The following is a 144,179-nucleotide window of genomic DNA, read 5'->3' on the forward strand; positions in this document are numbered from 1 at the left end:
AAGGTGGAATATTTATTTAGCTATCATTCAAGCTATTTTTCTTCCCCTTACTCCCTAATATTGACAATGATTAAGCAAGCTGCAGGGTAGATTTAATGCATTATGCAGTAGTCTCTCTTTTAAAGGAAATTGGTGAAACACATTCCATAGCTCAGTACAAAAAAAACACAGTATCTTAATGTACTAGCAAAGAGTTAAAATGATACTGTTTAAAAATAGATATCATAAGTCTGGCATCCCTCCCCCTGCAGAGCGAGTGTGATTGTGGGTCAGCTATTGTGTATGTAATTGCTGGAGGTATGTCACTGCAATGTGTGCTTTGCAATATTCACTGCTTCTCTCCAATACAGTATTTGACTTGCAATGACAGTATTTTTATGCAAAATATGGCTTTGTATCTCTATACAGTATACGTATGACAATTAAGCTGTTATCTATGTAATTTACGGCTGTCAATGTGTGAGCATGCCCTCTTCATACATACTGTAAATGGATCTGTCTCCTAACACTTCTTAGTAAATAGACCCCTTAGAGAATAAGGGCCGGATTCAATTACAGGCGAAAAGTGCCGTTTGGAGATAAGTTTCTGCAGATTCAGACTTTCCGCTCGTTTTCAAAGTATCTCAGTATTCAATTCCAGGACGATTTAGCCTAAGTGGAAGCTCAATGCAATGTAACAGGCGGAAAAGTATCTCCTATGAATAGCAGGTGAAAAAAAAGTGCAAAATCCTTATTTTGGGGTGCAAACGTGGGGAAATGACTCAGAACCCTTGGGACAGTCCCTCAAAGGACAAATAAAAAAAATAAAATAAAATTACCTCAGAACACCCCAAAAAAGTACTTTCATTTTGGGGGCGAAAAAGTAAAAAGTGGGGTGACAAGCATAAAAACTAGCGAAATAAACTTCTTCAGGGTCTGCAAAGATGGGTCAAGTGTTTTTAGGATTGTAGGTGCATGTAGCAGGTGCGTTTTTGACGTTTCTTTAAAGTTCACTTTAGAGACATAAAAATATGCTAGTACCCATTTGCAAATACCCCAAATTTGACTGGACTACTTATTTTCACCAAAGAGTACTGTTTTATGCCATTCTTCACCACTTTTACAAAGGCTCTAATAAGAAGCAATTTAATCAACTTAAGTACCCCAAACACTGTTATTAGGGCTTAGCACACATCTACATTAATTCCCTATGTTAGTGCATGTTTTTTTGGGGTGCAGACTGATTTCCTTAATCCTGACAGTACTTTTCGCCTGTTCCGCATTCGCTGCTTTCCGTTTTTGCCTGTTTAGGAATTGAATAGGGTGAAAAGAGGGGATGTGCACGGAAAGTTGGACAGGCAAAACTTTTCCGACTTTCGCCTCTAATTGAGTATGGGCCTAAGGGTCCGAGGGGTCTATTTACAAAGCCTTGGATGGAGGTAAAGTTCCAGCCAATCAGATTCTTACTGCCATGGCACAGGCTGTGTGTGAAAAATGACAGTTAGGAGCTGGTTGTTGGGCACTTTATCTCCGATCACTTTATCTCCATCCAAGGCTTGGTAAATAGACCCCTGAGTCACACGAAAAGTGACTGTAGTTGCGGGAAGTCAGATTTACTTCCTTTTGCTAATGCAAGTATTCGTTAAACTAATGTGGGGGATTGTGCGTGTGCATTAATTTTATGCCAACAGCCACATTATTAGTATCATCACTTTCACCAACTCAATGTGGCAGGATTAGGAGATAGATCTTAGGCAGGCTGCCCCATACACCTGCCCCATACACATGACTCAGAATTGCATGGAGCTTTTGATACAGGTCCAAGACAGTACAAGAACACTCTCACAAGTCAGGGAAGTTACATGAAATCACATTGTCATCATCCAGTTCACTCCCAGAAATGCCATGTTTCACAGAAAGACAGGTCTGACTCAGAATGGACATAAACTCACCATCGCCGGATGAGTGTTCTCTCCTAACAGTGCAGGGTAAATCATCAACCATAGTCATAATGAAATAATGACACAGAGACTTATATAAGGGGAAAGGAAGGTCTGCTTTGTATAATTTTAAACTAATTAAACGAATGTATAACTGAACTAATAGAATAAGAAAGACAGACAAAGTATGTTGGCGCAGAAAGAACGGCCCCACAATGCAAGATCACCAACTGCATACTCACATCGATCTTCTAAATGGGAGGCGAGCAGCCAGCCCATTACCACGCCCAAGGCATCCACCTCCCACCCCAATGACACGACGTGAGGCCCATCTGGTTAGGTGGTTGCCGCTGACCCCAGTAGGGTAAAATCAGCCTAAGCCATGTTTTGGAAGGGAGAGCACCGCAAGCTCCAAAGACAGATGGCGACTGCTAGGGTTCTTTCCCGCCACAAGAAAAGCCGACACCAAAGAGAGGGAGGGCGGGAAACAGCCGACCAGAGAAATTTCTATAAAATGGCTGCCAAGTAGCAACTCAGAAATAGCTCTGACCCACCCTCTGCCAATCTTATAGGCTAACCATATCTAACCCCACCCCACAACACTACCTCACTAAACAACTAGCCCACCCTAATATGCAAAGGTGTGTAAAATCACATCTGTACATGTGCTGTATGCAAAATTCCATCATTTGCATCTGTTAAGAGAGATCCGCATGTTTCAGAATCAGGCCCTAAATCATCATATTCATATTTTATGAATATCATACTACAAAAGAAAAAAAATGGGTTAGATTCCGTACTATATTCAGGTTGGGTACGGGATCCCTATCGTCAGGATGCCTTCAGTCAGAATACTAACAGTGGCATCCCGACAGTCACAATCCCATATTATAACCCTCACTCTAAACCCCCCCATCCAGCAACCTAACCCTAACCCTCCCATCCAGCAGCCTAATCCTAAACCTTTTAGAATGTAAGCTCTTACGAGCAGGGCCCTCTACCCTCTTGTGCTTCTCCCTACTTTAGTTTCATCTACTTCTTACTCACCACTAGGGCACCTAACACTTGATTGCTTATGCTCTGTTGCTTATCTGGGTGTTATGGTCGCTAATGTAGCAATATATATTATCCATGTCCTGGTCCTGTAGTGTATTGTTCTGTAAGTCGCTTGTCTAAGGCGCTGCAGAACATTTGTGGCGCCATATAAATAAATGATAATAATAACCCTCCCATCCATTAGCCTAACCCTCCCATCCACATTCCCAGGTAACAACGGGCATGGCCTAATCATGGGAGGCATGGCCACGCTCCTTCCCCCCAAAAAAGCTTTGCAGCACCGCAAAGCAGCGCTGCACGCTGAAGAGGGGGGCGCTCTGAGCCACCTCAGCCCTGCTCAAAGCCAGGGGGGCGCGATCAGTGTGATCACTCCCCCACACAGGCATAGGAGACTACTGTGGCTGCTGCTCAGCAGCCACGAGCAGTCTCCCACTGCAGCCCAGCACACGCTGTGTGCTGGGCTGCTGTGAGGGAGGGGGGGTGGCGTCAAAACCTGGCCCCCGCCGAGCCCCTCAGGAAGACCGGACAATCTGTACTCGCTCCCCCCCTCTCACCGTCCCTGCCCATCCAGCAGCCTACTCCTAACCCTCACATCCAGCAGTCTAACCCTAACTCTCCCATCCAGCAGCATAACTCTATCTCCAGCACTTACACTCTTATATTAAATTATATTCTCTTTTATGTTTACTATCCTAATTTTCCATAAATCCTATTATTCTCTCAATATCTTATTTGCTTGCATTCTCATATCCTGAACCAATAATACTGAATACTCTGCCAGTACATTTTTTCAATAATAATGTATTGTCCACATTCACCTCCACCCCTTCTTAATCGTACAGTATATCTTTTAGTATTTTTTTATCACTCACACCTTCTACCTTTCTACTCTTTCCAGTCTCCTGAGATTGAACATCTCCTACACAACCTATACAGCATCTATTTATACTGTAAATTGTTTTCTCTGTCCATTTGTCCACCATGACTAGTTCTCACCACCTCACTTAGGACATATGTCCAGACTTCAAGCAAGGAATCAGGACCAGCATTTACTACACAAGATACTCCTCCAAACCTTCAGCTATAAACATGACATCCTTAGGTAAAACAAATAAACTTACATCTAAAGTCTAATGGACTTCACCCTTGGGAGCATATGTATCACAATCCGCATTTTTAATGCGGATGTGATATATTAATATTAAATTTGCAACTTAAAAATGTACATTTTCACACAGCAAAGAGCTGAAAGCAGAATGAATGCTTAAGCTTTCACTCTACTCCTGGTTCTGTGGCTGTGCGCATACTGCGGCCATAAGCCGATGCATGGAGCGATGGAGAGGAATCCAGAGGATCCTCCTCTGAAAGAATCTCCTATACAGAATCCAATAGGTTACTATATGCTACCGCCTTCTTCAAATGGCATAAGCTACTGTAGCCAGGCTCCAAAATGCTTCTCATTGAGGAGCTTCGTAAATCTGAAACCTACAGTATGAGGTCTGCTTTGCAGTCGTCAATAAGGAACTGCAGCAAATATCTGCTCCGGTTCCTCCATGTAAACTCCCGGTAATCCACCTTTATGTTTTGGATTTATGTCAATTACACTGTAAATTACTTTTCTAATAGTAACATTCTTTTTTAGATACTCCAAGCTAATTTATATTTTGGAGAGAGTAGATAGGAATTGTTTTATATTTGTTCCTGCAGATGGCCTATTTACACAGGCATCTGCACCTTTATGTTTCCACATCTGTATTTGGAATTATATGCATTTTACATATGAACAAGCTTAAATCTATCATATACTATAAATATGCAGACATAATTTGCATATGTAGGTCCAACACAGGGCAGCTGCCTAGAGCGCCAGCCACTGGAGGGTGTTGCTGGAAGAGTAGTGCAGACCGCACATAAGTGCAGTCCACACTACACAGTAACAAACACACAGCTGCCGCTGGTGGCGGCTGTTTGTTTGTGTTAGCAGCCGATGAGAGTCAGACAGACACTCAGTTGGCTGCTACGCCCACTGCCGAAGCCGGGCTGGAGCTCACACATGAGCTCTATCTTCTGGTTCTCGCAGTGGGTGATGGGAGAGACGTCATGACATCTCTCTCATAATGCAGAGCGGGCCGTCCCGGGAGGACGGAGGATCGGACGCAAGAGCGGGGATTAAGCTAAGTGGGCTTTTTTGTTTGTTTTTTCCGTGTGTGTCTGTCTGGACCTGCTTGGGGGGGGGGACACTACTACTGGGGGCACTATATAAAGGGCACTGCATCGGAGGGACCACTACTGGGGGCACTGCATAGGTGGGAATTCTACTAGGGGTATTATATAAGTGGCACTGCATAGAGGGACCACTACTGGGGGCACTACAGGGTGCACTGCAAGGGGGGGACCATTACTGGGGGCACTGCACAGGGGGGACCACTACTGCCAGCACTGCATAGGGAGGGACCACTACTGGGGGCACTGTATAAGGGGCTTTACTGGGGACACTGCATAGAGGGGACGACTACTGGGGGCACTGTGTAAGGGCTTGTGTAGCTATCCGAGGGTGGGGGAGGGGCGCAAGGCTGAAGAAATGCCTAGGGTGCAAAGAAACCTTGCACCAGTCCTGGCTACACAGAATCAGGCCCAGAGTCATGTGTTTAACTCAAGTCTGAACACGCTTACTAGCTACTGCACTTGTACTTGCCAAGTACAAGGGACAAAATTGGCAAGATATAAACACATCTAAATATGAATGCAAGTTGTATGCAAGTTGTGTGCAATGCATCAATTTTGCACCAGCACACGTTTACATTGTGCAAATTCACTTGCATGCAAATTTAACTGACAAGTATACAACTTTTTTTTAGCAGCATATTGCCATATTTTTTTCTTATTGTATGGTCATTACAAAGGGAAAAAAGGGAAAAATTGTACTGCAGCTGACTAGTTCTCCTTGATTTAGGGATATAATATATCCTGACGATAGGGGTCCCAGACCATTAACTTGTTTTAACACTGCAGGTCATAATTTGCCAGCCCTCAACTAGCAATGCCAGATTAATAGGAGTGAGTGTGACTGGTGGTATACATGTACATTTGGCCATACAGCTGTTTTATATGTATAAACTAGGGGTGAGCGGGTTCGGATTTCTGAAATCCGAACCCCCCCGAGCCCCCCCGATCCGAGTCCGATCCGAGTCAGGCTCGACTTTTCCCGCCTGACTCGGATCTGACATCGAGGCAAAACGTCATCATCCCGCCTTCCGAGTCTCGCGGGTTTTGGATCCTATATAAGGTACCCGCGTCGGCGCCATTTTCTCACTCGGCTGTGGACAGTGAAGAGGGAGGGTGGGAGTTAGTGCTGTGTAGTGTAGTGTAGTGCTGCTGTTGTCCACTACTTCAAAGTCCATAGGGGCTGGCTGTGTTGTGCTGTGCTGCTGTTGTTAATAGGGGCTGTGTCCACTACTTCAAAGTCCATAGGGGCTGGCTGGACTGTGTTGTGCAGTCAGTTCCAAAGTCCTGTGCAGTGTCCCAGTCCTAAAGGGGTGCTGTAGTGTTGTCCAGGGGGTGCTCTGTCCATCAGGGGTGCTCCCCCCAAGTGCTAAAAAAATAATATATTTTCTGTGTTTGTGAATTGTGTGCGCAGTAGCCGCACGTGCATCAACAAAGTAGTGCCAAGCGTGCGCCTGTGTCATAAGTAAAGGGCCGGCTGGCTTGACCGTTAAGGGTGCTGTAACCCCCGAAAGTACACTCCAGTCCAAACCAAAAAAAAAATTATTTTCTGTGTTTGTGAATTGTGTGCGCAGTAGCCGCACGTGCATCAACAAAGTAGTGCCAAGCGTGCGCCTGTGTCATAAGTAAAGGGCCGGCTGGCTTGACCGTTAAGGGTGCTGTAACCCCCGAAAGTACACTCCAGTCCAAACCAAAAAAAAAATTATTTTCTGTGTTTGTGAATTGTGTGCGCAGTAGCCGCACGTGCATCAACAAAGTAGTGCCAAGCGTGCGCCTGTGTCATAAGTAAAGGGCCGGCTGGCTTGACCGTTAAAGGGTGCTGTAACCCCCGAAAGTACACTCCAGTCCAAACCAAAAAAAAATTATTTTCTGTGTTTGTTAATTGTGTGCGCAGTAGCCGCACGTGCATCAACAAAGTAGTGCCAAGCGTGCGCCTGTGTCATAAGTAAAGGGCCGGCTGGCTTGACCGTTAAGGGTGCTGTAACCCCCGAAAGTACACTCCAGTCCAAACCTAAAAAAAAATTATTTTCTGTGTTTGTGAATTGTGTGCGCAGTAGCCGCACGTGCATCAACAAAGTAGTGCCAAGAGTGCCCCTGTGTCATAAGTAAAGGGCCGGCTGGCTTGACCGTTAAAGGGTGCTGTAACCCCCGAAAGTACACTCCAGTCCAAACCAAAAAAAAATTATTTTCTGTGTTTGTGAATTGTGTGCGCAGTAGCCGCACGTGCATCAACAAAGTAGTGCCAAGCGTGCGCCTGTGTCATAAGTAAAGGGCCGGCTGGCTTGACCGTTAAAGGGTGCTGTAACCCCTGAAAGTACACTCCAGTCCAAACCAAAAAAAAATTATTTTCTGTGTTTGTGAATTGTGTGCGCAGTAGCCGCACGTGCATCAACAAAGTAGTGTCAAGCGTTCGCCTGTGTCATAAGTAAAGGGCCGGCTGGCTTGACCGTTAAGGGTGCTGTAACCCCCGAAAGTACACTCCAGTCCAAACCAAAAAAAAAATTATTTTCTGTGTTTGTGAATTGTGTGCGCAGTAGCCGCACGTGCATCAACAAAGTAGTGCCAAGCGTGCGCCTGTGTCATAAGTAAAGGGCCGGCTGGCTTGACCGTTAAGGGTGCTGTAACCCCCGAAAGTACACTCCAGTCCAAACCAAAAAAAAAATTATTTTCTGTGTTTGTGAATTGTGTGCGCAGTAGCCGCACGTGCATCAACAAAGTAGTGCCAAGCGTGCGCCTGTGTCATAAGTAAAGGGCCGGCTGGCTTGACCGTTAAGGGTGCTGTAACTCCCGAAAGTACACTCCAGTCCAAACCAAAAAAAAAATTATTTTCTGTGTTTGTGAATTGTGTGCGCAGTAGCCGCACGTGCATCAACAAAGTAGTGCCAAGCGTGCGCCTGTGTCATAAGTAAAGGGCCGGCTGGCTTGACCGTTAAGGGTGCTGTAACCCCCGAAAGTACAATCCAGTCCAAACCAAAAAAAAAATTATTTTCTGTGTTTGTGAATTGTGTGCGCAGTAGCCGCACGTGCATCAACAAAGTAGTGCCAAGCGTGCGCCTGTGTCATAAGTAAAGGGCCGGCTGGCTTGACCGTTAAGGGTGCTGTAACCCCCGAAAGTACACTCCAGTCCAAACCAAAAAAAAAATTATTTTCTGTGTTTGTGAATTGTGTGCGCAGTAGCCGCACGTGCATCAACAAAGTAGTGCCAAGCGTGCGCCTGTGTCATAAGTAAAGGGCCGGCTGGCTTGACCGTTAAGGGTGCTGTAACCCCCGAAAGTACACTCCAGTCCAAACCAAAAAAAAAATTATTTTCTGTGTTTGTGAATTGTGTGCGCAGTAGCCGCATGTGCATCAACAAAGTAGTGCCAAGCGTGCGCCTGTGTCATAAGTAAAGGGCCGGCTGGCTTGACCGTTAAAGGGTGCTGTAACCCCCAAAGTACACTCCAGTCCAAACCAAAAAAAAAATTATTTTCTGTGTTTGTGAATTGTGTGCGCAGTAGCCGCACGTGCATCAACAAAGTAGTGCCAAGCGTGCGCCTGTGTCATAAGTAAAGGGCCGGCTGGCTTGACCGTTAAGGGTGCTGTAACCCCCGAAAGTACACTCCAGTCCAAACCAAAAAAAAAATTATTTTCTGTGTTTGTGAATTGTGTGCGCAGTAGCCGCACGTGCATCAACAAAGTAGTGCCAAGCGTGCGCCTGTGTCATAAGTAAAGGGCCGGCTGGCTTGACCGTTAAAGGGTGCTGTAACCCCCGAAAGTACACTCCAGTCCAAACCAAAAAAAAAATTATTTTCTGTGTTTGTGAATTGTGTGCGCAGTAGCCGCACGTGCATCAACAAAGTAGTGCCAAGCGTGCGCCTGTGTCATAAGTAAAGGGCCGGCTGGCTTGACCGTTAAAGGGTGCTGTAACCCCCAAAGTACACTCCAGTCCAAACCAAAAAAAAAATTATTTTCTGTGTTTGTGAATTGTGTGCGCAGTAGCCGCACGTGCATCAACAAAGTAGTGCCAAGTGTGCGCCTGTGTCATAAGTAAAGGGCCGGCTGGCTTGACCGTTAAAGGGTGCTGTAACCCCCGAAAGTACACTCCAGTCCAAACCAAAAAAAAAATTATTTTCTGTGTTTGTGAATTGTGTGCGCAGTAGCCGCACGTGCATCAACAAAGTAGTGCCAAGCGTGCGCCTGTGTCATAAGTAAAGGGCCGGCTGGCTTGACCGTTAAGGGTGCTGTAACCCCCGAAAGTACACTCCAGTCCAAACCAAAAAAAAATTATTTTCTGTGTTTGTGAATTGTGTGCGCAGTAGCCGCATGTGCATCAACAAAGTAGTGCCAAGCGTGCGCCTGTGTCATAAGTAAAGGGCCGGCTGGCTTGACCGTTAAAGGGTGCTGTAACCCCCAAAGTACACTCCAGTCCAAACCAAAAAAAAAATTATTTTCTGTGTTTGTGAATTGTGTGCGCAGTAGCCGCACGTGCATCAACAAAGTAGTGCCAAGCGTGCGCCTGTGTCATAAGTAAAGGGCCGGCTGGCTTGACCGTTAAGGGTGCTGTAACCCCCGAAAGTACACTCCAGTCCAAACCAAAAAAAAAATTATTTTCTGTGTTTGTGAATTGTGTGCGCAGTAGCCGCACGTGCATCAACAAAGTAGTGCCAAGCGTGCGCCTGTGTCATAAGTAAAGGGCCGGCTGGCTTGACCATTAAAGGGTGCTGTAACCCCCGAAAGTACACTCCAGTCCAAACCAAATAAAAAATTATTTTCTGTGTTTGTGAATTGTGTGCGCAGTAGCCGCACGTGCATCAACAAAGTAGTGCCAAGCGTGCGCCTGTGTCATAAGTAAAGGGCCGGCTGGCTTGACCGTTAAAGGGTGCTGTAACCCCCAAAGTACACTCCAGTCCAAACCAAAAAAAAAATTATTTTCTGTGTTTGTGAATTGTGTGCGCAGTAGCCGCACGTGCATCAACAAAGTAGTGCCAAGTGTGCGCCTGTGTCATAAGTAAAGGGCCGGCTGGCTTGACCGTTAAAGGGTGCTGTAACCCCCGAAAGTACAGTCCAGTCCAAATCAAAAAAAAAATTATTTTCTGTGTTTGTGAATTGTGTGCGCAGTAGCCGCACGTGCATCAACAAAGTAGTGCCAAGCGTGCGCCTGTGTCATAAGTAAAGGGCCGGCTGGCTTGACCGTTAAAGGGTGCTGTAACCCCCGAAAGTACACTCCAGTCCAAACCAAAAAAAAAATTATTTTCTGTGTTTGTGAATTGTGTGCGCAGTAGCCGCACGTGCATCAACAAAGTAGTGCCAAGCGTGTGCCTGTGTCATAAGTAAAGGGCCGGCTGGCTAAACCGTTAAAGGGTGCTGTAACCCCCGAAAGTACACTCCAGTCCAAACCAAAAAAAAAATTATTTTCTGTGTTTGTGAATTGTGTGCGCAGTAGCCGCACGTGCATCAACAAAGTAGTGCCAAGCGTGCGCCTGTGTCATAAGTAAAGGGCTGGCTGGCTTGACCGTTAAAGGGTTCTGTAACCCCCAAAGTACACTCCAAACCAAAAAAATATATATTTTCTGTGTTTGTGACTTGTGTGCACTGTGGCTGCACGTGCATCAACAAAGGAGCAGCGCCAAGCGTGCGCCTGTGTCCCATAAGTAAAGAGCCGGCTGGCTCATTTCTTAAAGGGTGGTGTAACCGACAATGTGCACTACTCTCCAGCAAAAATAAAAAAATATTTTCTGTGTTTGTGTGCGCTTTAGCCGCACGTATATATATCAATATAACATAAATGGAGGACCAAACTTTCTCCGATAAAAATAAAATAGGGAAAGATCAAGAACCACTTCCTCCTAGTGCTGTTGCTGCTGCTGGGAGTTGTTCATCATCCCAGAGAGGAAGTAGAAACATCACTACTTTTACTAAACAATTGACCCTCCAACAGTCCCTAGCGATGAGGATGAAGTACGACAGCAGTCATCCTGAAGCAAAACGTATAACTGAGGCCTTGACTGCTATGTTGGTGTTAGACGTGCGTCCGGTATCCGACATTAGTGCAGTGGGATTTAGACAATTGATGGAGGTAGTGTGTCCTCGGTTCCAAATCCCATCTAGATTCCACCTGCATCCTCAAAGCAGCAGCGACAAGCGTGCGTCTGTCTGTTAAAGGGTGGTGACACCCTCAAAGTGTGCTACACAAACAATAAAAAAATTCTTCTTCTTTTTCTGTCTTTGTGAATTGTGTGGGCTGTAGCCGCACCTGCATCCTTAAAGCAGCAGCGACAAGCGTGCGTCTGTCTGTTAAAGGGTGGTGACACCCTCAAAGTGTGCTACACAAACAATTAAAATATTGTTCTTTTTTTTTCTGTCTTTGTGAATTGTGTGGGCTGTAGCCGCACCTGCATCCTTAAAGCAGCAGCGACAAGCGTGCGTCTGTCTGTTAAAGGGTGGTGTAACTCTCAAAGTGCTCCAAAAAATAAAAAACTATTTTTTTAATGTGTTTGTGACTTGTGTGCGATGTAGCCGCACTTGCATCCTCAAAGCAGCAGCGACAAGCGTGCGTCTGTCTGTTAAAGGGTGGTGACACCCTCAAAGTGTGCTACACAAACAATAAAAATATTCTTCTTTTTTCTGTCTTTGTGAATTGTGTGGGCTGTAGCCGCACCTGCATCCTTAAAGCAGCAGCGACAAGCGTGCGTCTGTCTGTTAAAGGGTGGTGACACCCTCAAAGTGTGCTACACAAACAATTAAAATATTGTTCGTTTTTTTTCGGTCTTTGTGAAATGTGTGGGCTGTAGCCGCACTTGCATCCTCAAAGCAGCAGCGACAAGCGTGCGTCTTTCTGTTAAAGGGTGGTGTAACCCTCAAAGTGTGCTCCACAAACAATAAAAATATTCTTTTTTTTTTTCTGTCTTTGTGAATTGTGTGGGCTGTAGCCGCACTTGAATCCTCAAATCAGCAGCGACAAGCGTGTGCGTCTGTCTGTTAAAGGATTACATCGGTGACAGCATCCAAGTAGGCATGTCAGACAGTCCGTACCTGTACTGGCAGGAAAAAGAAGCAATTTGGAGGTCCCTGTACAAACTGGCTCTATTTTACCTGAGTTGCCCCCCCTCCAGTGTGTACTCCGAAAGAGTGTTTAGTGCAGCCGGGAACCTTGTCAGCGAAAGGCGTAGGAGGTTGCTTCCACAAAATGTGGAGAAGATGATGTTCATAAAATGAATTATCAACTCTTCCAGGGAGACCAGCCTCCAGAACGTACAGAGGGACCTGTGGTTCCAGCAGGGACGAATTAATACTCTGTGAGGATGAGGATGTACACACTGAAGAGGGTGAGGAATCGGTGGATGAGGAGGATGACATCTTGCCTCCGTAGAGCCAGTTTGTGCAGGGACAGATAAATTGCCAGCTTGTTTTGTGGGGGCCCAAACGAACCAATCATTTCAGCCACAGTTGTGTGGCAGACCCTGGCGCTGAAATGATTGGTTTGTTAAAGTGTGCATGTCCTGTTTATACAACATAAGGGTGGGTGGGAGGGCCCAAGGACAATTCCATCTTGCACCTCTTTTTTTTCTTTGCATTATGTACAGTTTGGGGCCTAGTTTTTCAATGCCATCCTGTCTGCCACTGCAGTGTCACGCCTAGATGGGTCACGTGTTTGTGCCGCCCACTCGTGTCGCTTAGCATAGTCATCCAGCTACCTCGGTGCAACCTTTTGGACATAAAAACACTATTGTGAGGTGTGAGGTATTCAGAATAGACTGGAAATGAGTGGAAATTAAGGTTATTGAGGTTAATAATAGCATAGGAGCAGAAAAACCTACAAATTCTGTGATTTTAGCTGTTTTTATGCTTTTTTTCAAAAAAATACAGATCCAAAACACAAAACCCAGAACCCAAAACACGGAAGGGTGGTTTTGGCAAAACCAATCCAGATCCAAAACACGAAGAAAGATCCAGATCCAAAACCAAAACACAATACACGAAAAGTGGCCGGTGCACACCCCTAGTATAAACCCTATATTAGCTTATTGTTCTTGCACATCAAATAAAATACTGTAGGCTCCATTTAACAATGATGCATAACCCCTCTAGCAATCATTAAAGGGGTTATGTCATCCTTCCAATATTTAACAAGCAGATGTAACCTAAGATTACTGATGTTTGTCACTGCATCGCTCTCACTATCTTTAGATGCCAGCAATAAATACCCAGCAGCAGCCTTTCCGGCTTCAGCAAGGCCTTCGGGTCCCTGCCAAGTAAATTAGTCATGCACATGTGCAGACTGACTGTCGCGCATGCGCATGACAGCAGCTGAGCGGAGGACCCCGCCAATGATGAGGACTTAGCTGGACCTCGTCACTGGTATTTAGGTATTGTTAAATGGGGCACTGCAAATGCAGATTGTGTCTTATATTTAGAGATGTGCGCCAACCCCCGTGTTTTAGTTTTGGATCTGGATTGGTTTTGCCAAAACCTCACCTCTGTGTTTTGTTTTCGTGTTTTGGTTTTGGATCTGGATTTTTTCTTAAAAAAATAAAAAAAACAGCTAAAATCACGTAAAATTGGCCTTTTTTTGTTCCTACAGTATTAATAACCACAATAACATTTATTTCCACTCGTTTACAGTCAATTTTAACCACCTCACAGCTCACAATATTGACTTTTTTTCATCTAGTTAAAGGGCCAAAAGGTTTTGAGCCAGCTTGATGGCTCAAAACTGATTTATATAATTATTAATACAGTTGAGGACTGTGCAAAGATGATGGTTGGGATACCCTTGAGGATTGAAGAATTGATAGTTGATAGTTGGTGCAGCCCCTGGCTGTAAAATTGATAATAAATTAATTAAAAAACAATTCATTGGCTGCAGCCCCTGGCTGAATAATTAATAAAACGAAATTCATTGGTTTAGCCCCTGGCTGTAAAATTGATAATAAATTAATTTAAAAACAAATCATTGGTTCCTAAACCAACCATAACATTAATTTAAAATGTCAGGCAGCAATGTCTCAACCAGCACATAATGGAAAGGAAAAAGGTGCAATATGGAATAGTCCTTGGGCCCTCCCACACACCCTTATGTTGTATATGAAACAGGACATTCACAGTTTAACAAACCAATCGTTTCAGTGACAAGGACTGCCAATTGTGGTTGAAATTATTGGTTTGTTTGGACACCCATAAAACAAGCTGCCAATGTGATATGGACATGGAAATGAAAATTATCCCATATACAAACTGGCTTTACATTACTAGTTGTCATCATCCTCGTCATCCCCATCAGTGTGTACATTGTCTTATTCACACAATATTAATTTGTCCCTGCTGGAATCCACCATAGGCGCCTCTGTAATTTTTACATGTAATTGTTGGTAGAGGTCTTCCTCATGGAATTTGTAATTAATTTTAATGAACATAGGGCCTGATTCAGACCCACTCGCGAGCGGCTGTCCGCTCGCAAGTGGGTCGATGTTATGGACTGAGCATGCGCATGACGGAGGGAGCTCCGTCGTGCGCATGCGCCAGACGCGACGAGCGAAGGAAAGTCCTTCGCTCGTTGTGTCCGATCAAAGGGGGCGTGCTGTCAATGTTGATTGACAGCACGCCCCCTTTGGTGGGCGTGCCAGGGGCGTGCCTCCCTGACGGGGGCGTTCCCACGGGAACGCCTCCCGTCAAAAGCCGGCCCACTGACATCACTAGTGATGTCAGTGGGAGTGATTTTGGCTCTGATAGAGCCAAAATCACTCCGGAGCTTGCGGTTGAAAACCTCAACCGCAGGCTCCGGCTCGCAAATTCGATGGTCGCGATGGTCTCGACCATCGCGACCATCACAATGCACGCTCGTATAGCCTGTGGGTGGTGACCCACAGCTATACGAGCGTCCAGGAGGACGCTCCATGAAAATGGAGCCCGGCCCTCATTCAGAGCGTGCGCTCTGCTCAGAGCGTACGGCTCTGAATGAGGGCCATAATCTTTTCCACATTTTGAGGAAGTAACCTCCTATGTCAATCACTGACAAGGTTGCTAGCTGCACTGAAAACTCTTTCGGGGTACACACTGGAGGGAGAGCAACTTAAGTAATGCAAAGCCAGTTTGTGTATGGGCCTCCAAATTGCCTCTTTCTCCTGCCAGTACTGAAAGGGACAGTCTGACATGCCTATTAGGATGTTATCTCTGAAATAGTCCTGCACGATTCTGTGAATGGAGATCGTATCACACATAATCACAGTTGAAGACATGTCACTAGTAGACAGTTCTCTCAGGCCGACCAGAAGTAATTTTTTGGTGAACGATCTGCAGGCATGGAAAGGCAAGGAAAATGTTGTCTTTTCCTGGCAGCTAAAGGAGGAGATCATGGTGTTTCACGTGCGGCTGCAGCTTATAATTTTTTTACCAATATCTATTTGCACAGTTTTAGATTTCGGTCTGTTGGAAAAAAACTCACAAGGTAGGACTTAAACCTAGTATCCAGAATGGTCGCCAAAATACCCTATTTTTCAGATTTCAATAGATTGACGACTCTTGTATCCTGGTGAAGTGAATCAAGGGCTTGATCCACCAGTCTGATGTACTTTGCACAATTGCTCCATTTCACCTCCTCCTTCAGTTTCTCCAGCTGTTTTTGCAAAAGTCTGATGAGGGGAATGACCTGACTCAAGCTGGCAGTGTATGAACTAACTTCATGTGTCGCAAGTTCAAAGGGTTTGAGAACCTTGCACAGCATGGAAATTATTCTCCACTGCGCTTGAGTAAGGTGCATTCCCCCTCCACGGCCTATGTCATAGGCCGTTGTATAGCCCTGGAAGGCCTTTTGCTGTTAATCCATCTGCTGAAGCATATAGAGGGTAGAATTCCTCCAAGTTACTACCTCTTGCTTCAGCTGATGGCAGGGCAAAGTAAACAGTACCTGCTGGTCATGCAATCTTCGACAAATGTTTGCCGAATGTCTAAAATATCCGGATATTTTGCGGGCCACAGAGAGCCCCTGTCATTTTTAAAAAAATGTTGCACCACCAAATTAATTGTGTGAGCAAAACATGGGACGTATTGGAATTCGCCCAGATGTAATGCTCTCACAATATTGGTGGCATTGTTTGAAATCACAAATCCAGAGGAGGGTCCAAGTGGTTTAAGCCATTTAGCAATGATTTCCCTGAGTTTTTCTAAGAGGTTCTCAGTGGTATGCCTCTTAGTGAAACCAGTTATACAAAGAGCAGCCTGCCTCTGTATCAGCTGTCTTTTGGTAGATGTTGCTGCTGCTGTTGCTGTTGTAGGCAATACACCTACCCAGTGGGCTGTCACAGTCATGTAATCTTTAGTTTGCCCTGTCCCACTTGTCCACATATCAGTGGTCAAGTGGACAGTGGGTACAATAGCATTTCTGAGGACATTAATAAGGTTTTTTTAACGTCCTTGTACAGATTGGGAATTGCTGTTCTAGCGAAGTGGAATCTAGAAGGGATCTGGTAGCGAGGACACAATTAACTGTTGAAACCCCACTGCGGTAATGGCGGATACTGGATGCACATCTAATACCAGCATAGCTGTTATGGCGTCAGTAATCCGATGTGCAACTGTGTGATTGCTGTCATACTTGTTTGCCCTTGCAAATTATTGTTTGACAGTTAATTGTTTTGTGGAGGATACACTACAAGTAGTCTTCATCCTGGTCCCCTTCTGGGATGAAGATCCACTGACAGCAACAGCAGCAGCAACAGGCATAGTCATCAAGGATCCTTCTGAGGAATCACAGATAGGAGAGGAGTCAATCATGCTTCCAATAACAACATTGGATGCAGCAGGACTACTCCCAATGATGAATGAGGATGTTGATGATGCAGGTGTTGCTGTTGGAGATTGAAGGTGCTTGGACCCCGCAGAGAGGGAGCAGGTACTGTAGGTGACACTGGACTTGTTACATTTTGAGTTTTGGAACTTGGCAACATACACTTTGATATTTGATGAATGCGCTCCAAATGACATAACAAGGAGGAGGTTCCTAGATGTTTTAGGTCCCTCCCTCTACTCACTCTTGCTAGGCAACGGTTACATATGGCTTGACAACTGTTGTCCGGATTGGGATGGAAATAATTCCACACATGAGAAGTGGATTTTTTTTGTCTTTTGCCCTGGCATGACAACAATGGACTTTGGCTTTTTCAATCGATGGGCAGCAGCTGTTACCTTACTTACACAAAGGACATCCTCGGCATCAACATCCTCATCATCCTTAGCGCCTTCAACTACCAAAATATCCTCCTCTTCCATGTGCAATTCCACAGAAGCATCCTCAATCACTACATCTGCAAGATTTACAAAGGGCACACAAATGTTGGAACTTGGAGGATCCTTCAGTACACTAGTATTTAGGTCTGGCTCACACATGGCAACCGTGGACACACTATCCTCAGGGATTTGTGATTTCGATTTATCAGGGCACACAGTTGGTTTTTCCGGAGCTGTCTTAACAGCTTTAAAATTTTTAATTGGACCACCACCACTACTACTACAAGCAGAAGGGCTATCAGAATCAGCAGTCTTCATAAAGAAAGGCCAAGGCCTTATCCTTTCCTTGCCACTTCATGTAGTGAATGGCATATTGACAATTTTTTGTTTATCTAAAGGCAAATTTCCTTTCAATTTTTTTTCTTAACTTCAGAAAAACTTGCTTTACCATATCGATGGCGTGACTTAAGCCCTGGGACATGGGCCTTCCTAGAGGTCGAGGAAGTTGACGGCCTTGCACTGCTGGCGGCAGCTACAACATGTGGTTCTTGAACTGACTCTTCTGTCATGTGACAGCCCTCCATATTTTCTGCAGTCTTGAAGCAGTGTCACATTCACCAATAGTGTAGCCAAGATGCGGTTACATAATTCATACACGTGCAGTCGTGCGCCCACAGGCAAATATTAGACAAAAAAAATTAAAAAATTTTCGGCTCCATTACTTTGGCCCAGAGCACCAATTGATGATGACTGGTGTCGGGCAGCACTAGGTTGCAACTTGTTTTGCTGGCTGGATCTTGTGCGGTAAAGCCTAATATGCACACAGAAAAATATTACACAAAAAGACAATTTTTTTTTTCTTTTAGTCCAGAACTTGGGCCCAGATGGACGCAGCACCAGCCCAGATGGACACAGCAGAAAGCACAGCACCAGACCAGATTGGATCAGCAGCACCAGCCCAGGACACAACAGACAGCACAGCAGACAGCACCAGCCCAGAATAGATCAGTCCACCTGCTCAGGACACAGCAGACAGCACAGCATACAGCACACGAGCAGGAGCACAAGCACCAGCACCTCTCCCAGCCCTACACTACCCACCCTCCCTGTTCACTCTCCACAGTCGGAGTGAAATGGCGTCCACTGCATGGTCCCTATACACTACATTGATCATAGAGACGTAAGCTCGTGAACTGCGAGATTTCTGACTCTATGGTTTTGCCTCGGTTTTGAGATCTGAGTCAGGCGGGAAACCCCGAACCTGCTTGGATCCGACTCGGATCTGCTAAATTCAGGTGGGTTCGGATCTCTTGTAGGTGAACAAGCCCTACAGGTGAAACGCACATCCACGAGCGGCACAGCAGCGGTAATAGATGGATCTGGTCTGGCAGGTGCACATGCCGACCACCTCTCCCTCCATGTCCTTCTACAAAGGGTAAAAGTATCATCCTTGTGGGATTCTGATCCTGCGTGTATACTCTGCTACCATGTCTTATGTTAATACTTTGTACAAGTAACTATGATGACACAGCAATATATTTGGCTGTAATGACTATGGCTATTTCGGCAGCTACAAGTGTTTATGTTCATTAATGATTTGCTTATCTAACTGCTATGTCTCATGCTATTTCATTATATAAATGTTTATGGCTATATTCTATATCTTGGCAGCTACAGGTATTTGTGAGTACGAATGATCTGCACATTTGACTGCTATGTTTTATGCTATTACATTGTGCAGGTGATTATGGTTATACAGCACTGCTAAATTGTTGTTCTGGAGTCAGGCATATTTTATGCTAAGAAAACAGTCAGATCCTGACATTGTGCAGGTGATCATGGTTATACAACACTGTCAATTTGTTGTTCTGGAGTAAGGCAATTTTTATGCTAAGAAGTAGAGATGAGCGGGTTCGGTTGTCAGAGAACTGAGGCCATCCGAATTTAGCATATCCGAGTCAGATCCAAACAGGCTCGGAGGTTCCCACCTTACTCGGTTCTCGAAACCGAGGCAAAACCATAGAGACAGAAATCTCATGGTTCACGAGCTTTCGTCTCTATGATCAATGCAGTATATAGGAACCACGCGGCAGACGCCATTTCACTCTGGCTGTGGAGACTGAACAGGGAGGGTGGGTAGTGTAGGGCAGGGAGAGGTGCTGGTGCTATCTGCTGTGTCCTGGGCTGGTGACTTCTGATCCATTCTGGTCTCTGGTCATGGTGCTGTCACTGTCACTGTGCTGTCTGCTGATCCCTTCTGGTCTCTGGTCACGGTGCTGTCACTATCACTGTGCTGTCTGTGCTGATCCATTCTGGTCTCTGGTCACAGTGCTGTCACTGTGCTGTCTGGTGATCCATCTGGGCTGTCTGCTATGTCCATCTCTGGGCCCAAGTTCTGGACTCCAAAAAAAAAAAGTAAAAAAATAAAAAGTGTCTTTAAAGTTTTTATATTTTTCTGTGTGTGCATGCGCCGTTAACAGGCTTACCCACAGTAGCGCACAAGAGCCAGCTAGCAACGTACGTTGTAACCTTGTGCTGCCTGACTACAGTCGTTCTTAAAAAAAAAACAATAAGTGTCATATTTTTTTCTTTTTTTGTTTGTGCGGGTGGGTTTTCGCCATAACCGTAGTAGTGCATAAGATCCAGCCAGTAACGCACGTTGCAACCTTGTGCTGCCTGACTCGTTCTCAAAAAAAATATACAATAAAAGTGTCTTATTAATTTTTTCTTCTGTGTGTGCATGGGTGTTAGGCTTAACCACAGTAGCGCACAAGATCAAGCGACTCCAGTTGTGTTCAATCAAAAAAAAAAACAATAAAAGTGTCACTGTCTTATATATTTTTCACTTCTGTGTGTGCGTTGGTGTTAGGCTTAATCACAGTAGCGCACAAGATCCAGCCAGCAACGCAAGTTGCAACCTTGTGCTGCCTGACTCCAGTCATGATCAATCGTTACTCTGGGGGCAAGTTCTTCTGGAGCTGACAAAAAATATAAATCATCATTTGTCGTTTTTTCTAATAATTTTATGTGTGTGCGCACGACTGCACGTGTGTGAATTTTGTAACCGCACCTCGGCTGCACTATTGGTGAATGTGAAACTGCTTCTAGACTGCAGAAAAAATATGGAGGGTTGTCACATGACAGGAGAGCAAGGCCAAGAACCACATATTGTAGCTGCCGCCAGCAGTGCAAGGCCGTCAACTTCCTCGACCTCTAGGAAGGCCCATGCCCCAGGGCTTAAGTCATGCCATCGATATAGTAAAGCAAGTTTTACTGAAGTTAAGAAACAAAATTGAAAGGAAATTTGCCTTTAGATAAACAAAAAATTGTCAATATGCCATTCACTACATGAAGTGGCAAGGAAAGGATAAGGCCTCGGCCTTTCTTCATGAAGACTGCTGATTCTGATAGCCCTTCTGCTTGTAGTAGTAGTGGAGGTGGTCCAATTAAAAATTTTAAAGTTGTTAAGACAGCTCCGGAAAAACCAACTGTGTGCCCTGAGAAATCGAAATCACAAATCCCTGAGGAGAGTGCAAGTGTGTCCATGGTTGCCATGTGTGAGCCCGACCTAAATACTAGTGTACTGGAGGATCCTCCAAGTTCCAACATTTGTATGCCCTCTGTAAATGTGGGTAAGGGCAGTCAACATCTTGCACACATCGTCATTGAGGATGCTTCTGTGGAATTGCACATGGAGGAGGAGGATATTTTGGTGGATGAAGGAGCTGAGGATGTTGATGAAGATGTTGGTGATGAGGATGTTGATGCCAAGAATGTCCTTTGTGTAAGTAAGGCAACAACTGTTGCCCATGGTTTGAAAAAGCCAAAGTCCATTGTTATCATGCCGGGACAAAAGACAAAAAAATCTATTTCTCATGTGTGGAATTATTTCCATCCCGATCCAGACAACAGTTGTCAAGCCATATGTGCCCGTTGCCATGCAAAAGTGAGTAGAGGGAGGGACCTAAACCACTTAGGAACAACCTCCTTGTTACGTCACTTAGCGCGCATTCATCAAATATCAAAGTGTATGTCACCAAGTTCCAAAACTCAAGATGTAACAAGTCCAGTGTCACCTGCCTGCTCCCTCTTCTGTGAGATCCAAGCGCCTTCGATCTCCAACACCAACACCTGCATCATCATGGGGCCCAAACAAACCAAGGAGTTCAGCCACGAAAGTGTCAGTCCTAGTAGCTAAAGTGCTTGGTTTGTTAAACTGTGCATGTCCTTTTTAATATCCCACATAAGAGTGGGTGGGAGGGACAATTCCATCTTGCACCTCTTTCCTTTACATTTTGCACAATTTGGGGCATTGCCAACTGACATTATTAGTTTATTAAACTGCCATCTTGTCTGCCACTGCTGTGTGGCAATGTTTCATAGATGTCTGATATTTTTTTAAACTGCCGTGTGTTTGTACCGCTGCTCTGTTGCTTACTTTAGCCAGCCAGCTCACTGCAGCCTTTGGCCTATATTGGTGAAAAATAGTGAAATCAATATTGTGAGCTGTGAGGTGGTTAAACATGCCTAGAAATGCCTGAAATTCATTGTTATTAAGGTTAATAATATTGTAGGAATAAAAACAGTATTTAGCTGTTTATATCATTTTTTTAAGAAAAAATACAGATCCAAAACCAAAACACGAAAACATAACACGGAGGAAAAAAATCCAAAACCAGATTCAGATCCAAAACCAGGGGAGATCCAGATCCAAAACCAAAACACGGGGGTCGGCGCACATCTCTACTAAGAAGACAGTCAGATCCTGACCTAAATGACTAATGATATACTCCTCTTTCTCAGAGGAGCTACTGTATCACAGATATATTTGCATATCTATAAATTGTTATTCTGTTTTTTGTACAAATAATACATCCTGTATGGTGCTGTGGATAATCAAGTAAATACTTGGCAAGTTCTTCACAAATGGAATACCAACCTAACATCTGATATTTGTTATATATGTTGTGATAGCAAAGCACGCCAACATACAGTATTTTCCAGGGGTTGCATACAGGGGTTGCATACTCGGACTCATTTGCCATTTGAATTAAATAAGTATATGCCTGTGATTTCAGATGATAACCCATAGGCCAATAAGAGGTAGCTACTTTTTACGCCCTTTTGTAACATCAGGTGATTGCCCACATATACACTCTGTAGACAAGCACACAGACTATAGTACCCCCAATACTGGTATATTTGTACAGTCAATGTCATAGGTACTTATTACATGTGAGTGAAACCCTGCATGAGAACTATTGTTCTCTACTTATTACACAATAATATTTTCTGCAAATTTTTTTATGTATGTTTTGTGTGTGTTTGTTAAACTGTTTATGTGTATTATATATTCTTTTTCATAGTCCCGGTAATTTTGGACTCATTTTCCAAGATACTCTCTAGAGATGTACTATTTTAATAATATTATTAAAAGTTAAATTTTAACTTACACAAGAGTGCCCCAGAAAAAAGAGCCCTCTCTCTCTCCTGTTTGTTTACATTATTGCAGATGTTGCAGATTCTATTCTCACTTATTAATTTACATTTTAATTTGGACTGCAGTAGAAAGGAAGATTCACATTTGGGTTTTAAAGGGCAAATCAACAGTTGTATTTAGTTGAATATAATTGTATTTTTTGTATAATGTGTTTACATATAATATGGAGCATTCTATTTGTGTTTTTATTAGAAATAAAAATTCATAATGTGAGTTATGCCTTTTCTGCATAATCTAAGAATCCTGCAGCCCCAATTAACACAGAATGAAGTAATACCACATTCAAAATACAGATAACATAAATATGGATGTTCTAGGGTGGCACTTATTATTGTTAATGAATAATGCATAATATAGACAAAGAAATGGGAATGATCATAAATTACCCAATACTTTCAAGGAAGAAATAATTCAATTTTTTCCACAGTAAAACAAAAAACATTAAAGAAAACACTTTAAAAACCATCCAAATTTTGTGCAAATAAGCAGTGGCGTAAGGTTCCAATTAACAGCCTCTCACCAAAGTTCGTCATTGCAGTGGATTGGTGCTAGGATATAGTAGTAGGTCCCGGACTCAGCAGCTCGGCACCACTGCAAAAGGCTTATACAAGTCCAAAGTAAGCTGGGTCATCAAAATTCCTTCTGGTTCACATGCGGTCACTTCCTGCAACACGTTTTGGATCTCTAAGGATCCTTCCTCAAAGACAGCATGTGATCTAAACAAGATTGGTATTTATACCCTTAGATTATCCCTGATTGGGGCATCAATTCCCGCTCCTGTGTCCAAAACCAGACATTGTACCTACATCACTTCCGGTCCTTACTGTAAGTGGGTTGCATTCCAAAGTCCAAAACTTCTGGAGGAACCGGAAGTTCATGCGTTCCAAATCTCGGCCAACTTTTTCTCTTGTGTTTCACCATTAATTGAAATCTATTACTAGAAGCACAGACGGTGTAATGGTTAGCATTACTGCCTCACAGTACTGAGGTCGTGGGTTAAATTCCCACCACGGCCCTAACTGTGTGGAGTTTGTATATTCTCCCTGTGCTTACGTGGGTTTCCTCCAGGTGCTCCGGTTTCTTCCCAAACTCCAAAAATATACTGGTAGGCTAATTGGCTCTCAACAAAATTAACCCTCGTGTGTATGTGTGTGTGAGCATGTGGTAGGGAATATAGATTGTAAGCTCAACTGGGGCAGGGACTGATGTGAATGGCCAAATATTCTCTGTAAAGCACTGCATAAATAACTGGTAATAAATAATAAATAAATATATAGAAGATAAATATTAGGCTCCTGCTAAGTCTTTTAGATGCAATTTTATTCAGCGATGTTGTATAGATCCCAAACAGAGATACATCCAATTCTCCCTTTCTTTCAAGGTTGGCACAGTTATTTTGAAGAAGGCTACTTGTGGTGTGTGGTATTTTTAGTGTTCTGCCGGTTAAAACTATACTGTACTTTGTATTCCGACAGTGTCTATCCCTCTACTGGCAGAACATTTTCATATACCTCACCAATCAAGTAGTAGAACATAGGGAAAAAAATAAAATAAAATGAACAATACAATAAAAATAGCTAAAATGACATAATAAAAAACTTATATTAACCTAAACACCACTTAAGCTTGAAGTCAAGGTTCAAACCTTTAGGTGATAAGGTATCTAAATTAAAGATCCATTTCATCTCATTGGTAGCTAAGCATTTATCTATGTTTTTGGACCTCCAATTAGGTTTTATTAATTGAATACCTAGAAAGTTTTTAATGTGGTTTTCATTATTATGAACTTGTGCAAAACGACATTTAGATATGTTCAGTCAGTATAATTTTAGATTCCTGGTTGTTTGACCTCCATAAAAAAGTATGTTGTTCTGCACATTAAGCATGTGCCGCACCTATGAAAGCCTTTATTTCTTTCACTTTGCAAGTTTTTTTCAGGAAAAACACTCCTAACCAACTTACCCTTTAAGGAGGGAGCCTTTCTGTAAATATAAACTGTTTTTTTAGGCAGAACAACTCCTACAATGGGGTCATTCTTTACAATTTTCCAATTTTTCAATATGATCTTTTCAATTTGTTTATGATGGGCTCCATATTATATAATGGTTGATTTTTTCTTGAAAGAGATCTTCTCTCTTAATTTCACTAACTTGTTGTTTAGCATTAGTTAACAAAGAATCAGAGTATCCTTTAACTTTAAATATACAACTTGATGAGATGAGTCATAGATTTAAAGTGCTTTCATTAGTGCAATTTCTCTTTAATCTTTTAAATTGACCGAGTAGTATATTTTCCAACCACCTATTATGGTGTTCACTAGTAAATACAATGTAAGAATTTGAATCGGTCAATTTTTTTATGTGTTTTAGTGCAGACATTTCCACCATCAATATAAATTACCAGATCTAGAAAGACTAAGGGGTAAATTTACTAAAGTGAGCATTTTTAGAAGTGGAGATGTTGCCCATAGCAACCAATCAGATTAAAGTTAAAATGTAACTAGCACCTTTTAGAACAGTAGTTCTCAAACTCAGTATCCAGGACCCTACACAGGTCATGTATTCCAGGTCACCCAGCAGGAGCACAGGTGTACTCATTACTCGCTGACACATTTAAAAGAAGATTCACAGGTGGAGCTAATTATTTCACTTGTGATTCTGTGAGGAGACCTGGAAAACATGCACTGTTTGGGGTCCTGAGGACCGAGTTTGAGAACCTGTGTTCTAGAAGATAATAGCTAGAATCTGATTGATTGCTATGGGCAACATCTCCACTTCTGAAAACCATCACTTTAGTAAATATACCCCTAATTCTGTCTTGCTGATGTTAAAAGTTAAATTAATGTTAAAAGTATAATATTTAAAATCTCATAAAAAGTATTTAGATGGGTATGTTCCCCTTTCCAAATAAAAAGTACATCAATAAAATGTCACCCGGCTACCAGATTTGCCCCTTCCCCTTTAATTGGGTCAATGTTTAGGGTTTCCCAATATGCCATAACTAAATTTGCATAAGTAGGGGAAAATTTAGTGCCCATGGCGGTGACCAAAGTCTGCAGATAAAATGTACCATTAAAATAAAAAGAGTTAATTAAAAAGAATGCGATAGCTTCTAAGATAAATTCTTTAAGATCTTCATTATAAGCACTTTGATCTAAAAAATACTTAATGGCTTGTAGGCCTTTATTTTCCTCGATTATAGTATATAAAGTGCTTACGTCGGCAGACATTCCTCCTCCCATTTTACCTGATTGAGTTTTCTTAAGGTATCACCAGTTTCAAATAAAAATCCACTGCCACTGACAAATACAAAGTTAAACTATTGGTCCCCGATATTAGTGGGTGACCAGGAGGTTTGGTAGTATTTATAGATCTGGTAATTTATATTGATGGCAGAAATTACTGCATTATTAAAACACATAAAAAATTTACCAATTCGAATTCTTACAATGCGTTTACTAGCAAACACCATAATAGGTGGTTTGGAAAATATACAACTTGGTCAATTTAAATATTAAAGAGAAATTGCACTAATGAAAGCACTTTAAATATAAAACTTGATGAGATGAGTTATAGATTCAAAGTTAAAGGATACTCTGATTCTTTGTTAACTAATGCTAAACAACAAGTTAGTGAAATTAAGAGAGAAGATCTCCTTCATGAAAATTCAACCCAAAAAAATAAGAAAAATTATTATGAATGGGCATTCATTACACAATACAGGGCCCATCATAAACAAATTTAAAAGATCATAATGAAAAATTGGAAAATTTAAAGAATGATTCCATTCTAGGAGAATTTCTGTCTAAAAAAAACTGTTTATATTTACAGAAAGACTCCCTCCTTGAAGGTTAGGAGTGTTCTTCCAGAAAAAAAACTTGCAAAGTGAAAGAAATAAAGGCTTTCATAGGTGTGGCACATGCTTAATGTGCAGAACAACTGCATTCAAAAATGTTAGCACTAAAAAGATTACTGAATTCCAAGTGAAAGGAAAAACACACAAAATAAAATAATTCATAACATGTCACTCCAGAAATGTAGTTTATGTTAGTATATATGACACTCCATACATTATTATTTTGCGTACAAGTAGGGTAGTACGACTTTAAACTTTACCACTAAGCCTCAGATGTGTCCTCATAAATCAGGCCTCAAAATGCCATGTGGAGCAAGACGGCTGGTGCGAGTGACCCGCCAGGTCCCATGCACCTATGCTAGTGCTGGGCGTATTTTTTGCCTCTTTTTAATCTGATAATGTGTCTTAGTTCAATGTGACATGACTAGGATGCATCAGGAGACTGTGCTGAGAAAATTGATATGCAACACTTTTATATCTGTGTGCAACTGAGACTGTATATGAAGCACGGCGGAAGTTGGTGTGGAAAGAAGCTGCAGTCGCTGAGTCATAGCATTTCTTATAAAGATTCAGACTCAGTCACACACAAATATACAAGTGTCACATATCAAATTAATCAGCACAGTCTACTGGTGTGTTCTGGTTGTGACTAAGATGTGTTTTCAGTCAAAAAAGCAGCAAAAAGATGACCCGCGCTAACAGAGGCACACAGAACCTGGTGTGCCAAGAGGGGCTGGTGCACCAGCACTCATGAAACCCTGCTATTCTAGGCATATTTTTCATGCAACAATTTGTCAGAGACACATTGTGATGGCAGCAAAGATGTATGAGGACACATCTTTTTACTCATTATGTAAATCTTGCATATTTGCTAGGGATGTACAGCTATATACACATTATCTGTGTATTTTTTACTGCTTACATTTTGTGTGCAAATGTATCTAACCCTACTTGACTCCCAATGTGTGGATAGGACAGTTGAGTGAGTTGTGTGTTTAAAGACTTTTAGCTTGGAATGCTTGAAATTGGTGATCATGGGCTCAGATAGGCAACTATTTAGGGTTTGTGAACGTGTTATTGTATGTGGAATAGAAAAACAAGTGTCGCAATATATTATAGTACTAGTATTTTGTAGTATTCAATGTATGCAAGCTCTTATTGCTGCCGTTGCAGGAGGGAGGGGGGTGTATCTCTCTTCCCACACATTCCCATCTCTCTCCATTCCTCCTGTTTCCCTCTCTTACTATTCCTCCAATAATTACCTCCTCCCCCCTATTCCACCATGTCTCCCTCTCTCTCCTTTTTCTCCTTCAGTGGCAGATTCAATATCTCACTTACGGGTTTCATTAATGTGATCAATTGTGCATTATCAGAGATCAATTTTGGTGATCCACATTCCATGGGAGATGTATCAAGTCTTGGAGGGAGATAAAATGGAGAAGTTGCCCAAAGCAATCAATTAGGATCTGGCATTTCAAAGACTGTGCTAGATTAATGACAGTTATAAGCTTCTCCACCAACAAAACATCTGCTATAAAGTGTGGAGATAGTGATCCAATTTAGTGGTCACAAGAAAACTATAGATTGATGGTCTTTTTCCTTAGCTGCAGCCCATGGCTCAAAAACCTACTCTGAAACTGGAGGAGTTTCTGTACCTATTAAGTAAGACCACCACTCCACAAGTGACATATATTTTACCAATTTCTTAGCCTCAACCATGACTCCTTCTTCGTCATTAGAGTCTGGGTGCAGCTCAGATTTGTTCTCTTGCCATCACCTTCAGGTTGATTTGTGGTGACATTAGAGGCTAAGAGGTTATTAGAAATTCAGTGTCTCTGACCATTGCTCAATAATGTTGCTTGGAAAAAAACATTTTGAAGGTGTTTGAATACACTGAGTCACTGATCACTCAGTGAGGCAGCTTTAAGAATATGTTTATAGGATTTCTTGTGTCCCTTGAGCAATACAGTTTCCAGATGGTTCTGACCTCCCCACTACCCGGATTGTGCATGCTTTGATTTCATGATTACTAGTATGGTATTTCATAGCAGCTAGATGAGGTAGAGCTTCTCGCTCTCCCTTCCCTCTCTTTTTCTGTGTATTCTAGTCTATACTCTCACTGTATTATATACTAGTTGTACTTACTTACTGGTTTGTTTATCGGTATTTGTCTATTCCAATCTATATATAACAGAAAACATATAATGCAATGTACAACTGTATATGTTTGATGTAATTGTATTTTATTTATTGTTATAGATTTTGTTTGCACAGTAAAAAGATAAATAAAAAAGGTGTAAAACTGCAGGCCCTTTTGTTCCCAGTTCAACCTGCCAGTCTCTTACCCAGCTTACGCAAAAGGGGAGTAATAAATATTTGCAAGGGTCTCTGTACCATATGTCTATGTAACTACTTACAGATGTGTCCTCATACACCAAGCTTCAATACACCATGCGGTGTGAGATGACTGGCAGGAGTCAGCCATTCCAAAAGGTGTACCAGAGAGGCTGGGCTGCAACTTTAACCGCACAGCAATGCATTTTCAATATGTAAAAGTTGCAGATGAAGCACAATGGAACTTGGCGTGAAAAAAAAGCAGTAGTCGCTGCATTGTAGCACTTTGTATACTATATATATTCAGACTTATTCGCACAGAGATGTACAAGAGTCTCATATCACATTCATCTGTGCAGTCTCGTTAAGCAATTTTATTGCATCCGTTTGCTTTATTTGTGCTACTAGGACAGAAATTTCAGCCAAAAAAAATGCTCGGTGCAAACAGTTGCACTAGACCTGGTACACAGATAGGGGCTATTTGGCATGCAGCAATAGTATATAAGGATACATCAGTACATCTATTCTGATTAAGGTTGCCATATAAAAAAAAGTCTAATACACAAATGTTTTATTGTGCTTAATACTTCCTGCCATACTTCATGCCTCCTGTTCTCTGTTTCATCCACTCCTCTTTGACTCCCTTCCTTCTATTATCTTCTACCAGCTATAGTTTTTTTCAAAGGTGAATCCCCTCTGGTTCACTAATTGTGCTGTGTTTTCTTGCTAGGCAGCTTTTTAAGCAAGTTGCTGTTATAACTTGTTGTAGCGATAAGGTGCGTACACAGGTATCCATAGACAATGTTTGTGTAGACAATGGAATATAGACAGGCAATAGATAGACAGGGACTGAAGGTCGACAGGGTCTGAAGGTCGACACACTGAAAGTCGACGAGTAACAAGGTCGACAGGTACTGAAGGTCGACAGGCAGTAGGTCGACACACTAAAGGTTGATTGGTAACAAGGTTTACATGTACTGAAGGTCGACATGGTCATTAGGTCAACACTCATATGGTCGATAAGCAAATGGTCGACACATGGTTTGTTTTGTTTTTTAGCCCTAATCTTTACCCTAACCCTCCTCTTGGTGTCTAACCCTAACCGTCAGGGAAAGTGTCTAACCCTAACCATCGGAGTAAGTGCCTAACCCTAACCATCGGAGTAAGTGCCTAACCCTAACTGTCAGAGTAAGTGCCTGACACTAACCCTAAAAAAAAAAAAAGTGTCGACCATTTGACTATATGAGTGTCGACCTACTGCCTGTCGACCTTGTTACTAGTCGACCCATCGGAGAAAGTCCCTAACCCTAACCCAGACTCTAACCCTAAAAAAAAAAGTGTCGACCATTTGACTATATAATTGTTGACCTTCTGCCTGTCAACCTTCATACCTGTCGACCTTGTTACTAGTCGACCCGTCAGAGTAAGTGCCTAACCCTGACACTAACCCTAAAAAACACTAAAAAAAAATTTTCAAAAAAATGTGTCGACCATTTGATACCTTGTTACCAGTCAACCTTTAGTGTGTCGACCTTCTGACCATGTCAACCTTCAATCCCAGTTGACCTTTTGCCTGTCGAAATTTAGTACCTGTTGTCCTATTGCCAGTTGACCTTCTGTACCTGTCGGCATATTGCCTGTCGACCTTCAGTACCTGTCGACCTTTAGTGTGTCGACCTTCAGAGCCTGTCGACCTTCAGTCCCTCTATCTATTGCCTGTCTATCTTCTATTGTCTACCCAAACATTGTCTATCTAGACAATGTAGACCTAATGAACCACACCCCGTACACACTGGGCGATCAGCAAAGACAGTACAATTACGACATTGTAATCATATCGTTGTTCCTGATCACCTGTAGTGTCTGCACTGAATGATCAGTTGTTCAGTGCAGGCACAGTCCATCATTCCTGAACATGCCAATCTGTCATTATTGGCAGATTGGCCTGCATGTTCAGGCGATGGACAATGTCGGAAACGACCACCAGGAGCGCATATCGCTGGTCGTTTCTGACATAAAAGTGCACGATTTGTGCACGATTACTGAGCGATTGCACAATTACGATGTCGTAATGGTACAATCGCTCAGTAGTATCGCCCAGTGTGTATGCACCTATAGAGTATACAAGAAGAATATATTTCTAAACACTGTTTTAATGAAATGATACCTACTGTATGACAACCAGAGCTTGTGAATACCAGGACTTCTTTCATTGTTTATTGCTGTATCAGTAAAGTAGAAGAACTTCTGAAAAATTAAACACAACATTGGTGAGGCAAAACCACTTTTCAGAAATATCTGGAGAGTAACATAAAACCCTGGAGCGCTTGTGAATGTGAGATTGTTCAAGTTACTTTCATTTTCTGAGGATCAAACTCTTTTGAAGAACCTTAGAAAGTTGTTCTCATTCCCTAATGAAATGTTTAATTGAATTGAAAAGAAAAGAAAGACACAGCTTGAACAAGAAATAGAACTAGTTAGAAAAGAATTGGAGAAATACAGAGAATACCCTCTTTTTAAGGAGAAAGATGGACTTATTAAGCAAATAATAACACAGTTTGAGAAAGATTTAATAGCTACAAAAAAAGAAAAAAATACTTTAGAAACTGGGAGGATCACTCTAGAGGAAAGGTACAGTATGCTCTTGCAAAGAAAAACTTTTAAGACAAAAGCATTCCTCTTCCACGTCTACTAATAAAAATAGTAAGAGATATAAATGTATTCAAAAGTTGTTAAAACTCATTAGCAATGAAAACCTTACACTATTAGTTTTCAAAACAAAAGGAAATCAAAAGCAAAACCCATTCAGAAAAGCATTTGGAACCTGTGTATATGATAATTCTCATAATACTCTGAGTCCATTATTGCAGATAGTCCTTTTTTAAGGTGGGAGCTACTGTAGGCCCAATAGGAGACATGGGATTAAAGAGCAATCACATTTTCTTTACATAAGCAAAGTGGGTTTAAATTATTCTAACGAGGACATTTTCAAGATTTCAAAACACATCACTAGCCTCTGAGATGGTGTATTACCAAAAAGATGAAGACACCCATACACAAAGGCAAAGAAGGTGGAAGAAACATACAGTATGTAGAAAAAAATGCAAAACAATATTAAAACCTCTCATCTAAGATGTTGACTTACACCTAATTGAATTACTTATGAAGGTACTCAGGCTTGCTCCTTGATGTAATCCATTTTTTTATTTATTTTTTTGTTGAAGTTAAACTATTATATTATGAATCTCTTTCAATAAGAAAAAATATTAATGGCCTATAAAGTCTGTTGCAGGAAAATGTACAAGACAACTATGTAGCTGAGCATGTTGAATTTTCAAATTCTTTTTATTTTAAGAATTTCGATTTACAATCCATGTGTTCTAAATTCAAACCAAAACCACAGTTTTACCCTTTACACTGTCAAAAGTTTCTTTTTAGTCTACATTGGAAGCTTAACCCAAAAAATTGTGAATGAGAAAATAATATCTATAATAAAAACCTAACAATATGTATATGAACATAAGACAATTAAAATAAATAACTACAGACATTTATAACATACAGTACAGTAGTAAAACCAGCTGATAAGGATGGTGTCTTTGTAATACAATATACTGTAGATGATTATCTGCTCATTGCAAACTGTCTTAAAAAAAAAAAAGCTTTATATAACTTTATCATAAGATCTCACTATAATAGATTTCTGTTTCCATTGCCCCCATTGCATCTACCTATTATAATCTTCCTAAAATAAACTAATTCCTCAACAATCCATCTGTGTGTTCAATTATCTCTGTTATAGGATCCCTAAATTTAAATTTATCTTTTTATTTTGACTTTCATGCAACGTCATGCTGTTTCCCTGAGGTCTCACATTTGCAATTACACACAATTTATGACAATGATTCAGCAGGTAATGTGGGAATTAGATTACAAGTGTTTGACATATGATGTACAATCTTTTAATACTAATGAAGCATTCAAAACTGTCATATATAGTATACTGATGCTTTTATCTCATCACACAACTATTTTCTTTTTAACAATATTTATCATTTACAAATTCTTGGCACAGCAATGAGGAGCAAGTTCGCTCCAAACTATGCCAACATCTGTGTAGAGTACAAATATTTTCTGAAATTTTGTGTTTTATTTGCATAGCAGACGCAGCGAAACACCACTCAAAATACACTAGAGACACTGGGCTGTGATTTTAACCACTTAGGAATTACTTTCAAGTAGAGATGTGCGCTGACCCCTGTGTTTTGGTTTGGAACTGGATTCATCTTCATGCTTTGGTTTTGCAAAACCACCCTCAAGTGCTTTGTTTTTGGTCTAAAATATATATATATATATAAAAACAATGGTACTGAAAACAGCGCTTATTCCCAAATGGATTCTGTGTGTAAAAAGTCGCTTATGGTATAATCCTTAGTATAATTCTGTCATCACAGTGGCTGCTCAAAGCTCTCCAAATGGATCATTGTTGTGCGGTCCCGATAATTTATGAAATACAAAAGGTGATAACGAGCGCCTTATAGTGTAGGAGATATATTATTTCTCTGCACGTATCTATACATATAAATGCGTACCATGTGTGCCTAATATTTAGACATGTAGAAATATCTCCCACTTCAGTAATGGTATGTGTCTCTGTTGCACCAAAGGACCACTTCAATCCAATTGGGATGAGAAGTAGAGAGAGAGAAACACGTGCATAGTGTAGTATTTTTAATAAAAAATTAATTACAAACAAAAAACACCAAAAAAATGCATAATTACAATAGCAAAGTGAATCAAAAGCTTATCTGAAATAGTACAGCGGTCCCAAGTAGCGGGGGTCACCACAGCCTCAACGCGTTTCGTCCTTTTTGCCTATCTGGCTGGACTTCATCAGGAGGTAATCTATACAGGAGTACTACCACTCTTATATACCCTGTGTAATAACCCTAAATTGCCGGTAAACCGCACTTCCGGTTTTTGGATGTGCCGCGCCATTTTACAACTCATTGCGCATGCGCGACCATTGTGAGCATCGCTGAGTGCATCAAGCGGTGACCTCTATCACAACCTATTACCAAGTATCAGGCACCATTTTGGATGATGCTGCGCTTGTGTGACAACCCCAGTTATCGCGAGAGGTCCTGCATTACATGCAAACATGGTGATCTCCGCTACACGCTGGTCAGTTTATTATATATATACATCAGAGTGCATCTATAGGGTATGTTCTGCGGACATTATTATGATCTTCCTACCCGGAAGATAGTTTTATAAGGGCCCTAGATACCTCACATAGAGATATGGGCAGCATATGTCTCCAAAAAGCGGTCATTTTGTTGTGGTTTTTTACATATGGTGGCCATTTTCTTATGGTTTACATACAGTTCAAAGTGCAAAGTAAATAAATACAGGGTTTCTTTAAAAACATTATATAAGTTAATATATTGAGTAGGCAGACATTTGAGAAATTAAAATTTCAGATAAATAAGATAAAAATGTTTTCCTTATATTAATAAAGTGTAAAATTATATAATTCAATCAGTATAAGTAGTGATAATGTACACATAATTAAAAGTATATACAATGTAGTAAAATAATTTCATCCAGATGTAGCCTTACACCAGTCATCATAAAAATATTCTAAAATTCCATAGTACAAAAATTTATCGTAGAAAAAAATATAAATAAATAAGTAAATAAGTAAAATGATGGAGAGTTTATAAAAAGGGTGTGATCTCATACATTTCATTTAACCCACGTGGAACCATAGTATTAAGTGTAAAGATCCAGTACATCTCCCTTTGGGATAACTTCTTCTCCCTGTCTCCACCTCTGTCACTTAACTGTATATTCTCTATTGCTTTAAATTTCAGTCCTGTAGGATCCGCATTATGATATCTACTGAAGTGTTTTGGTATAGAATGGTTATCCACCTTATTTCTAATGCCCCTCACATGTTCTTGTATTCTCAGTTTAATATTTCTCTTAGTTCTACCGACATATTTGAGGTAACATGGACATTCAATCCCATGTCGTCATGCAATTCATCAAATTTTTAATTTAAAAAAAAGTTGTGTTGTTAAAATCTGAAAATGTACCATTATTACTATCCACAAATCTGCATATGTTGCAGCTGTTGCACTTAAAAAAGCCTTGGCTTTTTTGAATCCACTGTTGTGATTTTACTTCCAGGGATTTTAGACTGCTGGGAGCTAGATGGTTTTTTAAATTTCTTGCTTTTCTAAAAGCTATTTTAGGTCTATCCTGGAGTACTGGGCCCAGGATTCCATCTGTTTTCAAAATACCTCAATGTTTATTGAAGATTCTCCTTATTTCTTTTTCTCTGTGATTATATTGGGTTACAAAAATCACTTCATCCTTCTTCATTTCTCTAGTTTTGTATGTTAGTAAATCCTTTCTTTTCAGGCCCTTCACTTTGTTTACTGCTGTTTGTATTGTGTCTTCTGGGTATTTCCTGTCCCGAAATGTTCCTGAGTAAATCTCCAGTTGTTCTTCAAAAATTTGTTCCGAACTACAATTTCTTCGCACACGACAAAATTGGGAGACCGGAATGTTGGTTTTCTACTTCTTACGTGTCCACTCTTGAAATGTATGTAACTGTTTGAGTCTACATTTTTTATGAAGTTGCGACTTGTAATTCCATATTCATCACTTCCAATAATAAGGGCCAGATACTCAGTTTCTGTGTCACTGAATTTGTGCGTGAAGGATAGATTGAATTCATTGATTCTAAGATAATTCATAAAAATTAAAAGATCATCTTCTGTGCCATTCCAAATGATTAAAATGTCATCAATATTTCTCGCATATAAACTTATATGATCTTTAAAAGGGTGATTACCATATATATATTTATGTTCCCAGCTTCCCATATGGAGGTTGGCGAAGCTGGGATCAAACACAGTACCCATAGCCATGCCTTCTATCTGAATATAAAAAGTATCTAAAAATGTAAAATAATTATGCCTCAATATAAAATTCATAAGATGACATATAAAATCTTTCTGTTGTATATTCAATGTTTCATCCTTATACAAAAATTCACGACAGTTTAAAATCCCTCTCTCATGCGGGATGGATGTATATAGCGATTGAACATCAATAGTTGCCCCTTTGTACATATTATTCCATTGGATATCATTTAGAATCTGGAGAATATATATATATATATATATATATATATAGCTTTTAAAAATAGCTAAAATCATGTAGTTCTTGCAGTGGATTTAAAATCCGAATTCCGAAGCACTGGAAGTTCAAAACTGCAACTTGGATTTATCCGGATTTCCTCAAGAAATTAGAACCGTGACTCAGATATGTCCAGATTCACAAATTCAGGTGAATTCAGATTTCTGGAGAACTGATCCGCACATTTCTAGTAAAAAATTGCAGATGAGGCACGATGGAACTTGAAATGAAAAAACCTATAGCTGTTGCATTGTAGCACTTCGTGTACAAATTCAGATGCATTCACACACATGTACAAATGTTGCACATCAAATTAATAAGTGTAATCTATCAGAGAACATTACATTATAACAAAAGCCCAAGTGGAAGAACTTCAAACACTCAAAGTACATTAAGGAAGCCTTTGGCATTACAACTGAAGCTAAACAAAGTTAGCATCTTGTCCTCTTTGCTAACCCTGTTTTTTCCTGTAAGTATAACATTGTTACACTTAGATGAGCTTATGGTGGCTAAAGCAATTGTTGGTGTACATGTTGCTTAATACAGTGTGTAGTTGTTTGCATTAGTTGAATTACATTATATCAGTGTTTTGGTTCCATCATTCACTAGGCCGCTAGCTGTTGCACCCGGAGTTGCAAGGCTTTTTTTCTCTTCTCTCTTCATCTACCTACCCATCTATCTCTCAGTCTCTATCTCTGCCCTTTCCCCCTTTTCTCCCTCCCATCTCTTTGTCTCTATCTGTTTCCATTTGTCTCTCTGTCTTTCCCTGATCCTCCCATCTGTCTCCCGCTTCCTTTGTTATTGCTTCCTCCTTTTTCATGGGTGTGTGGCTTCACAGCCCCATTTTGAAGGCATAAAGCCACTCACCGAACTCATTCACCACTCCTCTTCCACAGCCTCACTCATCTTGACAATGGCCTTCATCTGCCTGGTTGCCGCTTGCTGGATGGGGTTTGTGGTTTTGGGTTGCCATCCCCACAGAGCATCTTATGAATATAATAGAGGTACTGTTACAGTCTACTAGGAATCACTGTGTGAGAGTCTTACAAGTTCGGCTGTCCTGGAGGCCACTGGATGTTAATGCAACAAGTGTGGAGACTGAGAAAAGTTTTTGGGCTGCATGGTGCAGCCTAGAGGGCTGGGGTACTGATTGGAGAACTGGATACAGGCTGTGAGATGAAGCCTTTTAAGGCCAAGATGTGGCTTTGAGAGATGAGTTGCAGCTTGAGAGCTGATGTGTAAGCAGATTGTGATGCAGCCTTGAGGGCTGAGCAGCGGCTTAAGAGCTGATGTGTAAGCAGATTGTGATGCAGCCTTGAGGGCTGAGGTGCAGCTTGAGAGCTGATGTGTAAGCAGAATGTGATGCAGCCTTGAGGGCTGAGGTGCAGCTTGAGAGCTGATGTGTAAGCAGACTGTGATGTAGCCTTGAAGGCTCAAGTGCAACTTGAGAGCCAATGTGTAAGCAGACTGTGATGCAGCCTTGAGGGCTGAGGTGCAGCTTGAGAGCTGACGTGTAAGCTGACTGTGAAGCAAAACAAACGAAGTTAACAACAAGCACTAACTCTTGGATGTATGATGCTTATGTAATCAACATGTATCAAATCAACAGACAGCTGGCCCCATAAATTGGGGATCTGGGACACCCCAAAAAATACACAGTTAAACCAAAAAGATAAGGAGGTGCTTGTCTGTTAATATATTTATTATTAAAATATATAGTATGTAGATGCACCAATACATAAATGTTCACAATAACCGTATATAATAACAGCTTAAAATGTCATATTTTAAAAACATTATTTCAGCAATAGACAAACTATATTTTGTAAACATCAAATATGAATCACCTAGAAGATAAAAAATGACATTCATATAAATTGTAGCACCTCTGAAGAAGAGAAATAAAAACCTCTTTAGGCTATTTAAAACTTCAACTCTGTGTGCAGCTCGATCATCTAATTGAAACTGAGTAGCAGAAAGAGAAGTGAAAGTTCCAAACAATCATATAAATAACTGCAATCTGTAACTTGGAACTTTTCCTCTATATTTCATTAAAGAGCCACTGACCACATAGAAGGAATAAGTTCTTTGATATAAATTCATGCTGATCACAGCACATGCATAGAGGTTATTGGCAGTATGAAAATTATCATGCAGTTTTTAAACAATCAGTTTTAAAGGATTGTTCTGCACCTCTATCCCACAAAAGTTATTCAGCAGGCTCAAAGCACATGCATTGATGTTAGTAGCAGTAGAGGGAGTGTGTTAGGCAATAAAGGCGCACTTATTTAGGGCTACCTATTGTAATGCAGTTCACACCTCAATCCTTCATATGTCCTCCATCTGCTGGCTATTTCAATTCAAAAGGGGTTAAATGGCAATATAGATGCTTTCTAATTTACTACTGAGAGAGCTATCACCAAAACCGCAATGCAGCACAGTATGACTCAGTAATACAGGATGATCAGTGCATTCACATCTACAAGGGCACTTCTCAATGCATTTCCCCACCTCAACCACCCATCAGCGATTTCCTCAGGAGATAGAATACTTGATGCTGCCCTGGATGGAGCATTAGGGAAGCACCCCACATGGATGTATACCTTTAAGTGTGTGTGCCAAACTACTCTTTGGAAAATATATAAATTGATTAAGTTCCGGATAAGTCCCAGAAGGACGAAACGCATTGGCGAGCTGCCTTTTCTTGCCTGATGAACTTTGAACCTTTTACCACGAACTCAGATAAGCATTGCTTTTAGAGAAAATTCTTTTATCCTACTTTAAGATTTATTTTCTCTGTGTTTTTATGTATGAATTATAAGCATGTGTATATAGTACATATTTATTATCTATATTCTAACTTAAGATATTTATTGTATGAACTACTCAGATATTTATTGTATATATTTGCATAGCACACGGCACTTTATAGCAACTATTGTCACAACAGTGTTATCATTGATGCTATTATTGTGTGCAGGCCCACTGATCAATTTTATGTTTGTTATATGTTTAAATAAATTGTTTTAAATGTCACTCGTGTAAAGTTACACTTACTTTGCTACGTTTGCACTTTACACACAATTATTTTCAAAAAGATATTTTATGGTTGTTTTACTTTATTATTGTCATGCAACACACCAGGTGCCTGATGTAACTACACATACACATGTTTTTCTGAGGGCAGTTAACTCATTGTCCTATATCAGTTGTTTCAGCAGACACCCATTATTTTAGGGAGTGTTGTTGCTTTATATAAATATTTTATTTTGTTGCTACTACTACTACTACTACGTAGAAGAGAGTTGTGATAGGTTGGCGCAATTGCCATATCATATATATATATATATATATATATATATATATATGTATATATTGTGACACAGTCAGATTAGGAGGTCCCTCTCCTGGGTAGGGGACTCCTTCCTTACACACACACACAGCAGCAGGGAAGCAGCACACCAGTCTGGATGCGAGTACAAGCTGGTCGGCGCCAGTCTTTATTGTACAATGTCAGAAACAACATAAAGAAAACATAAACAAAAATCCTAGCCCTGTCGGGGCACTAACTTCACAGGTAGTTCCCTCACTACCAGAACCTGGCAGGGCCTAATGCCCTCGCCAGCAACAAAGCACAGCACAGTACTTACAGATAGGTTTCCCAAGTGTCTCTGAGCAAACTCCCTGTCTGCTTTCCCAGGTGAGACAATCAGCCCTAAACAAACTAGGCTTATATTGGCCACTCTCAGGTGGAAAACTAACAATCCTGTTACCAGGCTGCGAGAACCAAAACCTGGAGTGGCCGTGGGTGGAGCCCTCCCTCTCCTCTCACCCACAACCCCCAGGTCCCAAACCGGCTTTTCAAAAAGCCGAAACTCAAGCCTGCTACACTGCAGACTTTCTCCTGGGGGTTTAAAACACAAAAGACAGGAATCTGGGACAAATGTACCTGTCACAGACCACTTTACCAGTGATCCTATCATATATCCCCCCCCTTTGTTTCGACCTGTGGGGCGGAACAACTGAAGCCCCCAAACAATGAACGCGTGACAATGCGTCAGCATTGGCCAGCTGGCTTCCTGGCCTGTGATCCACTGAAAATTTAAAAGTTTGTAACGCCAAGAACCATCTTGTAATTCTCGCATTACTGTCCTTATTTTCAGACATCCACTTCAGAGGGGCATGGTCAGTGATCAATTTGAACTTTCTTCCGACCAAGTAGTACCTGAGAGCCACTTTATGGCCAACGCCTCCTTCTCCACTGTGGCATAGTTTCTCTCATGTACATTCAACTTTCTGCTAAGATAGAAAATAGGGTGTTCCTCACCCTCCTTGTTCTGGGACAGGACCGCTCCTATACCTACTTCTGATGCATCGGTTTGTACTATGAATTCCCTTTCAAAATTAGGAGTCATCAGGACTGGATGGGAACACAACGCTACTTTCAACTCCTGAAAAGCTTTCTCTGCCTCAGGACTCCATTCTACCATGACTTTTTGTTTGCCTTTGGTCAGGTCAGTCAGTGGGACTGCCATGGTGGCAAATTTGGGTATAAACCTCCTGTAGTACCCCATAATTCCCAAGAAGGCTCTCACCTGCTTCTTATTCAGAGGCCGTGGCCAGTTTTGTATGGCATCAACTTTATTGATCTGAGGCTTTATCAGGCCTCTGCCAATGGTGTATCCCAGATATTTTACTTCCTCCATGCCTAGACAACACTTTTTTGGGTTGGCTGTCAAACCTGCCTTATAGATGGAGTCCAACACTGCTTGTACCCTGGGTAAGTGAGACTGCCAATCAGGACTATGAACGACCACGTCATCCAGATAAGCAGCCGCATACCGTCTATGTGGCCTTAGAATCCTGTCCATCATTCTTTGGAAGGTAGCAGGTGCCCCATGTAGCCCGAAGGGCAACATCTTGTACTGAAACAAGCCCTCTGGCGCTGAAAAAGCTGTCTTTTGTTTGGCACTCTCGGTTAACGGTACTTGCCAATACCCTTTGGTTAGGTCAAGAGTGGTTAAATACCTTGCCGTCCCTAGTCTCTCAATCAGTTCATCCACTCTTGGCATCGGGTAGGCATCGAATTTTGAAACACTGTTCAACTTTCGGAAATCATTGCAGAAACGCACACTCCCATCGGGCTTTGGAATCAACACAATGGGACTTGACCATTCACTATGTGATTCTTCAATAACCCCTAACTCTAGCATATTTTTAATTTCTTTCGACACCGATTCTCTTTGTGCTTCTGGTAACCTATAGGGCTTTAGATTAACTTTAACCCCTGGGTCAGTGATGATGTCATGTTTAATGACCGAGGTTTTCCCAGGTACGTCAGAGAACAGCACCCTATTTCTAATCAGAAACTTCTTGACCTCTTGTTGTTGAATTGCCGACAGGGTTTTTGCCACTGTCACTTCGGGAACTAAGGGCCCTGGACTTACTGGAGGGTCTCGGACGGCCGACAGTACCGTTCTATCTTTCCAGGGCTTTAATAGATTTATATGGTATATCTGTTCCGGCTTTCTTTTCCCCGGCTGGTAAACTTTGTAATTGACCTGCCCCACTCTTTCTAAGATTTCAAAGAGCCCTTGCCATTTAGCCAAAAGTTTATTTTCCACAGTGGGAACCAATACTAACACTCTGTCCCCAGGAGCAAATCTGCGTAACCGAGCATTGCGGTTATATACCCTCTGCTGTGCCTGTTGAGCCTGTTCCAGGTGCTCTCTCACTATCGGCACTACCGCAGCAATTCTCTCCTGCATTTGAGAAACATACTCAATCACCGTTTTGTAAGGACTAGACTGCCCCTCCCATGTCTCTTTGGCAATGTCTAGTAACCCCCTTGGGTGTCTCCCATACAACAAGTCGAAGGGTGAAAACCCGGTGGAGGACTGGGGAACTTCTCTTATGGCCAACAATAAATACGGCAATAAGTAGTCCCAATCCCTACCATCCTTGTCGACCACTTTCCTAAGCATGTGTTTTAACGTCTTGTTAAACCTCTCGACCAGCCCATCGGTTTGGGGGTGATAAACCGAAGTTCTTAACTGTTCGATTTTGAACAGGCGGCATAACTCTTTCATGACTTTGGACATAAACGGTGTACCCTGGTCAGTTAGTTTCTCCTTAGGTATACCCAGCCTGCTAAAGACATGAACTAGCTCTCTGGCAATGGTCTTGGTTGACGTATTGCGCAACGGGATCGCTTCCGGGTACCTGGTAGCATAATCCATTATGACAAGAATATACTGGTGTCCCCTGGCAGACTTCATTAAGGGTCCAACCAAATCCATCGCTATTCTTTCAAACGGCACCTCTATGATAGGCAATGGAACTAGTGGACCCTTAAAATGTGGCCTGGGAGCATGATACTGACACTCAGGGCAGGATGCGCAAAAGTGAGATACCTCTTTATGAAGCCCGGGCCAGAAAAACCTCTGCATTATTCGCTCAGTGGTTTTCTCTACCCCTAGATGGCCTGCCGTTATATGACCATGGTCCAGATCCAACACTGTTCTTCTGTAGGCTTTGGGAACTATTAGTTGTTCCACAACATCTTCCCCCTTCTTAGTCACCTGATATAACAAATCCTGACACATTGCCATGTGGGGATAGGACAAAGGACTATCAGGGTCTACGGGTTTACCATCAACTACTTTTACATTCTCCCTGGCTTTTACCAAAGTAGGGTCATTCAACTGCTCGACGGCAAAGACCTCTCTTCTGACCTCTAAATCAGGCAGACGATCTCCTGGCCCAACAACACTTCCCACTTCAATGGGAGGCACATCAGTTGGCGGGCCACCATCACATTCCGCATTCTCTAGTTCGCCAACCATAGTAGAAACAGGGAATAACTCTGACTCAGAAGAAACTCCCTCCTCCACTACATCGACAACCTTCTCAAATGGATCAGGGTTGTTCACCTCTGGAACAAAACGGCTTTCCCACAACTTCCAGAAGTGAGCAAAGTCTCTCCCCAATATTGCATCGTACACCAGACCATGAACCAAACCCACAGAAAGTATATCAGAGCCACATGGTGTCTCGTTGTTCACCTCAGCCGTAACATAATATCGAGTATCCCCATGTATGCAGGTCACACCAACAGTTTTCCCTGTATGCCTCAAGGTGTTCACCAGCTCAGCTTTTATAAGTGTCACCAAGCTACCAGAGTCTAACAGTGCCTCTACTCGGTTGCCATCTACAGTGAGTACACACATGTGCTTATCAGTCTCAGCCTGCCGGTCAGCCGTACAGGCTATCTGTGCAAAGAAAGACCCCCTGCGGTAGACATGAGCAGTATCACATTGCATAGGTTCAGTTGTGAGTGCACAATTAGCGGCAATATGGCCGAAGCCACCACATCGGAAACACTGAGTCATATTAATGTCTAGTCGTTTACGGGGCAAGAACCTTCCCGGCCTGGCAGGCCTGTCTCCAGGTTCTACACCCTCAGTCTTAGGTACATTCCACTGCCCAGCACCCTTCTCCCCTGGAACAGTCTTACCAGTGTCTCTGGGAGTTCACCGGTGCGCCATCGTGGCTCGGTGGGGCATACTCATCAGCTCCTCAGCCGCCACGTACCTCTCCACCAGCTCGACCAACTGGTCCGTGGACTTAGGGTCTGCATGGCTCACCCACTTGCGCAGAGTCACAGGTCACTGCTCCTTGGGCCAACTCTCCCTTTCGGCCGTTCTTTCAAATGCGGCGAGATAGGCCTCCACATCATCGCCCGAAGTCATCTTTTGGAGGAAGTGACTGGCTCGTACAGAGTGAGTGGTGGTGGGAGGACCAGTAGTAACATCTCTGGGCCGGGCGACCAGGTGCTGTACCACCTCTCTTATGGCCTGGCTGTTTTCCGCTAAGGCCTGGCGGGTTTCCTCAATGGCGACCTGTTGTTGCCTCTGGGCTGTCTCCAAGGCCAACAGTTGCACCCTGGTGGATTCCTGCTGAGCCCTGGTAGATTCCTGCTGAGCTGCTGTAGCTTCCTGCTGAGCCCTGGTAGATTCCTGCTGAAGTTTGTGTGTCTCCTGCTGAGCTGCTGTAGCTTGGAGCAAGGCTTTAATAATGTCCTCCATTTTGTCCCGGGGTGTAGGTTGGAAGCTGAACCTTGCCTCTCTGAGCATTGGCTGATGCCTCCTCTATGGGACTCGAAGGACACAGTGTTATTTCCACACTCACAAATTGGGTGTCTGTCCCTTTAATTTTTAAATGGAAAGTTTTCCTCTTGCTGCAACTTCAGTGTGTGTGGGTGCCTGCATTTTCCACCATATTGTGACACAGTCAGATTAGGAGGTCCCTCTCCTGGGTTGGGGACTCCTTTCTTACACACACACAGCAGCAGGGAAGCAGCACACCAGTCTGGATGCGAGTACAAGCTGGTCGGCGCCAGTCTTTATTGTACAATGTCAGAAACAACATAAAGAAAACATAAACAAAAATCCTAGCCCTGTCGGGGCACTAACTTCACAGGTAGTTCCCTCACTACCAGAACCTGGCAGGGCCTAATGCCCTCGCCAGCAACAAAGCACAGCACAGTACTTACAGATAGGTTTTCCAAGTGTCTCTGAGCAAACCCCCTGTCTGCTCTCCCAGGTGAGACAATCAGCCCTAAACAAACTAGGCTTATATTGGCCACTCTCAGGTGGAAAACTAACAATCCTGTTACCAGGCTGCGAGAACCAAAACCTGGAGTGGCCGTGGGTGGAGCCCTCCCTCTCCTCTTACCCACAACCCCCAGGTCCCAAACCGGCTTTTCAAAAAGCCGAAACTCAAGCCTGCTACACTGCAGACTTTCTCCTGGGGGTTTAAAACACAAAAGACAGGAATCTGGGACATATGTACCTGCCACAGACCACTTTACCAGTGATCCTATCACAATATATATATATATATATATATATATATATATATATATCCATGATGGTGGCACTCAGGAAACAAGACAGACTCGCAGGGTGAGTAACCAACGTTTCAATGCTGTATTGGGTAGTGCATTTTCATCAGGGTGCAAGATGCACTACCCAATACAGCATTGAAACATTGGTTACTCACCCTGCGAGTCTGTCTTGTTTCCTGAGTGCCACCACACACACAGCGGGTAAAATAAATATTGAATACAAACAGTTTTCTCAGTAAATATATTTGTAATGGGGCTATTGTAATGAAATTTTCATCAAATGTCAGCAACAACCCATGCAATCCACACATACAAAGAAATAAAACCATAAATGTCCATATATTAAGTTATATGTAATAATGTGAAATGACACAGGGAAGAATGGGAGGTGCAAAAAGGCATGGAAAGCCAAGACACCAGCTGAAATCTATCTGTTATTAGAAAGCAATCCTGCCCCTTGTCAGTGCAAATTAATATAAGCTGGTTCAGTCCGAACTGATGGCCTATAAAAAGAGTGTCTCATTGTCAAGGTGTTACACAAGAAATATCTCATGATGGATAAAAGCAAAGAGCTCTCTCAAGACCTTCGCAACCTTATTGTTGCAAAACAAACTGATGGCATTGGTTATAGAAGGATTTCTAAACTTCTGAATGTTCCAGTGAGCACTGTTGGGGCCATAATCCAGAAGTGGAAAGAACATAATTTCACCATAAACCAGTAACGACCAGGTGCTCCTCACAAGTTTCTGACAGAGGAGTAAAAAGAATTATCAGAAGAGTTCTCCAAGAACCAAGGACCACTTGTGGAGAGCTTCAGAAAGACCTGGAATTAGCAGGTACAATTGTTTCAAAGAAAACAATAAGTAAGGCACTAAACTGTCATGGCCTGTATGCACGCTCACCACGCAAGACTCCATTGCTAAAGGAAAAGCATGTTGAAGCTTGTTTAAAGTTTGCTGCACAACATTTGGACAAGCCTGTGGAATACTGGGGGAATATAGTCTGGTCAGATGAGACCAAAATTGAACTCTTGGATGCCATAATATGCACCATGTTTGGAGGAGAAATGGCACTTCACATCACCACAAAAACACCATACCAACAGTGAAGATTGGAGGTGGGAACATCATAGTGTGGGTCTGTTTTTCAGCAAACGGTACTGGCATACTTCATATGGTTGAAGGAAGGATGAATGAAAAATGTACCAAGACATTCTTGATAAAAATCTGCTGCCATCTACTAGGATGCTGAAGCTGAAATGAGGGTGGACATTTCAGCAAGACAATGATCCCAAACACACAGCCAAGGTCACTCTCAATTGGTTTCAGAGAAAGAAAATAAAGCTGCTAGAATGGCCCAGCCAATCACCTGACTTGAATCCAATTGAAAAGAACTAAAGATGAGAGTTCATAGAAGAGGCCCACAATATCTTTCAAGATTTAAAGACTGTTTGTGTGGAAGACTGGGCCAAAATCACATCTGAGCAATGCATGTGACCAGTTTCTCCATACAGGAGGCGTCTTGAAGCTGTCATTACCAACAAAGGCTTTTGTACTGTACATACTGAAAAAATGTCAGTAAGGGTGTTCAATACATTTTCCCAGTGTCATTTCACATTATTACACACAACTTAATTTATGGACATCTATGGTTTGATTTCCTTGCATGTGTGTGTGGATTGCATGGGTGGTTGCTGACATTTGGTGAAAATTTCATTACAATAGCCCCATTACACATATATTTACTGAGAAAAATGTTGATATGTTCAGTACTTATTATACCCACTGTATATACAATAAATATATATATATATATATATATATATATATATACACACACACACACAGACACACTATATATTCATTGTAACAGGGTCGGAGAACTGCTACCATCTCCTGGGGTAGATGGCACTGTGCAGCAGCTGAGAAATCACACAAATTCTGTTGGTCTGATGCAACTGGCATCAGCCAGTTTTATTATTATGCAAAACAAAATAACAGAAATAAACACCTTGCCGTCTGGCACTAACTACACAGGTCATCCTAGCTCACTGATAAATAAAGTACAAGAAGCTTTTACCAGGCTTAGTTTACTTGGTTTCAGCAACTTGATTCTCTCCAAGAGACACGAAAGACTCTCCTTTCCCCAGGCAGTGTCTCGCTATAATGATCAGCCTCACAGCCCTAAAAACCAGCCACACAGCTGAAAGCCTGAATTAGCCTCCTGTGAAGCCCAAAAAGCTCCTTACACTAAACACTTTCCTGAGGTTTCAAAAGACATAAGTCAGGAATCTAGGGCAAATATTCCTGCCTTCCACTATGATGCCAGTGACCTTGTAACATATCCCCCTTCCCTGTTTTGACCAAGGGGGCGGAACACTTGCAGCCTCCAAACAAAAGATGCGGGACAACGCATCCTGAATAGCCAGTTGGGACCCAGGCTTATGTTCCACAATGAATGTAAATTCCTGCAAGACCAAAAACCATCTTGTTATTCTGGTATTTTGGCCTCTCTGTACTAACATCCATTTTAATGGGGCATGATCCGTTATGAGCTTAAACCATCTGTCCAAGAGGTAATACCTCAAAGTGTCCAATGCCCACTTAATGGTCAATGCCTCTTTTTCAACAACAGCGTATCTTTTTACATGGTCATTGAGTTTTGTGCTCAGATAAACAATGGGGTGCTCCTCCCCATCCCTACTTTGGGACAACACTGCTTCTACGCCTGCCTCTGAGGCATCCGTCTGAAACACAAACTCTTGAGAAAAGTCTGGTGTTATCAACATCGGTTGTGAACACAAAGCCACTTTCAATGCCTGAAACGCTTCTTTAGCCTCAGGGCCCAATTTCACCAAGTTAAACTGTTTCCCTTATGTAAGGTCTGTTAGTAGCGCCACTGTAGTGGCAAAATTTGGGATAAACCATCTGTAGTACCCAGTGATCCCTAAAAAAGCTATGACTTGTTTTTTGTTTACTGGACAGGGCCAGTTTTGTATAGCTTCAATTTTGTTTGACTGGGGCTCTCCCTATGGTATTCCCCAAGTATTGAACCTCTTCCATTGCAAGGCAACATTTGTTAGGGTTGGCTCTTAGGCTGGCCTTCCTAATTGAGTCCAGTATTGCCTTTACTCTGACTAAGTGAGATTCCCAGTCTGGACTGTGGATTACCACATCGTCGAGATAGGCTGCTGCATACTGTCTGTGGGGTTTCAAAATTCTATCCATTGTTCATTGAAAGGTTGCTGGGGCCCCATGCAACCCAAAAGGCAACATCCTATACTGGAGTAGCCCTTCCGGAACAGAGAAGGCTGTTTTTTCTTTCGCCCTATCAGTTAATGGTATTTCACAATAACCCTTTGCCAGGTCCAGTGTGGTGATATATCAGCTCATTCACATGTGGCATGGGATACGCATCAAATTTGGAAGCTGCATTTAACTTGTGAAAGTCATTACAGAAGTGTAGGCTGCCATCAGGCTTCAGAATCAGAACTATGGGACTGGACCACTCACTGTTAGGCTCTTCGATGACACCAAGTTCTAGCATATTCTTAACCTCTTTAGAGACAGCCTCATGCTGTGCTTCAGGAATTCTATATGACTTTAGATTGACCTTAACCCCATGCTCTGTAATGATGATATCATGCTTTATTATGGCCGTGCAGCCAGGCATTGCTGAAAACAAATCTCTGTTCCTAATAAGCAACTCCTTAGCCTCATTCTTTTGAGCGCCTGACAGGGTTTCGGACACTTTTACTTCTGGAACCGAAGGGACTGACACTACTGGTGGGCTTGGTTCAGCTAACAGAGCTAACCTATCTTTCCAGGGTCTGATAAGGTTAACATGGTAAATTTGTTCAGGCTTCCTCTTGCCTGGTTGGTATACTTTATAGTTAACCTCACCCACTTTCTCCCTGATTTCATACGGACCTTACCATTTAGCCAAAAACTTACTTTCCACTGTGGGTATCAAAACAAGCACTCTGTCCCCAGGGGAAAATGTATGTACATAATATGCATTCCAGTTATACACTCTCTGTTGGGCTTGTTGGGCCTGCTCCATATGTTCTTTGACAATGGGTACCACAGCTGCAATCCTATCTTGCATTTGACACACATGTTCAATTACACTTTTATAGGGTGTGGGTTGTCATTCCCATGTATCCTTTGCAACATCTAGCAACACTCTGGGATATCTTCCATAAAACAGATCAAAAGGAGAGAATCCTGTTGAAGACTGTGGTACTTCTCTAATAGACATCATCAAATGCAGCAACAAATAATCCCAGTTTTTCCCATCCTTGTCCACAACCTTTTTTACCATACTTTTTAAAGCTTTGTTGAATCTCTGTACCAATCCATCTGTTTGAGGATGGTAAGCGGAGGTTCTCAAGTGAATAACTTTAAGCAATTTGCACAACTCCTTCATTATTCTAGACATAAATGAGGTACCTTGGTCACTTAAGACTTATTTTGGTATTCCCACCCTGCGGAAAACATGCACCAGCTCTCTAGCTATACCATTGGTTGACATACAGTATTATGCAAAGGGATTGCCTCAGGATATTGAGTAGCATAATCCACTATTACGAGGATATACTGATGTCCCCAAGTAAACTTTATCGAGGGCCCAACCAAATCCATGGCTATCCGTTCAAATGGGACCTCTATAACAGGCATGGACACTAGGAGACTCTTGAAATGGGGTCTAGGAGCATGATACTGGCACTCAGGGCAGGAAGAAAAGAGTTCAGACACATCTGTATACACCCCAGACCAAAAGAACAGCTGCAAAACCCTTTCAATGGTCTTTTCAGCCCATAGTTGTACTGCAGTGATATGACCATGAGCAAGGTCCAATACTCTATATGTCTGGGGAACAACAAGCTGTTCTACCACATCCTCACCCCTTTTTGTCACTTGATACAAGAGCTCATTGTTAAGGGCCATGTGTGGAAACGTAAGCCTGCTATCTGGGTCTAATGGGTTCCCATTAACAATTTTCACATTTTCTCTAGCTCTTATCAAGGTGGAGTAATTTAACTGTTCAGATGCAAACAAATTCTCTCACTTCAATGGGAGGTATGCTTTCAGCACTGTCTATCACCTCTGCCTACTCTGGAGGAATGCCCTCATTTTGTTCCTCATCATCTACCACTTTCCCAGCTATACTAGCAACAGGGCAAGGTTCTAAGGGTTCCGGGGTCACACCTGCGGCCAGCATATCACCTGGATGGTCTACTGGCTCTACACTGTTCGGCTCTGCGATCACACGGGACTTCCACAATTTCCAAAAATGGGGAAAGTCTCTCCCAATTATAACATCATGTACCATGGAAGGGACCATTCCCACACTAACCACAGCTGAACCACAAGGGGTCTCAACATTCACTTCAGCAGTATTATAATAACGGGTGTCACCTTGTATGTAAGTTATACCCACAGTTGTCCGCTGGCCCTTTAAAGCATTTACCAATCCATCTTTCACAAGGGTGATTACACTTCCTGAGTCTAACAATGCCTTTACCCAGTTACCTCCAATTACAACCTCACACATTTGTTTTTCGGACTCAGATGAAGGTGTAACAGTACAGGCTAACCTGGCAAAGAAAGACCTTCTGCAACGATCAAAGATAGCATCACATTGCATAGGTTCTTGAACAACTGGGCAATTAGCAACAACATGTCCTGGCATACCACATCTAAGACATTTACTCACATAACTGTCAAGTCTTTTAGGCATGTGAGATCTTTCTGGCCCTACTGACCCATCTTTGAACTGAGCACTCACAAACTCTTCAGTTTTAAGTTCCCTTAACCGCTCAGGACCCTTTTCCCATGGAACAGTCTTACCAGGTTTCACTGAAGTGCACTGTCGTAGATCTGGTGGCCGCTGAGGTATAGCTAACAGTTCCTCTGCTGCCAGATACCTTTCGACCATCTCCACTATCTGGTCAGCGGTCTTAGGATCCCCGTGGCTCACCCTCTTGCATAAAGCCAAGAGCAGGGACCTCAAGTAACGGTCCATGACAACTAGGGGTGAGCGGGTTCGGATTTCTGAAATCTGAACCCCCCGAGCCCCCCTGATCCGAGGCCGATCCGAGTCAGGCTCGACTTTTCCCGCCTGACTCGGATCTGAAATCGAGGCAAAACGTCATCATCCTGCCTTCCGGGTCTCGCGGGTTTTGGATCCTATATAAGGTACCCGCGTCGGTGCCATTTTCTCACTCGGCTGTGGACAGTGAAGAGGGAGGGCGGGAGTTAGGGCTGGCTGGGCTGTGTAGTGTAGTGTAGTGTAGTGCAGAGTAGTGTTGTGCTGTGCTGTGCTGCGCTGTGCTGCTGTTGTCCATAGGGGCTGTGTCCACTACTTCAAAGTCCATAGGGGCTCGCTGTGTTGTGCTGTGCTGCTGTTGTCCATTGGGGCTGTGTCCACTACTTCAAAGTCCATAGGGGCTGGCTGGACTGTGTTGTGCAGTCAGTTGTCCATAGGGGCTGTGTCCACTCCAAAGTCCTGTGCAGTATCCCAGTCCTAAAGGGGTGCTGTAGTGTTGTCCAGGGGGTGCTCTGTCCATCAGGGGTGCTCCCCCCAAGTGCTAAAAAAAAAATTATTTTTTCTGTGTTTGTGAATTGTGTGCACTGTGGCTGCACGTGCATCAACAAAGGAGCAGCGCCAAGCGTGCGCCTGTGTCATAAGTAAAGGGCCGGCTGGCTTGACCATTAAAGGGTGCTGTAACCCCCAAAGTACACTCCAAACAAAATAAAATAATATTTTCTGTGTTTGTGAATTATGTGCGCAGTAGCCGCACGTGCACCAACAAAGTAGTGCCAAGCGTACGCCTGTGTCATAAGTAAAGGGCCGGCTGGCTTGACCGTTAAAGGGTGCTGTAACCCCCAAAGTACACTCCAAACAAAATAAAAAAATATTTTCTGTGTTTGTGAATTGTGTGCACTGTGGCTGCACGTGCATCAACAAAGGAGCAGCGCCAAGCGTGCGCCTGTGTCCCATAAGTAAAGAGCCGGCTGGCTCATTTCTTAAAGGGCGGTGTAACCCACAAAGTGCACTACTCTCCAGCAAAAATAAAAAAATATTTTCTGTGTTTGTGTGCGCCTTAGCCGCATGTATATATCAATATAACATAAATGGAGGACCAAACTTTCTCCGATAAAAATAAAATAGGGAAAGATCAAGAACCACTTCCTCCTAGTGCTGTTGCTGCTGCTGGGAGTTGTTCATCATCCCAGAGAGGAAGTAGGAACACCACTACTTTTTACTAAACAATTGACCCTCCAACAGTCCCTAGCGATGAGGATGAAGTACGACGGCAGTCATCCTGAAGCAAAACGTATAACTGAGGCCTTGACTGCTATGTTGGTGTTAGACGTGCGTCCGGTATCCGCCATTAGTGCAGTGGGATTTAGACAATTGATGGAGGTAGCGTGTCCCCGGTTCCAAATCCCGTCTAGATTCCACCTACATCTTCAAAGCAGCAGCGACAAGCGTGCGTCTGTCTGTTAAAGGGTGGTGTAACCCTCAAAGTGCACTCCACAAACAATAAAAAAATTATTTTTTTTCTGTCTTTGTGAATTGTGTGGGCTGTAGCCGCACCTACATCCTTAAAGCAGCAGCGACAAGCGTGCGTCTGTCTGTTAAAGGGTGGTGACACCCTCAAAGTGTGCTCCACAAACAATAAAAAAATTCTTCTTTTTTTTCTGTCTTTGTGAAATGTGTGGGCTGTAGCCGCACCTGCATCCTCAAAGCAGCAGCGACAAGAATGCGTCTGTCTGTTAAAGGGTGGTGTAACCCTCAAAGTGCTCCAAAAAATAAAAAACTATTTTTTTTATGTGTTTGTGACTTGTGTGCGATGTAGCCACGCGTGCATCAACACAGTAGCAGCGCCAAGCGTGTGCCTGTGTCATAAGTCAAGGGCCGGTTTGGACATCTGGTCCGGACTGAAGGACATGCCAACAATTTCTGACAAGTCTACTGTCACTGCATATGATACTGTCCTCAAAGCAGCAGCGACAAGCGTGCGTCTGTCTGTTAAAGGATTACATCGGTGACAGCATCCAATTAGACATGTCAGACAGTCCGTACATGTACTGGCAGGAAAAAGAGGCAATTTGGAGGCCCCTGTACAAACTGGCTCTATTTTACCTGAGTTGCCCCCTCTCCAGTCTGCACTCCGAAAGAGTGTTTAGTGCAGCCGGGAACCTTGTCAGCAAAATGTGGAGAAGATGATGTTCATAAAAATGAATTATCAACTTTTCCAGGGATACCAGCCTCCAGAACGTACAGAGGGACCTGTGGTGGTGGATTCCAGCGGGGACGAATAAATACTCTGTGAGGATGAGGATGTACACAACACTGAAGAGGGTGAGGAATCGGTGAATGAGGAGGATGAGGACGACATCTTGCCTCCGTAGAGCCAGTTTGTGCAGGGCCAGATTAATTGCCAGCTTGTTTTGTGGGGGCCCAAACGAACCAATCATTTCAGCCACAGTCGTGAGGCAGACCCTGGCGCTGAAATGATTGGTTTGTTAAAGTGTGCATGTCCTGTTTATACAACATAAGGGTGGGTGGGAGGGCCCAAAGACAATTCCATCTTGCACCTCTTTTTTTTCTTTGCATTATGTACTGTTTGGGGCCTAGTTTTTCAAAGTGCCATCCTGTCTGCCACTGCAGTGTCACTCCTAGATGGACCACGTGTTTGTGCCGCCCACTCGTGTCGCTTAGCATAGTCATCCATCTACCTCGGTGCAACCTTTTGGACATAAAAACACTATTGTGAGGTGTGAGGTGTTCAGAATAAACTGGAAATGAGTGGAAATTAAGGTTTTTGAGGTTAATAATAGCATAGGAGTAGAAAAATCAACACATTCTGTGATTTTAACTGTTTTTATGCTTTTTTAAAAAAAAATACAGATCCAAAACACAAAACCCAGAACCCAAAACTCCGAAGGGTGGTTTTGGCAAAACCAATCCAGATCCAAAATGCGAATAAAGATCCAGATCCAAAACCAAAACACAAAACACGAAAAGTGGCCGATGCACACCCCTAATGACAACTCTTTCAACCATCTGGGGTACAGTTAATGTCTCTGGTTGTCGACATTTTTTGGTCAAGTGGATTAGGTGATACATTTGTGTGTGGGGAGGTTTGTCCATGTAGTACACCCAGCGATGCATTTTCAGGCCGTGCTGCAAGATGCTGCACCACCTCTTTTAGGACCTCACGGTCCTCGTGCTGTTGCCGCCATATCTCCTCAAACTCCAGTTGATGCTGCCTGGTAGCTTCTTGCTGCACTGCTGTCGCTTGTAGCAAGGCCTTGACAATATGCTCCATGTTGTTATATATATATGCATGTAGTATAAAACATGCATGCAGCACTCCAGCTGAAGGAAAACTCAGTCTCATGGCGGCATAATAGTCAACGTTTCAGTGCTTTAATCTTAAAAGCAGCACTTTCATCAGGACAAAGGATATATATATATATATATATATCTAAAAATGCAGATGGTGCCCGGCACTCTGGACTAAGACTAGTATTGCTGCGGTGCCCTCTCAGGATGATGACACCCAATCCATAGTAGCACAAATGAGCGTACAACACTTAACAACAATGGTTAATCATTGTACTCACCTGGGTGACGCCGACCGGACCTGCCACCACCACACGCGCCGAACAAACACAGCACTGTCGCGATGACGTCACTGGGCGGTGCCACTCCAGGAAGCAAATAGATTAAAGAGTGGATGCCTTGTCAAGGCAACGCACATGCTGGTAAACTGTGACAGAAAAATATAAAAATAAGCATGTGATCAGGAAAAAACAATCACACGCTAACACATATAAATAAAATATACTAATACAAATTGTTGTTAAGTGTTGTATGGTATATAAATCTATTTGTGCATGCACGTAGTTTATACTGTCTGTCCCTGAAGACGGGGGCATAGCCCCGAAACGCCGTAGGAATAAAGGACTTTTATTTCATCACTTGAACAAGTCTGCCGAGTGCTGCTCATTTCTGCTAATATATATATATATATATATATATATATATATATATACTCTACCCCTCTGTTAAAATTAGATAACATTATAGGCCCTATGGTAAAGAAAACAGTTAAATTAATTTCAGACAGTCTTACCTTGAAATAGAGACTAGCTCTGAGCCATTTCTCTAGAGAAATGAGGGTACACACTTTAGATGTATCATGGTTTCCAGCGGAACCACATGGATTTTTTAGGTGTGGGAAGAATGCATGTACTACATGTAAATTTACAGTGAGAAGCACTTATAGTTTTAAATCAAATGTGTCAGGTGAAACATTTAACATCAAGAAATTCTTGAACTGTAGGTCTTCATATATTATCTATGTTATACAATGTGCGTGTGGCTTGCAATATGTGGGCCGCACGATTAGAGCCTTACATGTTACGTTCATGGAACATAGAAGAAATATCCTAAAGAACCTGAAAACCCACATATTCTCTAAACATGTGTTAAGTTGTCAGGGGGAAACACTACATGGGGTTTCGATTAAGGTGATTGATCATGTTAAACCCACAATGAGAGGTGGAGATAGGTATAATAAATTATATATGCAGGAAGCTTATTGGATATTCCGCCTTCAAACCCTAGCTCCACAAGGATTGAATGACACTGTGGAATTGAAAAATGTTTGATTTTTATATGTTGGCAATAATTTGTCCAATACTATTCATAGATGTAAGTAGGTGAAAATTAAATCGATAACTTTCTGTATTTTTTATTGTACTATTGTAACAAGTGTTACTAGGTATACACTTACCTCTCTCCATGCAGTATATCTATTTGTATCCTACTTCTAGAATAAATAATATACTTATCTGTATGTATAATTATGTACATCTTTGGAAGACAATGACGACATTATATGTTTTGGATGGACCATGTTTTATATTTTATACATATAGTTTTTTATTATTTTTTATTATTTTTTATTATATACAGTATATATAGTTTAGTTATGTTATTTGTACATTTTCGTCACCAATGTATGAATGCATTTACTTGCTTAAATGTTTACAGGTATTATTATTATATTAAGGTGGTAGTTGAAATAAATAGAGACAATACATATCGTAAAATAATATATAGTGATAAGATTGTACTTTGAGATCCGGAGGGTGTAGACACGCACAGTGTACCTGTAAATGGAGATGAGATTGAGATATGCAGCGCATAAAACTATACCAGTTCACAAATGAGGATTGGATGTGGACACAAGTAGTAACTGATTGCAGAATTGAAACAGCTGATCCACTATTCAGAACAGCTGAACATGCAGAGAACAGCAGCATATAAATGAGGTAAGCTGCGGTGTGTATTCTATCTCCTGAGGAAACCGCTGATGTGAGTTTGAGGTGGGGAAATGGATTGAGAAGTGCCCTTGTAGTTGTGAATGCACTGATCATCCTGTATTACCGAGGCATACTGTGCTGCATTGAAATTTCGGTGAGAACGCTCTCAACAGTAAATTAGAGAGCTTCTATATTGCCATTTAACCGCTTTTGAATTGAAATAGCCAGCAGATGGAGGACATGGGATGCAGTCAGAAAGCCGACGGTCTGAACCAGCACATCTGACGGGAACCCCGCTGACTATTACTTCCATCTGCAGTGGACCTCCGCTGACTTGCATTCTTCATCTGCATGCCTCAGTAGATCCCCGCTGACAAACCACTACCATCTGCAGCGGGTGAACACTCGGGCGGCCACACAATCTCTCCACTGCCGTGACTTGCGGCTCCGGCAGTGGTAAGTGTGGACCAGCGGAGGATACAGGGCTCCCACATTCACCGTGACTTGTCGGGGCCGGTATGTGGCAACAATACAGGTGAGAGCGGTGCCCAAACCGGCTCTCCCACTGAGAAGAGACCTCTAACACCAATACATGTGGACCCCCTTTATTGGAGGTAATTATTCAATCTCCTGGTGAGCAAATATTGTGTGATGGACTTCCTATATACCCTTCCCCCACCCCGGCCACCAAGGGACATATTGGAAAAGTGGGAAGGTTCCCGCTAGGCAGGTCCCATTCACACTCTGCCAAGCCGGCTCACTCTACCTGCCGGCCCGGGTTGAATTATATGCAGTGCTTCCGGGATTGCGTTCCACTGTGGAACACAACCGGAAGCTGTTATCTGCTCTGGCTAGCGGGCACCTCCGGGTACCATTTGCAGGACCAACTCAGCAACCACATCGCAGCAGATGAACAGAGAGAGGGCCATGGCCAGCATCACTGACAGGGAAGCAAGTGCCAGCAGGCGCTTGCAACCCAGCAGAGAGGGTCACATTGGCCCAGTAATGCAGGGGAGGAGTAGGAGCCACAGATACCAGCAGCCTCACCGGGGAGATGGATCCCTGCAGCTGGAAAAGGTGCTGTGACAGTAGGAGGGGAGCTGGAGGCTGACGCCACCTGGAGCAACCCGAGAGTAGTGGGACCTGGAAGTTGAAGAGGTGAGGGGGCGCGCAGCTTCACACAGCTGCTAAGGGGAGAGGAACATTTGGGATGGAGCATTCTTTTTTTTTAGTTTATGAGTGTCACCTCACAGCTGTCATCCACTGCTACCCAGTCAATAACTGCCTCTTCCCATCACCCACTATCTATGTTACCCTCTTCCTCTCTCTGTCACCCTCTCCCTCTCTCTGTTATCCTCTGCCACCCTCTCCCCATCAGTCACCCTATGCCACCCTCTCCCCATCAGAGAACCTCTGCCCATCAGTCACCCACTGCCTCTCCCCATCAGTCACCCACTGCCTCTCCCCATAAGTCTCCCACTGCCTCTCCCCATCAGTCACCCACTGCCTCTCCCCATCAGTCTCCCACTGCCTCTCCCCGTCAGTCACCCACTGCCTCTCCCCGTCACCCTCTGCCTTTCCCGTCAGGGGCCAAAGTGTTTTTTGTTTTCTGTGTGTGATTTTTCCTGCAGAGGCCAATGTGTTTCTTTTTTTGTGCAATGCTTTTCATCTGCACATGCATCTTAGTTGCACAGCGGATGCGTCCCAATGGAGTTTGTTTAGAATTGTAGTAGTTTCAGACGCACGCACCAAGAACAGGAGGTTGGCTAATCAGAAGCAGATGTAACATATTCTGGACGTGTTGCTGAAAGTGGTTGCAAATATAGAGATGCTGAATTGCTCACATTGGAGGCCCTATTAAGACGGATTATCTGCATCTAGCATAGGTCTGGTTAAAGTTGCAATGGTGTGACCGATGGTAGCGTCTAAAGATGCACAAAGCATGATTGCATTTTCTGTAGACACTAACAGTGGTCAGCTCAGTACTTGACTTTTGAGTTGAATGAATGTACACCAAGGAAGGGCATTGAGCGGCATCAGCTTGAATTCAAAAACACAACTGTGTCCAAATTAGAATCAGCCCCTATGAGGTATCCTGCCCTGCTTGACAGACCCCACCCCCTCAGAGGACCCAGCCTCAATTAGGGCTGCTTACATAAATTTCCTGGGCTGGTTTTCCATCCCAATCCGCCCCTGCAGCGTCCGTCTGTGTTTGGCTTGGCAGAATACTGATTGGTGGACAGTCTCATCCACCAATCACAGTTTTGGGATGTCTTGCAACACTGATTGGTGGATGGCTAGATCTATCCACCAATCAGAATTCAGAAGGCTGCAGGATGAGACAAGACAGAGGGATTGATTGCAGCAGGCAGGGTAAGTATATATATATATTATATAATAAATTATTTCTCTGAACATTTGCTATGTAAGATGCTAAAGCAAGCAATGAATAGATTTTTAATGTGGCATTATTGCAGCGTGTGTAACAAAAATTAGGTAATTTTCAAGCACTCTATTTCTATAGAGAAATAAATTAGGTGCTGACTATTAAATAATCAAGTACAGTATAAAACAGGAACTTGCCTCCTCTAGTTGAATACCCCAGGACCGGGTGAGTGATATTACATCAAGTATTGTGAATATTGTTGACATTGGCAACTAATAATCTCTTACATTGAGAATTGCTACAGCATAACAGCGTTTGGTGAACTATCTTACAAAATTGACTGCATTGCCTGGAAGAAGACCCCACGCGGGTCAAAACGCGTAGGCGCAAGACACATCCATCTAGTGAGGTGGATTGGAGATCATTACACCACATACAGCTGTGGCATCCGTGAGCCGCAAAGATATAGAGGCGGATTGAAGAAGACAAGAAGAGAGGTTTCCAGACTGCATCGAGCCGGCAGGGGTAAGAGCGGAATCCTGTAGAGACAAGAGGAGGTGAGTTCCAAGTCAGCAGAGGGAGAGCGGGCACTGTTCCTCTCAAAGCCGTCTCCACTTATCCCTCTCTGCGTGCACCGAGCAGTCACATCCAATGAGGCGCGCCGGTGGTCACGAGGTGGCCCGGTGTCCTCCGGCGATTCCGCGGGTTAGACCTTGTCTGAGTGATCCACACCTTCCACTGCACTCCAGGTACCAGTCCGTACTACTTACCCCAGAACATTACCCCGGGCATCTCATCATCTGAATAGTACATCTGCAGAACTATTACCTTTCAGTGCGGGACGCCGCACTAGCTATATCCATATTCCTCTAATCTGAACTTTTCATCCATCTGGTTAGAATATCTCCAGACCCTCGCTTATTCTATATATACCCTCCTCAATTACCCATCCCATTCACCTATTATCTTGGGACTCTTATCGTTATAGATATACATCTCTTGATATATGTTAACCCATGTTTTTGTTCTATTTGCATCGCACGTGTACTTCATAATTTGTTATTGCTGTTACCTTATATTCATTTACCTTGTGGATTGTACACTTGCTGTCAGTTTCAGTCCAAGGTAAGCTTACACTTTTTCCATGCTATATTGCTAGGACTGCACCCCTTTGTTTATTCTTTGTATATGTGCAATTTTTATTCAAGTAAATACGAATTCTCATCTAGGAGTTGGGTTTTTCCTACATTTCCATTTTATAAGTTTCCTTTTTGCACCTACTGACACATCGTCAGTACATTATGGGTATAGAGTGCATTTACCTGCATCTCTTCTGTTTAATATTCTTACAAAATTAGCCAGATGCGGCTAATTGGTTAAGATAATCTAAAATAATCTTTGGATTCCCATGACTACATATGTTTAGCAACCAGCTAATACTATTCAATAGATGGGAATATTATCGAATTATTGTTATTTAAATTGCTATTTAGTTTTTTAAAATGCAAGAACATATTGGATCTGGTTTTATGCCTAATTATTCTATAGAGGTCACTGTTATGGTCTCTGTATCGAAGAGAGGAAACTAGTACAGTTTCTGTTTTGTCAGATGGGACTGGTAGGTTTTGTATTTATTAATAGCTCTTTGACATAAAAAGTAATTTCTATGGCTATTTAACCACACCTACATTAGATACACCACGCCTCTAAGAAATTTATTATGGTATTTTTTCCGTCGCAGTTATTTGGTATAAAATCAAAGGCCACATGCTTGTGTTTGTACCCCAGGGTTAAAGTTGCCAGTCAGCCCCTGGCAGTGTACCCCCCTTTCTAGACCCGAGTATACAGCAGTGTCCTCCCTTCTCACCCCTCTCCAAAGTCAGCCTACTCACCCCCCTTCAGCACCCCATTACCAAGAACGCTGCCCAGCAAAAATTAGTGTCCCCCCATCACAACCCTCTTAACATTACCACTCCCCAGCACACAGTAGTGTCCCCTTCATCTCACCACCCAACGCACATCAGCACCACCTCTTCTCAGCCCCTTGCACAAATCGTCCCTCCCCCTCTTCACCTACTAGCACAGAGCAGATCCCCCCCCCTTTGCACCTCCTAATACACACAATCATTCAGTTAAGATAAATAACTGTGTCCAGATTCAGATTCCTCGATCAAATAAAGATCCAGTTAATGCAAAGAACATGAATTACGGCCAGATTGTGGATCTCGTTTTATGTCTATTTATTATATAGAGGTCACTGTCATGGTCTCTGTATTGAAGAGAGGAAATTAGTATAATTTCTGTTTTGTCAGATGGGGCTGGTAGGTTTTGTATTTGTTAATAGCTCTTTGACATACTGTAACAAGTAATTTACATGGCTACTTAAACCACATCCACATTAGATACACCACGCCTCTGAGAAATTTATTATGATTTTTTTTCCGCCACAGTTATTTGGTAGAAAATCGAAGGCCACATGTTTGTGTTTGCCCCCAGGCTTAAAGTTGCCAGCCAGCCCGTGAATATACCCACTGTTGCGGTGAAAGGGAAAACACAGATTGATGCGTGAATCGGTAAGAAACCTGACATAAGCCACTGAAGAGTATTTGGCTACAAATCTTATGTACATATTCCAAAAAAAAAAAGAAGATGCAAGTTGGACTTTAAGTCACTCGAGAGCAAGGAATATAAACTTTGGGACATTGCTAACAAATAACTTGTTAAATGTCGAGATGTCATATTTCATAAGTCAAAAAAGTGCCAAAGAAATGAGTAATGCTTGAACTACTGTGAATTCCAATACTTCTATCCAAGAGACTTTAAACCTTGAAACCAACAGCAAACATGGATTTCAATAAGAAATAACAAAGGAAAACCACACAGAGGTATAGTGAGAAATTTGCCAATATTGCATTCTTGGAGTCACAAACTTTAGAAGAAGCAAAATTAAGCAATGAGTAAAGTAATACAAATGGGACTATTGTGAATAGACCAAGCCACTTGAAAAACAATTGAAAACAAATGGAATTTATGTAGAAAGCTAAATACAGATGGATCAATTGGCCATTGCAAGGCTTTCCATGTTGCAAAGGTATTTACTCTAAGATACAGAATTGACTATGGTGACGTGTTTTCCCCTGTCACAAAGTACAGTATGCTACGTTTGATCATTGCTATATCGGCACAATATGACTTGTTATTATATCAACTAGATTTTGATAAATGGTGAACTAGTTGAAGAAATCGTTATGGAGCCACCAATGCACTATGATAAAACTTTGTTTTCAGAAGGAAAAGTATACCTACTTAAGAAATCATTATAAGGCTTTAAACAAAGTACATTTTAGTACATCAATCTAGACACTGTGGGGTAAATTTACTAAAGTGAAAGTTTTTAGAAGTGGATATGTTGTTCATAGCAACCAATGAGATTCTAGCTATTATCTTCTAGAAGGTGCTAGATAAATTATAAGTAGAATCTGATTGGTTGCTATGGACAAAAGCTGGAACTATCAATATAAAATAGATAGGCAAAACTATACTGAAAATCTGTACTCATGAAGTAAGGTACAGTATGTCAGATGCAAAAGCAGTGCATACTCCTGTTGGCAAACCATGCTGTATGTATCACTAATGAACAGCTATGTTTAATTTTAGCAATCCACAAAAACATAACTAGTGCTGCCACCGCACATAGTGCCGGACCCTGTAGGGCAGCAACGTCATTGCCCAATGGCATCTATATGTGGCTTGCAGGGTGCAAGGGATGCTCTGGGCAAGCATCCTGCAGCCTGTTTAGCTGCACGGAGCATCCTTAGAAAGCCCTGTGCAATGCTCTACTTACTGGAGCTGGTAGCCATGCCCCTAGGCGTGGCATCATGATGTCACATGTTAGGGGGCAGGGGTGGCACAACATGGCATCAGAAAGTCCTGTTATGGCATTACAGACATTATCAATAGATGTACAGGTTATAAAGGAGGGAGTTACTGTCTCTATAGACTTTACGCTTATGAGCAGGGTGCTATTACTTCTTTGTCTGTCTATTACTCAGTGTTGTTTTATTACTGTTGTGTTCCCAATTGTAAAGTGCAATGGAATATGCTAGCACTATATAAGTATTTGTTAAGAAATGTTTTAAAAAAAATGTGGGCAAACTGAAGCTAACAGCATTTAGTGCCTGATTCTGAGTTGTATGCTGCAGCATCCATGTGTGCGTCTTTTGCCGGTATTGATTCTGCAACTCTATGCAAATACAACTACAAGCCCTTCCCTTATGTACATCCATCTGAATGTATAAGGACTGAAATGCCCACGATCGGTCGCACCATCAAAACTTGCACCAGCCCCATGCTAGGTGCATTGTCCATCAGAGTTTGTTCTCCAATGTGAGCAATTATACATATGAGTTTGCAATCACTTCGGTGGCATGCCTGAGACACTCCCATACCATGTCCATAAGACAGATCATCTCCGTGTGTCTGCATAGCCACTTCCCTGTCACATATTAGTCACAGCCCAGGAACACCCAACACATTTTCAAGCCACTTCCGAGGCTCTGTGGTGTAAATTTACTAAGATTCGAGATGGTCCCGATTTTCAAAGTGATTTATCTCACTGGTACTCGCCAACATTCGGGTGATTTAATCCCTTTTTTTTTACCAAATTTACCAACAGCCGATTTGAGGCTAAACGAGTTTGCTGATGTGTAATGTAAAAGAAATGGTTAAATATTGTCTTTAGTTGTGGAACAACACATCCCAGCAAGCCTCCCCCATATGCTAGTATTTGGAGAACCACAAATACCAGCATGCGGGGCATTATGGGCCCACTGGCACTTGTAGTTTCACAACCAAAGAAATACATAATAAACACAACATACACTGTGACAGTAAGATTTTATTAGAACATACACGCACACTCACTATCACGCTCACTATCACACATACTCACCTAGTATCCAAAGTAATCCATAGAGGTACCTATAAAAAAAAATCCATACTCACCTCCCCTATGTGTAGGTCACGTCCTCTTCTCCAAGTAGACATCCAAAGGGTTAAAACAAAAAAAGAGTACCCGAATCCAAGCCGGACTGAGTAAAGCTATGTGTTAACACATAGCTTTACTCCGCACAAATGACCGGGGCGCACGTGGGCCCCATCATTGAAGGAGCCACCAGCCAATCAGCGGGCATCTCCGTCGGAGCAGCTCGCTAATTGGCTGTGTGCAGTCAGCATGTTTCCTCAAAAACTTCTATGCAGAGAATTCTTCATTGAAGTCTATGCTGGGAACCGCAACATTGTATCTACTGCTGTAACCACAAGGTTAATTGAGGTCACCCTCAAGGGCGCAGAGCTGGTTTTAAAAATACGTGTCATTTTTTTTCTATGTAGATTTAAAACCAACTCTGTCCCTGCTGCCTGTTGCTGGTTCGTAATTTACAGTGGAACTCTACACATTTTTTTCCCTGTAAATTAAGAACCAGTACAGGCTGGCAAGCCCGAGGCTGGTTAGTCTTTTGAGGGGGACCTCACGTAATTTTTGCCCTAAAATTAATCCTAGTTTAACCATTTACACAAAGAAACAGACAAATCACAATGATTTGTGTATGTTTCTGACCATCTCGCAGCTCAGTGGGTTTGAAAAGTGATTTTGACAGAGAGTTTGCTCCTATCTCTCCCGAGCTTGTCATCCCGATTCTTGATAAATTTGAGAGATGTATTTTTTAGGTGAAAAGTACTTCCGATTTGGCCCGATGGTGATTTGATTTGAGATTGCTATCTCACCCGAGTTTTACGAGTGAGATGAGAGAAATCTCTCTCTAACTCACCCGACTTTACCTTTAGTAAATTTGCAAGCAGGAAAAAAATGAATACATCACCCGAGATGGTCACCTCAACCTATCTCGATTCTTAGTAAATTTACTCCTGTGTCTCAATCACAACAGTGACTACAGTATATGTGCACAGACACATGTGCAGTGCAACTTAGATGCATGCGTAGTAGAAACAAAATGCTCAACTGCATCCGACATTAACTTTTCGTCCAACAGTGAATTAGGTTCTTAGTTGCCATTCATTTATATGTAAGGATCCCAGAATAATTGGTTTCAAGCACTATATTAAGTAAATGGCGTTTTTTCTCTTTGGAGGCTTTGCTAAATTTTTCTTGGCTTTAGAAAGGCCAAGATCACTACAATCCTGCTGAGCAGCTATATTTTACAATATACTTTACCATTGCATTACCATCACTGTCTTCTGTACTATAAATATAGAAACCTCTGATATCTGAACTAATTAAATGACTTGCTTCTGAAAGGTGAGATGGTGTGTAAACACATTCATTTGGTCTAGGCTTCATCATGATGCCTATAAAAATGGACACTACAGATGTGTCCTTACTTACTGGTTGTCTCTACGCCATTAGTTGCGAGATGCCCAGCGCGTGAGATGATCTAAGAGGAGTAGCATATCATATTTTTCCTTACATTTTGCCTCTTAGTCACATCACATATGCAACAAGAAGCCACTCACAGTGTACCAGAAACGCTATTTACACTGATGCAGACTTACATGCACATCAAATTGATCAGTGTAAGCTAGGAATGTAGTTGATCCCAGTTGTTTTATGTATGCGAATAAGACACACAATTTGAGCGTGGTGGAAGACACTTAGGGCCTGATTCAGACCCGGTTGCAAGCGCTGAGCGCTCGCAACCAGGTCGATGGTGGCCCAGAGCGCATGCGCACGATGGAGTCAGCTCCGTCGTGCGCATGCGCGAGACCCGGATAGCGACGGGCAATCCATCACTCCGGGTCTCGCACCAAAGGGGGCGTGCTGTCGATGTTGAGTGACAGCACGCCCCCTTTGGTGGGCGGGCCGTGGGGGTGGCTGCTCAGACGGAGGCGTTCCCATGAGAACGACTACCGTCTGGGGGCGGCCCCACTGACATCACAAGTGATGTCAGTGGGAGAGCTTTCGGCTCTGTTAGAGCCAAAAGCTCTCTGGGGCTTGCGGCCACGAGACCCTACCACAAGGGTCTCGTCGCAAGCCCGATGGTCGCGATGGTCTTGACCATCATCCTGGCGGCTCGCATTAGCTGTGGGTGGCATTAGCTGTGTTAAAGAAAACAAAGTCTGAGTGATTGTGATACAGTATGTAGTTAACATTATTTAATTTTCATTTTAAAATTAAAAAAACTGCTTCATTATATTAATGGGAAAGATTAAGATATCAAAAGTGCCATTTAACTAAATATAAGCCATACATTTATTATTTCTAGGTTTAAAATGCAATTGGAAAATGTGTAATTGCTGTCTACTTGAAAATGTTTCACTCTGCTGTATATTAATTAGGTGATGTTTTTGTATGTTAATGGTACACTGCAAATCAAAAAACAAAATTTTAGTTCCTTCTGAGACTTAAATGGGTGAAAATAGGTCCTTTTTGCATATTACAAATAAATGTGTCCTTTTCCTCCTCTTGGCACGCACGACAGGAATGTTTTTTCCAACAAACACTGTGAGGGAGATGTACTAAGCCTTGGAGAGAGATAAAGTGGATAGATATAAAGTACCAACCAATCAACTCCTAACTTTCATTTTTGAAACACAGCCTGTAAAATGACAGTTAGGAGCTGATTGGTTGGTACTTTATCTCTGTCCAAGGTTTAGTACATCTACCCCTTAGTATTTGATTTTAATATGTGGTATATTATATTTTGCCCATTCCAGAAATTATACATTGGCAAGACCACCCACATGCTGAAAGAGCGTATAACATTACACAGGTCTTAGATTAAAAAAGCATATACTATAATGGACAAAAAACTCCATTTGCAAAAAATTTTTGGAGGCTGCACACACAGGGCCTGATTCAGACCCGGTCGCAAGCGCTGAGTGCTCGCAACCGGGTCGATGGTGGCCCAGAGCGCATGCGCACGATGGAGCCGGCTCCATCGTGCGCATGCGCAGGCCCAGATAGCGACGGGCAATCCGTCACTCCGGGTCTCATACCAAAGGGGGCGTGCTGTCGATGTTGGTGGCCGGCCTGGGGGGTGGCTGCCCAAACAGAGGCGTTCCCATGTGAACGCCTACCATTTGGGTCCGACCCCACTGACATCACAAGTGATGTCAGTGGAGAGATTCCAGCTCTGTTAGAGCCGAAATCTCTCTGGGGCTTGCGGCAACGAGACCCTAACACAAGGGTCTCGTCGCAAGCCCGATGGTCGCGATGGTCTTGAGCCGCCAGGAGGAAGGGTTTTTAAAAACAAAGCGGCCGTCCTGATTCAGAGCGGGCGCTCGCTTTATTCGAGCAGCTCTGAATCAGGCCCACAGTTACTTGTTCTTTTCTGCTTTGCTCCCAACTCAAAATCAGCCCCCTGATCTCTAGATGGATTAAATGAGGAGTTGTGAGGATTGACTAGATTGACATGGCTTGTTTGTTATATTTTGTATTACTTTTCATTAGTTACATTATCTCTTTGTTTTTTATTAAAACAGGTTGTTTTTTGTTGTAGTGCACTTATGGTACATTGATGCAACATTAAAAGTTGTATATCACAGTGCTGGTATATGATATGACCACTACCAGCACCAGGGGCGTCTTAAGAGAGGAGGGGGACTGTATGTACTCCCCGTGAGGGGCCCCCTCCTCTCTCCCCGGTGGGAGAGAGGAGGGGGCCCCTCACGGGGAGTACATACAGGCCCCCTCCTGGCTGGCCAGCCACCAGAGCATTAGTAGACTCCGGGCACTAGAGTGTGCCCGGAGTCTACCGCGCATGCGCAGAACACCGCGGCGGCCATTTTCCGGTGTTCTGAGCAGCGCTGACTTCCAACGCGGGACTACAGACAGGTACGTTTAAAATAATATGGGTGCAGGGTGTGCGAGGCCCCCTAGACCCGGGGGCCTGTGTGCACCGCACACACTGCACCCATTATAGATACGCCCCTGACCAGCACCATTGCTACATGGATACAAATATATAACTTTTAAAGTGGAGGACCGCAGGATAACAGATTGTGAGTTTTTTGTAAGTGAGTCTATTCTGTATGATGTTCTGTCATTTTATATTCTGTATAAACATGGTGGGCCAAATGTAATAGGTTTCCAGTTTTAGCAAAAATCCAACTTGCACCTTCTCGCATTTTTTGAAGGTGCGAGTTGGTGCTGGGACTCGCAAATGTAATAGCCTGCAAACTTTATCTGTGTGAATATTTCCCTAGGTAAACTTTCACTTTTTAATGCGACTAGCATTAAAAGGTGTGAGTTATATAGAAGCCATCACAGATAAGTGAGATCCGTGAAGGCTTCTGTCTGTGTGTATTTAAAAAAAAGACATGCACCCCTTCCCCAGAAGCATAACCAGCCCTGGGCTCTGTACAGCCTGTCCTGGTTCTGAAAATACAGGGGACAAAATGCGTAGGGGGCCCCTGTATATTAAGTACCAGCACAGGGTTTTTCTGAGCCAGTCCTGGTTGTAGAAAAACAAGGGACAAAATTTCCATGACCAGTATGGGACTCATTTTAGCGGGGATGTAATGCCACAGCCAGGGAAACCCTTTCACCCGGTTACCCAGCCAAAGCATTACCCATGACCGCTAGTCAGCCCAGGCTGGGGATCCTTGGGGAGGTAGGGACCCCATCCAATAAATAATTATATTAAATTATTTGCATATATAATCTGTATGTCAGTTTTATTAATATTTTTTGTAACTAAGCCTTGAAAATATTTTGGAGATTAAACACATTTTATCTAGCATATTCTCCATGATTGTTATTGAACTTGTGAGTCTGTGAGACACATGCTACATACCTGTGTGTAACTGAATGTGATTTATTAATAATTTGTTCAGAGATCGCAAGACTCCAGAGTAAAAAACATGTATGGTGGCAGAAGAATCGTATATTTTGGTAAGTGACCGAGGTGTGCAAGCGTCACGACCAGCTGATCCAGATTGCTGTATCTGTTAGTCAGCCCATGATCGTGACAGTCACCATCTGAACTTGTACAGTTAGAGGGACTGGAATTGTGCACTAAGGGAATTTATTATCTAGTTGGTCCCATATGAGTGAATTTGGTGCTATTTGCATATATTTGTTTGAATGTTGATTTTATAGATGCTCACTTTCTTTCCACATTGTGATATGTACAGTATCAGACTGTGTTAATCTCCTGGGAATACTGTTTCTTAAATATTGTTTAATTTATTTTAATGATTTGTGCATATTTTAGATATATGTGATACAGATTATTGCACTATTATTGGTGTTTATTATACACTAGCTGATTTACGGGGTTTCACCGGGGTAGACCTTAGATAGTTTCATTTTCTTCATACCATCTTAATTTATACACTTACTGTAGTTTATTTTATGCCTCTGATGTAATGGAACATGCTAGTATCAAGAGTAAGTGTGGTAAACCTCGAAGATGAACTCGAACAGTTGCCCACCAGTTCACATAAACCACTATAAGTAAAGGGTTGGGACATGTCAATAGTGCTGCCATAAGAAATTGTGGGGCCCAGTACTGACAAAATAGGTAGGGCCCCCCTCCCCCCACAGGTATGCTGCAGAGGTGGGCGGTGGTGTGGATAATGTGGGTGAAGCTACATCGGGGTGGAGCATCAATTGGTGCGTAAACCAGTTTCAAAATTTTCAAAGTTTAGGGGGGAAGTTGGTTAGGGAAGGCTGGTTGGAATAGGGGGGCTAAGGGCAGGGAAAACCAGCTGGACTGGGCAAGGGGCAGGGCAGGCTGGCTGTATTAGGGAGGGTGCAGGGAAGGCTGGCTGGACTGGGGGGCACAGGGAAAACAGGCTGGCTGGACTGGGGCAGGACAGGGAATACAGGCTGGCTGTACTAGGGTGGGCACACTGTCTGGACTGGGGGAGGGGCATGGCAGGGAAGGCAGGCTGGCTGGACTAGAAGACCGGCTGGACTGGGGAGTGAGGGCAGAGGAAGGGAGGCTGGCTGGCTGGACTAAGGGTGGGGGAGCAGGAAAGGCTGGCCTAGGGGGGGACAGTGCAGGGAAGGCTGGCTGCGCTAGAGGGGGCACAGGGCATACCTGGTTTGCATTTCTGCATAAAATGAACACAGGATCCAGCAGCATTTCCTGAGAAGGAGGGGGCCCAAGTGGCAGCAGTGCTGAATGTACAGGTGGCAGACACTGGCAGGGAGAAAGAATGGCAGCCAATCAGCTGCAGCTGATCCTAACTGGATGCTGTTCTGCGAGCTGCGATTGGATTCGTATTTTAAATGCTGCTACCGCACTGCGCCAATGCTTTTTCTCCTGCCAGTGCTTACCGCACGTGCATTCCTCCCCACTGCTACCCGTGCCCCCTCTCTCTCTGGGCCTGGGACTGGAGTCCCCCTCTGATGGTGGCCCTACATGTCAAGGAGGTACTCAGCGAAGCTTGTGAAGTTGTCACCTTGCTGTCATGGAACATGATGGAGAACTCCTCCCAGTTGTCCACCATGTGCCTCACCATTAGTTCACACACCTCCCGAGCCATTAGCTGAGTGCCCAGATCAGGCAGGCTCTGTCTCCTGTGATGGGGGCAATACCTCCTCTTTAACATTTAAAAACTCAATTACCATTTTTGAGAAAATTAAAAATTCAAATACATAACAAGTGAAGTATATAAATGAAAAAAAACCTTGCCAAAGTGTTAAATCCTTAGCAGTGGCAACTCCAGTGCTGGGGCTGCAGTGCAGTCAAGTAATCAAATAGGAGAGCCACAACAACTGTCATCCGAAACGCTGCCAAACATCACCAGCAGTTGATGTGGCTCCCCTATTTGAATATTAGACTAAGCTGCAGCTCCACCTCTGGAGTCACCACTCCACCTAGACAATGAGCTTACAGTCCCACAGAACTTGGACCATGTTGATCTGTCACCCAATCACCTTGGGCGAGAGAAAATATGTTACCACTTCCCCCCCCCACCCCCTTAATGGGTCAAATTTAAAAAAATCCCTGCTTAGTGTGTGCTTACATCATGAAAGGAATATACTCCCACAGGTTTCATATTTCTAGATCCCAGGGTTTGGGATGGGCGTTGATAAGTCAGTCAGGACATTACACAGAGGGAGGAAACATTTTTACCACTTTTCACGCCCACCCTCTTAGGAGTAGAATTTTGAAAAATCCCTGCTTAGTGGGTGCCTACGTCATGGAAGGCATATACTCCCCGAATTACATGTTTCCAGGTTCAGGGTTTCGGACTGGGCGTTGATTAAACAGTGAGTCAGTCAGGACATTTGTATGTATATATATATATATATATATATATATGTAAATCTATAAATATATATACAGTGTATATATATATATATATATATATATATATATATACATAGAGAGAGAGAGAGAGTTAGAGACAGACAGGTGAGTGCAATATGTGTTTAATATATGCATGTTTGTAGGTATTTATAGACGCTCTTAGTAGTACTTGTTATGTATGTGGGATGTAGTCCGGAAGCCGACGGTCTAAATGCCAACCGCCGGCTTCCAGACACTGTAATCCCGACTAGAGACGAATGACAGGCGTCTAAATCTAGACGCCTGTCATTTGACCGATGTAGGGAGACCGGCCCCTGGCATCCCGATCGAGTGGATGCCAGGCGCCGCAGCGGACAGCCATGTTGGGGGTCGGGTTAGGTTTAGGGCTCCCGGGGGGGAACTTAGGGTTAGGCACCCCCTCAGGAGGTTCGGGTTAGGCTAGGGGGAAGGAGGGTTAGGGTTAGGCACCCCCAGGGGGAGGTTAGGGTTAGGCACCCCCCCAGGGGACTTAGGTTTAGGCAGCAGGGAAAGGAGGGTTAGGGTTAGACACAGAGGGGGGAGGTTAGGGTTAGGCACCCTAAAGGAGGGTTAGGGGTAGAATTAGATTAGTTAGTACTTACCTTTAGAACGATCGGTATTTCCTCCTTTGTCGGGCAGCCGCTGTCGGGATTTGAACCGCCGGCCATGCGGCCAGCGGTAATACATATCACACCCATGTATGTATCCCTGAAGACGGGGGTTGACCTCGAAACCTCGGATTAAAGGATTTTTACTATCACTAAAAAGTCAAGCCTGCTGAGTGCCACCTTTCTCTACCTCTTTGTATTTGAATGGGCCAACCTCCTAGGAGTGCACCGCAGCAAGTTATTTTTGTTGGATGCAGGAGTGCCGGGCTTGTTTCTTATGTATATATATACTGTATATATATATATATATATATATATATATATATATATATATTTTCTCTGAGACAATTTATATAGATATGTTTTATATAGTGAAGCACAGGTCATTGTTGTGTGTTAAAGGTTGTTTTCTTTGACTGTGTGACAGTCCTAGAGAAAGGAGCTTTTGCATTTAAACAGCTGTTGGATCACCCATATGATGGCACATTGAACTGCCAAAGCTGCTTGCAAGCTTGGTACAAGTATACTATACTGCTTGGTTTGTGGAAACAAATGTGGCAATACATGTTTAATAGTTTTTGCATATACATCATGGTATGCAGGTTGCCAAATTTATTTTGGGTTGGACTTTATATGGATTCATCTACCCTGATAAAAATGAGGTTATCATATTTGTGTGATGACCTAATCGCAGCAGCAGAGAGTGAATACACATCACACCTAACATGCACATTAGGGGTTATATTCAATTTGATGGCAAAAAGTCAGAAGTTGGACTTTTTGCCATCATCGCAGGTTTTTCAAGGATATAGTATCGGGCGCATGCCCGCTTTATACCCGTATTCAATTAGGATCTGGAGAAAACGAGACCTAGCATAAAGGTATCGAAAAATCCAGGGAATTTTTGGGAAATGTTCCTGGCACCCCCCTAAAGATGTCCAGACATGGGGGATCACTATGGGTACCCCCATTTTTGCCTGCTGAAGGTAGTCAGGGTTTTTAAATAGATGCGGCTGGTGCATAAATGCGCCTGTGAAGAAGGGGTGAAGAATAGCACTTAGCTTTTTTTTTTGCAAAAAAAACCTACTTCCATCAAATTTGGGGTACATGAAAATGGGTGCAAGCATATTTTTCAGTCCCTAAAGTGAATTTTTAAATTTCTTAAAAAATGCACCTGCCGCTACTACCCGCATTCTTGAAAACACCTGCCGCATACATGGGGACCCCCCCTGAATGAATTTCGCTACTTTACAACTTTGTTCCCCTTTTTTTTTTTCCCAAAATTAAAGTAAATTTTTTGGGGAGTCCTGGGGATTTTTTTTTATTTTTTTTATACAGATTACTTTTAGGGGACTTTAAAAAAGCTGCAGGCTATTTTTTTTTTATTCTGCACACCTAAACCCCAATTCTGCACTTTTTTTTGTCATGTATTACATGGTGAAAACTTATCCCAGTTTTTTAACAAAGACTTTTTGCACCATCGAAAAGTCTTTAAAATTGAATACGGAGATAATCGAAACAGGCGAAAATTACGTCAACCGGTTTTCGCCTCAAATTGAATACGGCCCTCGGAGTGACGTGCCTGCATGCACAGAAACTACGGTGATGACACAGATGAGGACTGGGAAAAGGGGTAAGTATAACAGTACAAGAGGGGGCCACTGAAGTGACCCAGCAGGTGGCGGGGAGTGTGTGTATATTTACGCATAATAATAATAATAATAATATATATATATATTTATTGTCTATATAAATGTATATATATATATATATATATACGTGTGTGTGTGTGTGTGTGTGTGTGTGTGTGTGTGTGTGTGTGTGTGTGTGTGTGTGTGTGTGTGTGTGTGTGTGTGTAAACAATGTGATCAGGTCAGAGCGCCTTAAAGTGCTTTGTAGTGCAAAAATAAATAAATATGCGCAAAAGAATGCTGGTTAAATAACTAGTAACTAAATACTAGTAACTAAAGTCTAATGTATAAATAAATCTAGACCATGAATAAGTATATATGAAAAGACATACTTAATAAAGACAACCAACATAAAAACATAAATAAAAGGACACAAATGACATTTAAAAAGATAATTAATATAGTAGAGAATAAATAAAATAGATACAGTGCATATAAATAAAGAGCTTATCTTATTTCATGTATATAGGAGGCTACAGTCAGGTAGGGTACAGGCTCCCAATATAGATATACTAAGTTTAGTATCTGTCTATCCATCCACATCTAATAAAAGTGCTACAGCGATACAATTATGTACAAATTGTCTACAAAGCTTGTACTGTAAAAATTTTGCAACAGTGCGTTATAGACATGTGAAAGCCTATGGGGACAGAGGTCCCCTCCCAGTAGTGAGTGAAAGGCAACAGCATCACCGGGGGCGGGAGCTAGGTTGCTGCTGCTGCTGCTGCCGGGCACGTCTCCTGGAGGAGGAGGGAAGCTCCGAGAAGCACAACACACAAACCATGTTATTCTCTCTCCTGCACTCTAACGTCCATGGATGGGAAGCTTGCGCTAGAAGATCACCAGTGACACCTCATTTACTATTGGATTATCATTTACAGTAGCAGAAACGTCTTCTGGAAAATGAATTTCTATGCAAGGTCATCGCTGGCTTTTCTGTGTTCAACATTAAGGGTAAGATGTGTTTTTATTTGTGGCACCTGAATTGCTTTAATAACTGACTGTTGGAGCTATGCTGTAGGTATTTACAGCCGACATTGATAATAATAACATCTTAATAATTGTTGCTTTAAAAAAATCACATACTACAGACAAGGGGGATTAAGAGCTTCACATACAAAGCATAATAATGTGTTTGCATACTAGAAATAAAGCAGATGACCTTTGCTGGACCTCAATTGGAGTGCATTATTATGCAGGTACATTTGTTCCTTATGTGATATTTGGATTTAATAACAGGTAGTTCTGTCTGCGAGTTAAGCAGGAAAATATTTGTGTGCATAGATCTGGAAATCTCTCATTTGCAGGCTATGGCATGTTTATGTGACCAGTGGTGTCTGCAGTGTGGATGTGCTGGGGAATGCTAATGACCAGTGACAGAGAGTCCATGTACACTGGGAGTCATCTGCACACAGACAGATGATCAGATCTCACTGCATAGTGCCTGAGTGCTTACAGTACATGGAGCTGACATACAGTAAAATGAGCAGGATGCTGTTTTTGTCCAAGTGGCTAGAGAAAATATTCTATCAAATGCATATTAACAGCTCTTTACCATGTAACACTGATTCTCTATGGACACGATTGACACATAGAAGAGTATGCATCTGCATGTTATCTAGCTTGGGATGTAGCCAGCTCTCTCAGACTGCCTGCTGTGTAGAAAGTGTGAAGGATTTCTTGCCAATCCATTAATGCAGTGCATTAATTGAACACATATATTCTGTAAGTTTTGTCGGTTTTTAACCTGCGGCACAAAACACTTAATTGCTCTGTTTTCAGCTGCTTTACTGAGAAGACATGTATATGGATTTAGATTATTTTTAGCTTATTCACATTCACTTCCTGCTAAATACATTCTATGTAAAATGTATCCCCATCTTTACTTACATAGTCAATACCTGTAGGAATGTACCATAGGACAATTAAACACTTGCTTTGGATGGTTCAGACTTGAATGTAAAAAATGCAAATAAGAACATAATACCATCAATAGCCTTAATTATTCAACTGTATTTAGTGATCCTAATGAAGACATAATAGAAACGGAAATCTGTGCAGTGAGTTTGGCATACTCTGTTTGCTTCTCCAGTTAAAGAAGGATGTGACATCCACAAAAGTATAACAACAATGGTGCAATCACATAAAATATATGTAAATAAGTTGTTAAACTTTTCATATATCTACTGTGTAATGTCCAACTCCTGCCTAGCAAACTGAGTATATATTGATTCACTCAGTAGTATTAGTACATGGCATGCACTATAGTATATATGATATTCGGATTGGTATTCAGCTTTTAGTGCTGATCCCAGTTTGCTTTACATCAGAGACTAGCTTTTTTAATTCTTTGTTCTGTGTATTATATAAATTGTTACAATGTCCATTGTGCAGACTGGCAGTATGCTATGCACAATGACGTCATCTGTACTGTCAGTCCAGCAAATGTACCAGTTCAAAATCCACTAACAGGTAAGCGTAAAGGTAGTATACTCCACTACAAATACTTTATATTTCCTTATACAGTAGGCAACTGGATAATAATGGGTAGTATTGTGGCAACTACAGAGAGATGATATATGGCTCTCCATTGGTATTGTTCCACATATTCCATAATAGTCATTCATCATCTTGCCTCTCCAATAAATCATTGATGTTAAGTTTCAAGGTGACATCCATTGACAGTAACCCAGACATCATATTATGTACTATAGCTGTGGGCAATCTTTCAAGAATAATATAATAATAATAATAATAATAATAATAATAATAATATTTATTTATTTATATAGCACTTTTCTCCAACAAGACTAGGGGCATATTTATTAATATTATTTTTACTAAAATAATGTGAATAATGGGTGTTTCACATCCTTTTCACTTTATTTTAGTATCACAAATTTATTAAAGGGCAATTGGAGTCGTTTTTGTGAAAAACTACACCAATCCCTTCAATTCAAATAGTTTTAGTAAACAGATCGCATTTCCCATACTTGTAATGGGAAATGTGATCTGCTTAGATTTACTAAAAACATACTGTGAAAAAATACCTGGGGAAGTCCTGTGATAATAACGCCACCTTCAGATGGCGTTATTAGGGTTCCCCCCAGTTCCCTGACTCCAGCTCTGCTCTGACAGGCAGAGCAGAGCTAGGAACTGGCTCCTGTGATCAGCTGTGTGGTCTAAATAGACCAGAAGCTGATCACTTCATCCAGGGACCGGTGATCAGTGCTCTGGTGAGATCCTCTGTGGCTCCGGTCTCCTGCACTGTGACCCTGGTCAGCTGCTTCTTAGAGCAGCTGACCGGATCACAGTGCAGAAGCCCGGAGACCTGCTGACTGGAGTCCCCAACTGGAGTCCCCGAGAGAGGACCTATAAATTATATTGCAAAGGAGGCATCCGGGGCACACTATAATAGTTGCAGTGGATAAACTCAAAATATGTTATACAAACTTCAAGATACACACAGAATCATCAGTTATGCAGATTGTTCATCCCATCCACGGACGTACCAGGTGAGGCAGCCATCTTGGGTGCACTATATAGATTACAATGAGAGGGACAAGCAATACATCAAGATACGTACAGCTGATACAATTTTTTAGTGAATTTTATCTAAGAAGTACATTTTGCCTAGCATTGTTTAATGGGAGCTTTCAGTCTCAATTGAGAATAATAGGGCCTGCGGTATTCTGCATTGGCTAGCTGAACACAGAATATATCTCATAGGTAAAATGTGGGGATATTTATGCCACATGGCTTTAATAGATCACTAAATCATACAAATATGTATTAAGTTGCTTGATTGCCCCTTAGTACATACTAAGTACATGGCCAGTTTCCACTTTTCGGAACTATACCTGCAGGTTGGGAATTCACCCTAGGTTGCTGGATTGCAGGAATTAATTGGATACCTGGTAAAGTCATTTCCAAAAAACATGAGAGGAGTATGGAGGCTATTGTTACATACATACTACAGTTTTCACATGATCTAAGAAACAAGACAAGGCTTGATAAAAAATGATCCCAATCCAGTGAATTATTGGAATGCCTATTATTTTAAGCATGTGCAATGTATACCTTAATGTACAGTATGTTCAGTAAAATATCAGTACCTTGAGTGGTGTTGTGGAGATAAGGTTTCTATTTACAATCATTTTCTGAATACTAGGTGTCACATGAAGGAATATGTCAGGTGACGTGGCTCTAGAGTTGTACAAATAGAATCAGTATTGGGATCTATCAGATTTTAAAATTTCTTGAAAGTTGGGTAATTTTTGGGTTATGCTTGTTTTTACAGGGTTACCTGTAAATCATTGTGGATTCTTTGTAACTTGAAGCCCATCAATGTACAGCACTGTTTAAAATGTTGCCAATTTATATCTAATGGATGATAACAGCATAGTTGCCGATTTCAAATCTCCTCTTCAGGAACTACAGACTGCTGTGAGTTAGCGAGGAGACTTGCATCATAAAGCCTGGCACTACTCTGTGTGGTCCGCGACAGGGAAATGCGTAGACTCTTCTGTGGAGTCCAAGAGATAACCTACTCTCTCCGCTATGTTACAAGAAATTAAATACCTGACAAACACCGAAATTGTGGCAAATCAGCCTACATAAAATAAGAAGAGTAGGGGTGAGGTGAATCCAAAGAGCAAACAGTATTCAAAATGAAACCTATGGGATTCTTTTAGGGTCAGAGGTGGTACATCCTGTTACTACTGTGTTATCTTGTTAGTTACCATTAGGCAAAACTTATGGGGCTCCATTTAAGAATGAGTCATATCCCCTTTAGCACTCACTAAAGGGGTTAAGACCTCAGTTCAGTATTTAGCAAACAGAGGTGAGCTTATTTTACCGCTGTTTGTGAATGTGCAGCTTACGCTATCTATAGATGCCGGCAATGGAGACCCAGTAAAAAAACTTTGGGGCCCATTTATCAAAGTGTATTTGAGGTATAATCCCCGAAAACATCAGAGGGTTTACCTCAAATACTAATTATCACCTGTATGTATACCTGCTGTGATCCCTCCATTACCGCTGGCAGTCGCATCCCCCATAGGTTTCTGTGGGGGATGCGATGCTGCCAAATTTACCAATATCCGCATTGCGATGTATTCCAGATATTGGCCCCCTCAGCTAATGTCATCTAAAGATGACGTTAGCCGCTGCAGCCTATGGAAGATGGCGTTAGCCGCTGTAGCCTATGGGCTACACCGTGCACTATTAGCCGGCGGAGGGATCCACCGGAACCCTCCCCAGCTATGGCAGATGTGCATGTGCAGTCCATGGGACTGCGCATGCGCAGCACCCCCTGCACTGGCCGTCAGCTCTCCGGAGACATCGCATGGACAGGCTCCTTTTGGAGCCCGTGTCCCTGCATGTCCCGGATGATACATTCGGCCGATAGGATGGCTTTTCGCAATGCGATCAGGGGCGTTACTGGCATACCCTGATCGCATTGCAGACGCAATCATTGATAAATGGGCCCCTCTCTGCTTTAGCTCTGTAGGGTTGAAGCCCAATATATATGCACAAACGGACATCATGCATGTGCATTAATAATCTACAACACTGTGGAGGATGCCAATGAGGAGGGGGAAATTGCTGGACCTCACTGGACAGGTAAGTTATTGTCACAACACAGCAAGTTTATGGATTCTGATCAGTCTCCCGTGTGTGTTACACACACCCAGATTTGCAGTCTAACAAATGCCCCGGTGTTTACCAAGTACTGCTGTAAGGTGGGATGGGCTTCACTGCCAGGAATTTGCAGGTCATGATGCTCTGGGTAAAACTTGGGGACTGAAGAGGAATACTTGGTGAGGTGGAGAATGTAGAGTTATATTCTCTAGAGATATTTGGATGAGATATATTTCTGTAATAGAGCAAATCACTGAGGTCTGAGGCACTGTGGAGATGCTGCAAGAACATTGAGGTAAGAGGCACTGCCGACATGCTGCAGGAGCAGCAAAGTTATAAGTACCACTGAGATGCTGCTGGAGCAGCAAAGTGAGAGTCACTTTTTGAGGCACAGCAAAAACAGCAAGGTGAGAGGCACTGATGGGATGCTGCATGAGCAGCAAGGTAGGCGGCTATGCTGCAGGAGCATAGAACAGGGACCACAAGCATGGCCGAAGCAACCTGTAGCCAAAGTCACTGTCCAATTGGGAGAGAAGAAGATCTGGCAATGTGCTGCCAGCCCCCAATGGTTTAAATAAGGTGCTGAGAGTGCAGATAGATTTGGTCATGTCAAGTGGTCAGGAGCTGCTAAAGGGTATTGACCATTGGTGGCATGACATCATCAGCAAGATTAATAGAGCCACAGGGGGGACGCTGGAGATGACACCTGCTGGAAACCACAGAGCACAGAAAAGATGGATTCAGACACCTCTGTACTGGTAACTCACGATCCGATATGTGGCAGTTATGTTATATATCGTGGCATATTCGTTAGTATTACTATGATACTAAACTAAATATGCTGCCAGCAATAAGTATCGGTGTTAAGTGGAGCCCATTATAATATACGATATGCAAAAGGGAGAGAAGTACTGAATGGCAATTTGCAAAAATTGTTAAAACTTTATCAATTTACAGGTTGACTTCCTAATAACAGAACCTATCAAAAGCAAATCAACATATAAATTGCAGAGCCCGCAGGACAGGTTATCACTATGATTGTACTGCCCTGAATGCTGATTGGTTGGATGAAGAGGAATTAGCAGCCTTATCTACTAATTTCTCTTCACCCAGCCAATCAGCACTCAGGAATCCACAGCAGATAATGTAGTTTGAGGCTTGAGCTGAATGGAGGATTCTTTGCAAAACCTGTTTCATATTAACATAAACATTTGTGTTATTGTAATGTACACAATAAAGAAAATTGTTTCTTTATGCACTCCTTCAGACTTTTATATTAAGAATTGTAGGATTTCTTGATCTGTAATTCATGGCAGCTATCTCATTGTAGACCCAACCCATAATGTATGTAGCACTTTCTGTACATTGTCATAATGTCCAGTTATTGAGGAGTTAACTGAAACTGCAAAATGTGAATGAGCATACCACTGGCCCATTCAATAAGAGGATAGAAGAGGACCTGCATTATTATAAAGTTTTTATTTTGTATCAGCGGTTTGGTAAGTATAGTAGCATAAAACAAACACAATTAGAACAATGTATGTGCTGGCAATGCAGATATGAGCATAAAATCATGTCAGTGAGTGCTTTTTCATGCATGTCATGTTTTAATGTGTCATTATCCAGATACAACTTCAGCCACTGTTATTGCAAACAGCTGCTTAGTGTTTTGTGATACTGTCAATACCAATTAATTAACAGCCGAGTTAAATAAATAGTTAATTACAGTCAGGTTTGTTTTATTCTCGTATTCAGGAACATCATTTTGTATTCTTGATCACTCCGGAATGCATTTGCTTTAATACCTCATTTGTGAAATCTCTCTTCTTTGTATGTTTACTTTGGAAAAGCACCTGGGGTCAACCAGTTATATTATGTAAAGACAGTGTGGACATTTAGCTCCACTAATTAATAAATATTTATTTTTACAAATTGTTTTAACCTCATGGGTCTAAAAAGGACCAGAATTTTTGCGTCAACTCTGCGCAGTGCAGAGTTGACACAAATCGCCAGTGCAGGTTTCACGCAATCAGCCATAATTATTGTGTGCATGGAACTAAGTGCTTGATTCAGCAGTGATCGTAATTGCAACTACGTACGCAGATCAAGCGATTGTTAGCCATTGCGCATGCATATGCACTGTACATGTGCTGTGATTGCACTGGGATCACGCACGCAGATAGGAATCTATTGCAGAGTAAGTGACAGGCCATGAGCGTTTGGGGTTAGTGGCGGGGCAGTGGTTGGAGAAACGCAGGCGTGTCTGTCCGTGTGAATGCCGTTGCATGGGCGTGCATAAATTAGCCACTGTGATTGCCTATGCAGCTAGAGTACTCACTGCATGCGACGAGACTTGCAATTTCTGAGACACATCGGACCTGCTGTAATTGTGCGTTAGAGGCCGATGTTCTCCGATGTTACCGATCTATAAGTAGGACTGCAAGGTATTACGTATATGAGAAAGCAATAGTGAACGTTTCTATGCTGACTGAGCGGTGGCAGACATTAGCATATTTTCGCAGCTTCATTGCGTGCGATTACGGAGCTGCGATCTCAGTTGCGATTCATGCTGAATTAGGCCCTAAATTTGGATATTTGCACATACAGGGGGAGATGTACAGTACTAAGCTCTGGAAAGTGATAAATTGGAAAGTGATAAACTACCAACCACTCAACTATCATGATGCAGACTGTGTTTGAAAAATGACAGGAGCTGATTGGTTGGTACTTTATCGCTCTCCAATTTATCACTTTCCAGAGCTTAGTACATCTGCCCCAGTGAGCAATGTTGTTACCATCTATGCCAGGGGTTCCCAACCACGGTCCTCAAGGCACTCTAATGGTGCATACACACTAGACGATATTCCATAACATGCAGCAACCTGACGACATCGTCAGGTTGGCCTGCATGTTAACCCGATGAACGACGATGACGAATGACCAGCGGGAACGCGCGTCGTCGTTATCGTTCATCGTTTTTGTGTTAAAAATGGACGATAAAGTGGACGACTGAACGATATCGTTATCGTTCAGTCGTCCACTTTAATCGCCCAGTGTGTACGCACCATAACAGTCCAGGTTTTAGGGATAGCCATACTTGAGCACAAGTGACTTAATTAGTACCTCAGTTATTTTGATTTAACCATCTGTGCACAATCATGGATATCACTAAAACCAGGACTGTTAGTGTGCCTTGCGGACTGAGGTTGGGAATAACTGATCTATGCAAACAGACTGGCAACTATCAATAATGCTATCCCTGTTGCAAAAAGAAAAATCTGAGAAAAGGCATGTTTACACAAATGCACAAATCTGCACAGCCCACAGTTCCATAAACATGCCATCTATGTACTTAGGGCCTGATTCAGACCCGCTCGCGAGCTCTGAGCGCTCGCAAGCGGGTTGATGGTGGCCCAGTGCGCATGCGCACAATGGAGCCCGGCTCCGTCGTGCGCATGCGCGAGACCGGGATAGCGACGGGCAAGCTGTCACTACGGGTCTCATACCCAAGGGGGCGTGCTGTCGATGGTGAGTGACAGGACGCCCCCTTTGGTGGCGTGCCGGGGGCGTGGCTGCCCATGGGAACGCCTACTGTCTGGGGCCGGCCACACTGACATCACAAGTGATGTCAGTGGGAGTGCTTTCGGCTCTGTTTGAGCCGAAATCACTCCAGGGCTTGCGGCAACGAGACCCTACAACAAGGATCTTGTCGTAAGCCCGATGGTCGCGATGGTCTTGACCATCGCGACCATCTTCCTGCCCGCTCGCTATAGCTATGCGAGCGGGCAGGAGGCCGTTCAAAAAAGAAAATAGCCCGCGCCCTGATTCAGAGCGAGGCCGCTCCATAAAAAAAAAAAAGACGCCCTGATTCAGAGCGAGCGCTCTGTCAGAGCGTCCGGCTCTGAATCAGGGCCTCAGTCTAATTGTGAACACCCTGTTACCACACAGGTATGCCCTTATGCCACAAGAGGACTTTCAACTGGGTTAGATATGACTTAACATTGCTTGCAGTTGCACACACTTGGTTTGAAGCATTCACAGTACAAAAATACACAGAAAGGATTTGTGTTCAACTCTGTATTGGCACCATTATGTATATGTGTGATGGGTAAACTGGAAGATCTATTACGTTGATGGACACAATCTGTATGAGTGTGTAAATATTGACCTACTCCATTAATTGTACTCTGTGAGGCTGATGTGGACTTGAACACATGCCTGTTTTCGGAGTACACCTTCTATTTTGCGGTACTTTGAACACTTCTGTAACAAGGATACCCAATTCTAAAGCTGGGCATACACGACCAGATAAAATGTCTGTCAGACCGACAGACATTTTATCTGGCAGCCTTCCAGCCACAGATGTCCGCGGCATACACTGTGAGATTTCTCTCACGGTGTATTAGCCGACATCTGCGCTCCGCCCCCGTGGGAGAAGACATTTCCCTGTTCCTTCCATACACTGCCCAATGCGGCCGACAGTTTACCAGTAAATATCGCATCGGACGGGCATGCTGGACAATCCGGCTTGCCCGACCGAGCAATATTTAACTCTCGGTCGCCCCCCACATGCTACAATTATCGGGGCGATCTGCTGATATTGGACGGATCGCCCCGATAATTGTAGCGTGTATGGCCAGCTTAAGCGATATGGAGCTGTATACATTATAGCTGCATCTACGCTTGTGATTGAGTAGACGTACTTCAACTTTAATTGGGCATTCATGTGTAGTCAAAGTTCAGTGAGGGCGGGTCGACGTAACTGTGGGGCTATGCAGTGGTAAGCGGAAGCGTAAGTATGCATGTTTTCAGATGTATCTCTTGCACCTAGTGTAGGTTGGTGCATGTGTGCACTGATTACAGGTATCAAACGAAGCATATGGATAAAAGTGGTCTGCTCACAAAGATGCATACAGTACAACTCTGCGAATGCACACCTTTTCTTCTGTACACACAAAGCAGGAGCATCTGCAGCCAAGCTACTTTCAACTTTGCATCAGGTCCTCTGTGATCCAATTTTTTTATTTGACCACCAAACAATGAGAGTTGTCCATTTTAGCTACCCATGGAGCCATCAATAAGTGAATTGTGTTCATTGCTACATAGAAACTACAAAAATATATACAGTATATGAAATTGTTGTTCAATTGTGGCAGCTGTCTATTGAAGTAGCATAACAAGGAGAGACATAAAAGGCAGTTTAAGAGGAGCATGTAGAGCAGTGTTTCCTGACCACGGTCCTCAAGGCACACTAACAGTCCAGGTTTTAGTGATATCCATGCTTGAGCACAGATGGTAAATCAAAATAATTGCAGTACTAATTAAGACACTTGTGCTCAAATATGGCTATCCTTAATACATGGACTGTTTATGCAGTGCTATTACCTCAGTGGTCTATGGACCTGATTAAGAATTTGACGCATTACTCGCAGCAGCTGCGTTTTTGGGCGCAGTTGCTGTGTGTAAATATGCTAATGGTAGGCAGCATCCGATCATTTGCGAGAACATGTTACTCTGAATGGATGTCCCCTACTCGTAGCCATGGGCAGTAAATGTGTATCGAAAGACACAGACACTGGCTATGGTACAGTGCTCATCCTAGGTCCGGTGCCGGGCAGGGTACCGGACCATGGAAAGGGCACTGTACCGCGCAATGGAAAAAGGGGTGTGTCATCACTCTTGGGGGCGTGCATGGCACTCCCACCATCTATCAGTGGCAGTGATCGCTGCACAATTTTTCCCACCCATGGGACACTGCGGCCCATGGGTGGAGACGGCACCCGCCATGTTGTTTTAGCAGGGCACCGCCAAAAGGGCAGGGTGCATACTGTCCTTTTGAAATAGGGCAGGGTGTGGTGCCCTGCTAAAATAGCCTAGCGGGAATGCTATGGTACTCCCAGAATACAGTGGCACACACCTGTTTTCAGGAATGCTGCCCGGCGCCACAACTGCTTTCAAATGCCTGCAGCCTGTCAATCAGGCTGTGGCTTTGGGGGAACTGCATGCGACGACGCAGGACTCGTTCTTTACATGTGTAGAATGGGTCATATGCATGTGCATTGCCCCCGCCATCAGAGTTGTATGCAAACCATTGGGTTTGCATAAAACTCTGAAACAGACCCTATATAATGTAGATCCCTAGCTATGATTCTATTGTACTGATCTGTGAGGCTACATAGGGTTACAGGCTACACCATGAAAAAAATACATGTTTGGGTGCTTTGGACTACAATTTGTTGACAAAGAAAAATGACCAGGCTATGCTACTGTATAGTGTAATCTGTATATTGGAGAAAAACACAGTCCATCCTATTTAACCAGAATGCGACATATGGGCTCATGTACAGTTGGACTGAGCACGAAAACCACATATGTTACTGTATATAGGTCTGAAAAGAAGATGCATTTTGTTTAGCTTACATAGCTGGATGCATTTCAAGTGCAGCATATCCACTAGATTTAAGCCAGAAGAGAACAGTGATATATATATACCCAAGGTTAATGCATACTCTTCCTGAACCTGTGGGAGGCTCACGATTTTTTGTCAAACCCCCCCCCCCCGCACTCCCAGAAGAGTAGACACTTTTCCTGCATCCCGCCCACTTCCTAGAGAAGTGAGCAAAAATGGGGAGAATTTTCCCAGGGATCCGCAGTCCACAAGTAGGGGGGGGGAGTCTAAAGATGCAATTCTATGAGAATTGCTTCATTTGGCCTCCCCATTGCGGTATTCACAACATTTTACCGCGAGGGGTATAACAACTCAGATAGTCTGGCCCTGTCCCCCTTTGCTGCCCACCTGCTTCTCCTCTCAGAGCTACTCCTGGAGAGGAAAATCAGAAAGTAGGTAAGTAATATCTCTTTTACACCCGAGCTAAAACCCGGGTTATTGCAGTGTTAACCCGGGCAGCTCCCTTGTGTAAAAGGGGAGAGAGTTGGATCGCCGGGTCGAGTGACCTGGCAATCCAACCCAGGGAAATAGCAGGGTTTAACACGGGCTTAGCCCGTGAAACCTTGCTGTGAGAACAGTGCACTCCTGGTCACGATGACCTGGAGTGCGCTGCAAGCCAGCCGATTGGTCCGGCTTCAGTGGCACTTGGAAATGACGTCATCTCCAAGCATCCACTTTCACACTGGGAAACCCAGGTCTATACAGACCCGACTCCGGTGTGAGCGGCGCTGACTCGGGGATATCCCGAGTTGGCGCTGGCTAAATTCCGGGTCTGATCCGGATAGGAACTCTGTTCCTACTCCGGGTCAGACCCGGAATTTTGGAGGAAAAGGGGTATAAGGGATGATGCCAGGAGAAGACAGAAGTATATGTGCATGGTTTATACAAAGAGATGTAGCTTGTAAATGGTAAAGTTACAATAACCAGTTTGTTCACAATAGAGTCCTTTAATACTTTAAAGTAGAAAGCGTAAAGAATAGTGTTTTTCCGCAAAATAAATGCTCTAGATAAATCTGGAGTGTTTAAAAATGTCTGTAAGTAGATATATATGTCATTTTAAGCCACTTACAGCACTCATATATGTCCAACTTCTTGTCACTCATTATTCTGTATTTTGCAGATTTTCACCCCAAAAAATGATGTAATTATTAGCCAAATTAAGCTAATTAAAACTAAGTGCCTAATTAATCATTAAGGTGTCCCAGTCGTTCTGAACGAAATCCCCACATTTGTACCTTAAAATACAGATTTTCCCCAACTTTTCACCTGCTTAGGAATTTGCGTCTCCCTTGTATATATGTGTGCAACTGAGTCCTTGAATCTGTATACAAAGAGCTACAACTCAGCGGCCGCAACTTTTTTAATTCCAAATGCTGTTGGGCTTCATACACAGACTCACAGATATACAAGTGTTGCATATCAAATTATACCCCTTTTACACCAGAGCAAAAACCTGGGTTTTTGCTGGGTCTACCCTGGTCACAGCTCAGTGTAAAAGGGTCCCTGAAAAGTAACCCAGGTCAAGTGACCTGGGAATCCAACCCAGGTAGTTACCAGGATTGGACCCAGGATGGACCCGGGTAATGGTGCAGTATAAATGGCACGACCCAGGTTATCCGACCTGGGTCATGCCTAAAATGAGATGACTGGTGGTTGTAGAGCAGTCACCTCCCACTTTTTATGACCTCACAGGTTTAGCAGGGCAGACCTGGGTTGGAACCATGTCCAAAAACCCAGATCGAACCTGGGTTTTTGGTGGAAAAGAGGTATTAATTAGCACAGTCTGTTGGTGCATCCTAGTCGCATCACATTGTGGCTTAGACACATTTTTTGCAACAAAATACGCCAGACGCTAGCAGAGTTGCACAGGACCTTTTGAACGATTATCGATATTGTTTATCGTTCAATCGTTGAAAAAATTGTTCACTTTCTGAGTTAAAATGATGAACGATTATCATTCAGGCGCGTTCACATTTGTAGTTTGTAGTTCAGTCAGACTGACCAACTCAACGATTTTCAGTAAGGGAATATGCAAAAATCGTTTGTAGTTCAAAAAAATCGTTCATTACATTTAGTAAATGAACGATTTAGTAAACAATTTTCGTTCATTTTCCCCTTGAAAAAATGAACAAAAATCGTTTACTAAAATCGTTCATTTACTAAATCGTTGTTTGTGTATACAGCTTAACTGTTAATTGATGCATTTCGTGTATGATTGTACGTTTTGATAATCTCCCTATTTCTCACTTTCTCACTGTGGATGGTGTAACATAGTAGTTGATTGACAATTCTATGCCTTAAATAGACTCACTGAGTGCAGCTGCCTCTGCTTATTGGTGACTAAAAAAGGATTCACTGCATATTTTGAAGTTGATGATGGTTTCTTATTCCTGTTAAGAATACCTTCATAAACTAGTGCTCTCATTTATTAGTCAGTGCATGGAGTAACCTGAAGATTATTTTAGATGGTTACCATGGGGAACGCCTCAGCAGCTGCACCTTATGTATGAGAATGCTGAGAGTTTAGTAGGGGGGAATCTTTGGTATGTCACCTATAAACCTAGCACAGGCCCTGAGTTGTAGAATGTATTTTATACCAATTGCCTATTTCATTATGCTCATCCATAGCTATATATGAATATACAAATGCAAAACAATGAATTACCATTTCTGATCAATTAATCTAATTGTAAATTTGTTTCATTCATTCTATATCATTGCTAAATAGCAATTATTTGGCAGTACTACATAAAATCTTTTATGGTGTATTTGTTGATTTTATATCCGAGTGCCCATATATATAAAGTAGTTGTACATGTAAAGGCCCTCATACACCAGCGACTGATTGTCACAATTCGGCGATACCCAGATTCCGCTGGTCGGAGGATTGATGAAATCCAATATGTTGGATTTAACTTTTTTGCCGATCACTATCAAAATATGATTGTGATTTGTAAAATGGTGACTCATAGAGGGGAATTCAATTAGAGGCGAAAAGCCATATTCGCCTGTTTTTTTGCAAAAAAATTGCTAAAAAAAAAATTCACCAAATTCAATTCCAGGACAATTTCGCCTAAGCAGAAATAATTCTTCAAAAAAGATTCTCCGATCAATAGCTGGTGAAAAGAAATGCAAAACCTTTATTTTGTGGTGCAAACGTGGGGAAACAACTCAGACTCATTGGGACAGCCCCCCAAAGGACAAGTCTGCAAAAAGACAGAAACAAAAATTTAAGAACACTCCAAAAAAGACGTCATTTTTGGGGTGAAAATTTAAAAAGTGGGGGGCTAAACATAAAAAGTAGCTAAATAGACTTCTCGGGGTCCCCAAGTATGGGTCAGGTGATTTTGGGATTGCAGGTGCATGCAGCAGGTGGATTTTTCACGTTTTATAAAAATTCACTTTAGAGACATATAGATATGCTAGCACCCATTTTCAAGCACCCCAAACTTGACACGACTACTTATTTTCACCAAAAAATACAGCTTTATGCCATTCTTCACCACTTTTACAAAGACACTAATAACAAGCAATTTACACAACTTAAGTACGCAAAATAGTTTTATTAGGGCTATTAGTACACATCTATATTGATTCCCTATGTTAATATATGTTTTTCTGGGGTACAGACTGATTTCCCCAATTCTTTCAGTACTTTTCACCTGTTCCGCATTCGCCTATTTCCGTTTTCGCCTGTTTTGCAATTGAATTAGGAGAAAAGCGGGGATGAGCACGGAATAAATTCTCTGAAACAGGCGAATGACGCAAAAGGTCGGACAGGCGAATACTTCACCGAAATTGAATATGTTTCTTAGCATGTAGAATTTCACCAATCATTCGATGGATCAGAGAACATCGATGACAGTCGGTTGGCGTTTCCGACCGGCGGATTGGCGTTTCCAATCCAAGCGGAGGATTGGGTAATCTATTGTTAGATGTATGGAGCCCTTTACAGTGAAGATAAGAATAATATAACTGCTTCCTGTCTGTGGATACAAATAGTTATTTGTTTTTACTTATTATACTCTGTCAAAGTATTTATATTAAAGGACAGAGGTGTTTTCATGTATTACTGTAACATTGTAGGAAAAGTCATTGAAGGTTTGGTAGTTGCTTTATGCGTTCTGTATTTTATTCAGCTAGAAACCAAAAGATATTGGTCATCAAGCTGAATTAGACTAAATTAGCATTAAATTATAGTCATAAAATGCGCCCCAGAAAAAAAAGGAGCATTTTGATTATACTGTAGAGATGGCAATTTGTGCAAGATGTGTGCAGCTCGGCAATAGAAACATATGCTACTTTGCTTCTGTTGATAAGAGTAGTATATGCACCAGGTTTATGCCAGGACATGTGGCTTCACAGTGATAGTAGTAAATGCTGAAAATACAGTATACAATTCATACACAATATAATACATGTCCAATCAGTGATAATAACTAATAAAGTTGCATTCACCATGTTTAGGAAAAATCAAACTACAGTAATAAGTAAAGGCAAAATGAAAGTTTTTACCAAGAACAAATTTGGAGAAATCTATACACATCCATCGCTTTCCCCTTTAAAATTTGAAATCAGAATATATTTTCTTTACTGCGGACTGATAGCTAAAATCATTGCTAATACAGATGTGTACTCATACATGTAGCCTTAACACGCCAAGCAGCGTGACTTGCCTGGCGTGAGTGAGCCGCCAGGTCCTGTGCACCTCTGCTAGCAACAAGTGTGAAGATAAAGCACAACGGAACCTGTAATTAAAAAAGCTGCAGCCGCTACGATGTAGCACTTCGCATACAGATCTACACACATCAAATTAATCAGCTCAGTCTGCTGGTGTGTCCTAGTCCCATTACATTGCAACTTAGGGCCATATTCAATTAGTTTTGTCTTGACGAAAGAGTTCAGCCTACCCGACTTTTCACCTACATCGCGTGTTTTGGCCGCAAAAACTTATATTGCGCATCCCTGCTTTTCGTCCTATTCAATTACTAACCAAGCGAAAATGGCAAGCGGCTAATGCAGAACAGGCGGAAAGTACTGTTAGAATAGAGAAAATCAGTCTGAACCCCCAAAAAGATGCACTAAGATTGGGGATCAATGTAGAAGTGTTCCAATAGCCCTAATAAAACTATTTGGGATACTGAAGTTATTTAAAATTCTTGTTATTAGCAACCTTGTAAAAGTGATGAAGAATGGCATTAAGCAGTATTTTTGGTGAAAAAAGTAGTCTTGTCAAATTTGTGGTGCTCGCATCTTATAAAGTCTGTAAAGTGAAGTTTAAAACAACTTGAAAACACACCTGCAATTCTAAAAACACCTGACCCATCTTTGCAGACCCCTAAGAAAGCTATTTCGCTAGATTTTATGCTTGTCCCCCCACTTTTTACTTTTTCGGCCACAAAAATAAGAGTACTTTTTTGGGGTGTTCTTATGTTTTTTCCCCGGATTTTTTAACACAGTTGTCATTTGGGGGGCTGTCTCAATGGTTCTAAGTGGTTTCCCCACGTTTGCACTAAATAAAAATTTTGCACTTCTTTTCTCCTGCTATTCTTAGGCGAAACTTTTTCGCCTATTACATTGCATTTACTTTCCGTGTAGGCGAAAACCGTCTGGAATTGAAAATTTGGAGATAAGTTCCGACTATGCAAAAAGCTGTGATCGGCGATACTTTTTCACGGAAAACGGCTTTTCGCTTTTAATTGAATACGGCCCTACGCATTTTTGGCAAAAGAACCCCCAAAAAAGATGCCTGGTACTAGCAGAGTCTCACGGGACCTGGCATGCTGAGAGGGGCTTTTTGGCGCGACAAAAACACATCTGTATCACTGTTATAATATCAATAGACCACAGCAGCCACATTATTATAGTAACATATCTGGGAGTCAGATACAATTAGCCAATCAGAAGTGGCTGCCAATCGTCACTGTCATCACTTATTGTTTTGCACCAGGGGTTAAACATCTGCAAGAGATCCACCTGCAGCCAGGCACATATACATCCCTTTTGTGGCAAGCATGGGACACATTTTGCATTAATACACTCGTACTATGCGCCTGATTCATCACGGATCACAATTGCAACAGCATACGCAAATCGGCCGATAGTGCGTACTGCGCATGTATATGCACTGCAGTGTGCGTGCGCAGGTCAGCACTGTGATCACATACGCAGATACAAAGCCATCACAGAGCACGTGATGGGACGTCAGCATTTGGGGGTTGTGATGGGGGAGTGCTCGGAGAAACGCAGACGTGCCTATCCGTTTGAACGCTATTTACTTGGTGTGCATTAATTAGCCACTGCGACGGCATACACAGCTTGCGTACTCACTGCGTGCGACGGGAGTTGCAACTTCAGAGACAGGTGAGACCTGCTGTAATTCTGCGCGAGGGGCCGATGTTACCGATGTATACTCAGTACTGCGAGGTGAGAAAGCGGTACTGGGCATATCTATGCTGGCTGAGCAGTTGCAAACATTAGCATATTTTCACAGCTTCATTGCGTGCGTAATCGCAGTTGCGATCGCAATAGCTATCCGTAATGAATCAGGCCCTGTATTCTGGCCGAATGTACATGCCCCTCCAACACCCATCCTAATTCCCTTATCTTAAGGGGCTGTAACAGATGGGTGTGTCTCAGTTGGGATGGTTACGGATGCGTGAGAATTTGTGCTGCGCATGCACTGTAAAAAGAAAATGAGCAAATGGGGGTGGGAGAAATGCATTTACATCCCACCTTACACAAGCCCCATGGAACACAGAGTAGCTATAAGGTGTATGGTGGCAGTATAGCTTAAATTAGTAGTTTTTACTTGTTCGAGAGGGAAATTTCACATATAAGAAAACATCTGGCACCCAAGCTGGTGATTTCACATCAAAATATCTTTTATGAGGGCTTAGTGGGATATAAAATGTGATTGACACAGATCATTTGTTAATTTCTAAGCCTTTCCTGATGGATGAATGGGTATTAGAACAGGACTTATATGAACAGCTTACTAAACCTAACAACCACGTCAGAGTGTAACCGTATAATGTATGCTTCATTTGATTTAGTGTGCTTTGTGAAAACATAGATTTATGTATTGTGTACCAATAAATGCCTCTATAATGAACACCATGCCATAAGCTTTCAAAGAACCCAATACAGACAGAAAATCTGTAAATAATTGATTACATGGGTGAGAGAAATATAACATCAGTAAATCAAAGGCATTCGGTATATATCTTTTGTTCATAGATCTTCACATGGTTGTTTTATAGTGATTGATTTGTTGTATATTATATATAATGTTGTACCATACATTTGAGACTCTACGGGGGTGATTCTGAATTGGACAAAGCTGCTCTTTTAGCGTTTGCCAGTCTGCGACATTATGCAAATGCGACTACACAGTCCTTCTCTGGTATACATCCGTGTGACTGAATGTGCAAGGACTGAGAGGCCTACTGGCAGCATCCGTAGGTGCTGAAATACAGGTTGGTGCATTTTTAGATGCACCATTGAAACTTGCACCAGCCCCACTGTATGGCCGAGTCCGGCCTCCTATGTGAGTGTTTGAGCATCTGTCTATGCAACCATTTTCACTGACATGGCCACAACACTTTCATAATACCCCCATAAGACGAGCAATCTGCACGAGTGTGCTAAGGCACCTAATTGTCACCAACAATGAACACCTAATGCATTTTCAATACACTTCTACTTGCTAGCATCTGAAATCGCAACTGTGACTCTACGCATATAATTGGAACGCATACGAAGTGCAACTTAGGTGCATGCTCAGAAGAGAAAAATGGCACTCCTGTGTCCAACATTGGCAGTGCATGCGATGAAGAATCAGGTCCTATATGTGTCTTCAGAGGCAGGAAACAAAGAATGAGTCCAGTAAGCACTTGTTCCCATAATTGTGGAGACGCAGATACGCCTGTCAGTATCTGTAACACTTGTGACAGCAGAAAACATATGTAAATTTCTTTTCTGTATTTGTTATCTGGAGGAGGCAGCCACAAGGTCGGCAAGTATAGGTAAAACTGTTGCCAAAGCACCATTTTGAAACTCAACTGCATATCACCATCCCAATTTTCTATGTGCTAACAATACAAATCAGTAGATTTATTAAGCTCAAGTTTCATGAACGACTGGAAATCCAAAACAAAAAAGTTGTCTCTATCAAGCAAGAGTGCTCAAGAAACTCACCATTGGCTTATTAGGACACAGGAACCTACCAAGTAGTACCAATACCTTTTTGCAAATGTGGCTGTGACAAAATGATAGAGGTGGTAAACCAGACAAGACAGAAAACAGATAAAAAACAATACAACACCCATACCACATGCAATAAATGTTGAACAGGCATCGGAGAAATCAATCAGTAGGAAGTTTACAAGCTCCACTAATCTGTCCTTTCCCTGCTCTCTCTGTAGCTGTTAACTCCTGCAACCCCTATCAACTTGCCGCCCATCGCTAATGATTTAAGTTTATGCCTTTCTGACAAAAGGAAAATAAATCCTGCAGCTTGTATGGGAAAATCACTGGTGATGCATGGTGATATTTGAAGGTTTCAAACCTGCCCAAAAGAATGCACATTGTTTAGTTTATTTGTTATCAGTGTTTGAAAACTATTTAAATATTCCTTAATCAACAATAATGCTCTTATTTAAACACAATGGTAGCCAACCAATGAAAGTTGTTAAAAAATAGAACGCTGCCATTGCAGTGATTGGACCATGGCGCGGACAAAGGATGTCAACTGGTTTCAGGCATTGAGAAATGTAAGTTAGTGTTACTTAGTGGATATGCATGTATTCTGAAATGGTATTAGATTTGGTCTTTTGATATGTAATATAGTGTAAAAATAGGAGACAAGTTAATTCGGAAATTTTATATAAGACTAGGCATCAGTAAACTTCCAGAGAGCTGGTTGGCCAAAACAACAGATTGAAAGTCACACTCATTAAAACAAGCTCTGAGATTGTCTTTAGAAAAAGTTTATTACTTCATTACAGCCCAAAGAGACTTTTTTATATTTGCCAACTTTTTTAATTAATATTTAAGAAATTCAGAACATGTGTTGTAACTTGTAAGTATTGTCTTTAATAACATTAGTTTAAAGCTAATTCTTTGATTACAATCAATTCTGTCATATATAATTGTTTACATAATGAACACAGCGGTGCTTTTTTAGATCCTTCCACTGGCTCTCTTCACCACTATTCTTTTTTTCACTCACCTCTAGACCTGTTCAACCATTATCCATGAAGCTATGGATCTTCTGCATAATACACTGCGCATGCCCGAACTGTGATTGGTGCATGCACAGTGGTAATCTGATAGGGAGGATGACTTTCACAGGTGGAGTACAGTTATCGGGATATGGCCAGGAAAAGCTGTTCTCACACCGCCTCTGCTGGCTGAACATTTTTAATACACACTGCAGAAAAATAATTTCTTATCGTTGCAATTTGTGACTATAAGAAATTATAAATTACAAGCTAAAAGCCAGATCATTTGTAAATTGGACCCTCTGGCTCAAAATGATGATTGTGACTATTGGCCTGACCAATACAAAAATGGGGAAGGTACAGTGGTGCTGCACAGATACTGAAAGCAAAGGTTCACATACTTTTACCATATGATATTGGATCATTTCCCTCAATAAAAAAATGAGCATGTTTAATTTTTTCATCTAATTTGTTTGATGTGGTTTTCTTTATCTACTTTTAAGACTTGTGTGAAAATCTGAGGTAGTTTTAGGCAAAATTTCAGCAGAAATATAGAAAATTCTGAAGGGTTCACAAACTTTCAAGCACCACTGTATGTGTCACTGATGTGCATGACAGTGAAGTGGTTGGATGGGACCAGAGGGATATGGGGTAGACTAACGCCATGTCTATACTGTAACTTGCATAAACTGCCTCCATGACATAGAAATGCCCCTTTCCCTATCCTCTCACTTGAAATGTTGGGAGGTATGAGTAACAAAACATGCTGAGATGTTAAATTAAACTTAGTCACAACTATATACAAATGCTTACTTTAAATAAAACACATCTCATTACTGTGCATCGAATTCCATATCCTTGATCAGTTCATAGCCCAACATGGATGATATCATTATCATAATCATAGTAAACTAATCTGACTGTATGGCTTGAAATGTAAATCTAGTCAGATAAAAACAGATGCTATCTCATGGTAGAAAGGACACAAGCCAAATTATTAGCTACGAGTCATTTTCCCACATGTGATAGCATCTGGATTTATTTGCTAAATCCTCCTTCATCAAGGTCACATTCACCTTGCAGATGTTTTTTTTTTTTTTTTTTAAATCTTGCTGAATACAAGTATTAATTTAAAGAAAATATATACTGCTCTGTTTTTTCACTACTATTTATAGCAATAAACTTAACTGTATGCTCTCTTTTCTGTATCTTCCAACTGAAGGTTAGATACTGTACACTGCCAGCTTTACACAGGTTCATTGTCCCCATGAAATGTATATCTTATGCAAAAAATAAAAATTATGTACCCTATGTCCATCTATAAATGACTATTAAGATGCTCTAATTTACTGCAAATTGTAGTTGAAAATTAGGCATATTGGTACCACGTTACTGCAAAAGCTACACCCTTCTACCCAAACATTGTTAGACAGAACAGTGTCATTGTAGATAGATAATTCTCACAAAAATACATTGATAGTGTACTGAGTGTTAATGGTCAATTAAAACACTATATTTTATGGAGCAAAATTACAACATATTGTGTACACATTGGGCATCAGTGGTATCAGTGTGGCACCTTTGCACTATGACATGCTTACGTAAAGAAAAATATCACTGTAAATATTTTTTATATTTATTTGTTTTGCTGCACATTCTGCCTGTCAAGTTGTAACCCTAGGTGAGTACCTGCTCATTTTTTCTGAAGTCCTTCCCTATTTTTAATTAAAAAAAAGCTTTGAAAAAAATCTGTTCCAAAATCAAATATATTTGGCATAACTCATATATGGATGTGTGTAATTGGAAACTTATTTGTCATTTATGCAAAATAAAGTTTACAGCTCACTGTAAGAACATTTGGTTAATCGTTAACAACAATTACAATCTACTTTTTTACATGTTACTTTTACAGATTCTTTAAGCTGATTGTTATGGCAATTCTACACCTGTTATCAAGCTTATTTTGACATGTTTGAAGATTTGCAAAGCAGTCTAATTTTTTGTTTAAAAAAACAGACATATGTGTACTGTGATTGCTTATTTTATTCGCTTTTTTACATTGATCTAATTTGAAAATTGTATTGGGCAAGCCAGTGCGTTACAGGTAATAAGAATTTTTAAGATGACTAACTTACATTTGCACTCTTATGTGTTTTCTATATAGAATTAGGGCCTTATGCTGAATTGTTCGTATATCAGACATAATATACAGATATGTCCACATACATCTTACCTCCATGCACTACAAGTCATGTTAAACATAACGCGTGCACGCTGAGCGTCTTTTTGTGTGACTTTTTACCACCAAATGTGTCTTATTCGCAAATGGATGCAAATAGGACACACAGCTTCTGATTAAAAGGATAAGCGGCATGCGGCATTCTGTGTGTGACTGCCGGTGGTGCATCTGCATGCAAAATGCTACTGTACGTTACAGTAATCTAATTTAATTCTCTGCGCTAAATATAGTAAGTGAAGAAAATATGGCTAAAGATAAATAATATTTATACAAAATAATTTAATAATAAACAGACAATGACATAATATATCAAATTGACCAGTCAAAAAATAATAAATAAAAAAGAAAAAGAAAAATACATAGACAATAAAATAATAAAACAAAAAACATCAAGTTATTATATATATTATAAAAAGAAATCACAGAATTATCTTTCTATAGGAGGTGGATCCTAAATTGTCTGGTAATTACCAGTACTAAAAGATATTCAACATATGTAGTACACACCTGCAGTATGACAATAGTCTCATTCAGATTCAACGGTGCTCAATAGTCTATCTCTGTATACCATATATCTTTGTAAAATGGAAAAGTCTCCAAACGGAATCACATGTAGCCATACAGGGAGAGATAAAGGAGAAATGTAATGAAATAATCACTTCTCCGGTGGGAGAAGCTGCTTCAATTTAAATTAATTCATATATGTGTATATTTATTGATTCTGTTTTCTATATATTATTAGCGCTTGGGGTACTTTCTTTTGGTGTACGTTACAGTGCCATCATCCTATTCTCATCGCTTTGCAGAAAATAAATTTTAAGGAAAAAGTTGCACGAAAAGACACTCGGCGCTACTGAGTCGCGCCACGGTATTGGCGTGACTAGAAGGGCTGTTTGACGCCTAGGAAAGTAAGATATATGTGGACACATCTCTATGCTCAAAAAAGCTGCACATAAAAACACACAACACCCATTTCTACTCATTTGCTGAGGTGTCCGTTCACAAGATATGTGTAGGTATGCACCAGTAGTATATGTGGCTGTTTTATGTCAGCTATACAGATGTGTCCTAATACACCTATCCTTTTTACGCCATATGGCACAAGGCACCTGGCATGATTCCTATGCTGCATACTTTTTTTTCTCAATTTTGCAACTTTTTCCTCAGCTTTGCATCTCATTTCACATACAGGGGTAAATGTATTAACCTGCAGACTGCACGCGTTGGTAAGTTCCGTGCGACACTGCCCAATGTTTTACAGTAACAGTAATTTCAAAGGCAAAATCAACCTGGTTTTGCCTTTTAAATGACTGCTACTTTAAAACATCAGGGAGTGTCACACAGAACTTACCGATGTTTGCAGGCTATTACATTTACCCCACAGTGTGCTACAACAGGTAATTAGGATTGGGGTTTTTTTTCATGTAGCAAGAGAATTGATATAAAGTCGCAGATTAAGCATAATGATGCATGCATGGCGCTTGTCACTTGTATTAGACCTGTCTTTTGCCATTTCATCCATTGTGCTACTTTTTCCTAAATTTAGCTTACTTATAGTGTACTGTGCCTGATTCAGAGGTGGATGCAAGTGGTGTCGGTGCTGCGTCTTCAGTAGCAGTGGTTCTGAGATTTTATGATAATGCAGTAGGAGGCTTCTTTTGTAAATAGATGCCAACTGCTGGCTTCTTAGATCAGCTGCATGTGTCCGAAGATGCAGTATTGGATCACCATCACAACCGTCACATGGGACATCAGACATCTGTGCAACCCTAAGGTTGCTCACAATGCCCAGCTGTCTAGGCCAGTGACATGCCTCTGTTTTCTAAAATTCACCCCCTTATCTCCCCCAAATGCCTGCAGCCTGTCAAACATGCCGCGGCTTCCCCCACTCTGCGCTCGGAGCTGCAACACCATTGCGGCACATGTTCACTCCTGCGGATATGTAGTAAAGCCCATAGCATTGACAGAATCAGTTCAGCGCCTGAGGTTGAATCAGACCCTGAGTTGCAAATCTCGGTGTGCTAAATGGGGCAATTTGATAAGATTTCAGGATAGGGGTGTGTGGACACATACATATGTCACATACACTGTTTTTAACCATTTACTTTCCTTGCAAAATATGGTTTTGCCGTTAGGTTTCAATAATAATTAAAACAAAAATGTCTAGTAAGCAGTTAAACCTCTTCATCTTGTTTATGAAAAACTATCTGAAGTACCCGATGTTGCCTGGGTTTAAATCTTGAAGTTATTAAGTTTAAAATGCCGTTTTCGGGGTTTTACCACATTCCCCAAATGTACTAAGCATCGGAATGCAATGCATTCTGGTGCTTCATCCCGATGGGTAACGCCATCCGTTCTGATCCATCCCATCAACCCCTGCGGCCGGCGGCCTTCTGCGCATGTGCTGATGGACGACAGAGGGACTTCTGGGTGTTAAACAAACTGAATTGGGTGACCATATTGCCCAAATGAGAGTTGTCCTTTCCCCCCTCCCCTATTCCTTTCCTCATTTTTCATGGGCACAAAGAGCAGCAAACAGAGGGAGCCTATCTTGATAACAAGAAAGCAGTTTACATTGTGTGGACTGCACCCATATAATAGACACCTGTCACCTAAAGGCACATATGGTTGTACTATATTACTAACTCTGCATGTGTCTCATGGATGTTAATCTCCATTGACACAATATTACATGGCTGTATGACTACAGGGATTATCTGCTGTGACATCACAGGACTCCAGCCTGCCCCTTCTTTAGCCTTCTAACCAATTTCTGCCCGTCTCATCTGCATCTCCGCTCCACACAGGGACTGGTACAGAGATCAGAGTGCCTCCTTCAGCAATATCTAAGTACCCGGGGAGGGAGTGGGTAGTGATGTTATGTGGGAGCTGATATGGGGAGTGTATTAATGATTTTAATAATATGCGCAACACGACCTGGTGGTAGGATGAGTTCTGCAGGTAGAAGCTGGAGTCTAGGGCAATTACAATAGTAGTGCATGTCTATTTAATAATTGCCTATGCACTAATATACATCTATGCATCTATCTATCTATCTATCTATCTATCTATCTATCTATCTATTAGCATTTTTAATCCATCATCCAGCAGGTCGTGAGCACACAATATGCCTAATAAATGTAATCTGCATGGTTACCTGTAGCTCACCATGGCTGCGCTCTCCAGGCTTAAAGCGGTCAGCCTGGTAAAAGTTTCACAGCCCCTGCTGTGACAGGCTCCCTCTCTGACTTCACTCCCCTGTGCCTGGCAGCCTGATTTCAGCTCAGGTGCTGCTCAGGAAACAGGGGTTAGCACTGGAGGGAGGTAACTGCAGTCTGTCTGTCAGTGCTGCTGACAGCTCTTATATACCTCTCAGGACCCGGCCCTCTTTCTCTGACAGGACCAAATCACTCTCAGCTGTATCATTCTGCCCCTTCTGTAACTGTCACCAATATCTGTGAAATGTATACAGTATGTGCAGCGTGCAGCACTAAAGTCCACTGCCATCAAAGGTATCTGACATGCACGGGAAGCAATCGGGAAGCCGACTGCCTATATACCGGCAGCCGGCTTCCCGACTGTCTTATCCCGGCAAGGGTGAAATGCCGGGCGTCTAGATGTAGACACCCGCATTTCCCCGATGCCGGGAGACTGGCGCCCGGCATCACGATCGTAGTGATGCCGGGCGCCGCGAGCGGACAGCCGCGGGGGGGAGGGTTAGATTTAGGGCTCCCGGGGGGGACTTAGAGTTAGGCACCCCCCCGGGAGGGTTAGGGTTAGGCTAGGGGGAGGGTTAGGGTTAGGCACCCCCGGGGGGGACTTAGGGTTAGGCACCCCCTGGGGGACTTAGGTTTAGGTAGCGGGGAAGGGGGTGGTTAGGGTTAGGCACTTAGAGAGGGGATTAGGGTTAGGCACTTGGGGGGGAAGTTAGGGTTAGGCACCCCTAAGGAGGGTTAGGGTTAGGGGGGTTAGGTTAGGTTAGTGGATACTTACTTATCCACGATCGGGATTTCCAGTGCTGTCGGGCTTCCGCTGCCATGCGGCCGGCGGTATTTCATACCCATTCCGACATGCACAGGGTACATGCATTTCCATATATTAACAATACATTTACATGACATGACTTATAGCCATACAGTACTGTATATTTAACATTTACCTCATAAATGGCATTTTGCTGTAAACACATGAATTAAATTTATTTTAACACTCATTTCCCCATACCATATTTATGTGCATAGTTTTTATTAACAATCAAAAATGACACTTAATGCTTGGTATCCTACTCCAACTTTTCATGTCTATTAGACCCATCTTCAGGGAACATCAACATATATATTTATGATCCCTGATGACAGGTCTAATAAACCCCGAAAGTTTGGAGTAGGAGACTGCACTATTACACTTTACACTATGCAGTGTATTTTTGGATTGTGTAAAGTATGGGTAGTGCTGCTTCTGTTATCTATCTATCTTTATACAGTATGTAGGAAAAAGTGATCGGGCACCCCCACACATGAGTACATAAGTTCCAAATGGCCACTAATGTGGTGGTTTCGACAAGAACACTTTGCAGGCAGGCCCAAGCACTTGCGGTTCTACAGAAACAACAAATGTTTTTATCAGGAAGACAATGCCACCTGTCATGTTTCCAGTGCAATGCTGGACTGGTATACAGAAAAATTGGTAACCCAGATGGACTGGCCAGCACAGAGCAGGGTTGCCTACCCTCCCGATTTTAGCGGGAGTCTCCCGTTTTTTAATAAACCCTCCCGCTCCCCCGCAAACATTAACTAAACTCCCGATTTCTTAATCCCCCTAAGACTGCGCATGCGCGAACCGGACTGTCGGGGGGCGGAGTCAGCCGAGGGGACGTCATGATGTCACAACGCGTAACGTCATGATACTTAAAGGCCGGTGACTGGTTGGTGATGGGCCTGCCTCCTGCTCCGCTGCTCCCTCTCCTCCTCTGGGGACTAGTGCTGCTGCTGGCTGATGGGCCCGCCTCCCGCTCTGCTCCTCCCCCTCCTGTGTCCACGGACTGAGTGCTGCTGCTGCTGGCTGATGGGTCCGCCTCCCGCTCTGCTCCTCCCCCTCCTGTGTCCACGGACTGAGTGCTGCTGCTGCTGGCTGATGGGCCCGCCTCCCGCTCTGCTGCTCCTGTGTCCGGGGCCTGAGTGCTGCTGCTGCCCCTCCTGCTTCGGCAGACTAGCACTGGCTGATGGGCCGCCTCCCGCTCCGCTCCTTCCCCTCCTGTGTGCAGGGACTGTGCTGCTGGCTGATGGGCCCGCCTCCCACTTTGCTTCTCCTATGTCCGGTGCCTGAGTACTGCTGCTGGCTGAGACCAGCGAATCGCGGGATTATGCCGCGGGGGGCGGAGCCTGATGATGGAAACTGCTCAGCCCCGCCCCCATCAACAACCTGCTGCAGCATGTCAGGATAGGATCCAAAAGTAAGTGTGTCTTATGATGAAATTTATATAAGTGTGGGTGTATATGTATGTATGTCCCTATGTATGTTTGTCCCTATGTATGTGTGGGTGTGTATGTATGTCCCTATGTATGTTTGTCCCTATGTATGTGTGGGTGTGTATGTATGTCCCTATGTATGTGTGTGTATGTATGTATGTCCCTATGTATGTGTGGGTGTGTATGTGTGGGTGTGTGTGTATGTATGTATGTCCCTATGTATGTTTGTCCCTATGTATGTGTGGGTGTGTATGTATGCCCCTATGTATGTGTGTGTGTATGTATGTGTGGGTGTGTATGTATGTATGTCCCTATGTATGTGTGGGTGTGTATGTATGTGTGGGTATGTATGTATGTCCCTATGTAAGTGTGGGTGTGTAGGTATGTCCCTATGTAAGTGTGGGTGTGTACGTATCTCCCTATGTAAGTGTGGGTGTATACATATGTCAATAAGTGTGGGTGTGTACGTATCTCCCTATGTAAGTGGGGGTAATCTGGATATATGATATTTCACAATAAGGGAACTAAAAATACAGCTGGCCCTAATCATTGGCAACTATTGTCTAAGGACATTTAATGGTTAACAAGTCAATATATGATTTATATATATTTTTTTAACAGGCAGCTGTACTTTCAGGAGCCTCCTGCTAATATAGGGAGGGTAGGCAAGCCTGATATTGACCATAAAATGGCCTCAAACAATAGATTCCAATGATTAGTGTTTTTTGAAAAGTGCTCAGAGGGGGCAGCATTTCCATGCCCTGCATACCACAATGACCACACCCTGCACCTCTCTAGTTTGCACATTGTACGTGCTTGATTAAACAATTTATCAATGACTGCGAGGGTACTCAGGACCTCATTCAGAAGCGCTCGCAAAAAGCGAGCGCTTGCACTGAATGAGGGCGGACACTTTTTTTTTTTTTTTTTTTATAATTTTTCAGCCTGATTGAAACCATGCTATAATATTATATACAAATACATCTTAACCATCAATCACATCGCAACTAACACATGATATTTGACTATACAGCCTTTGGTAGTATGATACCCATACAAAAACTAGCTCTGGTGGTATGCTGCTGTTAGTACTATAGTTTTCATCTGCCACTGCAGGACACGCCCCTAAATGATAAGACATGCCCATAGGTGGAGCTAGACACGCCCCCAGGGCTGCACATGACACGCCCCCTCAGCCACCGACAATCTCCCTGAAACTAGTTTTCAAAAGTAGGCAAGTATGGCTCAGAGTCCAAATCTTAACCCCATTGAGAACCTCTGTCATGAATTGGAGCGACAGGTGCATTCTAGGACGACTCGACCCTCTTCAGTCACTGTACTTAAGGCAGTATGGCAAAATATACTGCCTGCTGTTGTCCAGGAACTTGTGGACAGTTTGCCAAGAAGGGTGTCTGCAGTAATCATTGCATGTGGGGGATCTACAGTACAAGGTACTGACGTCAATAATGTCTCATTGCTATTTGCTGTCAGTGTTCTATCACTTTTGTCTACATAGTGTATCTCTATATATTCTAGTTATCACTTTTACCAGTTAGTTTCTGTTTCTGATTTGTTGTATACTACAATATGTACTGTAGTAAGTTTTATTTTAATACATGATTGCACTTCATGTCCAGTGCAACTCTTTTCACGGAATACGTTTAGGAAGCCGGCGGCCGCAATACCGACCGCTGGCTTCCTGAATCCTCAATCCCGGCTAGGGTTAAATGACAGGCGTCTAAAATCTAGATGCCTGCCATTTTCCCGATGCCGGGAGACAGGCACCCGGCATCCCAATCGAAGGGGTGCCCCAAGCGGACAGCCGCAGGGGGGGGAGGGTAAGGTTTAGCGCACCCGGGGGGGACTTAGGGTTAGGTACCCCGAGGGAGGGTTAGGCTATGGGGAGGGAGGGTTAGGGTTTGGCACCCCCGGGGGAGGGTTAGGGTTAGGCACCCCCGGGGGGGACTTAGGTTTAGGCAGCGGTGAAGGGGGGGTTAGGGTTAGGCACTTAGAGGGGGGATGTTAGGGTTAGGCACTTGGGGGGGAGGTTAGGGTTAGGCACCCCCGGGGGAGGGTTAGGGTTAGGCACCCCCCGGGGGGGGACTTAGGTTTAGGCAGCGGTGAAGGGGGGGTTAGGGTTAGGCACTTAGAGGAGGATTAGGGTTAGGCACTTGGGGGGAGGTTAGGGTTAGGCACCCCTAAGGAGGGTTAGGGTTAGGGGGGTTGGTTAGGTTAGTTTTTACTTACCTTAGGGACGATCGGGATTTCCAGCGCTGTCGGGCTTCCGCTGCTGGGCTCTGCTCTTGTGTCGGGCTGCCGCAGCCGGGAGTCGAACTGTCGGCCATGTAGCAGCCGGTATTTCATACGAAATGCCTTTTCACTAATTCACTGGTTGACTTTTTAAAAGAAAAGGGGTCAATTTAATTGCATGAAAACTTGCATTGTATGTTCTGTCATAATTTATGGAAGATGTGCATTTCCCATATATACGGTAGCATACCATTGTGCATTCTTAGTAGAATGCACAATGGTATGCTACCGTATATATGGGAAACCCTGTGTGGTCCGAGGTAAAATGATAGATGTAGGGGCGATTGCATTGTATTCACCTTTTAAAAGGTGTATTCGACACCCCTCCCCTGTGAACATTCTATTTGTATAATTTATGGGGGTGTGGTATAAGAGGTCAACACGTATTAGGTCGACACCACATGGCCGACAGGCAATATGTCAACAGGGTGAAAAGGTTGGCAGGTACCATAGCAGCTGCACTTCTTGCTCCCACGGTAGTTACGCCACTGTTTGCATGCATGTTAGCAAACAGTGAGGTCCTTTTCAGCTTCAACAGAATGGGGTGAGGACATTGAAAACAATTAAAGGCTGCAGGTGTACTTTAGGGTCCAGTCTTCAACCTGGGCAACGCCGGGTATCACAGCTAGTACTAATAATGATAATTTCTGTCCAGTTGTTCCTTGCAAATACCTTCTCCAGTGCAGTGCAAGTTGCTGGCATCAAGTAAACTTTATAAAGGAGGCAGCTGCAGAGGAAATCTTAAAAAAATAGATTTACGAATGATTCTTTATATAGAATAAATACATTTAATTACATCCTGTTTGTAAGTATAGTGGGAGATGCTGTAGTCTCTGTATATTAAGTCTGTGTGATGTATTAGCCCATGGCTCTTATGAACCCTTTGTCCATTTGTGATAACAGTAGATTCGCGATTGTGTGGCGAATGATAAATAACAAAATGGAAAAACATTAAAAACTGGACTAAAGTTGGTAAACAGCATCTCAATAGTTTTTGTAGTGTCTATCGCAGAATTTCTCAGGTAGTCCCAATTAATTCCAAAGAATAATGTATGATGATGAGCTATCTAAGTCTTGTATCACATGGTCATTCTGTATGTAAGAACTGTCTTTTCACATCAAAAACCTATATCAACCGACCATACTACAATGTTATAGAAATACACAGAGAACCACATATTTGAAGACGTTTTTCTCTCATTCTTTGTTGGATCACAGAAATTGTCTATGCCTTATTTTCTATGCTCCACGTTGCTAGTCGAAAAATGTGCAAAAACTTCTCCCAAACACTACAGTAATGAAACGATTATTATTATTATATATTAACTGGGAATATTTCAATTCAGTGCAGTGTCTGTGAATGATATCCGGATGGAAGATCGACAGTCAATATGTCGACACCAGATGCTCGGCAGTCAGTATGTCGACATGGACCAAAGTTCGACTGACAAATGGTTCAGAGTGTAGAAAGTTGACAGGGTTAAAAGATCGACAGGTTCAAATGGACTACACTTTTTTTAAACATTTTTAAGGTTAGGGTGAAGATTAGGCACTTAGGTGAGGATAGTTAGGGTTAGGCACTAGGTGGAGGGTTAGGATAGGGTTAGGTGTAGGCACCAGGGGGAGGGTTAGGCACAAGGGAGAGGGTTTGGGTTAGAAATAGGATTAAATAAAAATGTTGACCATTTTATGTTGATTATTTGGGTGTCGCCCTTTTGACCATGTAGACACAATCACTGTAGACCATTTGGTGTTGATTTATTGACTGTTTATTTATTTACCACACCCCTGTGAATTGCCTCTGCAACAGTTGGGCAGTGCTCACTGCTGGATACAGAATCAATTAAAATTTAAATCTAGAAAAGAAAGACTTGGGTGTATTTATGAAGCTGGCTTTTTTGGTATGATTATCACCATTTCCTTCTATTTAACAACAGGGATACTGCAGAGAAATCACAATTTCTCTTGCGATTTCTGCCTCTAGGTCAGGGGCTGGCTGGCAACTTTTAGCCTGGGGGGCAAATGCATGCAGGCGGCCCTGGCAGAGGAGTAGCGTGTAGCCACGGTGCCCGAAGAACGTGCGTGCTACGGCGCCGCCCCCCCTCAAGTGTTTCAGGGAGGAGGCAGGTCCATATGGGATTAATGTAAGGTAAAAATAAAGATTAGGGGCAGCCCCCTGTCATAGTGCCCATATGCAGTGCCCCCGTGTGCCACAGGAGATAACACCCTTATGCAGGCCTCCAGTAGTGCCCCCAGTAGTGATCCCCCCCTATGCAGTGCCCCTTGTGCCCCCAGTAGTGGTCCCCCCTGTTCAGTGCCCCTTGTGCCCCCAGTAGTAGGCCCCTTATATAGTGCCCCCAATAGTGGTACCCCCTATGCAGTGCCCCCAGTAGCAGTCCACCCCCCCATGTAGTGCCCCCAATAGTGGTAACCCTTATGCAATGTCCCTTAAATAGTGGCCCCAGGTGTAGTCTCCCCCCTATGCAGTACCCCCAGTGTTGCCCTTTATATAGAGCCCCCAGCAGTGGTCCCTCGCAGTGCCCCCAGTGGTAGTCCCCTCCCCCTATGTAGTGCCCCTAGTAGTAGTCCCCTCCCCCCTATGCAGTGCCCCTAGTAGTACTCTCCCCTTGTAGTGCCCCCAGTAGTAGTAGTAGTCCCCCCTTGTAGTTCCCCCAGTAGTAGTAGTCCCCCCCTTGTAGTGCCCCCAGTAGTAGTAGTCCCCCCCCTTGTAGTGCCCCCATAGTAATCCTTCCCCCTGGTAGTGCCCCCAGTAGTAATCCCCCCCTGGTAGTGCCACCATAGAAATCCCCCCCTGGTAGTGCCCCCATAGTAATCCCCCCCCTGGTAGTGCCCCCATAGTAATCCCCCCCCTTGGTAGTGCCCCCATAGTAATCCCCCCCTGGTAGTGCCCCCATAGTAATCCCCCCCCTGGTAGTGCCCCCATAGTAATCCCCCCCCTTGGTAGTGCCCCCATAGTAATCCCCCCCTGGTAGTGCCCCCATAGTAATCCCCCCCTTGGTAGTGCCCCCATAGTAATCCCCCCCTTGGTAGTGCCCCCATAGTAATCCCCCCCTTGGTAGTGCCCCCATAGTAACCCCCCCTTGGTAGTGCCCCATAGTAATCCCCCCCCTTGGTAGTGCCCCCATAGTAATCCCCCCCTTGGTAGTGCCCCCATAGTAACCCCCCCTTGGTAGTGCCCCCATAGTAATCCCCGCCTTGGTAGTGCCCCCATAGTAACCCCCCCCTTGGTAGTGCCCCATAGTAATACCCCCCCTTGGTAGTGCCCCCATAGTAATACCCCCCCTTGGTAGTGCCCCATAGTAATCCCCCCCCCCCTAGTAGAGAGAGACTTAATAAAAAAAATAAAAAAAAAACTTACCTGAAACTCCCGCTCCTGGTCCCGATGCTTCCACCGGCTCCTCTGGCCGCTTTGCATTATGGGAGAGACGTCGTCATGACGACAGCTCTCCCATTACCCACTGTGGGAGCCGGAAGATGGCTCCTGCAGTGGGAGCAGCGGCAGCCGTTGAGAGTCTGATAGACTCTCAGCGGCTGCTGATTACAGCAAACACACAGCTGCCGGCTCCGGCGGCTGTGTGTTTGTGCTGTGTAGCGCTGACCGGGAGTCCGGTCAGCGCTACACACGCGGTGCAGTCTGTGTCACAGTGACACAGACTGCACCGGCCCGCGGCCCGCATGACGCTGCGGCCCAGGGGGCACATGGCACCCTGCCCCCCGGCCCAGCCCGCCACTGCTCTAGGTAACACCATTTTGAGAAGGTGACACATGTAACTGCTAATGGGGGACGTGCAAAGCCAAAGAGGCTTCATTGGATCCTCTCCAGGTCAAATGCCTATGTATTAGGCTGCTGCTGAGGGGGAGAACACTTCCACATAGGAATTGTGTTTTCACCAAGGCTTCAAGAGGAGCCCAACTTAACAAATTATTATAATGTATTGCTATAATATTCAGAAATACAAAATGCTCCCCACTTCCCCTCCAATGATAACTAGACCCTTTTGTAAAAATAATGTTATAATGTATGTGACTGGCGTGCGTAGTCCTTTCAAATCCATGGGATTAACTCTATTTATTAGATTTATTTTGCTTTAACATTTTAAAAATTTTAACATATTAATCTTTTACCTTATGCAGTAGTTCTCAAACTCGCTGAGCTTGAGAACCTGTGACCTAATGGATACATTAATTTCTTTTATAAGATAAACATTAATACAAAATTGAAATATGAAACAGACCCATTTGTTCACTGTGGTATTGGAGTTGCTTTTATGTTTGTGTGCAAATTTCTTTGTATCTATGGAAGGTTTTCTGTGGACTTTGTACTGAGAACATATGCTGCCTTTCATGTATTAATCTCTCAGTACATTATGTAACTCAGCAAGCATGTTTACTTTTCCCATCATGCCATTCCTTTCTCTCAAACATAAAAAAAAATCAAGATTACAGTGAGAAATGCTAAATAGGAAGCCTGAATTTTTAATAATATATACTTGATTTAATTGTCTATTTTATATATATATATATACCAGAGATGAGCAGGTTCGGTTTCCTGAAAACCAATCCCACCTCAATTTTGCATATCTGAGTACTTTCGAGCCTGGGCTTCAGTTTTTACGCCAGACTCTGAATCCAAAATGAGGCAAAACATCATATTCCCATGGTTGGATCTCGTGTGTTTTGAACTTGATAAAATTCCGTCACTCGTGATTGTGGGCACCATATCACGCAGGATGCTGAGGGTTAGGGTGGGTCAGTGTCAAAGGGCTGTGGGGTGCAACTAGGCACTGCTGTGGCAGACTGTGAAAGGCTGTGGGCTACCTGCTGCACTAAGAACAGTGGTGTAACTATAGAGGGTGCATGGGATGTGCTTGCTATGTGGCCCGGCGGCTTAGGGGGCCCGCCAACCCAGCAAGCATCCCCCTGCACCCTCTGTAGCATGGCCGGTCAAGTTGCTGGTGCAATTGAGAACGCTGGCCTCTGATGCAATCAAAGACTAAAGATACATCTGATCGCTTAAGAGGCCAGCGTTCCCAGTGATGCACTATGCAGGTGTGCGTGGGTGAGCTAGTTAGTTCTAGTCAGCAGCAGCATCTACGCGGGAGGAAAGCTGAAGGCGTGGACTGGAGCATTGCCCAGTGGCCAACGTGAGAGGTAAGTACTGCACAGGGGAGGCACTACTAAGGTGCACTACTAGGGCCATTACTGAGGGCACAGCATAAGGAGAATTACTGGGGGCACTGCATTAGGGGCATTACTGGGGGCACTGCATAAGGAGCAGTACTGGGGGCATTGCATAAGGTGCAATAATACAGGGATCATTGCATAATGGGCACAACTACAGGGGGCATTGCATAATGGGCACAATTCAAGGGGTATTGCATAATGGGCACAACTATAGGGGGCATTGTATAATGGGCACTGCATAAGGGGCACAACTACAGGGGGTATTGCATAATGTGCACAACAACAGGGGCACTGTATAGGTAGACCTATGGGGGCCCCAAGAAAATTTTTCTGTGTGGCCCCCATACATCTAGTTATGCCCCTGACTAAGAAGACTGTGTCAATGAAGGACTGTGGGGTGCAATCACTATTGTGACACTACTGCTGGGCTGTGTCAGACTGTGATGGGCTGTGGGGTGTAGCTCTAAGGACTGTGTCAGTGAAGAGCTCTGGGGTGCAAGCACCACTGTGGATGTCAGACTATGAAGAACTGTGGGGTGCAACACTGTGAGGCACTGTGTCCAAGGCAGGCACTGTGTTAAATAAACTAATGTTCATCAGGTGCCAGTGTGCCACCATTACTATAAGTGCAGTGATTCACAGCAGTGTGTAAAGAAAATAAAAAGAAAATAACATGTGTGTGTTGTTCAGGACTAGTATTGTATTGTAAAATAACATTTAGTAGGTGCCATGCCATCATTAATATAAGCTCTGTTCATTATAGTGCTAACTTGTGTCATTTGTAAAAAAAGGAAACTTTTTTGTTCTAAAATGTATGTTTACAAATAATGTTCAGTAGGTGCTGTGCCACCATTTATGTAAGTGCTGTGAGTCAGTGCCATTTGTTAAAAAAATGTACTAAAACTTGTGTGCACTGTGTTAAAAATAACATTCAGTATGTGACCTGACACCATTAATATACAGATGTGTCCACATATATCTAACCTCCTTGCATGTTAAACAGCCCTTCATGTGTCTATTTGTGTGAATTTTTCCCTAACAATGCGACTTATTCACAAAGTGATGTGAATTGGACACACCAGCAGCTTCTGCTAATTAAAATGATATGTGGTATGACTATATTTTGTGTTTGACCGTAGCTGTATCTGCATGTGAAATGCTATATTACAGTGTCACACAGTGGAGTAACTAGGGTATATGGAGCCCAGGGCAAGTTGAAAAATGAAGGCGCCAGTGGCGAAAAATGGGCGTGGTCACATACCAGAAGGGGAGGACCACTGAAAAGTGGGGCATGTCAACATGACACACACACCTTTCTCGTCACTCTGGGAACACTTCTTTCCATTCCATATGCACCTTAATGCCCCCAGTAGTAGTGCCCCCGTTGCAATGCTCACTGTAGTAATGCCCCGTATGAAATGTCCCCAGTAGCAGTGCCCTTTATACAGTGCCCCTTATACAGTACCCCCAGTATGCAATGCCCCCAGTAGTGGTCCCTCTTATGCAGGCCCCCAGTAGTGCCCCTTATACAGTGCCCCCATTAGTGGTCCCCCTTATACAGACCTTTAGTAGTGATTCCCCCCTATGCAGTGCCCCCTCATAGAGGTTCTCCCTATTCAGTGCCCCCAGTAGTGCCCCTTACATAACCACACACAGAAATACATACACACAAAACACTTACTTTACCTGAATCCCAGCGCCATTGATGTCTGCTCCTCCATCCTCCCGCTCGGTACTATGGGAGAGACGTCATGATTTCTCTCCCATCAGCCACTGCAGGAGCCGGAAGGCAAAGCTCATGAGTGAGCTTAGTCGCACAGAATATAGACAGGCCGCGTATCATTTTAATTAGCAAAAGCGTGTGTGTCTAATTCGCATCACTTTGCGAATAAAACACATTTTAAGGGAAAAAGTTGCACGAAAAGACGTTTGGCATTGCTGAGTTGCATGGTGCTCATTCACTGTGTAACGCGACTTGTAGTGCACAGGGGATAGATGTATGTGGACACACCTGTAAACGCTGTGAGTTGCAGTTTAAACTTGTATCATTTGCTAAAACAAAGAAAACTTTCTCAAACTTGTGTGTATTCAGGCAGTGCACTGTGTTAAACAATAATGTTCAGTAGGTTCTGTGCCACTGTTACAGCGCTGTGATTATGATGATACTAGTACTTCAACATCTACAACATCTACTAAAGCCGTTGCTCAAGGGCATTGATGGTTTAAGACAGGGTATCTGAAATCAAAGCACTATTTCACAATGTTAAAAAAAACCATTTCATCTAATAATATAGGGAAAGATTATTGCCAAAGAAAACATAAAATTGCCAACATAACATACACCAGATGAAAGAAAAGGCTCAGTCCTTGGCGTTTATTTGCGAGTGGTTGGTCCAGCTCTACCACTCGCAAATCATCTTCTTCTTTAACCTCACATGATAATGCAAAACCTTTTCACTCAGTCTAGAAGAGGTATCAAATGTAAAACAGGCAAATCAGTGCAAAAAACCCACTAAGGCTGTGTGTTCAGAAACATTACAAATCCTGTAGGAGAGTTATAAGGGTGTCCATGAGTGCTATGTGCGAGTCTGACATTTCATAGAAAAGTCTCCTTCAACCATTTCTGCACCCTCTGCAAATGTGGAGACTGAGCAGCACAAGTAAAGTTGGCGACATAGAAATTAAGGATGCTACTGTGGAAGTGCAACAGGATGAGGGGGATATTTTTGTAGCCAATGCCATTAATGAGGATTTTGATGATGAGGATGTTGTTTGTGTAAGTCAGACATCAGTGGCAGCTGTTCTTGTCCGTGATAAAAAGATCATTGTCATGCCTGTGCATAAAACCATAAAATCTACCTCTTATGTGTGGAATTATTTTTATCCAAATCCTAACAACAATTGTCAAGCCATCTGTAGCATTTGTAAAGTAGAGGTAGGGACGTTAACCATCTAGTAACCTCCTCTCTGTTATGTTAATTTTGTGAGTTCATGCAAAGTTTTTGGAAAAAATCTGAAAACTGTGGAAAATAATAACAAGCAGTCCAGCAACAACTAGCTGTCCACTCTCAACTAGATCCCATCTCATGCAGTCTCCACTGCCAACATTATCATCATCAATCTCCTCATTAATGATCAGAGGCATTTCTCCAGCATCCAGTTTGTGAAGGCTAACTGACTCCCCCCTTATCCATGATTCCCCAGAAAAATCCTTCAGCATTTGGTCTGCCGCTGCTGGGAGTGAATCTTCATATCAGAAGAGGACCAGGAAGCGTAGTTTTTAGCAACAATTGACTGTTAAACAATCCTTTGCAAGAATGAAAGCAGCCATCCAGTTGCATAGTGGCTTACTAAAGCCATGGTGGCTATGCTAGCATTAGATCTGCATCCAGTATCCACCATCAATGCATGTGATTTTAGATAGTTAATTGAGGTACTGTGTTACTGCTACCAAATTCCAACTCGATTCCATTATTCAGGAACAGCAATTCCTCGCCTGTACTGGGACGTCAAATGAAAACTTGTTCTTGGCCTAGAAAATGCCATTGTATCCACTATCCACTTAACCACAGATATTTGGACAAGCGTTTCTGGTCAAACAAAAGAATACATCACTATAACAACTCACTGGGTGGGTATATTGTATTCAGCAGCATCAAACATACAACACCAGCCCATTCGGGGGCAGGCTACTCCCTCTATCACCAGTTTCATTAAGAGGCATACTGGTGTCAACCTGTTAGAAAAACTCAGATATGTCATGGCAAAATGGTAGGACTCTCCTCAGGATTTGTCATTTCTGATAATGCATGAAATGCATGTAACAGCATTATAACTTGGTGAATTTGAACACCTCCCATGTTTTGCCCACACAATAAACTTGGTTGTTAGATTTTTTTTTTAAATGAAAAGGGTGTGCAGGAAATGCTGTCTGTGGCCAGGAAAATTTTTGGAGATTTTCAGAATTTAGAAAATGCATGTAAAAGATTGCAGTGGCTGCAAGCCAGTTCAATTTGCCATGCCACCAACTGAAACAAGAGGTAGTGGCCAGGTGGAACGTCACCCTTTATATGGAAGAACAGCAACAACACAACAGCCATGACATAAGGAAAAGCGGGGGAATATATCTTAGTATTGCACAGTGGAGAATATATTCCATTTTATGCAAGCTACTGAAACCATTTGAGGGTAGCTGCTATAAAGTAAGTTCAGACATTGCCTTAATTAAGTGATTGGAAAAGCAGCTAGAGAACCTGAAGGAAGAGATGAAATTAAGCTATTCTGCTAAGCATCTTGAACTTGTAGATCAAGTTGTGTATTAATTTTTCTATGACCAAAAGATTGTCAAGATCTTGCAAGTAGATCACTACATTTTGGCAACCATTCTTAATCCCAGATTTAAACCATATGTACTATCTTTCCAACTGACACAGGTCTTAAGAGATGCAAAGAGCTCCTTATGGGCAAGTTGTCAGCTCAAGTAGCACATGCTTCATCTTTTTCAATTTCTCCTGCAAGTACTGCCGCCAGCAAAAAAAAACCAAACCTTTTCCCAGAGACCCACTGGTGATGGGGATGGGTCTTCTTAGCACATTAAAGTGAAAGCAACATCATGACATCTGGTCAGGCCTAAAAGAATTGCCCAAAATTGTTGACACCTCTACTGTGACTCAATCTGATACAGTAACCATCAATGGTGGAGGATACAAGTTAGTCAGTTCCTTTGACTACTGTGAGGAGAAAAAATGCAATTTGGAGCTCCCTGTTCAAAATAGTTTTGCTTTACTTAAGCTGCCCACCCTCCACTGTGTGTACTTGGAAAGAGTGTTCACCAAAGGCGGCTACTTCCAAGAAGTGGTGCAAAATGGAATAGCCCTAAGGACAATTCCATTTTGCACCACTTCTTGGACTATATTTTTAGGGGCATTGGGGAAGGTGTTTTTGCATAGACAAGGATTTTTATTGGTTATTGCTCTAATCCATTACAAATTTGCTTCACATTTTTAACCAGAAAAGAATATACTTTTAATAGCCAAAGATTCCTGACAAGGGTTGAAACTAGAAGCCAAGAAGATTATTAGTTGCACTATAGAGCTGGAAACTCCCAAATCATCTAACACTAACAAATATAAGAAGGCTGACCTGCTGTCCATACTACCTCCCCTCTTCCCTTTCTTTCCCCTTCCTAATTGGGTAACACACCCCTGTACTACATTTATGAAGTGCATCGGTGCATCTGAGTATCAGGGATAATACCATGTTTATTCTCCTAAATCTAGTTCATAGATAGATTTTCTGCTTATCCATAATCTACAAGCTTGCAAGCATTTCTGTTGACTGCTGTAAATAGTTTCTCTAATGCATATTACTGAATAATACCAAATATGTTCCATACGTCTGTCATTTTTTTATTTTTTATTTAATATTTTCTGAATCAACCAAACAAATTAATTAATCAATCATTCCTTTACCTGCCTGCCACTGCATACATACTCCACCTCTATTTCCCTGTACTGCCCTTGGGCCTCTGATCTAGCTCTTGATTAATGAAAACATTCTTGGTTTCTATGGGGCATATAGTTTATTCAACTGCCATCCTGTCTGCCACTGCTGTGTGACAATGTTTCTTAGCTGTGCTGTATTCTTTTAAACTGCTATGTGTTTGTGATGCTGCATTGTTGCTTAGTTTAGCCAGCCACCCTTTGGCCAATATTGGAGATCAATTTTGTAAGCTGTGAGGTGGTAAAAATTAACAAAATTAACCAATAATACCGTAGGAGTGAAAATGGGTCCAAATGACATCATTTTTAGCTGTTTCTATCCATTTGTGAACTAAAACACGATATTGAATTAGAACCAACACAAAAAAAAGGGGTTGCCACACATCTCTAATATATATTGTGATATACTGGGGTAATTTAGCTCATTAGATGGGTCAGTGGTGCAGTATCTAGATGCATAATAAGGGCACACATTCAGTTTTCAATAAATGGTGCTTTACTGTCAGCTTGCAGGAACAAAATACTAATTGACATAGCCCCCATTAATGGCAATACCTCCCTTCTTGGCCCTTCTCTATGATGGGCAGCTAGTCTGCAAAGGCATCACCTCAGAGTTTACAGTCCTGTCTCTCAGGTGGAGATATGGCCTCCTGGCCTGGCTTGGTTGTAACAAAGTCTCTCTTGTGGTCCTTCCTGCACCGCATGCAAATATAACACTGGCATTCTGGCCTGTTGCTTGGCTGCTACAACTTCACATACATGGGCAGAGATTTGTGGTCCTTCTTGCCTGACTGCAGGTCTGGACACGGCCTCCTAGCTTCCCACTGGCCTGGCTTGGCACACTGGGCACTATAGCTGCCACAGTCCCACTTGGATTTTCAAAATTCAGAGAAAAGGGAAAACTGGAATAATGGATCCTTGCACAAGTCCAGCACTGTTAGTATTATACCAACTAGGTTTGGCCCCTTAGTGTTCACCACAAATTCTTGTGTATATTTAAAGGGAGTGCAGCCTTTTGACAACCGTAAGACCTAAAAGGCAACAGAAGAAAAAAAAAATTTTGTCCTGTTTGGCGCACTAATTAATTAAATGTAACCTTTACTAAATACAATTAAAATATGTAAGCTAAATCTATGAAATATTTAAAAGCAACTGTAAGTGTATAAATAGGTGAATAAAGTGATTACAAAACAAATTGACCTAATGTGTATTTATTTGTTGTACATTAGAAGCATCTGTTTGATATTGGGTGTTCATTAATTCAATGCAGGTAATCCAGTTCAATAATCAGTATGTTCAATATGTTAATATATTACACCCAATAAAGATTTGTTATTCATACGAGGGCTGGCTACATTACACATTACATACTATTGTAGCAGATTCTCCTCCAGCAATTTTCTCAATATAGTGTTATATGTGTAAACACCTTATACATATTAGGCTGGTTATCTGAGCATCTGAGCACAGAAGAACAATCTGATATAATAAATCAGTGAGCACAGAAGAACAATCTGATATAATAAATCAGTATACTGTGTTTTAAAAGTATTTGGAATCTACCAAATACCTTCTGTTAAATCCACTTGGATTTTCCACAGGCAGCCTGACTGGCTTCCACAACCCCACCTGGGATGTATACACACTTGTCTGCCTCATCATACCTTGGACTGAATCCTCTAGGCAGCCAGGAAGTGTGGTCATACTTGTTGACCTTTAAGCTGCATTGGCAGGTCGGCACTGCAGAGTGCAGGGAACAGCGGAGGTGGGGACCATCAAAGGTGGGTGGGTCTGGGGCCATGATGATGGAAGCCACGCTCCCATTGCAGTGATTACTGGATTTACAAAGCGGAGGGTGGAGCCATGATGACACACTTCAAAGTGAATTGCGTTGTTGGCTGTCTCTGCTTCCCACTGCAGCCAGGAAGTGAGCTTCCGTGGCCTGGTAGTCCCATCCTCCGGGAGATTTGCTCACTTTTCTGGGTGCCCAGGAGCACCACCAGATTTTCAAAAATAGGAATGAAGCAAAATATAGGTGAAATTGGCAAAGCAGAAGTTTAAAATGGAAATGTTAACAAATTCTCAGCCTCAATTTATAAATGTTTACTTAACATTTATTTTATTGGTCCAGTTGTTTATGTAACATATACCGATTCATGTATTAATCTGGAGAGTGGGGTAGGCTCTGTGTTACTTTAGCATATCATCTCCACTTCCTTTACCTCCTGTCTATAGATGAACCAAAAATTACCACAAATTTTGAAAAATGGACAAATGTATACTCATAAAAAAATAATTGACCTATATATTAATATATTATCTCTATAGCTAAAACATTGCTGTGATAATACTTCTCAACTATCTATATTTGAGGGGACAATCCCAATGCCTAACCAGACAACACTATTGTCTCGATTGTGGGAAGTATGTCTCCTGCTTCTGATAAGAGGGAATTCATTGGTCATTTTAGGGGAGATTCATGAAGGGTAGTCTGTTTCTTTTGTAGCACTAGGTATGTTCTTAAGGGCATTGGTAGGATCCACATGGTGTGACAACTGCCCAGAGGTGTAACTAGGGTTCATGGCACCCAGGGAAAATAAAAAAATAGTGCCCAGAACTCCACTCCATATGTACTGTCCGGTCAATGGAGGGGACACTGCATCCCATATCTAGACTCTTTATAGTCCTTGTTCATATATTTGGTTAAATAAGTGAAAATCTAAGTTTTCCTGGATTATTATGGTTCTCTTTGTCTCCTTTGTATCCCATAATTTTATCGCCCATCCTCCCCTCCCCCCCCACTCCCCACTTTTTTCCCACCTGTTTCCATAGGTAATTACAATCTAGGTATATAAAATTGAAATAGTTATCAAAATTGGTTTATTTTATTATTATTTTTAATTCATTGAATTTATTGATCCATTCATGTATTGTTGAACTAATAATACAAAATGTATTAAAAAATATATAAATATAAAAATATAAATATATGTGGGGGATGTGAATTATATGTACTTTCCTTGTATGTCTGTTTCCCCTCTTTTCTCTGATAGCAATGACATCATTAAGAAAGTGTAATTGTATTTGATTTTTTGAGTAATGAGGCATATTCATCTATATACTGCCATGGTCAAGATGATAAAAATGGTAAATATGATAAAAATGTTAGCACTATTTGTTTTTATACAAAGGATTCCATCATTGCCAACAGTTTACTGCCAGAGAAAGGAGTTTTTATGCTTTAATTGTGACTGGTTTTCTGGCTTGTGAGAAAGGTTTAATGCACACTTGAATTAAATAAAATTGATGGGACTCAAACCCTTGCTATATAAAGCATTTTGCACTTAGAAGGAGAATAACAAGCTTGATAAAGGCCACAGTAGTGGCTGAAACACGTTGCTTCTCCTTAATATACACTGATAGTGGCTACCGATTGCACTATAAGTATCTGTACCATTTATCTACGATTTGCCATCGGATGAGAAAGAGCTGACATCTGCTCCCCTGTACCGGACCCACCAGGCCAGGGCTGGTGCAAGGTGTCACAGCACCCAAGGCAACATTTTAACCAACCACCCCTCAAATACCCTCACAAGTGACTGGGTGTAAAAAAAATCACTGAGCAAATGGCTGCCACAACATCTCAAACTTCATATAACACTAAAAAACACCCATCCCTCTACAGATACTTACCATTGATTGAAGGATGTTATGGTCTCTTCATATTCCGGGGTTCATCCCATGGAGCTGGCTGGGTTGGAATCAGATTATAGTTACAAGAGCAGGATTGGGGGGAGCCTCAGGGGAGGGTGTGGAGCTGCAGGGGAGGGGCAGGAGAAGGGACAGAAAGCCAGCAGTACATTGGTGGCTGGTCCCAAGGGGAGGGAGCAGCCATAATGCAGAGAGGGTAGGGGGTGGGCATCGGGCACTTCTGCTGCTGGCTGTGCAGCATTAGACATGTCAGACTGTAATATGTCCGCAGTCTCAGCCAGACAGCAGTTTTTAAATGTTGGGCGGCAGCCACAGCTTGTAGGGTACACTGCCAGTGTTAAGTACAATAAGGATGTCTCCTTGAGAGACAGTGCTGTCCCCTCAGATGCTGGCGCCCTTAGGCAGCTGCCTAAAGCTGCTTAATGGTAGCACTGGCCCTGCATCTGTCCCATACGAGTCAGGGATCAAAGACATTTTACAGCAGATAATATTTCAGCCACCTCAGTACCCTGAATCTGCTCAAACTTCTATCTCAAACTGGTGAACAGGTTGTACAAGACCCGCTGCCACCTGCAATTTATCTTATTGGTCTCCCATGGTCACGCTGAATCTAGGGGAAAGAGAGCACTGGAGACATAAACCGGATCTTCATATACCAACTTGTGATCATATAACAAAGTTTTTCAGGTGTGCTCCTATTCACTGGTAATTATAAAGTGTGGTCTCCGCTATTCTAGCATGAACTGCTTCTAGTGTAGCTTGTTCCTCTGGGTAAAAGATTAGAGTGCAAGCTACATAATACTGGTTGGTTGTGAATGAATGCTGCAGCAATTAAGGCTACACGACAATATACCCTTTTACTGCTGGCAGCACATGCAAAATATGCATTCACTGCCTTAAGATAAGGATTTGTTCCAATTAAGGACATTAATAGGGCATATGTACCAAAACTTGATGTGAGATAAAATTGTGAGCTATATATCACCAATCAATCAGCTTCTAACTTACATTTTGCAGGCTGTGTTTAAGAAATGATAGTTTGGAGCTGATTGGTTGGTGATATATATCTCACAATTTTATCTCACATCAAGCTTTGATACATATGCCCCATTATGTTTTAAATATAAAAAGAGATATTATAGCTTTTACTATAAACAAGCCTATGATTTTACATGCAAAATTTTCCACTTACAGAAACAGAAAAGACTTGTATTTCAACAGAGTTTCTAAGGATTAGTAAGATATATCAATTTCTACTTTCTAACTATTGAGATGGTTAGCTGTTTGCTTTGATCAGATGTTTTAGATATTCTGTTGACTGATATAAATATTTGTTAAAAGGACATACAAAATTTTATTATTGTGATGTTTACTATTAATCATTTTTATGGCTAAATAAATAATTTAGTTTACTCTATGTAAGTGTATTTCATTACACCAGCGCAGGTTTTTTTCATTTAGTCTTTCTTGATCATGGCAACATAGAGTAACACCATTTTTTTCATAGCATCAGGCGGACAGGGTTGTGCTTCTGTGTCCACATATTTTATAATTAGCAGCACTGGTTTTGCCTATCATTTTGGATAAATAATTTGATTTGGACCTGGTTCAAAACCCGTGGCACTCCTGCAATTGATTGCCACAAATTTGAGAACCATTGTATTAATGTTGTATACCATAAGTAGTCCCTTGTTAGGCTTTGGTCTCTTTTATCTAATGAATTTCCCACCCTCCCCTCTCTAATTTGACTAATTGTTTAGTGTCAGAATATGTTTCTGTGATGAGAAAGAACATAAACAGCCTTGGGTACAGTTAAGTTTTAGGTGCCCTCACCTTCATTGTCATGCATATAAAGGATGTACTTTCCTCTTCCCAAGAGGGTTTTTGTTTATTGATGGAAGGTCGAGCTGGATACCCATTTTTAGTTTATAAAGGCCCAGGCTAGATGCCACCATCAGTGCATTTCTCTTTGTATGTTTGCATTGCTTTGACTGTTCTGATAACTGGCCGGCCTTTCTTTTCCACTAAAGAGAATCAATAAATAATATAAATATCTGACCATTTCCATAAATTTGTGTCTCCAAGTCTTTATTTTAGGTTATTATTGCTATTTAGATGACACACACCCAACTGGCACTTTTATTTGTAGACAAAGTGGAGATACAGAATACCACGCCAATGTGAATGTTGCCATTATACAACATGCTTTGAATCCATAGAACTGAAATTATTCTGAGGTCTGTGGCATGCTATTTATCAGTGTGCATCCTGACTAGAGATGTGCGCTGACCCCGCATTTTGGTTTTGGATCTGTATATCCTTGGGTTTTGGATCTGGATTTGGTTTTGACAAAACCGCCCCTTGCGTGTTTTTTTTTTGGATCTATATTTTTTTTCAGAAATAGATAAAATCTGCTAAAATCACATCATTTTTTTATTTTTGTTTTTACAGTATTATTAATTCCACTCATTTCCAGTCAATTTTGACCACCTCACAACTTAATATTGTTTTCCCCCAGTTTAGGCCCAAAATTTGCACCAAGCTAGCTGGCTGACTAAGCTAAGCGGCAGCAGTGGGTGGCACAAACATGTGGCAGTTCAACTTCCAACATGGCACATGAGAAAACAAATGTTTTTATTATTCAAGAGGCCTGAGGGAGTTGGAGTATGTATGTAGTTGAAGGTAGGGAAAGGAAGAGTTGATTGGTAGTAAATTTAATTTAATATTTTGATTCCAAAGCAAATTTATTAGGAAGGAGGGGAGGCATTTACAAAAAATATTTTACTCATTCACATCAGTCCTTGTCCCAGAAGAATCCTTGAGTGCTATGCCTGTTGTTGCTGTGAGTGGATTTTCATCCCAGAAGGGGACCAGGAAGACTACTAGTAGTGCTTTCAAAAACAATTGACTATTAAACAATCCTTTGCAAAGATTCCACTTCACTAGTAAAGCATTACCCAACCTGTACAGGGACATTAAAAAAAACTTAATTAGTGGACTCCAAAATGTCATTGTACCCACTGTCCACTTAACCACAGATATGTGATCAAGCCAAACAGAGCAAATGCAAGATTTAAGATTTAAGGTTTAAGTCCTATGTTGTGTCTTTCTTGAGAATCCTTGAGTACTATGCCTGCTGCTGCTGGGAGTGGATGAAGACATTGTGTCTTTCTTCCCAATGGACACAGATCTGAAGAGATGCAAAGAGCTGTTGGTAAGCAAATTGTCAGCTCAAGTGGCACATGATGCAACAGTGGCTTCTCCTTCAGTTTCTCCAGCAAGTGCATCTGCCGAGAAAAAACAAAACTTTCCCAAAAAAAACCACTGGTGATGCAGATGAGTCAACACAACCAAGTGTTTTTGTCTTGTGCCCAGGCATGACAATGGGCTTTTACTTATCATCAGCAACAACTGTTTCATCCACTGGTGCCTAATTTACACAAACAACATATTCATCAACAAAATCCTCATCATCAACATCCTCATTAGCATCAGCTACACAAATATACTGCTCATCCATGTGCACTTCCACAGAAGAATCCTCAATTTCTATGTCAGCATGTTCACTTGTGCTTACATCATCATAAGAGGCAGAACCACCAGTCATAAATAAAGGCCTTAGCCTGTCCTTGCCACTTCATGTGGTGAAACTGGCATATTGCCAATTTTATGTCTTTCTGCAGCTAACTTTCCCTTTAATGTTTTCTTCTTTACCACTGTAAAAAAAATGGTTCTTGATTTTAGATGCCCTGAGTTATGCCTAGGAGCATCGGCTTTAGTAGATGATGTAGATGGACTAGTATAGTCATGACGGGTGGCACTGGCAACAGTTCCAGCACTAGTATGTGGTTCCTGCTCTCCTCTCAAGTCTGAATTGATCGTTCTCCATATCAACAAACATGAATGAAGTGGAGTACAGCACACACGTCAATTTGTACTAATCTTAAATATTACACTGCGTTATCAATGACCTACAGTCACAAGATTATTTATGAATAAGAAAAGAATAACACACTACGCTGCCACTTACAGTGTCACAAGATTATTTATGAATAAGAATAACACACTGCGGTACCACTTAGTGTCACAAGATTAATTATTTATGAATAAGAATAACACTGCACTACCACTTAGGGCTCTATTTATTAACATTATTTTTACTAAAATAAAGTGAAAAAGGGTGTTTTCACACCCTTTTCACATTATTTTAGTTTCACCTGTAGTTATTACAGGGCAATTGGAGTAGAATTAGTAAAATTCTACTCCAACCCCCAGTATCACTTATTTTTAGTAAAGAAGATCGCATTTCCCATAATTGTAATGGGAAATGTGATCCGACCATAGTTACTAAAAATAAATTGTAAAAAAATACCGGGGGAAGCCCTGTGATAATAGCGCCACCTGGAGGTGGCGTTATCCAGGGTCTCCCCTGGTTACCGGGCTCCCACTCTGCTCTAACGGGGAGAGCAGAGCCAGGAGCCGGTACCAGTAATCAGCTATGTGGTCTAAGCAGACCGCAAGCTGATTACTGTAAAAAAAAGAAAAAAAAAATTAAACATTTTTTTTTTTACTTACCTGAATCCAGGGACCGGTGATCGGGCCTCCGGTGATGGCTCCTCTCCGGTCAGATGGTCTCCCATAGTACACTAGGGCCCGGTCATCAGGTGATCGGGCCCCAGTGCAGTATGGGAGATCACCTGATCGGGAAGCCCGGAGAAGATCACCGGAGGCCAGGAGGTGCAGGTAAGTGTAATGAAGGGAGGGGGGGTCACGGGGGGCAGAGCTTAGTGCTGGGGGCGGGGCTTAGCATCGGTGGGGGGGTAGTAGCGGTGGTCGGTCGGCACATGCGCGGGCTCTTAGTCGCTGTATTTTTTCCGAAAATACCGCGACTAGAGTGCGGATGGGATCCGCAGGGACAGAGCTTTATCGCAAGCTCTGTCCCTGCAAGGGATTTATAGTAAATCTCTGTGATATTGCCTGAATTCGCAATGCGAATTCACTCGGTAATATCACACTACAATCCGCATTCAATATGCGGATTGTAGTAAATAGAGCCCCTAGTGTGATAAGATAAATTGTTTATGAATAAGAATAACACACTGCGCTACAACTGATGTCATTATGTTTTATATACAGTATAATGCATGTTATTTAGCATTTTGTTGTGGTCTTGTGGTCGGCGTACAGAGTCATAATTTATTCACAATTGAGGAAAGAAGTGAAAAGTTGAATATTAGACTGATCTACCACTTACAGTGTCACAAGATTAATTATTTATGAATAAGAATAACACACTGCGCTACCACTTACAGTGTCACAAGATTATTATTTATGAATAAGAATAACACACTTCGCTATGGCTTATAGTGTCACAATATGTGGCTGATAAACTGTAGTCTGGCCGGCAGTGTCACCAAATAATAATAGCACAGTTAAGTTGCTAATCACACACACAAAAATTATATATTTTTTTTTGTGGACTGATATTGATATTATTAATTTAATTTCACTTTTATTTTTTCACACTGGGGAAGAACACAGACAGCACCCCTTTTTGATGGACAACAAAGCACCCCTGCCGAGTCCGGACAGACCACCTGCAGAGTCACAAATATGTGGACGATACACTGCGGCAGTGTCACTGTACAATAATAGAGCAGCTAAGTTGCTAACACACACAAAAAATAACTTTTTTTAAAACTGGGTAAGAGCACCCCTAATTGACAGAACATCCCCTCTGGACAACACAGTACCCCTTTATGGACTGCAGCCCTAGCCTGATGGACAGGACAAAAACACAGCAGCAGCCACAGTTAATTGACAGGATAAGTGACACAGCAGCTGCAGCACCCACTGAAGGAAGCCCCCTTTATATACTGTATATACTGCAGCCTAAGCCCCTTTATGGACAACACAGCAGCAGTGTTCAGGCCAAGACCCCGATTGGACACACACACTGAGTGACTGACAGTGGCTAACTATGGGGGTCATTCAGACCCGCTCGCGAGGGAAGTTCGCTCGTAAGTGGGTCAATGTTTGGCGAATGCACATGCGCACGATGGAGGGAGCTCCGTCATGCGCATGCGCGAGACCCGGCAAGCGACGAGAAATACGTCGCTCGGGGTCTTGCACTAAAGGGGACGTGCTGTCGATGGTGACTGACAGCACGCCCCCTTTGGTGGGCGTGCTGGGGGCGTGGCGGCCAGACGGAGGCGTTCCCATGGGAAGGCCTACCGTCTGAGTCCGGCCCCACTGACATCAGTAATGATGTCAGTGGGAGTGACTTTGGCTCTGATAGAGCCAAAATCACTCCTGGGCTTGCGGCAGTCTCGTCGCAAGCCCGATGGTCGCAATGGTCTTTGACCATCACGACCATCATCATGGAAGCTCACATAAGCTGTGGGTGGTAACCCACAGCTATGCGAGCGTCCATGAGGACGCTCCAAAAACAGGTAGGAGGGTCCTGATTCAGAGCAAGCGCTCTGGTCAGAGCATTCAGCTCTGAATCAGGCCCTATGTCTGATAGCTTCTCTCTCTACAGCTGGAGTGAAAATGGCACAGATCATGTGGGATTTTTATATAACCCAAAGTCCGTGAGAATCCAACAGCGGGAGGATGATGTTTTGCCTCGTTTTGAGATCCGAGTTACACGGGAAAACCCAAGCATAGCTCGGTTTTTGCCTCGGATCCGGAAGTTCGGATGGGTCCAGTTCTCAGAGAACCGGACCCATTGATCTCTAATCCTGACTAATAGTTACTATTGGCAATGCGTTCTCAGACTATTACAACTGTGTATCTATATTAACCATTTCTTACACATACTATGCAACATAGTACATTTCTGCATCTAGTGTCTGTTAGCAGATACAGATGTTTCCTCCCTCATCTTTGCTGCAGTCGTGCAAAACAGCCTCTCTTGGCGTGCCTGCTCCAGTGAGACTAATTTAGCACCAGGCGTTTTTTCGCGTATTTTTTTGCTGATAATGCATCTAAGCAACTAGAACGCACCAGGACACTGTGCTTATTAATTTGATATGTGACACTTGTATATGTGTGTGCCTAAGTTTCTCATTTAGCAGTGCTACGATGCAGTGGCACAGTTGCGATCAGTGGTTGCAATATAAAAATGACACATGTCTAACAACCCCCCTCAACAACTCTGTATACTTACTCTCAAGAAGGTGCAGAAGACTCCACATTTTTTGGGGTAGTTCCTTGTACCCCTAGATATGTCTCAACCCCCCGACTTCCTAGTAAAGTGAGCAAGATCGGGAGGTAATACTGGCATTCAATGGTCTGTAAGAAGGGGGAGGGGCTAAAATTATTTGCACCATTATGATGCAACGGAGTAGAGCCTAAATATGCGAAAGCCGGACGCCCCCCAAAGCCATCAGCTGCATTTCCTCCCCAGCAACAGAAAGTAAGCAAGTATGACTTTCCGAGATGATCCTTCCTATTCAACAAAAACTGGATAATTCATAGTAACTTCAATTTAATTTTCTCTTCCTCTGATGGTTTCTGAACTTCTTCCTCAAGCTGTTCCGCTTATTATTACCAGTTATTATTACCAGTTATTTATATAGCGCACACATATTCCGCAGCACTTTACAGAGAACATTTGGCCATTCACATCAGTCCCTGCCCCAGCGGAGCTTACACTCTATGTTCATTTTCACATGCTCACATACATACATACACGCTAGGGTTAATTTGTGTTGGGGGCCAATTAACCTACCAGTATATATTTGGAGTGTGGGAGGAAACCGGAGTACCTGGAGAAAACCCACGCAAGCACAGGGAGAATATACAAACTTAGCACAGATAGGGCCGTGGTGGGAATCGAACCCTTATGCAGTTTCATGGAATGATTGATACACTACGTTTTTACCAATAATAACACTTCTGCTTATTGTCACCTGGTTGGTTTCTGTATGCAGAATTCTGTATCCCTTTTGTGATTCACTGTAACCTACAACACTCCTTCCTATGCATGAGCAAATGATCTTGTCACTGCCAAGGCTAAAGGCCATTACTCCTAATTCTTCTAGATCTCTCTGCTGCTTTTGACTGTTGACCACTCTCTTCTTATACAAACACTACAATCCATAGGTCTTAAGGGCACAGCTCTTTCTTGGTTTTCTTCCTACCTATGTGATCGCTCTTTTACTGTTAATTTTTCTGATTCTGCCTCCTCTTTGCTACCTCTATCAGTTGGAGTACCGCAAGGCTCTGTCTTAGGTCCTCTGCTATTCTCAATCTATACCACCTCTCTTGGCAAACTAATCAGCTCTTTTGGATTTCAGTACCATCTGTATGCGGATGATACTCAAATCTACCTATCCTCTCCAGATTTATCTCCATCTGTATTGGTCTGTGTCACTGAATGTCTTTCTGCCATTTCATCTTGGATGTCATCTCGCCACCTGAAACTTAATATTTCTAAAACAGAATTAATTATATTTCCACCAGCCAATAACAGTTACCAACCTGATCTCTCTGTCACTGTTGATACCTCGACCATCCACCCCGCCCCACAAGCTCGCTGCCTTGGTGTCATCCTTGACTCTGAACTGTCCTTTGTTCCCCACATTCAATCTGTCTCAAAATCATGTTACATACACTTAAAAAACATATTCAAAATTCGACCATATCTCACACAAGACACTGCAAAAACTCTAATCCATGCATTTATTATTTCCCGCATTGGCTATTGCAATAGCCTCCTTACTGGTCTTCCCAAAAACAGGCTATTACCATTACAATCCATTATGAATGCAGCTGCAAGGCTTATCTTCCTTGCAAAACATTCTTCTTCTGCTGCCCCGCTCTGTCAGTCCCTCCATTGGTTGCCGGTTTTCTACCGTATTCAATACAAAATACTTTCACTTACACATAAGGCTATTTACCAAACCACACCAACATACATCTCTTCACTCATCTCAAAATATCTCCCAACCCGACCTCTCCGCTCAGCACAAGATCTGCGTCTCTCATCCCCATGCATTACTTGCTCCCATTCATGGTTACAGGACTTTCTTCGCGCTGCACCCACTCTATGGAATGAACTACCTCGCACAATAAGACTTTCATCTAGTCTCCAATCCTTGAAGCGATCCCTGAAAACTCACCTCTTCAGGCAAGCTTATCAAATTCCAGAACCTCCCACATAACCTTCATAGCTTCCATATCTAATTACATCCCCTTTTTACAGTCCACACACAATCTCACACATTGTATTTCTCTCACATCCTCATGACATTTGGTCGACATTCCCGTGTGACTGGATCATGCAGCCAACCAAGAAACTGTGCATTCTGGCTGGACCAAATGCAATATATAGCTCCTTTCCTTGTGTATCAATGCCTATTTCCCTATAGATTGTAAGCTTGCAAGCAGGGCCTTCCTACCTATATATCTGTATGTTATTACTAGGGGTGTGCACCGGCCACTTTTCGTGTTTTGTGTTTTGGTTTTGGATCTGGATCTTTCTTCGTGTTTTGGATCTGGATTGGTTTTGCCAAAACCACCCTTGCGTGTTTTGGGTTCTGGGTTTTGTGTTTTGGATCTGTATTTTTTTGAAAAAAAGCATAAAAACAGCTAAAATCACAGAATTTGTAGGTTTTTCTGCTCCTATGCTATTATTAACCTCAATAACCTTAATTTCCACTCATTTCCAGTCTATTCTGAATACCTCACACCTCACAATAGTGTTTTTATGTCCAAAAGGTTGCACCGAGGTAGCTGGATGACTATGCTAAGCGACACAAGTGGGCGGCACAAACACGTGACCCATCTAGGCGTGAAACTGCAGTGGCAGACAGGATGGCATTGAAAAACTAGGCCCCAAACTGTACATAATGCAAAGAAAAAAAAGAGGTGCAAGATGGAATTGTCCTTGGGCCCTCCCACCCACCCTTATGTTGTATAAACAGGACATGCACACTTTAACAAACCAATCATTTCAGCGCCAGGGTCTGCCACATGACTGTGGCTGAAATGATTGGTTCGTTTGGGCCCCCACAAAACAAGCTGGCAATTTATCTGTCCCTGCACAAACTGGCTCTACGGAGGCAAGATGTCATCCTCATCCTCCTCATCCACCGATTCCTCACCCTCTTCAGTGTGTACATCCTCATCCTCACAGAGTATTAATTCGTCCCTGCTGGAACCACAGGTCCCTCTGTACGTTCTGGAGGCTGGTCTCCCTGGAAGAGTTGATAATTCATTTTATGAACATCATCTTCTCCACATTTTGTGGAAGCAACCTCCTACGCCTTTCGCTGACAAGGTTCCCGGCTGCACTAAACACTCTTTCGGAGTACACACTGGAGGGGGGGCAACTCAGGTAAAATAGAGCCAGTTTGTACAGGGACCTCCAAATTGCTTCTTTTTCCTGCCAGTACAGGTACGGACTGTCTGACATGCCTACTTGGATGCTGTCACCGATGTAATCCTTTAACAGACAGACGCACGCTTGTCGCTGCTGCTTTGAGGATTCAAGTGCGGCTACAGCCCACACAATTCACAAAGACAGAAAAAAGAAGAAGAATATTTTAATTGTTTGTGTAGAACACTTTGAGGTGTCACCACCCTTTAACAGACAGACGCACGCTTGTCGCTGCTGCTTTGAGGATGCAGGTGCGGCTACAGCCCACACATTTCACAAAGACCAAAAAAAAAAGAACAATATTTTAATTGTTTGTGTAGAACACTTTGAGGTGTCACCACCCTTTAACAGACAGACGCACGCTTGTCTCTGCTGCTTTAAGGATGCAGGTGCGGCTACAGCCCACACAATTCACATAGACAGAAAAAAAAAGAACAATATTTTAATTGTTTGTGTAGCACACTTTGAGGGTGTCACCACCCTTTAACAGACAGACGCACGCTTGTCGCTGCTGCTTTGAGGATGCAAGTGTGGCTACATCGCACACAAGTCACAAACACATTAAAAAAATAGTTTTTTATTTTTTGGAACACTTTGAGAGTTACACCACCCTTTAACAGACAGACGCACGCTTGTCGCTGCTGCTTTAAGGATGCAGGTGCGGCTACAGCCCACACATTTCACAAAGACCGAAAAAAAAAGAACAATATTTTAATTTTGTGTAGAACACTTTGAGGGTGTCACCACCCTTTAACAGACAGACGCACGCTTGTCGCTGCTGCTTTAAGGATGCAGGTGCGGCTACAGCCCACACAATTCACAAAGACAGAAAAAAAAAGAACAATATTTTAATTGTTTGTGTAGCACACTTTGAGGGTGTAACCACCCTTTAACAGACAGACGCACGCTTGTCGCTGCTGCTTTGAGGATGCAGGTGGAATCTACACGGGATTTGGAACCGAGGACACACTACCTCCATCAATTGTCTAAATCCCACTGCACTAATGTCGGATACCGGACGCACGTCTAACACCAACATAGCAGTCAAGGCCTCAGTTATACGTTTTGCTTCAGGATGACTGCTGTCGTACTTCATCCTCATCGCTAGGGACTGTTGGAGGGTCAATTGTTTAGTAAAAGTAGTGATGTTCCTACTTCCTCTCTGGGATGATGAACAACTCCCAGCAGCAGCAACAGCACTAGGAGGAAGTGGTTCTTGATCTTTCCCTATTTTATTTTTATCGGAGAAAGTTTGGTCCTCCATTTATGTTATATTGATATATATACGTGCGGCTAAAGCGCACACAAACACAGAAAATATTATTTTATTTTTGCTGGAGAGTAGTGCACTTTGTGGGTTACACCACCCTTTAAGAAATGAGCCAGCCGGCTCTTTACTTATGGGACACAGGCGCACGCTTGGCGCTGCTCCTTTGTTGATGCACGTGCAGCCACAGTGCACACAATTCACAAACACAGAAAATAATTTTTTTTTTGGTTTGGACTGGAGTGTACTTTCGGGGGTTACAGCACCCTTAACGGTCAAGCCAGCCGGCCCTTTACTTATGACACAGGTGCACGCTTGGCACTACTTTGTTGATGCACGTGCGGCTACTGCGCACACAATTCACAAACACAGAAAATAATTTTTTTTTGGTTTGGACTGGAGTGTACTTTCGGGGGTTACAGCACCCTTTAACGGTCAAGCCAGCCGGCCCTTTACTTATGACACAGGCGCACGCTTGGCACTACTTTGTTGATGCACGTGCGGCTACTGCGCACACAATTCACAAACACAGAAAATAATTTTTTTTTTGGTTTGGACTGGAGTGTACTTTCGGGGGTTACAGCACCCTTAACGGTCAAGCCAGCCGGCCCTTTACTTATGACACAGGCGCACGCTTGGCACTACTTTGTTGATGCACGTGCGGCTACTGCGCACACAATTCACAAACACAGAAAATAATTTTTTTTTGGTTTGGACTGGAGTGTACTTTGGGGGTTACAGCACCCTTAACGGTCAAGCCAGCCGGCCCTTTACTTATGACACAGGCGCACGCTTGGCACTACTTTGTTGATGCACGTGCGGCTACTGCGCACACAATTCACAAACACAGAAAATAATTTTTTTTTTGGTTTGGACTGGAGTGTACTTTCGGGGGTTACAGCACCCTTAACGGTCAAGCCAGCCGGCCCTTTACTTATGACACAGGCGCACGCTTGGCACTACTTTGTTGATGCACGTGTGGCTACTGCGCACACAATTCACAAACACAGAAAATAATTTTTTTTTTGGTTTGGACTGGAGTGTACTTTCGGGGGTTACAGCACCCTTAACGGTCAAGCCAGCCGGCCCTTTACTTATGACACAGGCGCACGCTTGGCACTACTTTGTTGATGCACGTGCGGCTACTGCGCACACAATTCACAAACACAGAAAATAATTTTTTTTTGGTTTGGACTGGAGTGTACTTTCGGGGGTTACAGCACCCTTAACGGTCAAGCCAGCCGGCCCTTTACTTATGACACAGGCGCACGCTTGGCACTACTTTGTTGATGCACGTGCGGCTACTGCGCACACAATTCACAAACACAGAAAATAATTTTTTTTTTGGTTTGGACTGGAGTGTACTTTCGGGGGTTACAGCACCCTTAACGGTCAAGCCAGCCGGCCCTTTACTTATGACACAGGCGCACTCTTGGCACTACTTTGTTGATGCACGTGCGGCTACTGCGCACACAATTCACAAACACAGAAAATAATTTTTTTTTGGTTAGGACTGGAGTGTACTTTCGGGGGTTACAGCACCCTTTAACGGTCAAGCCAGCCGGCCCTTTACTTATGACACAGGCGCACGCTTGGCACTACTTTGTTGATGCACGTGCGGCTACTGCGCACACAATTCACAAACACAGAAAATAATTTTTTTTTTGGTTTGGACTGGAGTGTACTTTCGGGGGTTACAGCACCCTTAACGGTCAAGCCAGCCGGCCCTTTACTTATGACACAGGCGCACGCTTGGCACTACTTTGTTGATGCACGTGCGGCTACTGCGCACACAATTCACAAACACAGAAAATAATTTTTTTTTTGGTTTGGACTGGAGTGTACTTGGGGGTTACAGCACCCTTTAACGGTCAAGCCAGCCGGCCCTTTACTTATGACACAGGCGCACGCTTGGCACTACTTTGTTGATGCACGTGCGACTACTGCGCACACAATTCACAAACACAGAAAATAATATTTTTTTTGGTTTGGACTGGAGTGTACTTTCGGGGGTTACAGCACCCTTAACGGTCAAGCCAGCCGGCCCTTTACTTATGACACAGGCGCACGCTTGGCACTACTTTGTTGATGCACGTGCGGCTACTGCGCACACAATTCACAAACACAGAAAATAATTTTTTTTTTGGTTTGGACTGGAGTGTACTTTCGGGGGTTACAGCACCCTTAACGGTCAAGCCAGCCGGCCCTTTACTTATGACACAGGCGCACGCTTGGCACTACTTTGTTGATGCACGTGCGGCTACTGCGCACACAATTCACAAACACAGAAAATAATTTTTTTTTTGGTTTGGACTGGAGTGTACTTTCGGGGGTTACAGCACCCTTAACGGTCAAGCCAGCCGGCCCTTTACTTATGACACAGGCGCACGCTTGGCACTACTTTGTTGATGCACGTGCGGCTACTGCGCACACAATTCACAAACACAGAAAATATATTATTTTTTTAGCACTTGGGGGGAGCACCCCTGATGGACAGAGCACCCCCTGGACAACACTACAGCACTCCTTTAGGACTGGGACACTGCACAGGACTTTGGAGTGGACACAGCCCCTATGGAGAACTGACTGCACAACACAGTCCAGCCAGCCCCTATGGACTTTGAAGTAGTGGACACAGCCCCTATTAACAACAGCAGCACAGCACAACACAGCCAGCCCCTATGGACTTTGAAGTAGTGGACAACAGCAGCACTACACTACACTACACTACACAGCCCTAACTCCCACCCTCCCTCTTCACTGTCCACAGCCGAGTGAGAAAATGGCGCCGACGTGTGTACCTTATATAGGATCCAAAACCCGCGAGACTCGGAAGGCGGGAAGATGACGTTTTGCCTCGATTTCAGATCCGAGTCAGGCGGGAAAAGTCGAGCCTGACTCGGATCGGACTCGGATCGGGGGGGCTCGGGGGGGTTCGGATTTCAGAAATCCGAACCCGCTCACCCCTAGTTATTACCCTGTTTTGTTCTATTAATGTTTACAATTGTAAAGTGCAACGGAATATGCTGCGCTATATAAGAAACTGTTAATAAATAAATAAATAAAATGAGCATCCAACTTTAAACTATTCTCCTTTGGAATGTGTACAAATGGTTTACTATAAATACTATAAAAATATTTTTTATATGTTGTAGGCAGGGGCATATTAAGAGAGGAAGGGGCCCGTGTGCAGTCTCCGTCTGGGGGCCGCTCCACCCTAGCCAGCGGCTGGCAGCGCATTGAGATCAGCAGCAGTCTCTGAGCACTAGAAGATACTGGCACTGTGCCAGAATCTATTACATATATATGCAGGTCACCAGGACAATAGTGTGGCAGCCATTTCTCTGATGATTTCCTACTGTGCATGCGCAGAATGCTGGGAAAATGGCCACCACACCATTTTGCCTGTGATTTGTACAATGCTGCTACCGCTGAAGCAGGACTCCAGAGATGTAAGTATTAAAGAAATGGATGCAGGGTGTGCAGTGTGGGCCCCCTGGACCTAGGGGCCCATGTGCACCACATCTCCTGCACCCATTATAGATACGCCACTGGTTTTGTTCCATTCCACAGTTCAGATGGAGTATTTTCAATTGTTTTTCCCAAATAAATTGCTGGTATATATGCTTCAAAGACATGCTCCACCCACCTGCAGTGTCTGATTCATCCTTTCATTGACACCATTTTATTCAGGATTGCACAGTGCTGTTGCCTGGAACATAACTCCATAACTTTTCAGAATGGCTTGCCATTTGTATATAATGTCCCATTATCTGTATATAGGGCCTGATTCAGCAGAGGACGCTAATGCGATTGCAGCTGCAATTTAGCATGGAATGTATCTGCGTAAATATGCTACTAGTTGAAAAGCCTACCCGGACATAGGGATGCCCACTGCTACCTTCTCATCTGCGTCCGACATCGAATACCTATGTAAACATTGGTAACATTAACGCAAATTGGACAGCCAGGTGGCCACTACGGCAGGCTTGACCTGTCTTTAAATACTACAACTCTCCTCGCAAGCAGAAAGGTCTCATGCTACGAACGCAATCACAATGGCTAATTTAAGCACACCCATGGAATGGTGTTTAAGTGGTCAGACACCTCTGCATTCACCTAACCACCCCCCATTACCTACCCCAATCGCTGACCACGACATTTAATTTGGAAATGATTCCTATGTACATACATAATCGCACATGTGCAGTGCGACTTGCATGCATGCACAATGGCAAATAATCGCCCAATCTACATAAATCGCAGGATTGCATCCACTGTTGAATAAGGCCCCTAGTGTTTTTGGAAAACATCCAAACTTGTTCTTTACTTGAGCAAGATATTGTCAAAGTTTTCCATCCTTACTGTGCAGCAGGTAAAGTTTTGAGAACTTTCAGTAATATCAATGAATGTGAGGATATACTTCTTTTGTCATGGGGTCACATTTTTCATTGGTCCACATACATCTGTATAAATTAGGTCAAGACTCTTTTTAGCTCTGCTGTTACTGATTTTTGAAAGACGTTTTCTAATAATTTTCTCTTTTTAGACAGCTTACACATTTCATTACTTGGGGGCAGGTATCAATCTTTATATCATTTTTATGCTGTTCTTGGGCTAGTATTCTTATGGCTTCTGGAATTCTGTGCCCTAGATGACTGCGCCATACATGAATACAGTTAATATGCTCCTGCTTAGTGGTATTAATAGCTTCATTACAATTTAACAGATAGAGGTACATTTGTTATTCCGTTTTCAAGTGTATGTCTGCTACAGTATTTGTAATGCAATAAATGTCACAATACGTACTTACTTGCTAATTTTTTTCACAGACAACAGATTGATGTCAAAAGTAGGCACATATAATACATTATTCATAAGTATCTGTCCATAAAATGACCACTTGCTATGTTTATTCTTTCTAATTACTTTGGTTTGAGTAAAGAAGGTTTTATCATTTGTCATATGACTTGTACCTCCTTAATCAATGCACCAAGCATTTTTCACTGTTCCTGTGTTTGTATTGAAAGCATATTCAGCAATATAAGTAGTTTCCAGCTCTTTTATAACACTATCTGCATTTTGCTTTGCATCTTATTTCTTTATTTCTGATTCATTCTTGTTTCCAGGATCTGCAATCCGGAAAACCCGATTGCAGAGCCTGGAAAGCAACCAGGCTTCTTGCACACAAGAGTGATCAGGTGACCATGTTTAAGTAACCAGCTTTCTTGCACACAAAACATTCAGGTGTTTCTGTTTTTTTACTAGTGTTTTTAATAATACAGTCAATAACTCTCAATGCTGCAACTTTTGTTATTTGCACTTTCTCTCTTGCGATTGAATTCATCCAGAAGTTTACCTTTAACATACTCTAATATCAGTTCATCCTCTGGTCTTTCATCAAGTGCTGTTATAAGTTTGTCATAGCGGTCTGAAAGACCACTGACAAGCAGGGTTGGTATATGAAAGTCTTTTATTTCTACTCCTTTGCAGCAAAGTCTGCCATTACATTTTATATAATCCTGCATGTGCTGGCCTTTCTTATAAATTGCAACTTTTTGCTTAAATTATCTTTCTCATGCACTTTCTGCAGCAAACTCCACATTTCTCCTACATTGCCACATTTACATTTATGCACAATCTGATCATCTACACTGAGATATTGTGCTCTGGGTTTTCTGGTGTTTCTATGTCCATTCCTATGTGACTGGGTCAGGCTCAGCCTCTTGTATACATTTCCACATACATTCTCTTAAGAGCAGCTTCTTTACTTATTATTTCCATGTCTAATAGTTCTGGTTTGTCAGACTCATCACTGTAAATTTGTTTGAAGCAATGTTAGCAGCAGTCATTTCCTCTGGGCTTTGTCTTTTCTTTCACTGAAATTCTGACTTTTATAACTTTTCATTCTGCCATTCTGGGTAGGGATGAGCGGGTTCGGATTTCTGAAATCCGAACCCACCTGAGCCCCTCTGGTCCGAGCCGGGAACAGAGTCCGGCTCGGGTTTTCCCTCCTGACTCGGAACTGAAATCGAGGCAAAACGTCATCATCCCGCCTGCCGGATCTCACGGGTTTTGGATTCTATAAAAGGTCCCCGTGTCGGCGCCATTTCTCACTCTGGCTGTGGACAGTGAAGAGGGAGGGTGGGAGCTAGGGCTGGCTGGGCTGTGTTGTGCTGCTGTTGTCCATAGGGCCTGTGTCCACTCAGTGCATAGGGGCTGACTGCGCTGTGTTGTGCTGCTGTTGTCCATAGGGGCTGGCTGGACTGTGTTGTGCTGCTGTCATAGGGTCTGGCTGGGCTGTGTTGTGTAGTCAGTAGTCCATAGGGGCTGTGTCCACTCCAAAGTCTATAGGGGCTGGCTGGACTGTGTTGTGCAGTGTCCCATAAAGGCTGTAGTCCTAAAGGGATGGTGTAGTGTTGTCCAGGGGGTGATCTGTGCATCAGGAGTGCTCCCTCAAAGTGCACTCCAAAAAAAAAATTTTTTTTTTTCTGTTTGTGAATTGTGTGCGCAGTAACCGCACGTGCATCAACAAAGTAGCGCCAAGCATGCGCCTGTGTCATATATCAAGGACCGGCTGACTTGTCCGTTAAAGGGTGCTGTAACCCCCAAAGTGCACTCCAAAAAAATTAAAAATTTCTGTGTTTGTGAATTGTGTGCGCAGTAGCCGCATGTGCATCAACAAAGTAGCGCCAAGCGTGCGCCTGTGTCATAAGTAAAGGGCCGGCTGGCTCGTCTCTTAAAGGGTGCTGCAACCCCCAAAGTGCACTCCAAACAAATAAAAAATTATTTTCTGTGTTTGTGACTTGTGTGCACTGTGGTTGAACGTGTATCAACAAAGGAGCAGCGCCAAGCGTGTGCCTGTGTCCTATAAGTAAAGGACCGGCTGGCTCATCTCTTAAAGGGTGGTATAACCCCCAAAGTGCACTCCAACAAAAATAAAAAATTCTTCTTTTCTGTGTTGTGAATTGTGTGCGCTGTAGCCGCACGTCCATCAACAAAGGAGCAGCGCCAAGAGTGCACCTGTGTCCCATAAGTCTGTTAAAGGGTGGTGTAACCCCCAAAGTACGCTCCACAAAAAATAAACAATTCTTTTTTTCTGTTTGTGTGTGACATGTATGCGCAGTAGCCGCACGTGCATCAACAAAGGAGCAACGCCAAGCGTGCGTCTGTGTCCCATAAGTCTGGTAAAGGGTGGTGTAACCCCCAAAGTATGCTCCACAAAAAATAAACAATTCTTTTTTTTCTGTGTTTGTGTGCGAAATGTATGCGCTGTAGCCGCACGTCCATCAACAAAGGAGTAGCGCCAAGCATGCGCCTGTGTCCCATAAGTCTGTTAAAGGGTGGTGTAACCCCCAAAGTATGCTCCACAAAAAATAAACAATTCTTTTTTTCTGTTTGTGTGTGACATGTATGCGCAGTAGCCGCACGTGCATCAACAAAGGAGCAACGCCAAGCGTGCGCCTGTGTCCCATAAGTCTGTTAAAGGGTGGTGTAACCCCCAAAGTGCGCTCCAGAAAAAATAAACAATTGTTCTTTTTTTTCTGTTTGTGTGCGAAATGTATGCGCAGTAGCCGCACGTGCATCAACTAAGTAGCAGCGCCAAGCGTGTGCCTGTGTTATAAATCAATGGCTTGCTGACTCGTCTGTTGAAGGGTGGTGTAACCCCAAAGTGCTCCAAAAAATAAAAAAACTATTTTTTTTCTATGTTTGTGACTTGTGTGTGCTGTAGCCACACGTGCATCAACACAGTAGCAGTGCCAAGCGTGCGCCTGTGTCATAAGTCATGGGCCGGTTTGGACATCTGGTCCAGACTGAAGGACATGCCAACAATTTCTGAAATGTCTACATGTGATACTGTCACCACTGACAGAATGGTGGAGGATTACATTGGTGACAGCATCCAAGTAGGGATGTCAGACAGTCCGTACCTGTACTGGCAGGAAAAAGAGTCAATTTGGATGCCCCTGTACAAACTGGCTCTATTTTACTTGAGTTTCTTCCCCTCCAGTGTGTACTCCGAAAGAGTGTTTAGTGCAGCCGGGAACCTTGTCAGCGAAAGGCGTAGGAGGTTGCTTCCACAAAATGTGGAGAAGATGATGTTCATAAAAATTAATTATCAACTCTTCCAGGGACACCAGCCTCCAGAACGTACAGAGGGACCTGTGGTGGTGGATTCCAGCGGGGACAAATTAATACTCTGTGAGGATGTAGACAACACTGAAGAGGGTGAAGAATCGGTGGTTGAGGAGGATGAGGACAACATCTTGCCTCCGTAGTGCCAGTTTGTGCAGGGACAGATTAATTGCCAGCTTGTTTGGTGGGGGCCCAAACAAACCAATCATTTCAGCCACAGTCATGTTGCAGACCCTGGCGCTGAAATGATTGGTTTGTTAAAGTGTGCATGTCCTGTTTATACAACATAAGGGTGGCTGGGAGGGCCCAAGGACAATTCCATCTTGCATGTCTTATTTTCTTTGCAGTATGAACTCTTTGGGGCCTAGTTTTTCAAACTGCCATCCTGTCTGCCACTGCAGTGTCACTCCTAGATGGGCCACGTGTTTGTGCCGCCCACTCGTGTCGCTTAGCATAGTCATCCAGCTACCGCGGTGCAACCTTTTGGACTAAAAACAATATTGTGAGGTGTGAGGAGTTCAGAATAGACTGGAAATGAGTGGAAATTAATGTTATTGAGGTTAACAATAACATAGGAGCAGAAAAACCTACAAATTCTGTGATTTTAGCTGTTTTTTTAAAACAAAATACAGATCCAAAACACAAAACCCAGAACCCAAAACACAGAAGGGTGGTTTTGGCAAAACCAATCAAGATCCAAAACACGAAGAAAGATCCAAAACCAAAACACCAAACACGAAAAGTGGCCGGTGCACACCCCTAGTTCTGGGCTCATTACCTGTTAGTCTGTATGCTATTTATGAAACAAGAACTATTTTTCTGTATAAACAGGAATACACATATGCTGCTTGGTTAACATGGAGACACACCTCGTTCTATAGCAGAGTCTGGATGAACACACCACCAGAGCTACCTTCTTTTTTTATCTAACTTTATCAATATCTGAACACTGATGACATCTGCAAGATTAACAAACACAGTTGCAATATTAAAATTACACATTTAGTCAGTGTCAAATCTACAAACACTTGCAATATTAAAATGACATTTGTCTAACAGTGTCAACCCTATTGATATACAGTATTGAGACTGTATTTCTACACCATATGCATTGATGTTTGCTACTGCTCTTAGTGGTGTACATCTTAATTTTTATACTATTTGTTATACAGTACATTTATTCATTGTATATGATATATATTTAAATAGTGGTAATGATTCACCAGGTATTTGGTGACAGCACGTGCACAAAATCTGACCACTCTAAACTCACAATACAAATGTTGTCCAGAAGGAATATCCTTAAAAATATGACTTAATTATGTTCCGTACAGAACATTTTTCTGCAGATAATGTTGTGAATAGAACACTAGCACACACAGGGGGGTTTCTAAATACCTAGAATCCCCCCTTCCCCAACAGACATATTTCCTTTTACATTGTCTGCAGTGGGGGCAGAGCCAATATAGCAAGCCCTGTCCCCAATTTCCTACGAATCGCTGCATTACATCGTGAGGAGGTGGGACTTAATAAGCTGAGGTGCCCATCCCCACTAGCAACCTACATCTGCTGCATTAAAAGTCTAAGTATGTATGTGTAATGTTCTAGTGTGTATTTATGTGTATGTATGTGTTAGTGTGTGTATACAGTATATGTGTATGTTTGGGTTTGTGTATATATATATATATATATATATATATATATATATATGTATATGTGTTGTGTATATGTGTTAGTGTGTGCTTAATCTATATGTGTATGTGTTAGTGTGTGTTTTATATAATATATGTTTGTTATATATATAGATGATAGATATAATATATATGTATAACATATATATGTGTGTGTTTTCTAGACCCCTCCCCCCCCATAAAATCCTGCGTTTAACCCTGTAGAAATGGTTAAATAAAATTTGCTAGGTTTAGCTTTGCATGAAGGAAGCCTATTTAGCAACTAGGGTTGTGGTTCAAGTAAATCACAATACTTTAGCATTTTATCGCTATATATGAGAATGGTGATAAAAAATAAATGAAAAATGTTTTATTGTTCGAATAACTTTATATATATTTATTCCCAACAAGTGCACATATCATAGTTAACCCTTCTCAAGGTCAGTATTTCCCAGCTGCTTCAGCAATATTTTATTGTTAAATTGAGGCAATTAAAAATCAGTAACTTATTGATAAATATACCTCCGTGTTTTATTGCATGTGATAGTGCCATTCTGGTTTATTACATTGCATAATATCAGAGTATACCTGGCTTCCATTTTTCTGAAGCTTAAAACACACACGTTACAAATGCAGTAGAATGTCTATTCTCACTAATCCTGGCAATCCAAATGGATTCTAGGAAAATATCAAGCTACAGATTTCCAGTTGAAAACACAGTGGAAAATCGGCACAGAGGAGCCCAGATCATGTGCTGGTATGACAAAGCACTGTTTTCATTCACCTGACCTAGATACAGTGAATGCAATCTAAAATTTCATAGCAAAAGGAACCAGGAGAAAACCAAAGCCACTGCTGATAATCCACAGAATGCACATATACTCACACAGACAAATGACAACCAACAGAAGGAAGATAGGAAAAACAAACAAGCAGTAACTAAACACAACAAATAATTATCATGTACAGATTATTTATAAAAATAAAGGAACTATATGTGTGCACACATAAAAAATATAAACATACAATCTTAAAAACATCAGAATTTGTCTGGCAGCGGTATGATGAAAACACTTTGCTGGCTAATCAAGGTCCTCTAATCCCATGCGTAATCTCCCCTCCCCCATTCGCTATTTATGATACAGCTGGACCCATACATTGCTGCACTGCTATGCAAAGCAGCGAAGAGGTCACACATCGGGACACAGCTGAAAATCGATTAACATTAATGTTGTGTACTAACATAATTTTTTTTTAATTTATTTTTAGTATTAGTAAATGTGTGATTTAGCCCCAGAAGCACAGCATTGAAGTGAATTGATTTTTTATTGATTTTAAATTGATCAAAATTGATTAAAACCATTATTTTACTAAATATACCCCCTAGTGACTGATCAAAAAGTAGAGAAGCATCCAATATGCAGAGATTTCCACACTGCTGGGCATCATAATCCTGATGGTCCTGTTTCTAATGGAGGTCTTGGGTGCAATTACATCAGCCCCATTATTAATCCAGTCCTGGTTTAATGTGGTTGAACCAGGATTTGTGCAAAGCAAAATTAATTTTGGTCTAAAATGCATGCCGTTTACTCTACACTGCACTTGGCCCTGGAAATTTCTGGAAGCAGCCCTAATGGAGGTGGGTCTGTGGAAGGGGTGGAGCCTGTGGAGTAGGTGGGATATTCCCTCCTTTTAGGGCATGAATTTGAGTCTGCGGCAGCCTTAGCCTTCTTTTGCTGCATTTGTGTCTGACTTTATGCTAATGATACTACAAAACTGGCATTTCAGGGAAAAAAAGCCTTTTAATAGAATAATCCATGGCTCCATTTTGAAATCAGGAACCAGCTTCTGCCTTCCGATACCCTGTGGACATGCTTTCTACTAACAGGCATATTTGCCCCTGCTATGCAAGCTTTTATTTTTTGTGATGTAAGTGATTTATCCTAAGTAACCCGCGGTGGTTTTACTGACTGTGTCACTATTAACTGTGTTATGCATCAGTGCCAGCCGCCCCTTACCTCCTGTACTGCTGCTGGTACTGTCAGGAGTAACTCATGCAGCAGGTCATACTATACAATGAGCTTTCCACCCCCTTGTCATTGGCAGGTGCACCCTGTAGGGTTGGCAAATCAGGGCTGTAACTGAAGGTGTGAGTGGTGCGGCCGCACAAAGTGCAGTGCTCTGTGGGCGGCACCGCCACTCACCCACAGCTCCTGTATCTGGCTAGCAGGGTGCCTGGAATGGCATCCTGCAGCCAGAATCTATGCAGCAGTGCCGCCTGGAGCATCCCTAAGACACTTCAGATGTGCACATCGCTGTTCTAATGGCCGCCCGGAGCATCCTGAAGATGCTGTGGGCATTGCTGTAATGCTCTGTGTTCGTAGCCCCTCCACGTGACTTCACATGGGGGCGTGGCTTGCACCAGGCAGCGCGAGCCGTAGTTATGGCTCTGTGTGAAATCATCCCATTAATAAGTCACACATATAAATTACACAGGTTCTGTGGCTGATTAAAACCAGGTGAAATGGAGATTTGAAGTCAGCCAGCCACAGACTCTGTGTAATTCATGTTTGCCTTATTAAAGGGATGAGATGCCAACCCTAGGTACAATATATTAAAGTAAAATAAAATACTTATCAGTACTTTTTCATGGATTTGAAAAAAAAGTACCAATAAAGTATGAAATACAATGGAGCAGAGAAGAATGCCATTGATACTACCCTCTTTGCAGACTGTAGTATATACAGTGTTTACTGGTTCCCAAACAGCAGCATGGAACTTAGAAGGTGACACATGAAGCAGCTGCATCAGCTATGGCAACCCCCGGCTTCTAACAGCAGCATGGAACATAGAAGCTGGCACATGCAGCAGGGAGAGAACTCTGCAGAGTGAATAGTGCAAGCATCAGCCGCCAGCACTTGAGGGACACTGCAGTGTCAGGTAGAGAAGTTGCTTAAACTGATGCCGCATACTAAGTCCCGCAATCACCAGTTGCACATTACAGATGTTTACGCTCAACTAGTTTGTAAAAGAATCATAAATATTATCGAGGAGCTTGTTTTATAGTATATAATTTTTATAACATGATTTTTTTTCATTTAATTTTCCAGTTGGATTGTATATTTACTGTTAAATATTTATTTCCACACTCATATAATATAGTTCTGTAAAATACACAGCGCTCATCTTATTAACCCAACCCTAGGTACAGGCCAGTAGGCTTGAGAGTCTTCCTTACCTCTATGGTGGTTTCTCTGCAATGGGGTACCTCTGGATAAATTGATCCTCCCTGGGCAGATGGAGACTTCAGTCGGAATTCACTTTTCACGTACGAGATCACATGGTCTGGAAGATGTCTGTTTGCGCCAGTGTCTCTCCAGACCCCTTCTGTCTTTCCAGCTGCACAGTGTCTCTCCAGCACTTTTCTATC

The sequence above is a fragment of the Taudactylus pleione genome, unplaced genomic scaffold (genome assembly GCF_031769625.1).
Source record: "Taudactylus pleione unplaced genomic scaffold, aTauple2 ptg000055l, whole genome shotgun sequence".
Lineage (NCBI taxonomy): Eukaryota > Metazoa > Chordata > Amphibia > Anura > Myobatrachidae > Taudactylus > Taudactylus pleione.